This window comes from Carcharhinus amblyrhynchos, unplaced genomic scaffold (assembly GCF_965287045.1).
Source record: "Carcharhinus amblyrhynchos unplaced genomic scaffold, sCarAmb.v2.hapA scaffold_392, whole genome shotgun sequence".
Classification (NCBI taxonomy): domain Eukaryota; kingdom Metazoa; phylum Chordata; class Chondrichthyes; order Carcharhiniformes; family Carcharhinidae; genus Carcharhinus; species Carcharhinus amblyrhynchos.
In genome coordinates, this window is record NW_027650132.1 from 15,553 (window position 1) to 159,731 (window position 144,179).

At 49.6% G+C, this 144,179-nt stretch overlaps 2 protein-coding genes across 2 annotated transcripts; one reads left to right on the forward strand and one right to left on the reverse strand.

Moving 5' to 3' along the window:
* Positions 1 to 20,070: 20,070 nt before the first annotated feature.
* On the forward strand, positions 20,071 to 92,359 carry rab11fip4a (RAB11 family interacting protein 4 (class II) a). The gene is given in 15 exon segments (XM_080183727.1): positions 20,071 to 20,427; positions 32,420 to 32,507; positions 33,691 to 33,782; positions 62,801 to 63,027; positions 66,074 to 66,247; positions 66,969 to 67,103; positions 70,763 to 70,789; positions 73,294 to 73,393; positions 74,174 to 74,277; positions 75,647 to 75,760; positions 76,712 to 76,820; positions 77,770 to 77,907; positions 81,716 to 81,874; positions 83,465 to 83,608; positions 91,836 to 92,359. Coding segments are annotated over 15 exon segments (2,085 nt in total). The 3' UTR covers positions 91,953 to 92,359.
* Positions 92,360 to 118,994: 26,635 nt separating this feature from the next.
* LOC145339301 (U3 small nucleolar RNA-associated protein 6 homolog) lies at positions 118,995 to 138,092 on the reverse strand. Its single transcript, XM_080183726.1, has 12 exons — positions 138,021 to 138,092; positions 137,473 to 137,554; positions 133,546 to 133,630; positions 129,681 to 129,859; positions 129,147 to 129,226; positions 128,976 to 129,053; positions 127,019 to 127,198; positions 123,501 to 123,581; positions 123,311 to 123,420; positions 121,698 to 121,764; positions 120,660 to 120,732; positions 118,995 to 119,680 (listed from the first exon to the last, which is right to left on the reverse strand). The coding sequence occupies exons 1-12, from the start codon at positions 138,090 to 138,092 to the stop codon at positions 119,481 to 119,483; spliced, it is 1,287 nt and encodes a 428-aa protein (XP_080039852.1). The 3' UTR covers positions 118,995 to 119,480.
* Between the last annotated feature and the right edge of the window lie 6,087 nt (positions 138,093 to 144,179).

Here is a 144,179-nt window from a genome sequence, read left to right on the forward strand (position 1 = left end):
TGAGGGATTGGAATGCCCTGCCTGCTGCAGTTGTAAATGCGTCTAGTTTGGGGGCGTTTAAGAGATCTCTGGATAGGTTTATGGACGAAAAGGGATTGGTATAGGCTAGTGGGTCATTGTTTTTGTAACTGGTCGGCGCAACATCGTGGGCCGAAGGGCCTGTTCTGCGCTGTAATGTTCTATGTTCTATGTTCTATGACTGCCTGCCCCTTCCAGCGATCACCCATCTATCTGCCTGCACCTTGGGTGTGACCATGTCTCTAAAGCTCCAATCTGTGATGCTTTCCGCCTCCTTCATGCTCCTCCGTGCATCAGCTGCTGCTCCAACCTCTCCACGTGTTCTGTAAGGAGCTGCAATTGGGTACACTTCCTGCAGACGTAGTCGTCCGAGACACTGGAAGCCTCACGGATCTCCCACATCTCACACGTGCAGCACTTAACCCCCGACCAAGGTTTCCAGCACCAACTAAATTATTTAAGAAAATGTATGAAACTCTTACCTTCACTTTTACCTTCTCACAGCGCTGTTTATTTTGGTTCGAGGAGGAGGAAGGGAAGGAATCACTAATATAGTGTTTCGGGTTCACCACTCCTTGACACCAGATCGTCCACTTCTCACTTCTTAGTAAATGTTGCCAGGCCAAACTCTCCCGTGAGTGCGCCCATAAGCCCCTCAGCCGCCTCTACCAAATCCAAGGTCTCGCTCTCCCTAATTTCACTGTATTCAGTCTTGCTTTACACACATAAGTAAATTTTTTAAAGAGATCTGGCACCTTCTTATCAACCAATCCCTGACCAGGCACTACATTCTTTTACACCTCTTTAGCTTCACTGGGCTTTCCTTTCTCACTAACAAATCCCACTGGCTTGTCCTGTTTTATCCTGTCAGTCTTCCCAGTACTGACACTGTGACTTTGCACAGCCCTAATTTATTACATGAAAACATCTGAAGCTTTTCATTTCTGTTCTACCCTCTGGATTTCCTCTTTAACCTGAGTTATCCTGTCTTCATTATCTCCCACAAGATCTCCTTTATCTCCCAAGGATTTCCCTTTTCCCCAGTTTCTATCCCTCACCGGCTGAAACTGATGTTAAAAACCAAACCTTGATTTAATTTTGTGTTCTTTTGTGGAGACAGAACCAAAATGTGTGCTCAGTTTCTCGGCCATTTCTTTCACCCTATTATACATTCCCCGTTTCTGTCTGTAGGGGACCTACATTTGTCTTCACTAACCTCTTTCTCTTCACGTAGCTATAGAAACTCTTGGTGTCAGTCTTTAAGTTCTCTACAAGCTTACTTTCGTGTTGTATTTTGTCCTTCCTAATCAATCCCTTGGTCTTTGCTGAATTCTAAACTTCTCCCAATCCTCAGACTTATTATTTTTCTTGGCCAATCAGTATGCTTCTCCCTTGCATCGGATACTTTCTCTAATTTCCTTTGTAAGCCATGGATTGGCCCTCTTCCCCATTTTGTTTTTGTGCCAGACAGAAACAAACAGTTGCTGCAGTTCCCCCATGTGTTCCCTGAATGTTTGCCATTGGCTATCCGTTGGCATCCCTTTAAGTAACTCTCCCCAGTCTATCAAGGCCAACTCGCACCTCATATCCTCACAGTTTCCTTTATTAAGATTCAGCTCCCTAGTCTCCGAATCAACTCCTTCACTCTCCATCTGGATAAAAAAATTCTCTCATGTTATGGTCACATCCCCAGGGGGTCTGGTACAGCTGGATTGGCAATGATTCCCTCCTCATTACACAGTGCCCAGTCGAGGATGGCCTGCTCTCTGGTTGGTTCCTCCATATATTGGTGAAGAAAACCATCCCGTATACACTCCAGGAATTCCTGCTCTGCGGCATTGTGGCTAATTTGATTTGCCCAATCTATGTGCAGATTAAAATCAGCCGTCATCACCGACATTCCCTTATCACGTACATCTCTAATTTTGTGTTTAATGCCATTCCCAACATCACCGCTGCAGTTTGGGGTCTGTATATGACACCCACTGATGTTTTTTGCCCCTTGCTGTTTCTCAGCTCCTACCCGTACAGTCTCCACGTTGTCAGAGCCAATATCCTTTCTCACTGTTGTGTAAGTTTCCTCTTTAACCAGCAGTGCCACTCCACCACCTTTTCCTTTATACCGTCCTAAATACTGAATACCCTGGGATATTCAGTTCACACTCCCGGTCACCCTGCAGCCATGTCTCCGTAATCCCAATTATATCGTACCCGTTTACATCTATCTGCATGATTAGTTCATCCACTTTATTGTAAATGCTCTGTGCATTAAGGGACAGAGCCTTTAAGCTTGTTTTTTTTAACATTGTTTGTTTTGTTCCCAGTATTTTTCTTTACAGCCCTGTTTGAATTTTGTCCTTGGTTTCCCCTTCACTTTTCTGATTCCCTTCTCTACCTCTTGTTTTTGTCCTTGCTCCCTCTTTCTCAGACTCCTTACATCGGTTCCCATCCCCCTGGCACATTAGTTTAAACCCTCCCCAACCGCTCTAGCAAACACTCCCCCTAGGACATCAGTCCCAGTCCTGCCCAGGTGTAAACCGTCCAATTTGTACAGGTCCCACCCATCCCCCCAGAACCGAGCTTAATGCCCCAGGAATCTGAAACCCTCCCCCTGAGTCCATCTCTTCAGCCACGTATTTATCTGGTGTATCCTCTCATTTCTACTCTGACTCTGAAATCACTACCTTTGAGGTCCGATTCCTTAACTTTCTTCCTAGCTCCAAAAGAGAAAACGCTGGAAAATCTCAGCGGGTCTGGCAGCATCTGTAAGGAGAGAAAAGAGCTGATGTTTCGAATCCAGATGATCTTTCTCAAAATGGACAAAGGGTCACCTGGGCTCGAAACGTCAGCTCTTTTCTCTCCTTACAGATGCTGCCAGACCCGCTGAGATTTTCCAGCATTTTCTCTTTTGGTTTCAGATTCCAGTTTCTTCAGTAATTTGCTCTTATGCTTGCTTCCTAGCTCCCTGTATTCTGCTTTTAGGACCTCATCCTTTTTTTTTTACTTATGTCGTTTGTACCGATGTGTACTACAACCACTGGCTCCCCCTTCAGAACTTCCTGCAGCTGCTCTGAGACATCCTTGACCCTAACACCAGGGTGGCAACATAGCATCCTAGAGTCTCGTTTGCAGCCACAGAAACGCCTGTCTATTCCCCTTACAATGAGTCCCCTATAAATATTGCCCTGGCACACTTTTTACCCCTCCCCTTTGCAGCAGAACCAACGATGGTGCAACGAGTTTGCCTGCTGCTGCTTTCACTAAAGTGGTCATTCCCCTCAACGGTATCCAAAGTGGTATATCTATTTTGCAGAGGAATGGTCACAGGAGATTCCTGCACTACCTGCCTATCTCTCTTGCTCTGTCTGGTGGTCACCCATTCCCTTTCCTGCCTGCAGAGTCTGAGCCTGTGGTGTGATCCCTCTTTATCCGTGCTATCCGCGATACTCTCTGACTTGCAAATGTTCCACAGTGTCTCCAGCTGCCGTTCCAGCTCTGAAACTCGAGCTTCCAGGAGCTGTAATTGGACACACTTCCTGCACACACGCTGACCCAGGGGACTGGAACTGTCACCAGCCTCCCACGTGGAGCAAGAGGAGCAAGCCATGGCTTGGAGCTCTCCTGTCATGTCTTACCCCTTTAAATTAAACCTTTGAAGGATGTTTTGTTTCAGATGTATACAATGTTCTGGGGCCCTTCTTTCCTGCTCCTTGTTACTACTGATTAGGTGGATTGCCTATGCTAAAATTGCTCCTTAGTGTCACAAGATGTGTAGTTTAGATGGATTAGCCATGGTAAATGTGTGGGGTTATGGGGATAGAGTGGGAGAGATGGCCTGGGTAAGATACTCTTTCAGAGAGTTGGTGCAAATTCAAAGGTCTGAATGGTCATCTCCAGCTTCTAGTTTTAATGTTTCTCAGATTTATGATTTCTCCTAAACTTAAACTGTGCTTCAAAACCAGTTAGCAAACAACACAGGCTTCTGTATTTTACTTATTAACAGTCCTACAGTCTGGAGAAAGAGACAGAGGGATATGGATGTTCTGATGCTCCAACGGTAACCTGCAGAGGTACAGAGAGAGAGAGAGACCTCTCACTTCCTTCAGAACCAAGCAGAAACTGCCTGCTTTCTTCTAGCTCATTCCCATGACTGTCTTTGTCTCTTAACCTGATCAAACTCTACTCTGAAACCCCAGGGGAAAAACCAAAAAATAAGCAAAAATATATTAACTCAGATTTTAAAAAAAACCCTTATCTAAAATGAATTATTATCCTGTATTCTTAGCATAGAGCTGCCTGGTGCAAACAAATTGACACCATGTAAACACAGCTGAACTTTAAGCATACCCCTCACAGGAAACATGCTAGAAATACCTTTTTTAAAGGCCTGTAAGATTACACACTACCCAATCTCACTGTCCCCCCCCCACTCCTCCCAGCACTCTGTCCCTGAGTTGTTAATGAAATGGTGACGGTGTGTTTTATTCAGGGGTGTAGAGAAATCTCTGTGTGAAAATCGCAGTTACAGTATGACGTGGGAAACTTGAAATTTTCCTCCTTCATATAAAAAAATGAAGAACAGAATATTTTAATGGTCAGAGATAAGGAAATATTTGTATTTGAATTGACTGTGCCCTTGTACATAAATTACACAGTTCAGACTATGATTTGATTGGGGATGTGGGTGTCACTGGCTGGCTTGTATTTATTGCCTATCCCTGCTGCCTTGAACTGATGCAGTCCATGTGGTGTAGGTACACCCAGAGTGCTGTTAGAGAGGGAATTCCAGGATTTTGACTGCGAAGGAACGGTGATACATTTCTAAGTCTGAATGCTGAGTGACTTGAAGGGAAAACCTCCAGATAGTGGTGTTCCCAGGTACATGCTGCTTTTTGTCCGCCTGGGGTGGCACGATGACACAGTGTTTATTACTGCTGCCTCACAGCGCCAGGGACCCGGTTCGATTCCCGGCTCGGGTCACTGTCTGTGTGAAGTTTGCACATTCTCCTCGTGTCTGCGTGGGTTTCCTCCGGGTGCTCCGTTTTTCTCCCACAGTCCAAAGATCTGCAGTTAGGTGAATTGGCCATGCTAAATCCTCCTCCAGTATACCCGAACAGGCACTGAAGTGTGGCAAGTCAGGGACTTTAACAGTAACTTCATTGCAGTGTGGATGTAAGCCTCCTTGTGACTAATAAATAAACTTTAGATGGAAGTGGTCGTGTGTTTGGAAGGTGCTGTCTAAAGGAACCTTGACGGGACCTGAAGGACGGGTTGCATCTAAACTGGAGGGTCATAAATATTCTGGCCGGGAGGTTTACTAGTGTCACACGGCTGGATTTAAACTAGTTTGGCAGGGGGTGAGAACCAAAGCAAAGGTAAATTAGCTGAAAGGGAACGAGTGTGTAGGGTCAGTAAGACTCCGAGAAACAGCAGGCAGGGTGGGATTGTAAATCAGAGAGGGTCTGGTGGACTGAAGGGCATTTGTTCCAATGTGAGAAGTGTAACAGGTGAGGCAGATAAACTTAGAGCTTGGATTAGTACTAGGAACAATGATGTTGTTGCCATTACAGAGACTTGGTTAAGGGAAGGACACGATTGGCAGCTTAACATTCCAGGGTACAGATGTTTCAGGCGGGACAGAGGGGGATGTAAAAGGGGTGGGGGAGTTACACTACTGGTTAAGGAGAATATCACAGCTGTACTGCGGGAGGACACCTCGGAGGGTTCATACAGCGAGGCGATATGGGTAGAGCTCAGGAATAGGAAAGGTGTAGTCACAATGTTGGGGGTTTACTATAGGCCACCCAGCTGCCAGTGGGAGATAGAAGAACAGAAATGTAGGCAGATTTTGGCAAAGTGTAAAAGTAACAGGGTTGTTGTGGTGGGAGATTTTAACTCCCTCTATATTGACTGGGAGTCACTTAGTGCTCGGGGCATGGATGGGACAGAGTTTGTAAGGAGCATCCAGGAGGGCTTCCTGAAACAGTATGTAGATAGAGTAACTAGGGAAGGGGGCTATACTGGACCTGGTATTGGGGAATGAGCCCGGCCAGGTGGTCGATGTTTCAGCAGGGGAGCAGTTTGGGAACAGTGACCATAATTCAGTAAGTTTTAAGGTACTGATGGATAAAGATAAGTGTAGTCCTCATGTTAAGATGCTAAATTGGGAGAAGGCTAATTACAACAATATTAGGCAGGAACTGAAGAACGTAGATTGGGGGCAGATGTTTGAGGGCAAATCAACATCTGGCCTGTGGGAGGCTTTCAAGTGTAAGTTGACAGGGATTCAGGACCAGCACATTCCTGTATGGATGAAGGGTAAGTATGGCAAGTTTTGGGAACCTTGGATAACGAGAGATATTGTGAACCAGTCAAAGAGAAGGAAGCATTTGTCAAAGCTAGGAGGCTGGGAACACACGAAGCAAGTGTGGAATACAAGGAAAGTAGAAAGAAACTTAAGCAAGGGTTAAGGAGGGCTGAAAGGAATCATGAGAAATCATTGGCCAGCAGGATTAAAGAAAATCCCAAGGCTTTTTATACATATGTAAAGAGCAAGAGGGTAGCCAGGGAGAGGGTTGGCCCACTCAAGGACAGGGGAGGGAATCTATGCGTGGAGCTAGAGGAAATGGGCGAGGTATTAAATGAAAACTTTGCGTCAGTATTCACCAAAGAGAAGGACTTGGTGGATGATGAGTCTGGGAAAGGATGTGTAGATAGTTTGAGCCATGTTGAGATCAAAAAAGGAGGTGATATTGGGGTTCTTGAGAAACATTAAGGTAGACAAGTCCCCAGGGCCTGATGGGATATACCCCAGAATACTGAGAGAGGCAAGGGAGGAAATTGCTGGAGCCTTGAGAGAAATCTTTGTATCCTCACTGGCTACAGGGGGAGGCTTGGTTGCTGCTGGTGGTGATGTCGAGTTTCTCAAGTTTCCTGTTCTTGGTGTGGTGTAGATGGTGTAGTTCCTTTGTCTCATCCGCTTGGCAGAGTTTCGCAGCTGGTCTGCGTCCTGAGTGCAAGTTGAGAATACGAATTCTAACATAGAACATAGAACACTACAGCACAAACAGGCCCTTCGGCCCACAAGTTGCGCCGATCACATCTATACCTACCAGGCCATAGAACTATCTGTAACTCCCAATCCCATTAAATCCCATGTACTCATCCAGAAGTCTTTTAAAAGACCCCAGTGAGTTCGCCTCTACCACCACTGACGGCAGCCGATTCCACTCACTCACCACCCTCTGAGTGAAAAACTTTCCCCTAACATTTCCCCTAACTTTCCCCTGTACTTGCTTCCCAGCACCTTAAACCTGTGTCCTCTCGTAGCGACCATTTCAGCCCTGGGAAATAGCCTCCGAGAATCCACCCTATCTATTCCTCTCAATATTTTATAAACCTCTATCAGGTCGCCTCTCAACCTTCATCTCTCCAGGGAGAAGAGTCCCAGCTCCCTCAACCTATCTTCATAAGGCATGCCTCCCAATCCAGACAACATCCTTGTAAATCTCCTCTGCACCCTCTCAATAGCTTCCACATCCTGGAATTGCGAAAGAATTCTATCTTGGTTTCCAGGATGCGGCGTTTGCTGGAGAGCTGGTGTATGAGATCGTTGAGGAGTGTGAGAGAAGTGTGACGGCTAAGTCTCTCAGCGTTGTCTGTGCTATAGGTTGACCTGAGTGCGTTCGTGATCTGTAGTCCTTTCGGTATCTTGTCTGCTTTCTTGCATCTTTGTAGAAACTTGATGTCTGTAACCATCGACTACAGGGGAGATCCCAGAGGGGTGGAGAATCACCAATATTGTTCCTTTGTTTAAGAAGGGTAGCAAGAATAATCCAGGTAATTACAGGACAGTGAGCCTTATATCAGTGGTAGGGAAATTATTGGAGAGGATTCTTCGAGACAGGATTTATTCCCACTTGGAAATAAGTGGACGTATTAGTGAGAGGCAACGTGGTTTTGTGAAGGGGAGGTCGTGTCTCATGAACTTGATTGAGTTTTTCAAGGCAGTGATGAAGGTGATTGATGAGGGTAGGGCAGTGGATGTTGTCTATTTGGACTTCAGTAAGGCCATTGACAAGGTCCCTCATGGCAGACTGGTGCAGAAGGTGAAGTCACGTGGGATCAGAGGTGAGCTGGCAAGGTGGATACAAAACTGGCTCGGTCAAAGAAGGTAAGTCCAACGCCGGCATACCCACATCGGTCAAAGAAGACAGAGAGTAGCAGTGGGAGGGTGTGTTTCTGAATGGAGGGCTGTGACAAGTGGCGTTCCTCAGGGATCAGTGCTGGGACCTTTGCTGTTCGTAATATATATAAATGATTTGGAAGAAAATGTAACTGGTTTGATTAGTAAGTTGGTGGATTTGCGGATAGCAACCATCAGAGGATACAGCAGGATATAGATCAGTTGGAGATTTGGGCAGAGAGATGGCAGATGGAGTTTAATCCAGACAAATGTGAGGCAATGCATTTTGGAAGGTTTAATACAGATAGGAAATATACAGTAAATGGCAGAACCCTTAAGAATATTGATAGGCAAAGGGATCTGGGGATGTGACTGATAGCTCAGTAAACACTGGGGTCGGGAGGGAGTTGGGTGATAGGGTAGGTTTGGGTGAAAGGAAAATTATCAGGGAGAAGGAGGTTCTGAGAGGCACTGGTGGGTTGGATTGCGTCTGTTTCAATGCGAGGAGTGTGACGGGTAAGACGGATGAGCTTAGGGCCTTGATGTTTGTGAGAAATTTAGATGTGGTGGCAGTAACGGAGACGTGGTTACGTGAAGGGCAGGACTGGCAGCTGAATGTTCCTGGGTATAAGTGTTTTAGGTGTGACAGAGGAGGGTTGAAGAGAGGTGGTGGGGTGGCACTGTTAGTAAAGGAGCACATCACAGCAGTGCAGAGGGAGGACGATATGGAGGAGTTAGGGATTGAGTCGCTGTGGGTGGAGTTGAGGAATGAAAAGGGAGAGATTACGATGCTAGGGGTATACTATAGGCCACCCAACAGCCCGAGGTCAGTGGAGGAAGGTATTTGCAGAGACATTTTAGATAGGTGCAGAAAGAATAAGGTGGTTGTAGTGGGTGACTTTAACCTTCCTGGAGTAGATTGGAAGGTGCCTAGAGCTGGGGGTACGGAGGGAGAGGGGTTTGTAAAATGTGTGTTGGAGCAGTACGTAACTAGCCCGACTAGGGAGGGGGCTATACGGGATTTAGTGCTGGGACATGAGCCGGGGCAGGTGGTTGAGGTTGAGGTAGGCGAACATGTGGCTAACAGTGACCACAAGTCTTGTCGACTTTAGGATAAAAATGGAAAGGGATGAGTGCCGTTCGAAGGGGAGGGTGCTGAACTGGGGGAAGGCGAGCTATAGCCGGATTAGGAGGGAGCTGAAGGACACTGATTGGGAGGGGTTGTTAGCTGGCAAGTCCACGATTGGTGAGTGGGGGGTTTTTAAGGGCAAACTGAAAATGTTGCAGGAAAGACATGTTCCGGCAAAGAGGAAGGATGGGAAAGGCAGGATTAGAGAGCCATGGATTACAGGGGGTATCGAAGACTTGGTCAGGAAGAAGAGGGAGGCATATGTTAGGTCGAAACAACTGGGAATGGAGAGTGCGCTGGAGGAATATAGAGAGAGTAGGAGGGAGCTAAAAAGGGGAGTTAGAAGGGCGAAAAGAGGGCATGAAATGGCCTTGGCCGAAAGGATTAAGGAAAATCCAAAAGCATTTTACTCTTATATTAGGAGCAAGAGAGTGGTTAGAGGGAAAATTGGTCCTCTTAGGGACAAGGGAGGGGAGCTATCTATCGAGACTGAGGGAATGGGGGAGATCCTGAATGAATACTTTGCGTCGGTATTCACGAAGGAGAGGGGTTCAGTGTCATGTAATGTCTTGGAGGGAACTGTAGATCAGTTGAAGGAAATATCTATTACGAGGGAGGAAGTGCTAGGGCTTTTAGGTAGCGTAAGGACGGATAAAGCTCCGGGGCCTGATGGTATTTATCCCAGGCTGCTTAGGGAGGTGAAAGATGAAATTGCTGGGCCTCTGACACAAATCTTTATCTCTTCTTTGGATACAGGTGAGGTCCCAGAGGACTGGAGGGTAGCTAATGTGGTACCGCTGTTTAAAAAGGGCAGTAGGGATAACCCTGGTAATTACAGACCGGTGAGTTTGACATCGGTGGTAGGAAAATTATTGGAAAAAATTCTTAGGGATAGGACGTATGAGCATTTGGAGCGTTGCGATCTGATTAGGGATACGCAACATGGCTTTGTTCAGGGGAGGTCTTGCCTTATGAATCTGGTGGAATTCTTCGAGGAGGTGACAAAAACGGTTGATGATGGGCGAGCCGTTGATGTCGTCTATATGGATTTCAGTAAGGCGTTTGACAAAGTCCCTCACGGTAGGCTGGTAGAAAAGGTTAAGGCACATGGGATACAAGGACAGGTAGCTAGATGGATTGAAAACTGGCTGGGCAACAGGAGACAGAGAGTAGTTGTCGAGGGGACCTTTTCTGGCTGGAGGCCAGTCACCAGTGGTGTGCCGCAGGGCTCAGTACTGGGACCTCTCCTCTTTGTAGTATACATAAACGACTTGGAAGAGGGCGTACGTGGTGTGATCAGCAAGTTTGCGGATGACACCAAGATGGTAGGCTTGGCAGATACTGAGGAGGACTGTCAGGTGATACAGCAGGATATAGATGGGCTGGTATACTGGGCAGATAGATGGCAGATGGAATTTAATCCTGACAAATGCGAGGTGATGCATTTTGGAAGGAATAATGCAGGGAGGAGTTATGTGATAAAAGGCAGACTGATTAAGAGTATAGGGATACAGAGGGACCTGGGAGTGCAGGTGCACAACTTTCTGAAGGTGTTGACACAGGTAGAGAAGGTTGTGAAGAAAGCTTATGGAATGCTAGCCTTTATAGGAAGGGGTATAGAGTATAAGAGCTGCCGTCTAATGCTTAAGTTGTACAGAACGTTGGTTAGACCGCATTTGGAGTACTGCGTCCAGTTCTGGTCGCCTTACTACCAGAAGGACGTGGAGACCCTGGAGAGGGTGCAGAGGAGGTTTACCAGGATGTTGCCTGGCATGGAAAGACTGAGTTACGAGGAAAGGTTGGAGAAACTGGGGCTCTTCTTAGAAAGACGGAGATTAAGGGGGGATATGATAGAGGTGTATAAAATACTGAAGGGAATAGATAGAGTCAACAGTGGTAGGCTTTTCTCTAGATTGGGGACAATTACGAGAGGTCACAATCTAAGGGTGAGGGGGGAGAAGTGTAATTTGGATATGAGAGGAAGGTTTTTCACGCAGAGGGTCGTGGGGGTATGGAACGCACTACCGAGTAGGGTGGTGGAGGCAGGAACGTTGGACTTGTTTAAGGTTTACTTAGATAGACACATGAGCGAAACAAGGATGGAGGGTTATAGTAGAGAGTATTAAATAGGGTCAGAGCCTCGGGACGACACCGGAAATGTAGTTTTATATGTTAACGTTTTTGTCTTTTTATTCCACAGGGTCGGTCCACCTTGTTGTCAAACAAGGGGCATGCACACGGTGGGTCGTGCGTGGGCTGCTCTTGGAGGTTCCAGGAGTGGCCTAGTACTTCGTGTCGGTGTGTGTGCTTGATCCTGGACCGGTAGACGGGCGCCGCAACAGCTCAGTGACTAGCACTGCTATCTGTGCAGATACATGGATTTGGGCCTGTGTCTGTGGGAGTTTGTGCATTCTCCCTGTGGTTGCGTGGGTTTCCTCCGGGCGCTCCGGTTTCCTCCCACACCCCAAAGATGTGCTCTTAGGCTGATTGGTTTACCAAATTGACACTATTCTCCCCTGAATCTGGCTAAGTTAGGGGTTCCACTCGCATACACACAGGGCAGGGTAGGTGTAGGAGGATGCGGCGGCGCGGGCTCGTTGGGCCGAAGGGCCTGTTTCCCATGCTGGGTTGTTCTTTGTTCTTTGTACAGGTACACAGGTCACTGAAAGTGGCAATGCAGGTGGAGAAGGGAGTCAAGAAGGCATACGGCATGCTTGCCTTCAACGGCCGAGGCACTGAGTTTAAAAATTGGCAAGTCATGTTGCAGCTTTATAGAACCTTAGTGAGGCCACACTTAGAAATTAGTGTTCAATTCTGGTCGCCACACTACCAGAAACATTTGGAGGCTTTGGAGAGGGTACAGAAAAGATTTACCACGATGTTGCCTGGTATGGAGGGCATTAGCTATGAGGAGAGGTTGAAGAAACTTGGTTTGTTCTCACTGGAGCGACGGAGGTTGAGGGGAGACCTGATAGAACCCTACAAGATTATGAGGGACAGAGTGGATAATCAGAAGCTTTTTCCCAGGATGGAAGAGTCAATTACTAGGGGGCACAGGTTTAAGGTGCGAGGGGCAAGGTTTAACGGAGATGTACAAGGCAGGTTTTTTACACAGAGAGCAGTGGGTGCCTGGAACTCGCTGCCGGGAGGGATAGCGAAAGCAGATATGATAGCGAGTTTTAAGGGGCATCTTGACAAATCCATGAAAAGGATGGGAATAGAGGGATATGGTCCCGGAAGGGTAGGGGGTTTTAGTTCAGTTGGGCAGCATGGTCGGTGCAGGCTTGGAGGGCCGAAGGGCCTGTTCCTGTGCTGTAATTTTCTTTGTTCTTTGAGTTGCTGCAGTGCATCTTGTGGATGGTACACACGGCTGCCACAGTGCTTTGGTAGTGGAGAGAGCAAATGTTTAAGGTACTGATTTAGGTGCCAATCAAACAGGGCTGCTTTGTCCTGGATGGTATCGAGCCTCTTGAGTGTTGTTGGAGCTGCGCCCATCCAGGCAAGTGGGAAGTATTCCATCGCACTCCTGACTTGTGTCTTGTCGATTGTACAGCAACATATAGATACTACAACCAATTAGGAAGTGAAGTGAAATGTTAGCTTTCGATACAAAGGGGTTTGGAGTATGAGAGTGAAGAAGTCTACTCACAGTGACACAGGCCCTTCATTGAGCTCATTCTGGAAGTACTCTGTACGGGTTTAGTCTCCTTTACCCCAGGGAATATGTATTTGCCTTTGAAGTAGTGCTGTGAATCATAGAAGCTTAGAATCCTGCAGTGCAGAGGAGGCCATTTCAGCCCATTGAGTCTGCACCAACCACAATCCCACCCAGGCCCTATCTCCATAACCCCGTGCATTTACCCTAGCTAGTCCCCCTGACACCGAGGGGTAATTTAGCATGGCCAGTCCACCTAATCCGCACATGTTTCGGGCTGTGGGAGGAAACCAGAGCACCCGGAGGAAACCCACGCAGACACAGGGAGAACGTGCAGACTCCTCACAGACAGTGACTCAAGCCGGGAATCGAACCTGGGTCCCTGGAGGCAGCAGTGCTAACCCACTGTGCCACTGTGCAGCCCTCCACTAACATTCACTCGACTTGTTCCTGGAATGGGTATTATCCTGGGAGGAAAGTTTGAGTAAACAAGGCCAATATTTCCCAGAGGTTAGAAGGATGAGAAGTGATTCCATCGAAACATAAAATATGCTGACGGGTTTGATGGGATGGACAGGAAGAGGCTGTTTTCCTTGGAGAGTCTAAAACATGGGATCACAGTCTTGGAGTGAGAGGTTGACCATTTGTGATGAGGACTGTGAACCTTCTAAACTCTGCAGCCGAGAATCATTGCGTATGATCAGGGAGGAGACACTCAGGTTATTGAGGACAATGGGAGATGTATAGTGTACAGTACTGGAATTCACGTTATTGGAGGCACATTATTGGGAAGGTGTACATCTAAATGTACACCTGCGATGTGGAGGTGGACAAGGCTATGGGCCATGTGCTGCAAATGGGATTAAAATTATTGGGTGGTTTGTCTTTGACCAGCATAGACATGATGGGCTGAAGGGTCTTAGGGTCGGGTTAGTGTGGAACGCTGGAGTGAGTGAGGGTGATCAGCCAGGATCTGCTGGCCTGAGGAGCCCTGGGCCCTGTTTGAGTTTCTGATGGGCTTCTGTCCATTCTGGGCACCGTGTTCTTCTGTCCCCTGTTCTGTCGCCACCCAGCTGTCAGATTGCTTCATTACAGGGTGTGCTGAAATACTCAACTTCATACAAAGTCAACATTCGCACACTCTGAGTCTATGTGACTTGTCATATATCACATAATCTGGTGCCACATGATCAAATATCACATGACCAAACCTCTATCCAGCCTTCCATTAAGAGTGGCACGGTAGCACAGTGGTTAGCACTGCTGCTTTACGGCGCCAGGGACCTGGGTTCGATTCCCAGCTCCGGTCACTGTCTGTGTGGAGTTTGCACATTCTCCTCGTGTCTGCGTGGGTTTCCTCCTGGTGCTCTGGTTTCCTCCCACAGTCCAAAGATGTGCAGGTTAGGTTGATTGGCCATGCTAAAATTGCCCCTTAGTGTCCAAGGATGAGTAGGTTAGAGGGATTAGTGGGTGGATACGGGGGTAGGGCCTGGATGGGATTATGGTCGGTGCAGACTCGATGGGCCAAATGGCCTCTTCTGCACTGTAGGGTTTCTATGATTCTAATAGGTGAAGAGTCTGTTCAGAGGGTGAACAGAGAAGTCCCAGAATTGTATTGGTGGCACGTGGGCAGTGAATGCCAATCTCACCAATAACACCCACACCCCAGGGTTGAGGGAAAAGCAATTCTCACTTTGCTTTTGTTAATGCTCTTGAAGATTGAAATATTTTCTCAGGATAGATTCCCATGTCTGAAACAGCTGCAGCGGATCACAATATTACAGAGAATCACATTGAAAATAGTGATTAACGTGTCGTTAACATCCAGCCTGAATCTCTCATCCTACACAATATTCAGTAACATCTGTCTCATTCCACCATGCGTTTCTCTGAAGGTTAACTCGTGTAACCCTTCAATAAATCATGCATAAAATGTAAATTCCCCGACAAGTTAACATATAGGAGGCCATTCAGCCCATTGTGTGTTTGCCTGATCTGTATTAACACTAATCCCATTGCCCTGCCTAGCATCAATGCCAAACTAATCCCACTCTCCTCTATTCCAGTACATTTTAAAATGTTGTAAGGTTTCCTGCCTTTACCACATTGTCGACAAGTGAGTTCCAGATGCCACCACTCTGGGTGAGAAAGCCTTGCCTCAATTCCTCTCCAATTTCTCTCTGTAAATTATCAGTTACTGACCCCTCTGCAGGGTCATTCTCTCTACTTTATCCCCTCTTAGTTTTACAAAACTCAGATAAATTTCCCCTCAGCCGCCTCAGAATAGCCAGTCCAGCACAGAACACTGTGGAATCCCTGGAAACTGTTTTCCAACCACAAACTTACCCCCTGCTTCCAGCTCCTGAATCCGTTTTTATCCAACTTTAACTTCCCCTTGGTTCCAATCACCAGGAAATTGTGAAAATCCATACTTAGAACATTACAGCGCTGTACAGGCCCTTCGGCCCTCAATGTTGCGCCAACCAGTGGAACCAATCTAATGACCCTCCAACCTAAACTATTCCAATGTTATCCATACGCTTATCCACTGACCATTTGAACGCCCTTAAAGTTGGCGAGTCCACAACTGCTGCAGGCAGGGCATTCCACGACCTTACTACCCTCTGAGTAAAGAACCTACCTCTGACATCCGTCCTATAATTACCACCCCTTAATTTAAAGCTATGTCCCCTTGTGTTAGCCATCACCATCCGAGGTAAAAGGCTCTCACCGTCCACCCTACCCAATCCTCTGATCATCTTGTATGCCTCAATCAGGTCACCTCGTAACCTTCTTCTCTCCAATGAAAATAACCTCAAGTCCCTCAGCCTTTCCTCATAAGACCTTCCCACCATACCAGGCAACATCCTGGTAAACCTCCTCTGCACCCTTTCCAATGCCTCCACATCTTTCCTATAATGCAGCGACCAGAACTGTGCGCAATACTCCAAGTGCGGCCGCACCAGAGTTTTGTACAGTTGTAACATGACCTCACGGCTCCGAAATTCAATCCCTCTACCAATAAAAGCTAACACACCGTACGCCTTCTTAACAACCTTATCAACCTGGGTGCCAACTTTCAGGGAGCCATGCACATGTACCCCGAGATCTCTCTGCTCATCGACACTACCAAGAGTCCTTCCATTAGCCCTATATTCTGTACTCCTGTTATTCTTACCAAAGTGAACCACCTCACACTTTTCCATACTAAACTCCATCTGCCACCTCTCGGCCCAACTCTGCAGCTTATCTATGTCCCTCTGCAAACTGTAACATCCTCCTCACTGTCTACAACTCCTCCGACTTTGGTGTTGTCAGCAAATTTACTAATCCATCCTTCTACACAGACTATCAAACACACTCTTTCCCTGTTACAAGCTGGGAAAATTCAATCCTTTCATCAGACACAGCCCTCCCCAGATAGATATTGAGCTAATTAACCTTCAATAAAATTCAATCACATTAGTCAGACAAAACCCACGCTGACAGTTCAGAGTTAACCTGTGCCTTTAGAAATGACCCCATAGAATTTGAAGTAAGGTTCCACCATAGAGATTAGATTAATTGGGAAAATCAGGTAGGGAGTGGATCCCAAGAAAAGGAACTTGTGGAGTGTCAAAGAGATGGTTTTTTGGAGCAGTTTGTGACAGAGCCAACGAGGGAACAGGTATTTCTGGATTGGGTGATGTGTAATGAGGCAGTCTCGATTAGGGAACTTAAGGTGAAGGAACTCTTAGGGAGCAGTGACCACAATATGATAGAATTTACCCTGCAGTTTGAGGGGGAGAAGCTGGAATCAGATGTAACGGAATTACAATTAAATAAAGGTAACTACAAAGACACGAGGGAGGAGCTGGTCAGAGTTGATTGGAAAGGGAGCCGGGAAGACAGTGGAACAGCAATGGCAGGACTTTTTAGGGATTATTCAGGAGGCACAACAGAAATTCATCCCAAGGAGGAGGGAACAGGCTCAGGGGAGGATGAGGCATCCATGGCTGACGAGGGAAGACAAGGACAGCATAAAAACAAAAGAAAAAGCAAACAAAGTGGCAAGGATTAGTGGGAAGCCAGAGGATTGGGAAGCCTTTAAAAGTGAGCAGAGAACAACTGAAAAAGCAGTAAGGGGGCAGAAGATGAAATATGAGTGTAAACTAGCTAGTCATATAAAAGTTAAGAAAAGTTCTTTCAATACATAAAAGAAAAGAGAGAGATAGAACTAGCCATTCCACTGGAAACTGAGGCTGGAGAAGTAATAATAAGAAACAAAGCAATGGCAGAGGAACTGAATAGTTACTTTGCATCAGTCTTCACAATGGGAGACACCAGTGGGGTGTTAGAGCTCCAGGAGAGTCAGGGGGCACAGGGGAGTGTAGTGACCATCAGTAAGGAGAAGGTTCTGGGGAAACTGAATGATCTAAATGTGGATAAATCACCTGGACCGGATGGACTACATCCCACAGTTCGAAAAGAAAGCTGAGGAAATTGTGAAGGCATCGGTGGTGATCTTTCAGGAATCATTGGAGGCAGGGAGGGTCCCAGAGGACTGGAAAATAGCTAATGTAACACCACTGTTCAAGAAGGGAGGGAGGCAGCAGATGGTAAATTATTGCTGATGACACCAAAGTCGGAGGTGTGGTAGATAGTGAGGAAGGGTGTCATAGTTTACAGGGAGACTTGGACAGGTTGCAGAGCTGGGCCGAGAGGTGGAGGATGGAGTTTAATGCGGAGAAGTGTGAGGTAATTCACTTTGGCAGGAATAACAGATGTGTAGAGTATAGGGCTAACGGTAGGACTCTGAATAGTGTGGATGAACAGAGGGATCTAGGTGTATGTGTACATAGATCCCTGAAAGTTGGGAATCAAGTAGATAGGGTTGTTAGGAAGGCATACGGTGTCTTGGCGTTTATTGGTAGGGGGATTGAATTTAGGAGCCGCAGCGTCATGTTGCAACTGTACAAGACTCTGGTGCGGCCGCACTTGGAGTATTGTGTGCAGTTCTGGTCCCCACATTATAGGAAGGATGTGGAGGCTTTGGAGAGGGTGCAGAGGAGGTTTACCAGGATGTTGCCTGGTATGGAGGGGAGGTCTATGAGGAGAGACTGAGGGATTTGAGGTTGTTTTCGTTAGAAAGAAGGCGGCTACGAGGGGACCTTATTGAAACATATAAGATGATTAGAGGTTTAGATAGGGTGGACAGTGATAGCCTTTTTCCTCGGATGGAGAAAGCTAGCACGAGGGGGCATAGCTTTAAATTAAGGGGTGGTAGTTATAGGACGGATGTCAGGGGTAGGTTCTTTACCCAGAGGGTGGTGAGGGATTGGAATGCCCTGCCTGCTGCAGTTGTAAATGCGCCTAGTTTGGGGGCGTTTAAGAGATCCGTGGATAGGTTTATGGATGGCAAGGGTTTGGTTTAGGTTAGAGGGTCATTGTTTTTTAACTGGTCGGCACAACATCGTGGGCCCAAGGGCCTGTTCTGCACTGTAATGTTCTATGTTCTATAGGGTGGTTAGCCTGACTTCAGTCATTGGCAAGATTTTAGAGCCCATTATTAAAGATGAGATCGCACAGTGCTTGGAAGTGCTTGATAAAGTAGGACTGAGTCAGCACAGCTTTGTCAAGGAGAGATCATGTCTGACAAATCTGTTAGGGTTCTTTGAGGAGGTAACAAAGAAGTTAGATAAAGGAGAACCAGTGGATGTGATTTATTTAGATTTCCAGGAGGCCCTTGACAAGGTGCCGCATCGGCTCCGTTATTCATTTGGGAATCAGGGATATGGAGCTGCTCTGTGTGCCTGTGTTAAGCAATACTTTGGTAATAGGTCTGGGATAATTCTCAGCTCATTTGTTCACTCCTGAGATTCCTTGCATTAATTTAGTTCCTCCCTGAACACATTCTCTTTTCTCTATCCTTGATTTTCTTTTGTGACCACCTCATTCTCCATCTTCCAGGTTCTCAGCTCCAGGCCAGTGAATTTCTCTGCTTCATTTCTGCTCCTATTCTGTTGTGGTGCAGTCTGGTCATTCCCTGCCTCTGTTCAAAACCAGTCCCAATGTTGCAGGAATTGAACCTCTCCATCTTGTACCATCTCTCCAGCCCCGTCTCCATCTCCTTCACCATCGAGCTTCTGCCTCACTGCCACTAATGCTGAGAGCACCATTTTGAGATTCCACTGGCTAATTTCTCCCCGAGCTCCCTGATGTCTGCCTGAAGAACCTGATCCCTCTTTCTGCCGATTTGTTGATGTCAATGTGGACACTATCTGCCTCCTGTTCACCCTCACCCCTTGGGGCAGTCTACAGCAGGTCAATGGCATAGTTAACCTTGGCACCAGGAAGGGAACGCACCATCTTGGAATCACGTCTGCAGCTACAGAAACACCCGTCTGTTCCCTTCTCAAATTTCCCCTCACTCTAGCTTTCTCAATCTCCCTCCCTACGCTCCAGCAGAAACCAGCAATCTCCTCAAAGTTCAGGACTGAATGTACTTTGGGATCTCCTGCAGTAGCTGCCTAGTCCTCCTTTAGCTACTAACATTGACCATTCCCTCACTGCCCCCCTGCCCTGAGCTACAGGCCAGTCACATTTGCAGAGCTGTCAGGCTGCTGGATCCCAGGATTGATACTCACTCCCTGCAGTCGGAGCTGACACTTCCCACACGTGAGGTTGTCCAGGACACAAGAAGCTTCCTGGAGTTTCCACGTGGAACAGAACGTGCATCCAATGTAATTCAGATTGCTTGCACTAAGTTTATCAATAGTAAAACAGAAAGTTTACATAGAAAAATATATACAAAATAGGAGCAGGAGGGGGTCATTCGACCTTCGAGCCTGCTCCACCGTTCATTATGATCAGGGTCCATCATCAGATTCAATATCCTGAACCCCCCCCCCCACTTTCCCCCCAATATTCCTTGATCCCTTTAACCCCAACAGCGAAATCTAATTCCTTCAAATCAGACAACGTTTTGGCCTCAACTACTTTGTGTGATAGTGAATTCGACACATTCTCCGCGCCTCTGCCCTCCGCCCTCCACCCTCCCCACCTCCACCCTCCGTGTTTCCGCCCTCCGTGTCTCCACCCTCCATGCCTCCGCCCTCCCCGCCTCCACCCTCCCCGCCTCCGCCCTCCCCGCCTCCGCCCTCCCCGCCTCCGCCCTCCCCGCCTCCGCCCTCCCCGCCTCCGCCCTCCCCGCCTCCGCCCTCCCCGCCTCCACCCTCCCCGCCTCCGCCCTCCCCGCCCTCCCCGTCTCCGCCCTCCCCGTCTCCGCCCTCCCCGTCTCCGCCCTCCCCGTCTCCGCCCTCCCCGTCTCCGCCCTCCCCGTCTCCGCCCTCCCCGTCTCCGCCCTCCGTGCCTCTGCCCACAGAGTTCCATGATGCTGACCTGTCTACCCTCTTCCTGCTGTTACTCCTCTTCCTGTTTGTGCTTTCAGATGATTCCTGGGTGAAAAATGCAAATTCCTCAAACACTGTGGGCATTTCAATTTCTTGCGTTCATTGATTTTTATTGAACAGTTTTCCCGCTTTGATTCAGAGCTTGTCCGTTACGCTGCAGGGGGCAAGGAGCACTGAGGTTCAGGGTGGCAATGTCAGGGGCCTGGGTAAAGTGCGGTTGGGACGAGTGCAACAGGCAGATAATCAGGAGGGGATGGCGGAGATTCAGGCAGGGGTTGGGGGAGGTCAGGGGTTGGGGAAGGTCAGGGGTTGGGGAAGGTCGGGGGAGGTCGGGGGTTGGCGAAGGTCGGGGGTTGGGGAAGGTCAGGGGTTGGGGAAGGTCAGGGGTTGGGGAAGGTCAGGAGTTGGGGAAGGTCTAGGGGTTGGGGAAGGTCAGGAGTTGGGGAAGGTCTAGGGGTTGGGGAAGGTCAGGGGTTGGGGAAGGTCAGGGGCTGGCGAAGGTCAGGGGCTGGCGAAGGTTCCTCAGAATATTGGGCTAAGGAGCATTCTGCCAGTCTGAGACCACCAGTTGTGCTGGAAAGACACTGACCTGATCCCTGAGAAAGCTGGATTAACCGTCAAAATCCAGATTGTGGTTTGGGTTTACAGAACTGAATATTGCTGAAAGGAAAGAGATATTTTAGTTGAAGCTTTTCACCTTCAATTCATCAGAACAGTTGACAAGAACACAAAAAATTTAGAGTGTGCCAATTGGTTGGCGAGTCATAGAGGTTTACATCATGGAAACAGGCCCTTCGGCCCAACTTGTCCATGCCGCACTTTTATTTTTAAAATCCCTAAACTAATCCCAGTTGTCCGCATCTGGCCCATATCCCTCTATACCCATCGTCCCCATGTAACTGTCTAAATGCTTTTTAAAAGACAAAATTGTACCTGTCTATGCTACTACCTCCAGTAGCTTGTTCCTGTAGACTCTAATTTATAGAGGCGTTGCCATAGCGAATGCACCAGTTGATAGTGATTGACAGTTAATTGCCAAACATTGTTTGAAATTTAAAACAGGGAGCTTGACTCTGATTGGTCAAGGCAATTCCCTGCACCAGCAAATGACTGTCAGTTATTTTGATTAACTGAAACAGGTCCAATATGTGTTCAGTTTTCTGTCTGTGAAGAACAGGACTCTATGTGTTAAAAGATTCAGCTTCCACTGGATGTGAATGTGCCACTCTGAGCCTAACCAACTATCTTAAATTGGTTGTCAGTGGGATTTTTAGCTGACTGCGGGATTCACGGATGTTGCCCAGTCGTGGAATCACATCTAATGTTGGACGCAGTTGAGCTTTGCGAGTACAGGGCTGATTGGGTGCATTCTGTACCTCGTTCATTGTAAACAGCGACTGTGACCTGCTGTTTGATACAATCTGCCGGCCAGTCTTTGAGGCGTACGGCCTATAGACTGAGCAACACTGTGGCACTGGCATCCATATCCCACATGAGTCATTGTGTGAGAGAGAGGATGTCTTGGTTAATGGCAGTCTCCTGTTACCATGTGTGTGGCTATTGCAGAGTAACAGTGTGAAGCTGTGAGATTTCAGGGTAATCTGAGATAGATGGGGCACTATTCAGGAACAAAAGTAGAAATCCAGTGCAAGCTCCAAGATTCTGCGTATTGTGGTGTTAATATCTGCAGAGTTTGCTGAGGTAAGGAAAACACTATTGGAACATCGCTAATGGCAACAGCATCTTATTGTGAGTCTGACCCAGAGAAAGCCACTGCATCACTTCCTGTGATGTACAAAGTGTCTGAGTCTATTCCATCCCAATAATTAATCATTATACAGCAGCTCCCCAAGATTCAAACCCAAAATAGGGCAGCACAGTGGTTAGCAGCACTGCCTCACAGCGCCAGGGACCCCGGTTCGATTCCGGCCTTGGGTCACTGTCTGTGTGGAGTCTGCATGTTCTCCCCGTGTCTGCGTGGGTTTTCTCTGGGTGCTCCGGTTTCCTCCCAGACTTCAAAGACGTGCGGATTAGGGGGATTGGTCATGGTAACTGTATGGGGATAGGGTGGGAGAGAGGCCCAGGGAAAGATACTCTGTGAGAGAGTCGGTGCAGACTCGATGGGCCAAATGGCCTCTCCTGCACTGTAGAGATTCTAGGATCACAAGATCTGGTGGAATCTGAGCCTGACAGTCTGACAGATCTCCTGACAGCTGATTGGTCACCAGCTGTTTAAATCAGCAGTGGTTGCTGTTTCAGTTTTGGACCCACCCCATTCTCTCTGTTCACAAACCAAGCTCTGCTTTCCTGTTCCATAAACTCCGCAATGCGCTGTGCCAGCTGTATATCAGTCCAGCTCTCTCTGCCTCTGACCTGGTAAAGCAGCAATACTATCTCACTGAGGGTTGTAGTCAGCAGCGCCGCTCACACTGCTGAACTGATGCAACTGACGTAAGCAGACAGTTGGCAGCAAAGCACATTATTATCACCCAGTCACAGCTTCACAACAGTGACACATGCTGCTGTGCGATATCCATGGCAACAGGGAGATATAGTGCTATAAAAAGCTGCCAGGTACTCAGGAGCTGGAAGGGTGAGGGAAGATGAGGAGAAAGCTCATGGAATCATGAGGAGGGAATGTGATTCAGAGCCACACAATACAGGGGGTGCAGGGCAGGCTGCACAAATACCCGATTATCACAACAACAGGGTACAAGCAACAGGCACGCACAGCAAGACTCCAGGACAGTAGACAGTCAGAGCTGCGGCTGCAGGGGGAATGAAGTGAAGGAGTTGGTTAGACACGCAGGTCAGTATATTATTGCACACTGACTTGCCCTGCAATTCTCAGTCAATCCTCAGTGTGTCTCATTCTGTACAGTGTGTGCTCACTTCGTCTCATTGTCAGAATTAGGTACAGATAATGTGAGAAACACAGCTCACAGTTAAACAATTTAGTCAAGTCAAGTTCTGAAGGAGCAAGATTTTATTTGTCGTTCTTGCAAGACCGGGTGTCTAGTCAAAATAGGCACACCTTACATAGATTTGCAGCACATTTTATACTGTTTTTCAAACATTGTGATGGCTTGTATTGTGTTATTCCCCCTTATTTGGCTGTTAACCTTGTTAACTTTAAACACTGTAAATGGCTTGTATTGTGTCATTCCTTCAATTAACACTCTCTCAACTCCCATTTTGCGCTTAATCTCATCACTGTGATTATCTGTTTCGTGTAACCTAGTTAACTGTCTGTCATGTGCCTCCCCCTTTCTGTATGCTGCTGAACTCGTCCATCACTGCTGATTGTACTGTTAGCTCTTGCAGCCTTAAAAATTACACTACTTCTCACAATCCCCCCTTTTCTTTTTTACTGTCTGTAATTTTTCACTAGCATCCCTTTTTCCAGGTTTAGTCCAGATATGCGCGAGTAGGTTGTTCCAGTTTGGCTAACATACTATTCACTTGCTCGTCCCAATCTTATATAATTTATCCAATCTACGTTCTTATTTATTGTTACCCACCAAAATAAGGATTCAAACCCAGCTGTAATCTGATTTCGAGCTTTAAATTCATCTGGAACTCCCCGAGGCACTCCTATGGGATCTAGATATATCTTTTCATCAAAAGAAATTCCTATCACTGATCTCTTGTTTTTCCTGATCCTTTTGATTTTTCAAATGCCAGGGTAAATGGTATAGCCAATTGGACAATTGCACATGTACCTTTCCACTGAGGGGGTAGAGTTGGCCTCAGTACCCTTCCTCCACAATACCACCATATATCTGCTCTGGGGATTTTCAATGATGAATAGTTCCCTCCCATTCCATTCTCTGTAATGCTCCTGACCTCTGAGCATGATTCTAACTCCCCCATATTATGAGTTAACTCTGCCCTTTGTCGGTTCACACATGAAGTGTGATTCACAACGGCAGTGAGAAACTGAGGGGGAGTTTTTAAGTTCTTTGCTTCCACAGGAGGGAACATCAGGGATAGGGATGTGCAGTTCGGGTTGCCCCATGCTTCCTTTTCTTGATACAGGGCTAACATGCACTCCATACCTCTTCTGTCGCGTTTCCATCCCAGAGGGAAGGGTACTATTTGGGCCACTGGCTTCCCAGACGCACAGGCATAGCAATTGCTTTTATTTAAGCTTTTTACAGTGTATTTGACCCATTCTACCCAGGCATTAGTCTCCTCATACCCAGTCTCTATTTCAAGGATTTGTTTTAGGTTGTTTACTTCGACCACTCTTACTGCCCTTGGGTCGTTTTGGGGAACCTTATCATTCTAGTCAGGTGTTTTCAAATTTTTATCTACATAGATTCGGAAACAACATTTCAATTTGCTATCTTTTCCTCCCTCCTTTACCCTAATTCCAAATACTGCCTGGTGCAATTGTTGGTCCCTGGTCCAGTTACCTGTAAAGAAGGGCCCACCAGCTATGGAGTACCGGGAGAGGTTCTTAGGATCTAAGACTGGACTGCTTATTTTTTTTTTCAGTCCATTTGGTCCCTATAAGATTGTATTCCTTATCTAGGCATTCTGATCTTGGCTGCATATGTTTCTGATGAAGGGATATTATGGAAGGGAGTTTACCCCAAGGATACTTTCCGTCGGCATAAAATTGTAAGGATTCTACCGAATATTTTTGCTGGCTCACCAGATCCCCACATATTACCAAAGAACACAGGTCTGTCTCTACTACCTGTGTTGTAGTGAGATCCAGAACCGTAACTGAGCTCATAGTGTTTCCCTTGTCCTCTTCTAACTTATCTGAATTATATCCCATACTTGTAAGTACTCTCTTGGACAAGAGGAAGGAAGGCATTATCCAGGTTACCCCTTCCATTCTATCCCTTTCTCGTTACCTTTTAGGAGAGAACTTAATTCAAAACAGTTCCTTTCCCGCGCTCACGCCGCAACTAAAAATTGATTATTTAGAGTCTTTTAAATTTCAGCTTCAAAGGTTCTTCAGTCGGTTTGACCATCCACGTGTTGGAATTATCTGGAGGTTTTACCAGTCCCTTGATTATAGTATGATGTGTCCACCCCTTTTCAGCAGTCCTGATTACTGTCTCAGTTGTTAGGAGTGCTTGACATGGTTCCTCCCATTCCGGTTGCAGCTTAGTTTCTTTCCATGACTTTACCAGGACCCGATCTCCTGGTTGAATTGTATGTACCGTGAAGTCGAGGGCTGGAGTCTGCGACAATAATCCTTGTTTCCTAAGGGAAGATATCGAGGAGGACAGGCCCAGTATATATTTCTTTACAAATTGATCATTCATTTCAGGAACCGGTAACTCCCCGACTGCTCCCATATAAGGTAGTCCAAATAGCATTTCATAGGGGGATAAACCCAAATCCTTTCGAGGAGCTGTACAAATACGCAAAAGTGCTTTTGGTAAGCACTTAGTCCAAGGGAGTTTCGTTTCTATTATCAGCTTAGATCCTCTGTCCACTTTAAAACATTAGGTTCTTCTTCTAACAGTTTCAAATATAGTTGTTTAGTTTTCTGTGCGTACCCTTTGATCCACAATCTACAGTATCCTACTAATCCCAAGAACCTCCTAAGTTCCTTTTTAGTCCATAGTATATTTAGATCTAGGATTCCTTGTATTCTTTCTGGATCTATTCTTCTCCTTCCCTCACTGATTAGGTGTCCAAGGTATTTAACTTCCTTCTCTACGTACTGCAGCTTTTTCTTTGGCACCCTGAATCCCTGTTGTCCCAGATAATTCAATAAGCTATTTGTGGCTTCTATTACCTTTTCCTTTCCTCCTCCTGTTACGAGTAGGTCATCTACATATTGTAGTAACGTGATTTCATCAGGCTTTTTAAATCTTTCTAACACCTGCTCTAAGACTTGACCGAAAAGATTTGGGGACTCTGTGAACCCCTGTGGGAGCACTGTCCACCTGAACTGCTGTTTCCGTCCTGTGATAGGATTTTCCCACTCAAAAGCAAATAAGTCTCGACTTTCTTCCACCAGTGGGCATGTCCAAAATGCATCTTTTAGGTCCACTACACTGAACCATCCGTGATCAGGAGGAATCTTGCTTAATAAAATATAAGGATTAGGGTCAACGGGGTGTCGCATCGTCACTATCTGGTTCAGGGCCCTTAGGTCCTGTACCAGGCGGTACGTTCCCTCAGGCTTCTTTACAGGCAATATAGGGGTATTATAAGGGGACATGCAGGGTTCTAACAGTCCATCTCTAACCAATCCTTCAATTACTGGCTGTAATCCTTTTTTTTCCTTGCAAAGGTATAGGGTATTGCTTAACACACACCGTCTCTCCTTCTTTTAAATTTATTTGCAGAGGAGGAGCGTCTAATCCCCCTCGGTTTCCTTCCCCTGCCCAGACTATCGGGTCTATTTGCTGTTCCTGTCCGTCTGTTAATACTGCCGGGGTAGGGAGGTGATGTCCCTCTGCAGTAGTCTTCTAACACTTGGTTTTGTTTCTCCAGTTCCCTTACTCTGAATTCTAATTCCTTAATCTTTTTTATCCCCACTCCACTTCTTAGTGGAAGTGACTACTTGTTCAATTAGTCCAGCTAACTGATGTATTAACAATACTGCTATTTTCTTTGTTTGGTTTCTCTTTTCTAACTCTCTAATCTGTGATTCTGACGTTTTAATTTTCTCCTTGTCGTCAGCCCAATATTTTTTTACCCAAGACTGAGATGTGTTCAATTAATCTGGTTTAAACCTGTTCAATTAATTCGAACTAAGAGAATTCCAATTTTCTTAGTTCTGTCCTTTTTTTTCAATCATTTCCATTGTTGATCTAGTGGGTGAAATGGATCCCACCCCTAGGTCGCTCTTATCACAGTCCGGTGATACCTATCAGGGGTGATCAGTCCCCTCCGTACCACCGCTTACACTCGTGAGCTTACACCTTTAAGCTCACACTATTAAGCCGGCTTTCTTTCTTACTCACGTCTGAACACCACATCCCAGGCATCCTTCTCTAGCCTTTACACCCACTTCAAACTCCTGAGCTTTGCGTAGGGGGCTACCCCTCTTAAACAACTGGTCTAGGGCTAGGTGTAAAGACAGATGCCTCCTTGTCTGTACGTGCTCAGCTCAGACCTCTCACACACACTCACACTTTTTCATCACAGATGAGCACCTACTGCACTTTGATTCACTCCCTTAAATTTGGTAATCTGTTCCGGAGCTCCAGTTGTGGCCATTCAACCGGACCCGTAAACAGATCCCAGGTTTCGGCACCAATCCTTGTAGGTAAAGATACCTCTGAGACTAACTGTGAGTCAAAGTACAGCAGTTTAATTAACTAAAGCCTGATTCAGAAAATCCAAAATAAGATTTATTTTTATCACCATTAAATATCCTCACTAAATCAAGACCCTTGCACCTTCTTACAATTCTGGTACAATAAAACAAAACATCACTTGGAGCACAGATGCACGAAGAAATACTGAAAGCATTCTAATGTGCAATCTACATGTTTAATTATTTCTACAGCTCTGCCTTTGTAACCAACACAGGCAAGTACAAAATCAAATCTACTGTGTGCCTAAATGGTTATCTCTCCTCACAACTTTAAGATGCAATATAATGCCACCTTTCCCACTTGGCAGAATTCAAATTTCTGTCCGATCCCTACATAATTTAGTAAACTTAAAAACTTAAAGCAATTCACTTTGATTGGCTATATCTATTACATCACATGAGGGTCTCAATTACACAGTTACACCCTCTCTCTCTCTCTCTCTCTGTACCATACAGAGTCAGCCTGCTTGTCTCTTTTTAACCCTTTACTGATGGGAGCTCACTGGCCTCTAATAAATTTGACCATGTTTGATTCGGGTGCCTCATGTCGTGACAAATCCCTTTCTCTCTCAAACAGTCATATAGTCATGCACAATTCCAAATACATAACCACTATTAGCGTTCTCCCCGCACCTCAGTAAAAGCCCATGTCAGGGTTCCCAGTTCCACTGACATACTTCTCTCTACCTCTTTCTGCTCAGACCAATTGTAGGTCCATCCCATTCATGCTGATCCATCTATATACTTCGTGACCCATCCACAAACTCCAGTGCCTCTAGGGACACCTCCCTTATTCGACTTTCCTCTGTTCCCTCATCACATAACCTCCCCCGCAGCCCCTAAATTAACATTATCCAGCAACTTGCATGATCAATTCCTTCCTGGGACGCCGGCTGCTTCTGTCTCACATATTTATTAAGAATCTGACAAACCCAATCCTCAACCGAACCGTACTTTGGCCAGAAGACGGACGGACTCCTGATTGGTTCCTTCACCCAAACAAAACACAATATTTCATCATTGTCGTCTTGTTTTTATCCCTAGTACAAGTGCCCAAACCTTCCAACATCCTTCCCAACGGACTTTCTGGAGGGATGTTCCCTGGGGCCCCACCCTTTCTCCGCGGATTCCCAGCACCTTTCCCGGGGGACTTTGTCCTACTACCCCCACTTCCCATGGTTTACCTACCACGACCCGGTCGCCAAGGCAATACTTAAAAGTCACTTTTCTTACCTTGGTCTGTGCACAGCGTTGCCCGACCACACGACGGTGCCTATCGTTTCCCACTTACTCGTTCAGAACAACTTTCCTAGGATTCTCAACAGTCAGTGGCAGAGAGGCCCACCGATGAACACCTGGGACCATTCAATTTGGAACGGGACGCGTCTTCCCAGTTGTCACTGGCAACCTCCCTACCAGGGATGTTAGGATCCCGGACGAGCCCCCAATTGTGAGAAACACAGCTCACAGTTAAACAATTTAGTCAAGTCAAGTTCTGAAGGAGCAAGATTTTATTTGTCGTTCTTGCAAGACCGGGTGTCTAGTCAAAATAGGCACACCTTACATAGATTTGCAGCACATTTTATACTGTTTTTCAAACATTGTGATGGCTTGTATTGTGTTATTCCCCCTTATTTGGCTGTTAACCTTGTTAACTTTAAACACTGTAAATGGCTTGTATTGTGTCATTCCTTCAATTAACACTCTCTCAACTCCCATTTTGCGCTTAATCTCATCACTGTGATTATCTGTTTCGTGTAACCTAGTTAACTGTCTGTCATGTGCCTCCCCCTTTCTGTATGCTGCTGAACTCGTCCATCACTGCTGATTGTACTGTTAGCTCTTGCAGCCTTAAAAATTACACTACTTCTCACAATAATTGACACAAGACATCTCCAGGAAATGTCCAGTAATTATTTACTCACAGTTTCGTACAGACTGGACTCACACCAATTCCATAGTTTTACTGAACTACCTTCCAACTATGTACCTGTCCAGGGAGTGTTTGATGGGGGGACAGTGTAGAGGGAGCTTTACTCTGTATCTAACCCCGTGCTGTCCCTGTCCTGGGAGTGTTTGATGGGGACAGTGTAGAGGGAGCTTTACTCTGTATCTAACCCCGTGCTGTACCTGTCCTGGGAGTGTTTGATGGGGACAGTGTAGAGAGAGCTTTACTCTGTATCTAACCCCGTGCTGTACCTGTCCCTGGAGTGTTTGATGGGGGGACAGTGTAGAGGGAGCTTTACTCTGTATCTAACCCCGTGCTGTACCTGTCCTGGGAGTGTTTGATGGGGGGACAGTGTAGAGGGAGCTTTACTCTGTATCTAACCCCGTGCTGTACCTGTCCTGGGAGTGTTTGATGGGGGGACAGTGTAGAGGGAGCTTTACTCTGTATCTAACCCCGTGCTGTACCTGTCCTGGGAGTGTTTGATGGGGGGACAGTGTAGAGGGAGCTTTACTCTGTATCTAACCCCGTGCTGTACCTGTCCCTGGAGTGTTTGATGGGGGGACAGTGTAGAGGGAGCTTTACTCTGTATCTAACCCCGTGCTGTACCTGTCCCTGGTGTGTTTGATGGGGGGACAGTGTAGAGGGAGCTTTACTCTGTATCTAACCCCGTGCTGTACCTGTCCTGGGAGTGTTTGATGGGGACAGTGTAGAGAGAGCTTTACTCTGTATCTAACCCCGTGCTGTACCTGTCCCTGGAGTGTTTGATGGGGGGACAGTGTAGAGGGAGCTTTACTCTGTATCTAACCCCGTGCTGTACCTGTCCTGGGAGTGTTTGATGGGGGACAGTGTAGAGGGAGCTTTACTCTGTATCTAACCCCGTGCTGTACCTGTCCTGGGAGTGTTTGATGGGGGACGGTAATAGCAGAGTGTTAAGGAGTGATGCGTGGAGCTGTGATGTGATTTTGAGATGAGATACTCTCTGTGTGTTCTTCTTCAATATGTGTTTGCACTGATAATGAGGGAGGGTTGATCGGGTTAGTGTTGGTGTTTAGTTGGTTGGTTAATAGTGCTGTTTTCTAACGGTGTTTGCTGGGGACAGGGTTTGATCCATGGATCAGGACCCCTGATGGTGTTCTGAAGCCAGTCGGGACTCCAGCCTTGTTTCTATTTTGATGTTAGTGTGAGGATGAGATGTTTCACTCCAGGTATGATTCTGTTGACAAACTCGGAAGCTTTTATCAAAACAAACTTTATTTAATTACACAGCTTCATTTTAACAAATAAATTCGCTGAGCTTTTATTGGGCAATATTTACACATAACAAGATCCAATTCTTAACTGCTAACCTTTCTCCATCTGTTCCAATTGGGCAATATTCTCCTTGTCATCTTAAACCCTCTCGTCATCAATTAGCAAAACACAGACATATTTTTACTTTGGTTACCAGGTTGGAGCTTTCCAAATCCCTCTGGAAAGAGAAAGACAGAGAGAGAGTGAGACAGAGAGACAGGGAGACAGGCACAGCGACAGAGAGAGAGAGAGACAGACTTTTTTCTATCACAGCCCGGGCAGCAACTCCATTGTGGAATTTTATAACCTTTTTATGCCTGTTTTGCAGTGGGAAAATGCCATAAAATTGGGCATAAAGCAGCGAGTGCGAATGGTGCCTGTTTTTGTGCCCCTTGAGATTTTACAATTTATGAAGCAATCAGCCTCTCACTGGGAATGTGCAAACGGTTGATTTATTTAAATGTATGGAAATCCTGTTTTGCATTTGCTTAGCGACCCGAGTGCTCGATCGTTCTGGCTTACCTGCTTTTCTGGCCTCATTGGGAGAGGTTCTCTCCAGCTCCCCATGGGCGGCCTCACCAGTGGAACTGGAAACCATTGAGGACCCCTGGGGAGCCCGAGGGCACAGCAGCTAGTGCCAGCCTGGCACCTGGGCAATGTCCACTTAGCATCTTAGTACCAGCACTGGATGGTGCAGTGGGGTGGGGTGTGCGGGGGCAGTGCTGGGGCGGGGCCAATGGGGGTGTGCAAGGGGTGGAGCTAACGGGGGTTGTGGGCCCACTGCTACTCTTCCTGCAATCAGTGGGGGAGGGAATGAGGACCGTGATCAGTCTGGGCAAGGGGGAGGCATGTTGGGCTGGGGCGGGATGCTGTTTGAGGCTGCCTGCAGTAGCAGGGGCCTGACATCTCTCCCTCTGACAGATCCCAGCTACTGTTAATGCGCATGTGCAGCATCAGAGGTCTGCACATGCGCAATATCTCCCTCTACAGGCTGTGTGGGGAATTAAGCCCCGCCCACAGCCTCTATGGCTGGAACCTGGCTTGCCCATCTTTCCACAGTCAGAGTGCTATCATTGGATGTAAAACCTCACCTGGAAAATGGATCTGGAAGTCTCAAAGTTTCAGGCTGGCCGGACACTTAGAATCAATCTTGTAAAATTCCGCCCCTTGTATTTTAAAATGAAAATGGAACTGATCTCTCCTGCAAGCTTAGCTTACGTCATTAGTCACACGACTCTGTCCCTGTCGATCAACCGAATAGAAATTCTGCTGTGAAACTCCAGAGGAACCTAAGTAAACACAACTGCTTCAGCTGTGCTTAAACAAACACTCGAATTTTATTGAGTAATTACCTGCTCTTGCAGTTACTAACTTGAATGTATTCCAAGACAAATTGCAAAACAGAGTTGAATTTTAAACATATCCCTTACAAAAAACATGATATAAATATATTTCTTAAAGGCACAGAATGATCACATTAGAAAGTAACAAGAACTCTGTTTACAGCTGCAGAAAGTGACCAAATATCTGGACCCGAGGAATCTGGGACGTATCAGCTTCCAGGAATTCTGTCATGGAATCTTTGCCATTAAAGGTACGGAGTGAATCAGGGGCCGGTGTGAGAGACATTGGGTGGATGTAAGGAGGTGGGTGGGGAGAAACAGATGAGTATAAAGCTAGGAAGAAGCAGTGGACATACCTGGTACCCCAGTGAGAGTCAGTGTGTCTGGGACCCGTACCCCAGTGAGAGTCAGTGTGTGTGGGACCCGTACCCCAGTGAGAGCCAGTGTGTGTGTGGGACCCGTACCCCAGTGAGAGCCAGTGTGTGTGTGGGACCCGTACCCCAGTGAGAGTCAGTGTGTGTGGGACCCATACCCCAGTGAGAGCCAGTGTGTGTGTGGGACCCGTACCCCAGTGAGAGCCAGTGTGTGTGTGGGACCCGTACCCCAGTGAGAGTCAGTGTGTGTGGGACCCATACCCCAGTGAGAGCCAGTGTGTGTGTGGGACCCGTACCTCAGTGAGAGTCAGTGTGTGGGACCCGTACCCCAGTGAGAGTCAGTGTGTGGGACCCGTACCCCAGTGAGAGCCAGTGTGTGTGTGGGACCCGTACCCCAGTGAGGGTCAGTGTGTGTGGGACCCGTACCCCAGTGAGAGTCAGTGTGTGTGGGACCCGTACCCCAGTGAGAGTCAGTGTGTGTGGGACCCATACCCCAGTGAGAGTCAGTGTGTGTGGGACCCGTACCCCAGTGAGAGCCAGTGTGTGTGTGGGACCCGTACCCCAGTGAGAGTCAGTGTGTGTGGGACCCGTACCCCAGTGAGAGCCAGTGTGTGTGTGGGACCCGTACCCCAGTGAGAGTCAGTGTGTGTGTGGGACCCGTACCCCAGTGAGAGTCAGTGTGTGTGTGGGACCCATACCCCAGTGAGAGCCAGTGTGTGTGTGGGACCCGTACCCCAGTGAGAGCCAGTGTGTGTGTGGGACCCGTACCCCAGTGAGAGTGGGACTGTATCCAAGGGGGAGAATTTTGGAACATTCTGGACGAGTGTTGGGAAGTCAGAGAGGTTTGCAGAGAGAGTTACAGAAGTTTGGGCTCCGGGAGATGAAGGCAGTGCAACAAGCTGGCAGATTGAACATTGGGAATGTTTGAGTGAGGGGTGTTGGAAGCTGGGCTGGAGATGTGAACAGAGGATTGGAGGCTCTTGGAAACAGCTTCCCTGCTGATTTTGGGCTGTTGTCTCTCCCTGAAGTCAATCCCTGCCTCTTGTGTTTTTGTTGACAGGTTGTGATGATCTACTAGACAATGCATTGTGTATGGAGAATGCAGGACTGGCTCACTATGACCCTGCATACGGAGATTACTACTGTCGCCAGGTAACCTCCAATCTGACGCCAGTCTGTGATGTTTGTCTGCACTCACACCAGAACCAAGAGTTTTCTGCAGTGCCTGTCCTTCAGAATCTGCATCCTTATCCTGAAAGAGAAGGCTGCTGAGATCCCAGATAGGCTGACAGAGGCAGGAAACAGAGGGTCGTAGTTAAGGGAAGTTTCTGTGATTGAAGTTTCAAGTGCGATTCCACAGGGCTCAGTGCAGGGGTCTGCCTATTGTTGATGTAGATTAATGATTTGGACTTAAATGCAAAGTCAAGGATGACATGAAAATTGGTAGGGTGATAAATATTGAGGAGGATAGCATAAACTGCAGGAGTATATCAGTGGACTGGTCCATTGGGCAGAGCAGAGGCAAATGGAATATAACCCAGCTAAGTGTGAGGTAATGAATGTGCTTGGGGAGGGCTTACATGGCAAACGATTACACTATAAATGGTAGGTCCCTGGATAGTACTGAAGATTAGGGTAACCTTGGAGTGCATATCCACAGACTCTGAAGATTTCAAGGCAGGTAGATAAGTTGGCTAAGAAAGCACACAAGATACTCACCTTTATTAGCTGAAGCATAAAACACAAGAGCAGAGACGTCATGCTGGAACTGCATAAACACTGGTTAGGCCACAACTGGAGTACTGCGTGTAGTTTTGTTCAGGAAGGGTTTGACTGCACCGGACAGGGTGCAGAGGAGATTTACCAGGATGATGCCTGGGCTGGAAACTTTAAGCTATGAGGAAAGATTGGATGGACTGGGGCTGTTTTCCTTGGACAATGAAAGTTGAGAGGGGACCTGACAGAGGAGTATAGGATTGTGAGGAACATGGATAGAGTGGATAGGAAGGCATTTTTTCCATTTGGAGAGGGATCAATAACCAGGGGATAAAGATTTAAGGTAAGAAGTAGAAGCTAAGTGGGGGAGTGGCAGAGAAGAGTAAGTCTGGAACATGCTGCCTGAAAGAATCGTTGAGTTAAAAACTCTTGTAGTATTTAAATATTCACTTGCGCTGCCGTTGCCTCCAGGGCTACGGGCTAAGCCCTGGAAAATTAGATTAATGTAGTTAGATCTTTGTTGACCAACGTGATCACGATGGGCTGAATGGCCTCCTCTGTGAATCTACATGGTTTTCCAGCCCACACCAGGAAAGGCTCTGACCATCTCTTGTTTCCACACTCCTGGCTGTGATTGGTGGAGCTTGGATAGAGCAAGGTGATGGACCCAATGAACCGTACATTAACACATTCAGTTTCAGGATAAATCGGACATCTGTCCTCATTTCGCCTTTTAAATAATAATCCCTCCTACTATTATTTCTGCCAAAGTGGATAACCTCACACTTGCTAACATTAGACTCCACCTGCCAGGTCCTCGCCCACTCGCTCAGCCTATGGGTGAGGACCTGGCAGATGGAATACAATGTTAGCAAGTGTGAGGTTATCCACTTTGGCAGAAATAATAGTAGGAGGGATTATTATTTAAAGGGTGAAAAGCTGCAGCATGCTACGGTGCAGAGGAACCTCGGGGTCCTTGTGCACGAATTGCAAAAACCCAGTCTGCAGGTGCAGCAGGTGATCAAGAAGGTGAATGGGATGTTGGCCTTTATAGCGAGGGGGGATAGAATATAAAAGCAGGGAGGTCTTGCTGCAACTGTACAGGACACTGGTGAGGCCGCAGCTGGAGTACTGTGTGCAGTTTTGGTCACCGCACTTGCACAAGGATATATTGGCCTTGGAGGGAGTGCAGAGGAGGTTCACTAGGCTGATACCGGAGATGAGGGGGTTGGACTATGAAGAGAGACTGAATAGACTGGGTCTGTACTCGTTGGAGTTTAGAAGGATGAGGGGGGATCTTATAGAGACGTATAAGATAATGAAGGGGATGGATAGGGTAGAGGTAGAGAGATTCTTCCCGCTTAGAAAGGACAGCAGGACTGGAGGGCACAGCCTCAAGATAAGCAGGGGGCAGTTTAGAACGGAGTTGAGGAGGAACTTCTTCACTCAAAGGGTGGTGAATCTCTGGAATTCTCTGCCCGTTGAAGTGGAGGAGGTTGCCTCACTAAATATATTTAAGTCACAGGTAGATAGGTTTTTGATAGACAAGGGAATTAAGGGTTATGGGGAGAAAGCGGGAAAGTGGAACTGATCCACTTCAGATCAGCCATGATCTTATTGAATGGCGGGGCAGGCTCGAAGGGCTAGGTGGCCTATTCCTGCTCCTATTTCTTATGTTCTTATTGTAATAATTTGAATGATTGGCTCCACCAGTTAACTTTTTGAACAGATAGATCGGTTCCTGATTAATAACGGGATCAGGGGTTATGGGAAAAAGGCAGGAGAATGGGGATGAGAAAAATATCAGCCATGATTGAATGGCGGAGCAGACTCGATGGGCTGAGTGGCCTCATTCTGTCTTATGAGCTTATTATTGATTATAACTATAAACAGCTATTTGAAAAGCCTTTCCATACTCAGCTCACGTGTTACTAGGCTCACAATATCTCTTGTTATCCAAGGTTCCCAAAACTTGCCATACTTATCCTTCATCCTTACAGGAATGTGCTGGTCCTGAATCCCTGTCAACTTACATTTGAAAGCCCCCCACAGGCCAGATGTTGATTTGCCCTCAAACATCTGCCCCCAATCTACATTCTTCAGTTCCTGCCTAATATTGTTGTAATTAGCCTTCCCCCAGTTTAGCACCTTAACATGAGGACTACACTTATCTTTATCCATCAGTACCTTAAAACTTACTGAATTATGGTCACTGTTCCCAAACTGCTCCCCTGCTGAAACATCGACCACCTGGCCGGGCTCATTCCCCAATACCAGGTCCAGTATAGCCCCCTTCCCTAGTTACTCTATCTACATACTGTTTCAGGAAGCCCTCCTGGATGCTCCTTACAAACTCTGTCCCATCCACGCCCCGAGCACTAAGTGACTCCCAGTCAATACAGGGGAAGTTAAAATCTCCCACCACAACAACCCTGTTACTTTTACACTTTGCCAAAATCTGCCTACATTTCTGTTCCTCTATCTCCCGCTGGCAGTTGGGTGGCCTATAGTAAACCCCCAACATTGTGACTACACCTTTCCTATTCCTGAGCTCCACCCATATCGCCTCGCTGTATGAACCCTCTGAAGTGTCCTCCCACAGTGCAGCTGTGATATTCTCCTTAACCCAGTAGTGCAACTCCCCGACCCTTTTACATCCCCCTCTGTAGTGTGGATAAGCAGAGAGATCTCGGTGCCCATGTGCATAGATCCCTGAAAGTTGGCACCCAGGTTGACGTTGTTTGTCCATCGTCATCGATGAGGACCTCGACACCATTAGTCATTTTGAGGCTGGTTGCGGTGTGTCTGAAGATGACTGATCAGGGCCAATTCAGGCACGGAATGTCCTGGCACATATTGGACAGACTTGTGTAGTCACTGTAGTTGTTGCGCTGGTGGCTCTGGACTTGTGCAGCTCGTACTTAAGTTGCGCTTCAGCAATACACCTTGCTTCGTGAGTTTGACAGCCTTTGTGGATGAGGCAGCGCCAGATTGGGCGGTTTTGTGCCAGCGTTTCCCAGGTGTTTGTGTCAGGTTGATAAGGTTGTTAAGAAGGCGTACGGTGTGTTAGCTTTTATTGGGAGAGGGATTGAATTTCGGAGCCATGAGATCATGTCACAACTGTACAAAACTCTGGTGCGGCCGCACTTGCAGTATTGCGTACAGTTCTGGTCACCGCATTATAAGAAAGATGTGGAAGCATTGGAAAGGGTGCAGAGAAGGTTTACCAGGATGTTGCCTGGTATGGTGGGAAGGTCTTATGAGGAAAGGCTGAGGGACTTGAGGCTGTTTTCATTAGAGAGAAGGTTAAGAGGTGCCTTAATAGAGGCATATAAGATGATCAGAGGATTAAATAGGGTGGATAGTGAGAGCCTTTTTCCTCGGAGATGGCTAGCACGAGGGGACATAGCTTTAAATTGAGGGTTAACAGATATAGGACAGATATCAGAGGTAGGTTCTTTACTCAGAGGGTAGTAAGGGCGTGGAATGCCCTGCCTGCAGCAGTTGTGGACTCGCCAACATAAATGGTCATTGGATAAACATATGGATGATATTGGAATAGTTTAGGTTAGATGGGCTTTAGATTGCTTTCACTGGTTGGCACAATATCGAGGGCTGAAGGGCCTGTACTGTGCTGTAATGTTCTGTGTTCTAAGGATGGGCTCTCTCTAACTCTCCCAGTAATGATCTCCTTCCTGGCCCCAGGGGATGACCATTCCCAATCCCCGCAAGACGATACCAATCCTCACAATCATACAATCCCTACAGTGCAGATGGAGGCTGTTCGGCTCATTGAGTCTGCACTTGACCACAATCCCGCCCAGGCCTTAGTCCTGTAACCCCACATATTTACCCTGCTAATCCCCCGAACAACGAAACGCATCATTGCTGATGCGATTAGGCTGGTGTTTCCTCTCTCGTTCTGACCTCCAAATGAGGTCCTCTACACCAATGGATCTGTTAGTCCTGCACTGAATCTGTTAATCCAACACTGATAAGCTGTGTAGAAAGTTTGTGCCATTCTTATTTCTCCTGGGAGTGTGGGGGGTGCCAGTGTCTCTGGCAGGGGATAAAATTCAAGGCATTTTTATTGGCTGTTTGAGTCCCCGGTCAATGTTCAATGGTTTACTCATAATCCAATAGGAATGAGGGCCAATGCCATAACAGGGCTGAAGCTATTGGTGAAATTGCATCAACTTCCTGGAACAAACCCACCAGTAGCTTGTGGTCTGCCTGTGAGGTGAAATATCTCCTGTGTAGATATCGATGGAACGGTTTGATGTTGCAGATGAGAGCTGGCCCTCTCTCCCGCTTCTCTGTGTCTGTAAGGGTTTCCGACACACATCCTACAGGGCTGTCTAACCGTCCATTCCGTGGGGTAAAACTAGCCAATGTTAAATGAGGGTGTGACAGATGTTAGTATTCTCATCTTGTTGGGGTTAGAGCGCATCAGTAAACATGGCAACTGGTTTAAATGCCTTGTTTTGTTGAACCTTCTAGACCCTTCTTTGGCGTTCCTTTCCAAATACATGAAGTGGAGGTAACATCGCTGTGGGGCTTGGGAGGAACCCGTTAACCTGGTTAATAGTTAACCATCTGCAGAGAGGACCTGGGTTCTGAGCTATTCCTCGGGGCCATTGCTTCCAGTTTCTCCCCCAGATAACTCCCGCAAAAACCACCACATGAGCTCCTCCCTCCCTTGAGGATCTCTCCCGCTCCCTGGAATCTCCTCAATAACTTCCAAATTTAGCACACATTCCCCTTCTGAAGGTTCTATTATTAGCATTTGATCTGGTTTGTTATTGTCACATGTATTAACATACAGTGAAAAGTATTGTTTCTTGCATGCTATACAGACAAAACATACCGTTCATAGAGAGGGAAAGGACAGGGTGCAGAATGTAGTATTTCAGTCACAGCGAGGATGTAGAGAAAGGTCAACTTAATGCGAGGTAGGTCCATTCAAAAGTCTGACATCAGCAGGGAAGAAGCTGTTCTTGAGAAGGTCGGTACGGGACCTCAGACTTTTGTATCTTTTTCCTGACGGAAGAAGGTGGAACAGAGAATGTGTTGGGGGGGTGGGTGGGCGGGTGGCTGGGGGGGGTGGGCTGGAGGGAGGGGGGGCGGGGGGGTTCCTGAATTATGCCGGCTGCTTTTCTCGAGGCAGCGGGAAGTGTAGACGGAGTCAATGGATGGGAGGCTGGGTTGTGTGATGGACTTGACTTTGTTCATAACCCCTCCGAGCCCCTCCCCCTCAGCCTGTCCCCTCCTCAGTGCGTCTCTGGGCAGTCTCTGAGGGGGGGGGTGGAGTGGTTGAGACTGGGACACTGATAACATTTAAAAGGCATTTGGACAGATACATGGACAGGAAAGGGTTAGAGGGATTTGGGCCAAATGCCGGCAATGGGGTTAGTTTAGATGGACATTGTGGTCAGCATGGGCCAGTTTGGGCCAAAGAGCCTGTCTCCGTGCCATAGATTACATAAGAACATAAGAAATAGGAGCAGGAGTAGGCCATCTAGCCCCTCGAGCCTGCCCCGCCATTCAATAAGATTCTAATCATAGAATCCTGTAATGCAGAAGGAGGCCATTTGGCCCATCAAGTCCACACTGACAACAGTCCCACTCAGGCCCTATCACCATAACCTCATATATTTACCCTGCTAGTTGCCCTGACACTAAGGGGGAATTTAGTATGGCCAATCCACCTAACCCACACATCTTTGGACTGTGGGAGGAAACCGGAGCACCCGGAGGAAACCCACACAGACACGAGGAGAACACACAAACTCCGCACAGACAGTGACCCGAGCTGGGAATCGAACCTCGGTCCCTGGCGCTGTGAGGCAGCAGTGCTAACCTGCTGTGTCACCATGTCCCCCGGGAATCGAACCCGGGTCCCTGGCGCTGTGAGACAGCAGTGTTAACCCACTGTGTCACCGTGCCCCCGGGAATTGAACCCGGGTCCCTGGCGCTGTGAGGCAGCAGTGCTAACCCACTGTGTCACCGTGCTGCCGGGAATCGAACCCGGGTCCCTGGCGCTGTGGGGCAGCAGTGCTAACCCACTGTGTCACCGTGCCCCCCCGGGAATCGAACCCAGGTCCCTGGCGCTGTGAGGGAGCAGTGCTAACCCACTGTGTCACCGTGCCCCCCGGGAATCGAACCCGGGTCCCTGGCGCTGTGAGACAGCAGTGCTAACCCACTGTGTCACCGTGCCCCCCCGGGAATCGAACCCGGGTCCCTGGCGCTGTGAGGGAGCAGTGCTAACCCACTGTGTCACCGTGCCCCCCCGGGAATCAAACCCGGGTCCCTGGCGCTGTGAGACAGCAGTGCTAACCCACTGTGCTATCCGGGGAGGGGCTGGCTGGGTTGTTACTGCTGTTGTTAGATCAGTCTCTGGAGGAGCTGTGATTATGGCTGGGAGTGGTCGGGATGGATAGACTGTCAGCTCTGGCCTGGCCTCTATTCAGGAATGAAGTGAAATGCTGGGAGGTGGGGAGGGAGAATTATCCCAAAACATGAGCCTGGAATTTGGGAAAGAGTATGAGTGCAGTGTAATGTGCTGTTTGTATTGAATCAGTGGTTTTAACCTGCTGGCTGTGTTAGTGAGTCTCAGTGTCATGTTGGGACTTGCTGTGTCAATGAGAGTGTAGAATGGTGTCTGGGAGAGAGCCTGGAGCTGGTGTCTCGCATACTGAACACAGACGGGGGAGGTGCAGGCGACATGCTGCAAAATGAAGGAGTTTGTGTTGTGGAAATCTCCCAGCATTCTGGTCTCACCGTGAACAATGGACTCAGTGTGTCCAGCTCACAGACTGTCTCACTGCAACAGCCACAAACCAGAAACTCTGCTCAGTTCCTGCACAAAGAGGATCGCAGCAGAGAGATTGTGGATCACTGCGGAGAACACAGTAAAAGTCTGACAACACCAGGTTTTAGTCCAACCGATTTATTTGATAGTAAACTCGCTAGCTTTCGAGGGGTTTCCCCCTTCTTCAGGTGAATGGAGAGTTCTGGCCTCAGAATTACTGTGTTTACCCCAATCCAACACCAGCGTATCCACATCATCACCGCAGAGAGACAGGGATCTGTTCCTGTGAATCGTGGATCACCGCAGAGAGACAGGGATCTGTTCCTGTGAATCGTGGATCACCGCAGAGAGACAGGGATCTGTTCCTGTGAATTGTGGATCACTGGGGGGAGACAGGGATCTGTTCCTGTGAATCGTGGATCACTGCGGGGAGACAGGGATCTGTTCCTGTGGACCGTGGATCCGTGATCCTGAAGCAGCAGAATGGTTTTCACTCCAGCAGAAACCCGCAATAAAAACTTCCAACAAATATCCCCGTCCACTCCTGGAACAGCTGCTGCTTAAACCTGAAATCGGTAAGTTAACCTGATCCTGTATCAGTGGTTAGTATTTCTAGTTAACCTGCTGCAGTTCTCGGTGGTTAGTATTTCTAGTTAACTTGCTGCTGTTCTCGGTGGTTAGTATTTCTAGTTAACCTGCTGCTGTTCTTGGTGATTAGTGTTTCCAGTTAATCTGATCCTGGTCAATGGTTAGTGTCTCCAGTTAACCCGCTGCTGTTCTCGATGGTTAGTGTCTCTAGTTAACCAAACTACCAGTGATGTAAGGTGAGCCTGATGTCAGTGGTAGGGAAATTATTGGAGAGGATTCTTCGAGACAGGATTTATTCCCATTTGGAAATAAATGGACGTATTAGTGAGAGGCAACATGGTTTTGTGAAGGGGAGGCCGTGTCTCATGAACTTGATCAGTTTTTTAAGGAGTGACGAAAATGATTGATGAAGGTAGGGCAGTGGATGTTGTCTACATAGACTTCAGTAAGGCTTTGACAAGGTCCCTCAGAGCAGACTGGTGCAGAAGGTGAAGTCACGTGGGATCAGAGGTGAGCTGGCAAGGTGGATACAAAACTGGCTCAGTCAAAGAAGACAGAGGGTAGCAGTGGAAGGATGCGTTTTTGAATGGAGGCTAAGACAAGTGGCGTTCCTCAGAGATCAGTGCTGGGAGCTTTGCTGTTTGTAATATATAGAACATAGAACACTACAGCACAACCAGGCCCTTCGGCCCACAAGTTGCGCCGATCCTATCCATACCTACCAGGCCTATCTATAACCCTCAATCCCATTAAATCCCACGTACTCATCCAGAAGTCTCTTAAAAGACCCCATTGAGTTCGCCTCTACCACAACCGACGACAGCCGATTCCACTCACTCACCACCCTCTGGGGGATAAACTTACCCCTAACATCTCCTCTGTACCTACTTCCCAGCACCTTAAACCTGTGTCCTCTCATAGCAACCATTTCAGCCCTGGAAAATAGCCTCCGAGAATCCACCCTATCTATTCCTCTCAACATTTTATAAACCTCTATCAGGTCGCCTCTCAACCTTCGTCTCTCCAGGGAGAAGAGTCCCAGCTCCCTCAACCTATCTTCATAAGGCATGCCTCCCAATCCAGGCAACATCCTTGTAAATCTCCTCTGTACCCTTTCAATAGCTTCCACATCCTTCCTGTAGTGAGGCGACCAGAACTGCGCACAGTATTTCAAGTGGGGCCTGACCAGGGTCTTATAAAGTTGCAGCATTACCTCCTGACTCCTAAACTCAATCCCTCAATTAATGAAGGCCAGTACACCATACGCCTTCTTGGCCACATCCTCTACCTGTGAGGCCGATTTAAGAGTCCGATGGACCCGGACCCCAAGATCCTTCTGATCCTCTACACTGCTAAGAGTCCTACCCTTGATATTGTATTCCTTCATCTCATTGGACCTGCCAAAATGGACCACTACACATTTATCCGCGTTGAAGTCCATCTGCCACTTCTCCGCCCAGTCTTGCATCCTATCTATGTCACGCTGCAACTTCTGACATCCCTCCAGACCATCCACAACACCACCAACCTTCGTATTGTCGGCGAACTTACCAACCCATCCCTCCACTTCCTCATCCAGGTCATTTATGAAAATGACAAACAGCAAGGGTCCCAGAACAGATCCCTGGGGCACTCCACTGGTGACCGACTTCAAAAAAAGACCCATGCAAAAAAAGACCCATCCACAACCACTCTCTGCCTTCTGCAGGCAAGCCAGTTCTGGATCCACAAGGCCAAAGCCTCTTGGATCCCATGCCCTCTCACCTTCTCAAGAAGTCTTGCATGGGGGACCTTATCAAACGCCTTGCTGAAGTCCATGTAAACCACATCCACCGCTCTTCCTTCATCAATGTGTTCAGTCACATTTTCAAAGAACTCAACTAGGCTCGTGAGGCACAACCTGCCCTTGACAAAACCATGCTGACTATTTCTGATCATTCTAAACTTCTCTAAATGCTCATAAATCCTGTCCCTCAGAATTCTCTCCATCAACTTACCAACCACTGAGGTCAGACTCACCGGTCGGTAATTTCCCGGGCTATCCCTGTTCCCTTCCTTGAAAATAGGAACCGTATCCACAATCCTCCAATCCTCTGGAACCTCTCCCGTCTCCATCGACGATGCAAAGATCATCGCCAGAGGCTCTGCAATCACTTCCCTCACCTCCCACAGTAACCTGGACTACATCCCATCAGGTCCCGGCAACTTGTCTATCTTGATAGAATTAAAAAGTTCTAACACATCCTCTTTCTTAACATCCACATACTCAATCTTTTCAGTCTGCCACAAACCTGTAGTACAACCTCCCAGATCACTTTCCACCGTGAATACCGAGGCAAAGTACTCATTAAGCACCTCTGCCAATTCTTCCGGTTCCACACAGACCTTTCCCCCTTCACCTTTTATAGGTCCTATCCCTTCTCTTCTCATCATTTTACTCTGCACATATTTGTAGAAGGCCTTGGGATTCTCCTTAATCTTACCCGCCAAGGCCTTCTCATGACCCCTTCGGGCTCTCCTAATTTCCTTTTAAAGCTCCTTTCTACAAGCCTTATACTCCTCTAGATCCTTAACATTTCCTAGCTCTCTGAACCTTTTGTACGCCTTTCTTTTCTTCGTGACTAGGTTCACCACAACCTTCGTGCACCATGGTTCCTGCGCCCTACCAAAACCTCCTTGTCTCATCGGAACGTTATCGTGCAGAGCTCCAGTCAAACATTCCTTGAAAATCCGCCACCTTCCTTCTGTACTTTTCCCCAAGAACACCTCCTTCCAGTTTACTCGTCCAATTATCTGCCTGATGTCTTCATATTTCCCCTTACTCCAGATAAACACAGATAAACATATATTAATGATTTGGAGGAAGATGTAACTGGTTTGATTAGTAAGCTTGTGGACGTCACAGATGTTGGTGGATTTGCGGATGGCGATGAGGACCATCAGAGGATACAGCAGGATATAGATCAGTTGGAGACTTGGGCGGAAAGATGGCAGGTGGCGTTTAATCTGGACAAATGTGAGGTAATGCATTTTGGAAGGCCTAATACAGATAGGAAATATACAGTAAATGGCAGAACCCTGAAGAGTATTGATAGGCAGAGGGAGCTGGGTGTACAGGTACACAGGTCACTGAAAGTGGCAATGCAGGTGGAGAAGGTAGTCAAGATGGCATACGGCATGCTTGCCTTCATTGGCTGGGGCATTGAGTTTAAAAATTGGCAAGACGTTGCCGCTTTATAGAACCTTAGTTAGGTCGCACTTGGAATATAGTGTTCAATTCTGGTCGCTACACTACGAGAAAGATGTGGAGGCTTTGGAGAGGGTACAGAAAAGATTTACCAGGATGTTGCCTGGTATGGAGGGCATTAGCTATGAGGAGAGGTTGGAGAAACTTGGTTTGTTCTCACTGGAGCGATGGAGGGGTGACCTGATAGAAAATTATGAGAGGCATGGACAGAGCAGATAGCCAGAAGTTTTTCCCAGGGTGGAAGAGTCAGTTACTAGGGGGGCACAGGCTAAAGGTGTGAGGGGCAAGGTTTAAAGGAGATGTACGAGGCAGATTTTTTACACAGAGAGCAGAGGGTGCCTGGAACTCGTTGCCGGGGAGGTAGTGGAAGCGGATACGGTCTGGACAAATACATGAATGGGATAGGAATAGAGGGACGTGGTCCCTGGAAGGGTAGGGGGTTTTAGTTCAGTCGGGGCAGCATAGCCAGTGCAGGCTTGGAGGGCCGAAGGGCCTGTTCCTGTGCTGTAATTTTCTTTGTCCTTAACCTGGTCCTGTATCGGAGGTTAGTGCTTCTAGTTAACTTGGTCCTGTTCTTGATGGTTAGTACTTCTAGTTCAACTGACCCTGTATTGGTAGTTAGTGTTTCTGATTAATCACCAAGAACAGGATCAGGTTAACTAGAAACACTAACCACTGAGCACAGGATCAGGTTAATGTCTCCAGTTAACCTGATCCTGTTCATGGTGGTTAGTGCTTTTAGTTAACTTGATCCTGTATCGGTGGTTAGTGTGTCTAGTTAACCTGATCCTGTTCTTGGTGGTTAATGCTACTATTTAAACTGATCCTGTATTGGTGGTTAGTGTTTCTAGTTAACCTGATCCTGTATCAGTGGTTAGTGTTTCTAGTTAACCTGATCCTGTTCTTGGTGGTTAGTGCTTTTAGTTAACTTGATCCTGTATCGGTGGTTAGTATTTCTAGTTAACCTGATCCTGTATAAGTGGTTAGTGTTTCTAGTTAACATGATCCTGTTCTTGGTGGTTAGTGATTCTAGTTAACCTGATCCTGTATCAGTGGTTAGTGTTTCTAGTTAACCTGATCCTGTATAAGTGGTTAGTGTTTCTAGTTAACCTGATCCTGTATTGGTGGTTAGTGTTTCTAGTTAACCTGATCCTGTATCAGTGGTTAGTGATTCTAGTTAACCTATTCCTGTATCGGTGGTTAGTGTTTCTAGTTAACCTGGTGGTTACTTCCCTAACGCCTCTCCCTCATTAACTTTCAGATTTTTTTGTCCTCCGTTTTTCAAGTTAACTCACTTCTTAACCGTTAGTTGTTATTGAACTTGATGCTGGTGTTGGCCGTTACTGGTTGTGTCGGGTTGATAGGGAGTAAGGAGGGCTGTTAGACTGACAGAGAGTTCTGGAGTCACCACTTGCTGATTATCTGTATTTCTGACCCCTCCCCATTCTTTACATCCAATCAAACTCTTCCATCATCCCAAAGACCTCAATCCCATTCCCTCTCAGCCTTTGGGTTTCCAGGGAAAAGTGTTCAATCCCATTCCTCCGTCACCTTCACTTCCAGGTACTTTGCACAATGCCTTTCTCTGTCGCTCAGAAGCAGCGTGTGGGTTTGGGGAGAAGCCTCTGGCATTGCTTTACCAGCCTTTACTATCCACTCAGCAGAATTCCATACGGAAATTCTCTCACGAGAATCACTCACCTCAGATTCTTTAAGTGGGCAGTTGTTACGAATCCTCGGCTGGACAACAGTTCAGAATATGATTCCAATCACTGTGAAACACTGCAGAATCTTCCACCCACATCAAAATCTAATGTCCACCATAGAATCAATGACAAGAAAACTGCAGAACAGGATCTCAGTGCTGAGGGAGCGCCGCACTGTCAGAGGGTCAGTGCTGAGGGAGCGCCGCACTGTCAGAGGGTCAGTGCTGAGGGAGCGCCGCACTGTCAGAGGGTCAGTGCTGAGGGAGCGCCGCACTGTCAGAGGGTCAGTGCTGAGGGAGCGCCGCACTGTCGGAGGGTCAGTGCTGAGGGAGCGCCGCACTGTCAGAGGGTCAGTACTGAGGGAGCGCCGCACTGTCGGAGGGTCAGTGCTGAGGGAGCGCCGCACTGTCAGAGGGTCAGTGCTGAGGGAGCACCGCACTGTCGGAGGGTCAGTGCTGAGGGAGCGCCGCACTGTCGGAGGGTCAGTGCTGAGGGAGCGCCGCACTGTCGGAGGGTCAGTGCTGAGGGAGCGCCGCACTGTCGGAGGGTCAGTGCTGAGGGAGCGCCGCACTGTCGGAGGGTCAGTGCTGAGGGAGCGCCGCACTGTCGGAGGGTCAGTGCTGAGGGAGCGCCGCACTTTACCCTGGGTTTCTGAGTTTGCGAATATTTATGCATCTCCCTCACACTCTCCAAAAGCAGTCTGACCCCCCCCCCTCCCCCCCCCCACCCCCCACCGATTCCCCATGACCAGACTGACCATCTGACCCCTGCACCGACTCTCCACAGTGGTGTGAAACCCCCCCTCCCCCCTGACAGGCTGACTGCCAGATGGACTGTAGCATTTTTCACGTGGCACCTCTCAGAATCCAAACCTCTAACCAAAAATATAAACACAACCTCTCGCTGCAATAATTATAAACCCAGAACAACAATGAGAAATTTCTGCCTCTTGGCGTGAGGTTTTCAACAGACTTGGGTGTTCCAATAAATGAGTGAGTAAAAAGGAAGAAGCTTGCAGATTGGCCAAGAAAAAAATACAGCATGAAAGTAAGTTTTCAGGGAAGAAAAAGACTGACACAAAGTGTTTCTATCGATAGGTGAAGAGAAAGAGGTTAGTGAAGACAAATGTAGGTCCCCCACAGACAGAAATGGGGGAATGTGTAATAGGGGAGAAAGAAATGGCCGAGAAACTGAATACACACTTTGGTTCTGTCTCCACAAGAGAACAGCAATCAGATACCAGAAATGTTGGACAATGCAAGATTTAGTGAAAGGGAAGAATTGAGGGAGATCAATATTAGTAGAGAAATGGTGTTGGGGGAATTGATGAGATTGAAGGTGGATAAATCCCCAGGGCCTGTAGTGGATGCATTGGTCGTTATCTTCAAGGATTCTATAGACTCTGGAACAGTCCCTGCAGATTGGAGGGTAGCGAATGTCATCCCAATATTCAAAAAGGGAGATAGAGACAAAACAGGTAATTATAGACCAGTAAACCTAACATTGGCGATGGGGGAAATTCTCCAATCCATTATCAAGGACTTTATAGCGGAGCATTTAGAAAGCAGTGGCAGGATCAGACAGAGTCAGCATGGATTTATGAAGGGGAAATCAAGCTTGACAAATCTGTAGGAATTCTTTGCAGATGTAACGAGTAGAGTTGACAAGGGGGAACCAGTTGATGTGGTATATTTGGACTTTCAGAAAGTGTTTGACAAAGTCCCGCACAAAAGATTATCGTGCAAGATTAAAGCGCCTGGGATTGGGGGAAGTGTATTGAGATAGAGAGAAAACTGGTCGGCAGAGAGGAAACAAAGAGTAGGAATTAATGGGTGCTTTTCAAATTGGCCAACAGTAACTAGTGGGGGTGCCACAGGGATCGGTGCTGAGACCCCAGCTATTCACAATATATATTAATGATTTGGATGAGGGAACAAAATGTAACATTTCAAAGTTTACAGATGATACCAAGTTGGGTGGGAGGGTGAACTGTGACGAGGATACAGAGATCCTTCAGAATGATCTGGACAGGTTGGGTGAGTGGGCTAATCGATGGCAGATGCAGTATAATTTAGATAAGTGTGAGGTTATTCACTTTGGAAACAGAAACAAGGCAGCAGATTACTACCAGAATGGCTGTAAATTGGGAGGGGGAGTGTGCAGAGGGATCTGGGTGTCCTTGTGCACCAGTCACTGAAGGTAAGCGTGCAGGTACAGCAGGCGGTGAAGAAGGTAAATGGTATGTTAGCCTTCATTGTGAGAGGTTTCGAGTACAGGAGCAGGGATGTGTTGTTGCAATTATACAGGGGCCTTGGTGAGGCCACACCTAGAGTATTGTGTACAGTTTTGGTCTCCGTTTCTGAGGAAGGATGTTCTTGCTCTCGAGGGAGTGGAGTGAAGGTTTACCCGGCTGATTCCAGGGATGGAGTTTAATGTGGAGAAGTGTGAGGTAATTCATTTCGGTAGGAATAACAGATGTGTTGAGTATAGGGCTAACGGGAGGACTTTGAATAGTGTGGAGGAGCAGAGGGATCTAGGTGTATGTGTACATAGATCCCTGAAAGTTGGGAATCAAGTAGATAAGGTTGTTAAGAAGGCATACGGTGTCTTGGCATTTATTGGTAGGGGGATTGAATTTAGGAGTCGCAGCGTCATGATGCAACTGTACACAACTCTGGTGCGGCCGCACTTGGAGTATTGTCTGCAGTTCTGGTCCCCACATTACAGGAAGGATGTAGAGGCTTTGGAGAGGGTGCAGAGGAGGTTTACCAGGATGTTGCCTGGTATGGTGGGGAGATCCTATGAGGAGAGACTGAGAGATTTGGGGTTGTTTTCGCTGGAAAGAAGGCGGCTAAGAGGGGATCTTATTGAAACATATAAGATGATTAGAGGTTTAGACAGGGTAGATAGTGATAGCCTTTTTCCTAGGATGGAGAAAGCTAGCACGAGGGGGCACGACTTTAAATTAAGGGGGGGTAGTTATAGGACTGATGTCAGGGGTAGGTTCTTTACCCAGAGGGTGGTGAGGGACTGGAATGCCCTGCCAGCTGCAGTTGTAAATGCGCCTAGTTTGGGGGCGTTTAAGAGATCTGTAGATAGGTTTATGGATGAAATGGGATTGGTTTAGATTAGTGGGTTAGTGTTTTTTTTTAAAAGCTGGTCGGCGCAACATCGTGGGCCGAAGGGCCTGTTCTGCGCTGTAATGTTCTATGTTCTATGTTCTATGGTGGGACTGATGTATGAGGAGAGATTGACTGGGTTAGGATTGTTTTCACTGGAGTTCAGATGAATGAGGGGGGGAATCTCATAGAGTTATATAAAATTCTAACAGGATTGGACAGGGTAGATGCAGGGAGGATGTTCCTGATGGTGGGGGAGTCCAGAACCAGGGGTCACAGTCTGAGGATTCAGGGTAGACCATTTAGGATGGAGATGAGGAGACATTTCTTCACCCAGAGAGTGGTGAGCCTGTGGAATTCATTCCCACAGGAAGGAGTTGATGCCAAAACATTGAAAGCATTCAAGAGGCAGCTGGATATAGGGCGTGCAGCGAATGGGATCAAAAGTTATGAGGAGAAAGCAGTATTAGGCTATTGAGTTGGATAATCAGCCGTGATAGTGATGAATGTGGGAGCAGGCTCGAAGGGCCAAATGGCCTCCTATCCTCTATGTTTCTATTAAAAACTATCAGAATGAAGCAAACCGGTCAGAGAGCTTGCTGAAATGTTTTTTATCACAGCGCCCGGGGTGAAAGGGGTAGACGCGATGCTTTGGTTATTTCAAGCATTGGCCAGACCCCAGCTGCAGTAACTTGTGTTCTGTTCTTGGCCCCACACCTCAGGAAGGAGGGATCAGTCTGGGAGGGATGCAGAGCCGATATCTATCATTGCAGCACAGAACAAGGCCTATTGGCCCATCAAGTCCATGCCAGCTCTCTATAAATCAATACCATCAGTCTCAGCTCCCACTTGATCCCTGTAGCCCTTTAAAGATAGAATCTCTACACTGCAGAAGGAGGCCATTCAGCCCATCAAGCCTGCACCAACTCTGTGAAACAGCATCTCACCCAGTCTCTCTTCCTGTCACCCCATTATTTACCCCACTAATCCCCCTAACCTGTACAGTTTGGGACACTCAGGCTCAATTTAGAATAATCAGCCTAACCTGCACATTTTTGGACAGTGGGAGGAAACCAGAGCACCCGGAGGAAACCCACACAGACACGGGGAGAATGTGCAAATTCCACACAGACAGTGACCAGCGGTCGGAATTGAACCCTGGTCCCTGATACTGTGAGACAGCAGTGTGAATCACTGTGTCACCGTGCTGCCCCGGGTCCCTGGCACTGTGAGACAGCAGTGCTAATCACTGTGTCACCGTGCTGCCCCGGGTCCCTGGCGCTGTGAGACAGCAGTGTGAATCACTGTGTCACCGTGCTGCCCCGAGTCCCTGGCGCTGTGAGACCGCAGTGTGAATCACTGTGTCACCGTGCTGCCCCGGGTCCCTGGCACTGTGAGACAGCAGTGCTAATCACTGTGTCACCGTGCTGCCCCGGGTCCCTGGCACTGTGAGACAGCAGTGTGAATCACTGTGTCACCGTGCTGCCCCGGGTCCCTGGCACTGTGAGACAGCAGTGTGAATCACTGTGTCACCGTGCTGCCCCGGGTCCCTGGCACTGTGAGACAGCAGTGCTAATCACTGTGTCACCGTGCTGCCCCGGGTCCCTGGCACTGTGAGACAGCAGTGTGAATCACTGTGTCACCGTGCTGCCCCAGGTCCCTGGCACTGTGAGACAGCAGTGTGAATCACTGTGTCACCGTGCTGCCCCGGGTCCCTGGCACTGTGAGACAGCAGTGTGAATCACTGTGTCACCGTGCTGCCCCGGGTCCCTGGCACTGTGAGACAGCAGTGTGAATCACTGTGTCACCGTGCTGCCCCGGGTCCCTGGCACTGTGAGACAGCAGTGTGAATCACTGTGTCACCGTGCTGCCCCGGGTCCCTGGCACTGTGAGACAGCAGTGCTAATCACTGTGTCACCGTGCTGCCCCGGGTCCCTGGCACTGTGAGACAGCAGTGCTAATCACTGTGTCACCGTGCTGCCCCGGGTCCCTGGCACTGTGAGACAGCAGTGCTAATCACTGTGTCACCGTGCTGCCCCAGGTCCCTGGCACTGTGAGACAGCAGTGCTAATCACTGTGTCACCGTGCTGCCCCGGGTCCCTGGCGCTGTGAGACAGCAGTGCTAATCACTGTGACACCGTGCTGCCCCGGGTCCCTGGCGCTGTGAGACAGCAGTGTGAATCACTGTGTCACCGTGCTGCCCCGGGTCCCTGGCACTGTGAGACAGCAGTGTGAATCACTGTGTCACCGTGCTGCCCCGGGTCCCTGGCACTGTGAGACAGCAGTGTGAATCACTGTGTCACCGTGCTGCCCTGGGTCCCTGGCACTGTGAGACAGCAGTGTGAATCACTGTGTCACCGTGCTGCCCTGGGTCCCTGGCGCTGTGAGACAGCAATGTGAATCACTGTGTCACCGTGCTGCCCTGGGTCCCTGGCGCTGTGAGACAGCAGTGTGAATCACTGTGTCACCGTGCTGCCCCGGGTCCCTGGCACTGTGAGACAGCAGTGTGAATCACTGTGTCACCGTGCTGCCCCGGGTCCCTGGCACTGTGAGACAGCAGCGCTAATCACTGTGTCACCGTGCTGCCCCGGGTCCCTGGCACTGTGAGACAGCAGTGCTAATCACTGTGTCACCGTGCTGCCCCGGGTCCCTGGCACTGTGAGACAGCAGTATTAATCACTGTGTCACCGTGCTGCCCCGGGTCCCTGGCGCTGTGAGACAGCAGTGCTAATCACTGTGTCACCGTGCTGCCCCGGGTCCCTGGCGCTGTGAGACAGCAGTGTTAATCACTGTGTCACCGTGCTGCCCCGGGTCCCTGGCGCTGTGAGACAGCAGTGCTAATCACTGTGTCACCGTGCTGCCCCGGGTCCCTGGCACTGTGAGACAGCAGTGTGAATCACTGTGTCACCGTGCTGCCCCGGGTCCCTGGCACTGTGAGACAGCAGTGTGAATCACTGTGTCACCGTGCTGCCCCGGGTCCCTGGCACTGTGAGACAGCAGTGTGAATCACTGTGTCACCGTGCTACCCCGGGTCCCTGGCACTGTGAGACAGCAGTGTTAATCACTGTGTCACCGTGCTGCCCGGGGTCCCTGGCACTGTGAGACAGCAGTGTGAATCACTGTGTCACCGTGCTGCCCCGGGTCCCTGGCACTGTGAGACAGCAGTGTGAATCACTGTGTCACCGTGCTGCCCCGAGTCCCTGGCGCTGTGAGACCGCAGTGTGAATCACTGTGTCACCGTGCTGCCCCAGGTCCCTGGCACTGTGAGACAGCAGTGTGAATCACTGTGTCACCGTGCTGCCCCGGGTCCCTGGCACTGTGAGACAGCAGTGCTAATCACTGTGTCACCGTGCTGCCCCGGGTCCCTGGCACTGTGAGACAGCAGTGTGAATCACTGTGTCACCGTGCTGCCCCGGGTCCCTGGCACTGTGAGACAGCAGTGCTAATCACTGTGTCACCGTGCTGCCCCGGGTCCCTGGCACTGTGAGACAGCAGTGCTAATCACTGTGTCACCGTGCTGCCCCGGGTCCCTGGCACTGTGAGACAGCAGTGTGAATCACTGTGTCACCGTGCTGTCCCCGGGTCCCTGGCGCTGTGAGACAGCAGTGCTAATCACTGTGTCACCGTGCTGCCCCGGGTCCCTGGCACTGTGAGACAGCAGTGTTAATCACTGTGTCACCGTGCTGCCCCGGGTCCCTGGCGCTGTGAGACAGCAGTGCTAATCACTGTGTCACCGTGCTGCCCCGGGTCCCTGGCACTGTGAGACAGCAGTGTGAATCACTGTGTCACCGTGCTACCCCGGGTCCCTGGCACTGTGAGACAGCAGTGTGAATCACTGTGTCACCGTGCTGCCCCGGGTCCCTGGCACTGTGAGACAGCAGTGTGAATCACTGTGTCACCGTGCTGCCCCGGGTCCCTGGCACTGTGAGACAGCAGTGTGAATCACTGTGTCACCGTGCTGCCCCGGGTCCCTGGCACTGTGAGACAGCAGTGTGAATCACTGTGTCACCGTGCTGCCCCGGGTCCCTGGCACTGTGAGACAGCAGTGTGAATCACTGTGTCACCGTGCTGCCCCGGGTCCCTGGCACTGTGAGACAGCAGTGTGAATCACTGTGTCACCGTGCTGCCCCGGGTCCCTGGCACTGTGAGACAGCAGTGTGAATCACTGTGTCACCATACCACCTCCAGGTTCATTTCCCTCAGATTCCTGTCCAGTCCCTTGTTGAAATCATTCATTGTTTTAGCTCTCTCTCTCTCCCCCCCCCCCCCCTCCCCCCAGCCTGATGGGAGTGAGTTCCTGGTCTTTGCCGCTCAGTCAGTAAAAATCTTTCTTTTCAATTCCTGCACATTTCTTGTTCAAAGCTTCTACCTGTGTCCCCTAATCCTTGTGCCATTGGCTCAAGGGATCAGCTTTTCCTGAACTGTACACTACTCTAGTGCGGCCGCACTTGGAGTACTGTGTGCAGTTCTGGTCCCCGCATTACAAGAAGGATGTGGAGGCTTTGGAGAGGGTGCAGAGGAGGTTTACCAGGATGTTGCCTGGTATGGTGGGGAGGTCCTATGAGGAGAGACTGAGGGATTTAGGGTTGTTTTCGTTGGAAAGAAGGCGGCTAAGAGGGGATCTTATTGAAACATATAAGATGATTAGAGGTTTAGATAGGGTGGATAGTGATAGCCTTTTTCCTCGGATGGAGAAAGCTAGCACGAGGGGGCATGGCTTTAAATTAAGGGGGGGGTAGCTACAGGACGGATGTCAGGGGTAGGTTCTTTACCCAGCGGGTGGTGAGGGATTGGAATGCCCTGCCTGCTGCAGTTGTAAATGCGCCTAGTTTGGGGGCGTTTAAGAGATCTCTGGATAGGTTTATGGACGAAAAGGGATTGGTTTAGGTTAGTGGGTCATTGTTTTTGTAACTGGTCGGCGCAACATCGTGGGCCGAAGGGCCTGTTCTGCGCTGTAATGTTCTATGTCCTATGTTCTATGAACTAAATGTTTCCATCTTGTACACCTCTATCCAATCACCTTTCAATCTCGTTTGCTCCCAAAAGCTCAACCCCAGTTTCTCCACCTTAACCTTGGAGCTAAAATCCATCATCCCTGGAACTGTTCTGGTAAATTCCATCCCGCACCCCCTCAGGCACCCTCGCACCCTTCCAGACGGGCAGTGACCAGAACTTGGGTGCAATCCTGTTGTTATAGCTGGAGCCACGGAACGTTGTGAATGTACACTAGCTTACTAATCAGCAGTGTTCCTGCACGCACTCACCTGCTTTCTTCCTGGAATCCAGTTGGGCTTCCATAAGCATAGACATGGGTCAAGGGTGGAGGAGGAAATGCACATTGTTAAGATGGCAGTGCGGACTCATTGGGCCGAAGGGCCTGTTTCCCCTGCTGTGTTGTTCTTTGTTATTTGGTGATCCAGTTTCCTCTGGAAAGCCTGAGTTGAAGCTGCCTCCAGCTCACTCCCAGGCAGCGCATCCAGACTTGAACCACTGGCTGCTGGAAAATGTTTCTCCTGACCTTGCCGTTGCTTTTACTCATCATCTCAGTCTGTGCTCTCACATTCACAATCTGTCCACCAATCGGAACAGTTTCTCTCGATCCACTCTGTCCATCGCAATCAAATCTCCTCTCAGTTTATCATTCTTGACCTCTCCAATCTGTGTCCATATCTGAGGTTCCTCATCCCTGGAACCATTCTCTGGAATCTTTTCCGCTCTCTATCCAAAGCCTTCAACTTTACCAACCTTTGTCACCCAGAACTGAGCAAGTTCTTTGCTCACAGCGTAATCAAATCTGCAACACTCTCCAGAAAGATGCGATTGTGGGAGGGCTGCTCCCAGACTGGGAATCCTGCAGAGAGTAACCCACCACCTGACTCCACTCGCCTGGATGGGCACAGCTCCAACAACACTCAAGAAGCTCGATGCCATCCAGAACAAAGCAGCCCCGCTCGAAAGTTACCCTTCCATAAACATCCACTCCCTCCCCCAGCGACGCTTGGTAGCGGCAGTGTGTCTTACCTACAAGATTCATCGCAGGAACTCACCAAACATCCATAGACAGCACCTTCCCCAATCCCACAACTGCTTCCATCTAGAAGGACAAGGGCAGCAGATACCTGGGAACACCACAACCTGGCAATTCCCCTCCAAGCCACCCAGTGTCCTGACTTGGAAATATATCGCCATTCCTTCACTGAGTCAAAATCCTGGAACGCTCTCCCTAACAGCTCTGTGGGTGTACCTACCCCTCAGGGTCTGCAGTGATTCAAGAAGGCAGCTCATCACCACCTTCGCAAGGGGCAATTAGGGATGGGCAATAAATGCTGGCCCAGCCACGATGCCTATGTCCCATGAATGAAAAAAATAAGGCTGAGTGTGGACTGGGAGGTAAACGGTTAATCAGAGCTTCCAAAACGGAGACTCCGAGTTTTACTCGTTTAGGAATCTGCAGCAAGGTAAATAAATGGAGCTGAGATAGAAATCTTTGTGCTCTCGTTAAATACCAGAAGAGAGTCAATGGGCTGAATGACCTCATGTTGTTTGAGTGTGGAGTTTGTTACAGAAAGTTATCAGTCTGGAAGAAAGTGAGTGTGTGGTGACTGTCCCCAGCCTCTGTGTCTCCTCCTCTTACTGACAGTTACCCCTGGATCATATCATTGGAATCAAGTCCATTTGATTTAGTTACTGAGTTCAGAACACGCCCAAACCTAAATAAAAATTCACAATGTTATCCTACTGCAGATTTCCAAACCATGTGCGTGTTTATAAAATCCTCATGTTCCTTTTGCTAAGTTGTGTTAAATGGTGAATGCTTTGATCTCTGGCCTGTGACGGGTTTTCTCTAATCAGGAGCTTGAAAAAAGAACTGTTGGAATAACATTAAATAAAATCTATTTACAGCAACCTTTACTCACCTGACACTTACTGACCGTTCCCGCGTGACACTGACCGTTCCCGCGTGACACTGACCGTTCCCGCGTGACACTGACCGTTCCCGCGTGACACTGACCGTTCCCGCAAGACACTGACCGTTCCCGCAAGACACTGACCGTTCCCGCGTGACACTGACCGTTCCCCGTTCCCGCGTGACACTGACCGTTCCCGCGTAACACTGACCGTCCCCGCGTGACACTGACCGTTCCCCGTTCCCGCGTGACACTGACCGTTCCCGCGTAACACTGACCGTCCCCGCGTGACACTGACCGTTCCCGCGTGACACTGACCGTTCCCGCGTGACGCTGACCGTCCCCGCGTGACGCTGACCGTCCCCGCGTGACGCTGACCGTCCCCGCGTGACACTGACCGTTCCCGCGTGACACTGACCGTTCCCGCGTGACACTGACCGTCCCCGCGTGACACTGACCGTTCCCCACGTGACACTGACCGTTCCCGCGTGACACTGACCGTTCCCCCCGTGACACTGACCGTTCCCGCGTGACACTGACCGTTCCCGCGTGACACTGACCGTTCCCGCGTGACACTGACCGTTCCCGCGTGACACTGACCGTTCCCGCGTGACACTGACCGTTCCCCCGTGACACTGACCGTTCCCCCCGTGACACTGACCGTTCCCGCGTGACACTGACCGTTCCCACGTGACACTGACCGTCCCCGCGTGACACTGACCGTTCCCCCCGTGACACTGACCGTTCCCGCGTGACACTGACCGTTCCCCCCGTGACACTGACCGTCCCCGCGTGACACTGACCGTTCCCCGCGTGACACTGACCGTTCCCGCGTGACACTGACCGTTCCCCCCGTGACACTGACCGTTCCCGTGTGACACTGACCGTTCCCCCCGTGACACTGACCGTTCCCGCGTGACACTGACCGTTCCCGCGTGACACTGACCGTTCCCGCGTGACACTGACCGTTCCCCCCGTGACACTGACCGTTCCCGTGTGACACTGACCGTTCCCCCCGTGACACTGACCGTTCCCCCCGTGACACTGACCGTTCCCGCGTGACACTGACCGTTCCCCCCGTGACACTGACCGTTCCCGCGTGACACTGACCGTTCCCCCCGTGACACTGACCGTTCCCCCCGTGACACTGACCGTTCCCGCGTGACACTGACCGTTCCCCCCGTGACACTGACCGTTCCCCCCGTGACACTGACCGTTCCCCCCGTGACACTGACCGTTCCCCCCGTGACACTGACCGTTCCCGCGTGACACTGACCGTTCCCCCCGTGACACTGACCGTTCCCCCCGTGACACTGACCGTTCCCGCGTGACACTGACCGTTCCCCCGTGACACTGACCGTTCCCCACGTGACACTGACCGTTCCCCCCGTGACACTGACCGTTCCCCCCGTGACACTGACCTTCCCCGCGTGACACTGACCGTTCCCGCGTGACACTGACCGTTCCCCCCGTGACACTGACCGTTCCCGCGTGACACTGACCGTTCCCCCCGTGACACTGACCGTTCCCGCGTGACACTGACCTTCCCCGCGTGACACTGACCATTCCCGCGTGACACTGACCGTTCCCCCCGTGACACTGACCGTTCCCCCCGTGACACTGACCGTTCCCCCCGTGACACTGACCGTTCCCCCCGTGACACTGACCTTCCCCGCGTGACACTGACCATTCCCGCGTGACACTGACCGTTCCCCCCGTGACACTGACCGTTCCCGCGTGACACTGACCGTTCCCCCCGTGACACTGACCGTTCCCGCGTGACACTGACCGTTCCCCCCGTGACACTGACCGTTCCCCCCGTGACACTGACCGTTCCCCCCGTGACACTGACCGTTCCCCCCGTGACACTGACCGTTCCCGCGTGACTCTGACCGTTCCCCCCGTGACACTGACCATTCCCCGTTCCCGCGTGACACTGACCGTTCCCCACGTGACGCTGACCGTTCCCGCGTGACACTGACCGTTCCCGCGTGACACTGACCGTTCCCCGTTCCCGCGTGACACTGACCGTTCCCCGTTCCCGCGTGACACTGACCGTTCCCGTGTGACACTGACCGTTCCCCGTTCCCGCGTGACACTGACCGTTCCCGTGTGACACTGACCGTTCCCCGTTCCCGCGTGACGCTGACCGTTCCCGCGTGACGCTGACCGTTCCCGCGTGACGCTGACCGTTCCCGCGTGACGCTGACCGTTCCCGCGTGACGCTGACCGTTCCCGCGTGACGCTGACCGTTCCCGCGTGACGCTGACCGTTCCCGCGTGACGCTGACCGTTCCCGCGTGACGCTGACCGTTCCCGCGTGACGCTGACCGTTCCCGCGTGACGCTGACCATTCCCGTGTGACACTGACCGTTCCCCGTTCCCGTGTGACACTGACCGTTCCCCGTTCCCGTGTGACGCTGACCGTTCCCGTGTGACACTGACCATTCCCGTGTGACACTGACCGTTCCCCGTGTGACACTGACCGTTCCCTTGTGACACTGACCGTTCCCGTGTGACACTGACCGTTCCCGTGTGACGCTGACCGTTCCCGTGTGACACTGACCATTCCCCCGTGACACTGACCGTTCCCGCGTGACACTGACCGTTCCCCGTGTGACACTGACCGTTCCCTTGTGACACTGACCGTTCCCGTGTGACACTGACCGTTCCCCGTGACACTGTCCGTTCCCGCGTGACACTGACCGTTCCCCCCGTGACACTGACCGTCCCCGCGTGACACTGACCGTTCCCCGCGTGACACTGACCGTTCCCCCCGTGACACTGACCGTTCCCCCCGTGACACTGACCGTTCCCCCCGTGACACTGACCGTTCCCCCCGTGACACTGACCGTTCCCCCCGTGACACTGACCGTTCCCCCCGTGACACTGACCGTTCCCCCCGTGACACTGACCGTCCCCGCGTGACACTGACCGTCCCCGCGTGACACTGACCGTTCCCCGCGTGACACTGACCGTTCCCCGCGTGACACTGACCGTTCCCCGCGTGACACTGACCGTTCCCCGCGTGACACTGACCGTTCCCCGCGTGACACTGACCGTTCCCCCCGTGACACTGACCGTTCCCCCCGTGACACTGACCGTCCCCGCGTGACACTGACCGTTCCCCGCGTGACACTGACCGTTCCCCCCGTGACACTGACCGTTCCCCGCGTGACACTGACCGTTCCCCCCGTGACACTGACCGTCCCCGCGTGACACTGACCGTTCCCGTGTGACACTGACCGTTCCCCCCGTGACACTGACCGTTCCCCCCGTGACACTGACCGTCCCCGCGTGACACTGACCGTTCCCCGCGTGACACTGACCGTTCCCCCCGTGACACTGACCGTTCCCCGCGTGACACTGACCGTTCCCCCCGTGACACTGACCGTCCCCGCGTGACACTGACCGTTCCCGTGTGACACTGACCGTTCCCCCCGTGACACTGACCGTTCCCCCCGTGACACTGACCGTCCCCGCGTGACACTGACCGTCCCCGCGTGACACTGACCGTTCCCGTGTGACACTGACCGTTCCCCCCGTGACACTGACCGTTCCCCCCGTGACACTGACCGTCCCCGCGTGACACTGACCGTTCCCCCCGTGACACTGACCGTTCCCCCTGTGACACTGACCGTCCCCGCGTGACACTGACCGTTCCCCGCGTGACACTGACCGTTCCCCCCGTGACACTGACCGTTCCCCCCGTGACGCTGACCGTTCCCCGTTCCCGCGTGACACTGACCGTTCCCCGTTCCCGCGTGACACTGACCGTTCCCGCGTGACACTGACCGTTCCCCGTTCCCGCGTGACACTGACCGTTCCCGCGTGACACTGACCGTTCCCCGTTCCCGTGTGACACTGACCGTTCCCGCGTGACACTGACCGTTCCCCCCGTGACACTGACCGTTCCCCCCGTGACGCTGACCGTTCCCCGTTCCCCCCGTGACGCTGACCGTTCCCCGTTCCCGCGTGACACTGACCGTTCCCCGTTCCCACGTGACACTGACCGTTCCCCCGCGACACTGACCGTTCCCCCGCGACACTGACCGTTCCCGTGTGACACTGACCGTTCCCCGTTCCCGTGTGACACTGACCGTTCCCCGTTCCCGTGTGACACTGACCGTTCCCGCGTGACAATGAACACTGACCGTTCCCGCGTGACAATGACCGTTCCTGTGTGACACTGACCGTTCCCCGTTCCCGCGTGACACTGACCGTTCCCGCGTGACGCTGACCGTTCCCGCGTGACGCTGACCGTTCCCGCGTGACGCTGACCGTTCCCCGTTCCCGCGTGACGCTGACCATTCCCGCGTGACGCTGACCGTTCCCCGTTCCCGTGTGACACTGACCGTTCCCGCGTGACGCTGACCGTTCCCGTGTGACACTGACCGTTCCCCGTTCCCGTGTGACACTGACCGTTCCCCGTTCCCGTGTGACGCTGACCTTCCCCGCGTGACGCTGTCCATTCCCGCGTGACACTGACCGTTCCCGTGTGACACTGACCGTTCCCCCGTGACACTGACCGTTCCCCCGTGACACTGACCGTTCCCGTGTGACACTGACCGTTCCCGTGTGACACTGACCGTTCCCCCGTGACACTGACCGTTCCCGTGTGACACTGACTGTTCCCCGTGACACTGTCCATTCCCGCGTGACACTGACCGTTCCCCGCGTGACACTGACCGTTCCCCGTGACACTGACCGTTCCCCGTGACACTGACCGTTCCCGCGTGACACTGACCGTTCCCGCGTGACACTGACCGTTCCCCGCGTGACACTGACCGTTCCCCGTTCCCCGTGACACTGACCGTTCCCGCGTGACACTGACCGTTCCCGGTGACACTGACCGTTCCCGCGTGACACTGACCGTTCCCGCGTGACACTGACCGTTCCCGCGTGACACTGACCGTTCCCCGCGTGACACTGACCGTTCCCGTGTGACACTGACCGTTCCCCGTGTGACACTGACCGTTCCCGCGTGACACTGACCGTTCCCATGTGACACTGACCGTTCCCCGTGACACTGTCCATTCCCGCGTGACACTGACCGTTCCCCGTGACACTGACCGTTCCCCCGTGACACTGACCGTTCCCGTGTGACACTGACCGTTCCCGCGTGACACTGACCGTTCCCCGTGACACTGACCGTTCCCCGTGACACTGACCGTTCCCCCGTGACACTGACCGTTCCCGTGTGACACTGACCGTTCCCGCGTGACACTGACCGTTCCCGCGTGACACTGACCGTTCCCGCGTGACACTGACCTTCCCCGCGTGACGCTGTCCATTCCCGCGTGACACTGACCGTTCCCCCGTGACACTGACCGTTCCCCCGTGACGCTGTCCATTCCCGCGTGACGCTGACCATTCCCGCAAGACACTGACCGTTCCCGCGTGACACTGACCGTTCCCGCGTGACACTGACCGTTCCCCCGTGACACTGACCGTTCCCCGTTCCCGCGTGACACTGACCGTTCCCCGTTCCCGCGTGACACTGACCGTTCCCCCGTGACACTGACCGTTCCCCCGTGACACTGACCATTCCCGCGTGACACTGACCATTCCCGCGTGACGCTGACCATTCCCGCAAGACACTGACCATTCCCGCAAGACACTGACCATTCCCGCAAGACACTGACCATTCCTGCAAGACACTGACCGTTCCCGCGTGACACTGACCGTTCCCCCGTGACACTGACCGTTCCCCCGTGACGCTGTCCATTCCCGCGTGACACTGACCATTCCCGCAAGACACTGACCGTTCCCGCGTGACACTGACCGTTCCCGCGTGACACTGACCGTTCCCGCGTGACACTGACCGTTCCCCCGTGACACTGACCGTTCCCGCGTGACACTGACCGTTCCCGCGTGACACTGACCATTCCCGCGTGACACTGACCGTTCCCCTGTGACACTGACCGTTCCCGCGTGACGCTGACCATTCCCGCAAGACACTGACCATTCCCGCAAGACACTGACCATTCCCGCAAGACACTGACCGTTCCCCTGTGACGCTGACTGTTCCTGGGTGGCCCCTATCCTTTTTCTAACTGTCTGTGTTTGTCTCCAGGATTCCCGAGTGACGGACAGTGGGTTCCTGGATTGCGATTTGGCAGAGAGTGAGGGTGAACTTTACCCTGACGACGATGCGATGACACTTGCCCAGCCGGCCATTGTGCACGAGTCTGACATGGACAGCGTCAGTGTGAACACCCAGAACCCAGAGGCACCAGAACCAGGCACGGAGGATCAGGATGGAGGTCAGATAGTCAGCTTGTTCCTGCCTGGGACAGAACAGTAAGTGACCCTCACCCTGACCCCTGACCTTCCCCCGTACCCCTGCCCCGTACCCCTGCCCCGTACCCCTGCCCCTCACTCCTGCCCCTCACTCCTGCCCCTTGATCCCCAAGGAGGCATAAATGGAGTGAAATGGGGATGATTTAATTACCATAGCAGAGCCCTGGTTCCAGGGTGAGTGAGACGGGGAATGAATGTATCAGGATATTTCTCATTTTGGAGGATAGTGGGATTGGGAAACGGGGTTGGTTAGTGTTATTAATAAATGGGAAGTTCAGTCCATTACTGAGAGAGGGTCAGAGACTGAAGGGTCAGAAACACAACGAGTTCCAGTGGAACTGGGGAACAGCAAGGGGCAGTGAAACGGTATTGGTAACGTTAGCCCTGTATGCAGCTTGGGAACCCAGTAATAATGACTTCAATTCACACACAGGCTGTGTTACCCTCATTAGCACAAACGCTGCGTGGGAGAGATTCCCACTGTGTCTACCAGCTGGGGTTTCTGGAGCAGGAAGTCAAAGAAACAACTGGGGATCCGTCCAGTGTAGATTTAGTTTTGTGTATTAGAAACCTGGAGGAGGCCACTCAGTCCTTCCAGCCTGCTCCACCAATCACTTTGATCATTGAATTCAATATCCTGATTTCCCCCCCTTCCCCCCCTTTCCCCAATCCCTCTGTTTGTTCTGGGTGAGATATCTAACTGCTTTTTAAAAACATGCAACATTTTGTCCTCAACTACTTCCTGTTGGAGTGGATTCCAGACTGACCACCCTGTGAGTGAAGAGATTCCGCCTCATCACAGGGAACTCAGCGGGGAGGCAGGACTAGCATTTAAATATTCATTTCAATATAATTTAACTGGTAATAGTGGTTTGGGATTGAATTGTCCAGGCCCACTCACCTCTCACCTCCCCACCCCACCCACCACCCTGCCCCCCCTCACCCCACCCCAGCCAGGGGGTTTCATTCCAGAGGGGATTTACACTAGCTCCCCGCTGGAGTGAAGGAGGGGCAATCAAGGACCCCCGGGGGGTGGGATTAGAGTGGTGGTGCCCCCTGAACATGGGCACCCCAGCAGTGCCAGCCTGTGGGGATGGTGGGTGGGTGGGGGGGGGTGGGGAGGGCTGAAGATTGGGGCAGAATGGGATTGGGGAGACCTGGGAATGGCCAGGGGGACAGTGATTGGGCCATGGGGTGGGGGGGTGGTGGGGAGATGGGGGCAGCATTGTGAAGGTCCTGGGCTGGCCCGTGATTGAGCTGGCCACAACGGGAGGCTGACAGTTTGGGGCCACTGCACGTGCGCAGAGTCTGGGTGGGAATAGGCCCTGACCCCTGGTTCATGTTGGTGACCTCTGCAGTTCAGAGTCCAGGCTGAAGTCCCACTGAAAAAACCAACATGAATTACTCATTTTCTCGCAAATTCAACAGCTAGAATTTTTTTGGGAGAATCCCACCCTTAGACAACATCAAACTTAAAGCAAGAGTATATAATTACAACAAGACAGTCGAGCAGATTATAAAAATAGCAAAGGATGACAAAAGGATTAATCAGAAAGGAATAATTAGATTGTGATAGAAAGCTAGCTAGAAATATAAAGACAGATAATAAGAATTTGTATGGATAAATTTGAAAAGATAGTAAGAATTTCTATCGTTATTTATGAAAGAAAAGAGTTAACAAAGTGAGCATTAGTCCGATAGAAAGTAAGTCTGGGGAAATAAGAATGGAAAATAAGAAGATGGCAGATGAATTGAGTCAGTGTTTCGTGTTGGTCTTCACTGTAGAGGATTCAAGTAGTGTCCCAGAAATAGCTGTAATTCAGAAAATGAAGGGAGGGAGAAACTCAGGAAAATTATAGTCACCAGGAAAGGGATACTGAGCATGTTGTTGGAGCTGCGGGCTGTCAAATCCCCAAGTCCGGATTCACTTCATCCCAGGGACTTAAAAGTGGCTTGTGAGAGAGTTGATGATTTGGTTTTAATTTTCCAAAATTCACTAGACTAATGAAGATCAGCCATGATCTTACTGAATGGCGGGGCAGGCTCGAAGGGCCAGGTGGCCGACTCCTGCTCCTATTTCTTATGTTCTATTAGATTGGAAAATGTGAAAGTAACTTCATTATTCAAAATGAAAGGGAGAGAGAAAGCAGGAAAGTACGGGGCACTTAGTCTAACATCTGACCTTACGGAATGGTGGAGCAGACTCGAGGGCCAAGAGGCTCCTAATCCCTTCCTTAAGGAGAGGCATCAGGGATTGTCACTGGACTACTCATCCAGAGACCCAGAGTAATCCCTGTGGATCTGGGTATAAATCCCAAAATGGCAGATGGTGGAATTTGAATTCAATACATATGTGGAATTAAGAATTTACTAATGACCATGAAACCATTGTTGATTGTCAGAAAAACCCATCTGGGTCACTAATGTCCTTTAGGAAGGAAATCTGCCGTCCTTAACCGGTCTGACCTACATGTGACTCCAGAGCCACTGCAATGTGGGTGACTCTCAGCTGCCCTCCAAGGGCAACCAGGGATGGGCAATAAATGCTGACCCAGCCGGCGACACCCAGGTCCCAGGAATGAATAAAAACAAAGTATACTTGATGTCTTTTGGGGATAATTGAGTAGAGATGAAAGGACACTGCATGTATTTAGATTTTCAGAAAGCTTTTGATGATATCCCAGGCAGGAGAAAAAGAAATAAAATCCAAGCCCGCAGTGCAGGGAAAATGCACAATTTTGGATTGAGAATCGGAATATATGCTTCACACTCGAGAGAGCAAACTGTGACTCGGAGTGAGTGGAAAGGTTGGCTGGATTCTCTCTCCACACACCCTGTCAGACCAGCTGAGATTTTCCAGCATTTTCTCTTTCAGTTCCTGGTCACTGGTTAGTGCTCGGAATGTGTTCTGTTTAAGGTGATGAGCTGGGATTGAGAGTTTGCCCATTGATCAGCTCTTCCTGCGCTCACCCCGACTCCTTCCCACCTGTTGGAATGTCGGAGTAACCCGGAATACAACACTGACTCCATCTCCTTCTGTTTGCAGATCTGACCTTCCCTCTTTCTCTGAACCATCCAACAGTCCCCTTCTCAGCACCGAGGAACAGTATGAGGATTATGGAGAGGCGGATGAGACAGACTTCATCCCCGGAAGCCCCTGTCCTGATGATGAAAGCAGAACCAATGGTTTCTCCGACCTGGGATCATCTGTATCCTCCAGGTCAGTGAAAGGACTCTCATCAAAGCTCAGGGTTGTAGAGGGGGAGAGTGGGAGTAATTGAAGATGAAATAGATTGGGAGAGTGTGGTAGAGAGGCTCCTTTAAGGGGAAGTCCCTGAGGCTCACGTGATCATGCAGATTGCATGGAGTGATTGGCTCGGTCTCCTGCACTATTGGATGCAAAGGCGCAGGCTTGTGTTGGGGAGGAGTGGAGAGTAACGGTGCATTCATTCTGTCCTGCTAGATCCTTGTTTGTCTGTTTATCATAGAATCGTAGAACCCCTATAGTACAGAAAGAGACCATTCAGCCCATCGAGTCTGCACTGACCACAATCCCACCCAGGCCCACCCCCCATATCCCTAAATATTTACCCGCTAATCCCTCTAATCTACACATCTCAGGACACTGAGGGGCAGTTTAGCATGGCCGACCAACCTAACCCACACATCTTTGGACTGTGGGAGGAAACCGGAGCACCCGGAGGAAACCCACATAGACACAGGGAGAATGGTTGGTAATAAATCCTTCATCACTGAAGCCACAATGAGGAGAGTTAGAGAGTGACAGCAGAGTGGGTCACAGCGGTCTAGAGAACTGAGCTGTGAGTTTTGGATTAGGATTATTAATGGATTAATCTCTGTGATCAGGGATTATTAATAGATTGTTACTGGGTTGATTAAAGGGTTATTGCGGGTTATTAATGGGTTGATTTGTGTCTCAGTGCTGGTCAGACCCCGAGCAAGATGAGGCATGTGTTTAACAGTCAGTTCCTGGATGTGTACTGTTCCCAGTGCTTCAGGAAGATGAATCTACTGAATGACCTGGAAGCTCGCCTCAAAAAACTGAAAGCAAACAGGTGAGTGACCCTGCAGTGACCCAGTGATAACCCTGTGCTGACCCACAGTGACCCCACAGTGACCCAGTGATAACCCTGTGCTGACCCACAGTGACCCCACAGTGAACCAGTGATAACCCTGTGCTGACCCACAGTGACCCCACAGTGACCCAGTGATAACCCTGTGCTGACCCACAGTGACCCCACAGTGACCCAGTGATAACCCTGTGCTGACCCACAGTGACCCCACAGTGACCCAGTGATAACCCTGTGCTGACCCACAGTGACCCCACAGTGACCCAGTGATAACCCTGTGCTGACCCACAGTGACCCCACAGTGACCCAGTGATAACCCTGTGCTGACCCACAGTGACCCCACAGTGACCCAGTGGTAACCCTGTGCTGACCCACAGTGACCCCACAGTGACCCAGTGGTAACCCTGTGCTGACCCACAGTGACCCTGCAGTGACCCAGTGATAACCCTGTGCTGACCCACAGTGACCCTGCAGTGACCCAGTGATAACTCTGTGCTGACCCACAGTGACCCTGCAGTGACCCAGTGATAACCCTGTGCTGACCCACAGTGACCCTGCAGTGACCCAGTGATAACCCTGTGCTGACCCACAGTGACCCTGCAGTGACCCAGTGATAACTCTGTGCTGACCCACAGTGACCCTGCAGTGACCCAGTGATAACCCTGTGCTGACCCACAGTGACCCCACAGTGACCCAGTGATAACCCTATGCTGACCCACAGTGACCCTGCAGTGACCCAGTGATAACCCTGTGCTGACCCACAGTGACCCCGCAGTGACCCAGTGATAACCCTGTGCTGACCCACAGTGACCCAGTGATAACCCTGTGCTGACCCACAGTGACCCTGCAGTGACCCAGTGATAACCCTGTGCTGACCCACAGTGACCCTGCAGTGACCCAGTGATAACCCTGTGCTGACCCACAGTGACCCTGCAGTGACCCAGTGATAACCCTATGCTGACCCACAGTGACCCAGTGATAACCCTGTGCTGACCCACAGTGACCCTGCAGTGACCCAGTGATAACCCTGTGCTGACCCACAGTGACCCTGCAGTGACCCAGTGATAACCCTGTGCTGACCCACAGTGACCCTGCAGTGACCCAGTGATAACCCTGTGCTGACCCACAGTGACACAAAGGAAGATGGTTGTGATGTTTGGAGGGTCAGCCATCTCCAGGACATCTCTACAGGAGTCCCTCAGGGCAGTGTCTTTGGCCCAACAATCTTCAGCTGCTTCGTCAATGACCTTCCTTCCATCATAAGGTCAGAAGTGGGGATGTTCCATTCTCAACTCCTTAGATACTGAAGCAGTCCATGTCCAAATGCAGCAAGACCTGGACAATATCCAGGCTTGGGCTGACAAATGACAAATAACATTCGTTTCACACTAATGCCAGGCAATGACCATCACTAACAAGAGAGAATCTGATCATCAACTCTTGATATTCAATGGCACTAACATCACTGAATCCCCCACTATCAACACCCATTGATCAGAAACTAAACTGGACCAGCCATATAACACAGTGGCTCCATGAGCAGGTCAGAGGCTGGGAATCCTGCAGTGACTAACTCACCTCCTGACTTCCCAAAGCCTGTCTGCCATCTACAAAGCGCAAGACAGGAGTGTGATGGAACACTCCCCACTTGCCTGGATGGGTGCAGCTCCAATACTCAAGAAACTCAACACCATCCAGGACAAAGCAGTCCTGCTTGATTGGCACCATTTCACAAACAGCCACTCCCTCCACCACTGACAATCAGTGACAGACATGTGTACCATCTACAAGATGCACTGCAGTGACTCACTGAAGCTCCTTAGGCAGCACCTTCCGAATTCATGGCCTTTACCATTTAGAAGGACAAGGGCAGCAGACAACTGGGAACACCCCCACCAGGCGGTTCTCCTCCAAGTCACTCACCATCCCGATTTGGAAATATATCACTGTTCCTTCACTGTTGCTGGGTCAAAATCCTGGAACCTCCCCCCGAACAGCTCTGTGGATGTACCTACACCACATGGACTGCAGCGATTCAAGAAGGCAGCTCACCACCATCTTCCCAAGGGCAATTAGAGTCAGAGTCATAGAGGTTTACAGCATGGAAACAGGCCCTTCAGCCCAACTTGTCCATGCCACCCTTCTTTTAACCACTAAGCTAGTCACAATTGCCCACATTTGGCCCAAATCCCTCTATACCCATCATCCCCATGTAACTGTCTAAATGCTTTTCAAAAGACAAATTGTACCTGCCTCTACTACTGCCTCTGGCAGCTTGTTCCAGACACTCACCACCCTCTGTGTGAAAAACTTGCTCCTCTGAACCCTTTTGTATCTCTCCCCTCTCACCTTAAACCTATGCCCTCTAGTTTTAGACTCCCCTGCCTTTGGGAAAAGATATTGACTATCTCGCTGATCTGTGTCCCTCATTATTTTATAGATCTCTATAAAGTCACCCCTCAGCCTCCTACACTCCAGAGAAAACAATCCCAGTCTATCCAGCCTCCCCTTAATCCATCAAGTCCCAGTAGCATCCCAGTAAATCTTTTCCGCACTCTTTCCAGTTTAATAATATCCTTTCTATAATAGGGTGACCAGAACTGTACACAGTATTCCAAGTGTGGCCTTCCCAATGTCTTGTACAACTTCAACAAGACATCCCAACTCCTGTATTCAATGTTCTGCCCAATGAAACCAAGCATGCCGAATGCCTTCTTCATAGAATCATAGAACCCTACAGTGCAGAAAAAGGCCCTTCAGCCCATCGAGTCTGCACCGACCACAATCCCACCCAGGCCCTATCCCCACATCCCTACATATTTTACCCACTAATTCCTCTAACCTACGCATCTCAGGACACTAAGGGGCAATTTTAGCATGGCCAGTCAACCTAACCCGCACATCTTTGGACGGTGGGAGGAAACTGGAGCACCTGGAGGAAACCCATGCAGACACGAGGAGAATGTGCAAACTCCACACAGACAGTGACCCGAGCCAGGAATCGAACTCAGGTCCCTGGAACTGTGAAGCAGCAGTGCTAACCACTGTGCTACCGTGCCACCCTTCTTCATCACTCTGTCCACGTGTGACTCCACTTTCAAGGAGCTATGAACATGTACCCCGAGATCTCTTTGTTCTGTAACCCTCCCTGACGCCCTACCTTTAACTGAGGAAGTCCTGCCCTGGTTCAATCTACCAAAATGCATCACCTCACATTTATCTAAATTAAATTCCATCTGCCATTCGTCAGCCCACTGGCCCAATTGATCAGGATCCCGTTGCAATTGGAGATAACTTTCTCCACTGTCCACTATGCCACTAATCTTGGTGTCAACTGCAAACTGACTAACCATGCCTCCTATATTCTCATCCAAATCATTAAAATAAATGACAAATAACAGTGGTTATTTAACAGTGATTCTTTGGAACAACCAATCATCTGTCAGGAGCTTGGATTTTGGGGTCTGCTCCATAGTGGCTCCACAACCTGTGGTGTCCAGACAGTCTGAAGCTAAGATGGTGGGAATCTAACTGGACCTCTGACCAGGGTCAGGACACTTACCGGGGTCAGGACCTCTGAGCAGAGGTTGAGGGGTTTGGAGACAGGGGCTAGAATCAGAATGTTTCACTGTGTCATTAACAAGGAAGATCTCGTCAACTGCTTTTGGGAGGTAAGGATTTTTTCACTTGTTCTTTCTGTCAACGGCCAGAGTCAAAAATTGAGGGCTGGATTCAGCTTCTCGTGGGGAAGTGACTTCTGAACCTGAGACAACTTGATCAGTAGAATCAGATTGTCCAGAATGCAAAGCAGAATTTCATCCAATGCTCCAAAGTGGCATCTTCCATATTGTGAGCTGCCGAGGGGGTGGGCCCTCCAAAGGGTGGGCCCTCCAGGGGGGTAGGTCATAGGGGGGGGCAGGTCCTCCGTGGGGGGGGCCTCCGGGGGGGGGGGGGGGGGGGGTGGTGAGTCCTCCAGGGGGCGGGTCCCCTGGGGGAAGGGCCATCCTGGGGGTGGGCCCTCCAGGGGGCGGGCAGTCCAGGGGGTGGGCCATCCACAGGGGCGGGCCATCCAGGGGGGCGGGCCCTCCAGGGGGGCGGGCCATCCAGGCCACGGCCGCTCCATCACTCGGCCTTTCAAAAAACTTCCAAACAGGGAGGTGGAGAGACATCAGGGAACTACAGAGCAGTGAGCCAAACATCGGCACTGGGGAAATTGCAAGAGTCCATTACCAAGAATTTCATAACTCAGTATTTGGAAGGCAGTGGTACAATGAGACAAAGTCAGCATGGATTTACAAAAGGGAAATCATACTTGATGAATCTGTTGGAATTTTTTGAAGATGTAACTAGCAGAGCTGAGTGAACCAGTGGATGTGGTTTATTTAGACTTTCAGAAGGCTTTTGACAAGGTGTCACATAACAGACTACAATGTAAAGTTAAAGCATGTGGGATTTTAAGTTTAAGTTTTTTTATTACTGTCACAAGTAGGCTTACATTAACACTGCAATGTAGTTACTGTGAAAATCCCCTGATCACCACATTCTGGTACCTGTTTGGGTACACTGAGGGAGAATTTAGCATGGCCAATGCACCCAAACCAGCATGTCTTTTGGAGTGTGGGAGGAAACCGGATGATACAAATTTGCAGATGATACAAAGTTGGGTGGGAGGGTGAGCTGTGAGGAGGATGCAGAGATGCTTCAGTGTGATTTGGACAGGCTGAGTGTGTGAGTATCTGCATGGCAGATCCAGTGTAACGTGAATAAATGTGAGGTTATCCACTTTGGTAACAATAATAGGAAGACATTATTATTTGAATGGGTGTAAATTGAGAGATGGGGATATTCAGCGAGACCTTGGAGTCCTCGTGTATCAGTCACTGAAAGTAAGCACACAGACACAGCAGGCAGTAAAGAAGGCAAATGGTATGTTGCCCTTCATAGCGAGAGGATTTGAGTATAGGGATAGGGATGTTTTGCTGCAATTGTACAGGGCATTGGTGAGGCCACACCTGGAGTATTGTGTGCAGTTTTGGTCTCCTTATCTGAGGAAGGATGTCCTTGCTATAGAGGGAGCACAGCGAGGGTTTACCAGGCTGATTCCTGGGGATGGCAGGTCTGTCATATGAGGAGAGACTGAGTCGATTAGGATTATATTCACTGGAGTTTAGAAGAGTGAGAGGGGATCTCATAGAAACTTATAAAATTCTAACAGGGTTAGACAGGGTAGATTCAGAAAGAATGTTCCCAATGGTGGGGGGAGTCCAGAACTAAACTCTAACGAGTACAAGCCTAGTTTATTGAACTATGAGGAGAGGCTGAATAAACTAGGCTTGTACTCGTTAGAGTTTAGAAGAATGAGGGGAGATCTCATTGAGACATATAAGATGGTGAATGGGATGGATAGGATAGAGGTGGAGAGACTCTTCCCGCTCAGAAAGGATAGTAGGACTAGAGGGCACAGCCTCAAGATAAAGTGGGGGGTGGTTTAGAACGGAGTTGAGGAGGAACTTCTTCACTCAAAGGGTGGTGAATCTCTGGAATTCTCTGCCTGTTGAAGTGGTGGAGGCTACCTCGCTAAATATTTTTAAGACGCAGGTAGATAGGTTTTTGGTAGGCAAGTGAATTAAGGGTTATGGGGAGAGGGAGGGAAGGTGGAACTGAGCCACGACAGATCAGCCATGATCTTACTGAATGGTGGGGCAGGCTCGAGGGGCTAGATGGCCTACTCCTGCTCCTATTTCTTATGTTCTTATGTAACTAGGGGTCAGAGTTTGAGGATAAGGGGTAAACCTTTTAGAACTGAGGTGAGGAGAAATTTCTTCACCCAGAGGGTGGGGAATGTATGGAATTCACTACCACAGAAAGTAGCTGAGGCCAAAATATTGTCTGATTTCAGGGAATTAGATAGATATAGTTCCTGGGGTTAAAGGGATCGAGGGATATGGGGGGGAAGGGGGTATCAGGATATTAAATTTGATGATCAGCCATGATCAGAATGAATGGGGGAGCAGGCTGGAAGGGCCAAGTGGCCCCCTCCCGCTTCGAGTTTCTATGTTTCTGTGACCTTTCCATAATGTGACCCTTCTGTAGCGTGACCTTTCACTTTGTATAACACAAGCACAGCGTGGGATCAATCTCTGTTAGAATAAATATTCTGGTTATTTCTCCCTAGGCAGCTTTTCCATAACAGTAATATTAGCAGCAGTAATGGCAGCACAGAGGATTTATTCCGAGATAGCATCGACTCCTGCGATAACGACATCACTGAAAAGGTGAGAATCTTAGCAGAAGGAAGTCAGTTCATTCTACAACAATCTGAAGCCTGAGACGTCTGTACTCTGTATCTAACCCCGTGCTGTACCTGTCCTGGGAGTGTTTGATGGGGGAACAGTGTAGAGGGAGCTTTACTCTGTATCTAACCCCATGCTGTACCTGTCCTGGGAGTGTTTGATGGGGACAGTGTAGAGGGAGCTCTACTCTGTATCTAACCCTATGCTGTACCTGTCCTGGGAGTGTTTGATGGGGGACAGTGTAGAGGGAGCTTTACTCTGTATCTAACCCCATGCTGTACCTGTCCTGGGAGTGTTTGATGGGGGAACAGTGTAGAGGGAGCTTTACTCTGTATCTAACCCTGTGCTGTACCTGTCCTGGGAGTGTTTGATGGGGGACAGTGTAGAGGGAGCTTTACTCTATCGAACCCCGTGCTGTACCTGTCCTGGGAGTGTTTGATGGGGGACAGTGTAGAGGGAGCTTTACTCTGTATCTAACCCCGTGCTGTACCTGTCCTGGGAGTGTTTGATGGGGGACAGTGTAGAGGGAGCTTTACTCTGTATCTAACCCCGTGCTGTACCTGTCCAGGGAGTGTTTGATGGGGGACAGTGTAGAGGGAGCTTTACTCTGTATCTAACCCCGTGCTGTACCTGTCCAGGGAGTGTTTGATGGGGACAGTGTAGAGGGAGCTTTACTCTGTATCTAACCCCGTGCTGTACCTGTCCTGGGAGTGTTTGATGGGGGACAGTTGGTGCTGAATATCTCTCTATTTTTCTGTGTAGGTGAGCTATCTGGAGAAGAAGGTTTCTGAATTGGAGAACGAGTGTTTACTGAATGGTGACCAGAAAAGTAAACTCAAACAAGAAAACACACAACTGGTGCACAGGTAACCAATCAGCTCCCTGCTTCCTGTTACCCAGTTTCCCAGCTTGGGGTTGTGTTTTGTGATTGGATAGTATTGAGTGGAGCCCATCCCCCTGTCTCAGGTGAGGGGTTTGGTGGTGGTTGCTGTGGTGGTGGTGGATCGCTGGTTGCGTTGAGGTGGGGTCGCTGGTGGTGGTGGAGGTGTGGTGTTGGGTTGGTGGAGGGGGCTGTGGGAGGGGAGAGGGGGGGTGGTGGTGTGCGTTGGTGTGGGGGGTGGTGGGGATGGTTAGGGGTTGGTGGTGGTGGGAGGGGTTGGGGGGTGTGGCGGTGGGGGGGTTGGGGGGTGTGGCGGTGGGGGGGTTGGGGGGTGTGGCGGTGGGGTGGTTGGGGGGTGTGGCGGTGGGGTGGTTGGGGGGTGTGGCGGTGGGGGGGTTGGGGGGTGTGGCGGTGGGGGGGTTGGGGGGTGTGGCGGTGGGGGGGTTGGGGGGTGTGGCGGTGGGGTGGTTGGGGGGTGTGGCGGTTCGGGGGTTGGGGGGTGTGGCGGTGGGGGGTTGGGGGTGTGGCGGTGGGGGGGTTGGGGGGTGTGGCGGTGGGGGGGTTGGGGGGTGTGGCGGTGGGAGGGTTGGGGGGTGTGGCGGTGGGAGGGTTGGGGGGTGTGGCGGTTGGGGAGTTGGGGGTGTGGCGGTGGGGGGTTGGGGGGTGTGGCGGTGGGGGGTTGGGGGGTGTGGCGTTGGGGGGTTGGGGGGTGTGGTGGTTGGGGGGTGTGGCAGTGGGAGGGTTGGGGGGTGTGGGGGTTGGGGGGTGTGGCGGTGGGAGGGTTGGGGGGTGTGGCGGTGGTGGTTGGGGTGGTGGTGGGGGGTTGGGGATGGGGTGGTGGGGGGTGTAGGGGGTGGGGGTTGGGGATGGGGTGGTGGTGGGGGGTTGGTGGTGGGGGGTTGGGGGTGGGGTGGTGGTGGGGGGTTGGGGGTGGGGTGGTGGTGGGGGGTTGGGGGTGGGGTGGTGGTGGGGGGTTGGGGTGGTGGTGGGGGGTTGGGTGGGGGGTGGGGTGGTGGTGGGGGATGGGGTGGGTGGTGGGGGGTTGGGGTGGGGGGTGGGGTGGTGGTGGGGGATGGGGTGGTGGTTGGGGGGGTGGTCGGGGGGGTGGGGGTTGGAGGTGGGGTGGTGGTGGGGGGGGGTTGGGGGTGGGGGTTTAGGGGTGTTCAGCAGACAGCAGTGAGCTGGGTGAGGGATGTACTTTAGCCAGAGGGGAGAGGTCAGGGTGATGTCTCTGAGTGCGGCTGAGCTGGGTCCCACTATCTGAATTGGTGAGTCTGACTGCAGACCTTGTTGAGACTCTGTGGATTGGACAGTCAGTGGATCCCTTTCCCCTCCGTCGCCTTGTATTTTGACAGGGTTCACGCAATGGAGGAGCAGCTGAAAGATCAGGAGACGAGAGCGGAGGAGGTTTTCCAGGAAGAGTTGAGAAAACATCGGGAACTCCTCAACAAACTCTGTGTGGGAGCTCAGTCACTGTGTAACCCCCCCGTCACTAAAATAACCCCCCCCCACCATCACTAAAATAACCCCCCCCACCATCACTAAAATAACCCCCCCCCACCATCACTAAAATAACCCCCCCCCACCATCACTAAAATAAACCCCCCCCACCATCACTAAAATAACCCCCCCCCCACCATCACTAAAATAACCCCCCCCCCACCATCACTAAAATAACCCCCCCCACCATCACTAAAATAACCCCCCCATCACTAAAATAACCCCCCCCCACCATCACTAAAATAACCCCCCCCCCACCACCATCACTAAAATAACCCCCCCGTCACTAAAATAACCCCCCCCACCATCACTAAAATAACCCCCCACCATCACTAAAATAACCCCCCCCACCCCCCCGTCACTAAAATAACCCCCCAGTCACTAAAATAACCCCCCCCGTCACTAAATAACCCCCCCCAGTCACTAAAATAACCCCCCCCAGTCACTAAAATAACCCCCCCCCAGTCACTAAAATAACCCCCCCCCCAGTCACTAAAATAACCCCCCCAGTCACTAAAATAACCCCCCCCGTCACTAAAATAACCCCCCCCAGTCACTAAAATAACCCCCCCCCAGTCACTAAAATAACCCCCCCAGTCACTAAAATAACCCCCCCGTCACTAAAATAACCCCCCCCCGTGTCTCCATCACTAAAATAGCCCCCCCGCCCCCATCACTAAAATAATGCCCCCCGCCCCCCCCACCATCACTAAAATAACCCCCCCATCACAGCAAGTCCGATTACTCATAAACCCCCAACCCCTCCAACACATCACTCAGCATTTCACCAGCAACTCCCCCTCACTCCACTGGAGGTGCTGCCTGTCTCTCTCTCCGTCTCTCCCCCCGGAGGTGCTGCCTCTTTCTCTCTCCCCTGGAAGTTCTGATCCTGTCTCCCCTGTGTATGGTCACTACTGCAGTTAATTTTGGGGTGTTTGCTCTCCTAGAGCTCAGCAGTTGGAGGATGAATCGAATGAGCTGAAAACTACAGCCACCCGGTTAAAGTTCCAGACGGAGAAACTGGATGAGGTGAGAGTGATGGAGTGGGACCTCTGGGGGGAACAGGAACTGGTGGGGAAGTGAAAGACAGTGGTGGGGGGCATTGAGGGTTGGGGGTCTTTATTTACACTCATGATGTTAGGGTAGGGATACAGTTTTTATTGAATCATAGAATTATAAAATCCCACAATGCAGAAGGAGGCCACTGAGACCATCGAACCTGCTTTGACAACAATCACAACCAGACCCTATTCCCATAACTCCACATATTTACCCCGCTAAGTCCCCTGACCTATACAGTTCGGGTACACCGAGGGAGAATTTAGCACGGCCAATGCACTCTAACCAGCACGTCTTTCGGACTGTGGGAAGGAAACCAGAGCACCTGGAGGAAACCCACGCAGACACGGGGAGAATGTGCAGGCTCTGCACAGACAGCGACTCGAGCTGGGAATCGAACCTGGGTCCCTGGCGCTGTGAGGCAGCATTGTTAATTGGTTTGATCCTGCGATTATTAATTGTGCTGATTGTTACAGTGTGATATGGAATTACATAGGGGAGGCCATTTGTCCATCGTATCTGTGCCGGTCTGTGAACGAGCTGTCAGACTGATCCCCACCCTGCTATTTCCCATCTCTCTGAATATTTTCAAATATTTATCCAAATCCATTTTGAAAGTTGCTTTACAGGAAGTCCATTCCAGCTGGTAACTCACTGGATAAGCCTTCTCCCCCTCTCTGCTATGGACAATCTGTGTCTCTGTGGTTACTGAGCCTTTAGCCATTAGAAACTGCTGCTCCCAGTTCCTTCAGCATTCGCTCTGATCCACACTGTGACTGCTCCGAGGAGTATAGGGTCAGCAGAAGGCCATTCAGCCCATTGAGCCTGTGGTGTTTGATCCTGGCTGATTATGGTGCTGAACATTTTTTCACATCTTGCTCCGAAGGCATTCCGAAATGTTCCCTTTTCCATGTTTCAGGAACATCAGCGAATCACATACAAGCTGGAGGACACAAGTCTGCGTCTGAAAGACGAGATGGATCTTTACAAGAAGATGATGGACAAGATGCGGTGGAATAGACACCAGTTTCAGAAAGAGCGGGAGGTAATGCAGGAGGTGGGTGTCTGCAGACGGAGCGGACTGGGTGCTGGGGGGGTTGCGGGAGGGGGTGAGGGGGTTGGGGATAGTGGGGGGGAGTGGATATTGTGGGGAGCTGCAGTGTCGTGTGTGGGCTCAGAGGTGAAGTCTCTCCTAATGTATAAGAACACAAGAAAAAGAAGCAGGAGAAGACCATTCAGCCCATTGAGTCTGTTCCATCATTCAATAAAGCTGATCTGCATTTTCCCGTAAACCACTTACTCCTCAACTACAACCTCTGCCCTCTGACCTTAAAGACCTCTTCCAGGAGAAGATTATTACAATCTACCCTATCTGTGCCTCTCATAGTTTCCCTTTATCATATCCCTCCCCCTCAGTGTCCTCTGCTCCAGGGGAAACATGATGTGGATATGCCGGTGTTGGACTGGGGTAAACACAGTAAAAAGTCTGACAACACCAGGTTTAAGTCCAACCGATTTATTTGATAGTAAACTCACAAGCTTTTGGGGTTACCCCCTTCGTCAGGTGAATGGAGAGTTCTGGCCTCGGACAGAGCATATAAAGCACAGACAGTTGACAGTTTACAGATTACTGATTAGAATGCGAATCCTTACACCTAACCTGCTGTTCAAGTCTTAAAGTGGCCGACAGTGTGAGTGGAGAGAGGGTTAAGCACAGGTTAAAGAGATGTGTATTGTCTCCAGACAGTACAGTGAGTGAGGTTTTGCAAACCCAGGCAAGTCACGGGGGTTACAGATAGTGCAACATGAACCCAAGATCCCTGTTGAGACCGCCCTCATGTGTGTGGAACTTGGCTATCAGTCTCTGCTCAGCGACTCTGCGCTGTCGTGTGTCGTGAAGGCCGCCTTGGAGAATGCTTACCCGAAGGTCAGAGGCTGAATGCCCATGACCTCTGAAGTGTTCCCCAACAGGCAGGGAACAGTCTTGCCTGGTGATTGTTGAGTGATGTTCATTCATCCATTGTCGTAGCATCTGCATGGTCCCCCGTGCAAGCCCGGCCTATCCAGTCTATGCTCAAAGCTGAAACTTTCAATCTGAGGCAGCATCCTTTGAATCTCCTCTGCTCCCTCTCTAGTGCCATCACGTCCTTCCGATGGTGTGGCCACCAGAATCACACAATGCGCTCCATCTATGGCCTCAGCAATGTTTTATAAAGTTGTACCAAGTCCTCCCTGCCCCTATATTCTATGCCCCAGCTAATGAGGGCAAGCATTCCGTATGCCACCTTCACCACTCTATCCACCTGTGCTGCCACCCTCAGGGATCCATGGAATTGTACACCAAGGTCCCTTCAATACTCCCTGGGGACTAACCATTCATTGTGTAAATCCTACCCTTATTAGACCTCCCAAAATACATCACCTCACACTTATCAGGATTAAATTCCATCTGCCATTGCTCTGTCCAGTTTACCAGCTGATCAATGTCAGCCTGTAACGTCAGACTATCCTCTTCACTATTAACAGCACCAACCTTCGTGTCATCTACAAACTTACTAATTATACCTTCTACACTCACACCCATATCATTAATATATATAACAAACAGCAAGTCTCCCGACACCGATCCCTGTGGTACACCGCTGGCCACAGGCGTCCAATCACAAACCCAATCCTCCATCATCACCCTTTGCTTCCTATTTGTTAACAAGCCAATTTCAGACCCAATTTGCCAACTTGCCTTGGATCTGATGGGCGCGAATCTTTTGGACCAGCCTTCCTAGTGGGTCTTTGTCAAAGGCTTTACTGACTCCGTGTAAACCCCATCAACTGTGCTAGTCCCATCAATGTATTTAGTTACCTTTTCAGAAATGCAATTAAGTTATTTAGACAGGAACTCCCACTGATAAATCCGTGCTGACTATCCCTGATCAATCCCTGCCTTTCCAAGTGTTGATTTATCCCATCCCTCAGAATGTTTTCCAATTATTTCCCTACCACTGATAGATTAACTGGTCTGTAATTACCTGGCTTAACCCTGCTGCCCTTCTTGAATAAAGGAACTGCATTAACTATCCTTTGGTCATCTGGCACTTCACCTGCACAACAGCAAAAAACCACACCGACCTCCTCAAAGACAAACACGGGACACGGTGGACAGAGTACCCTTCGTCATCCAGTACTTCCCCGGAGCAGAGGAGCTATGACATCTTCTCCAGAGCTTTCAACATGTCATTGATGAAGACAAACATCTTGCCAGGGCCATCCCCACACCCCCGCTACTTAAAACAACCGCACAACCTCAAGCAGACCATTGTCTACAGCAAACTACCCAGCCTTCAGGAGAACAGTAACCACGACACCACACAACCCTGCCACAGCAACCTCTGCAAGACCAGGAGAATTGGTCCCTTGATTTCTGGACTATCCTTATCCCTTTCCAGACTGACTTTGAAACTTACAGAGTTATGGTCACTATCCCAGAACACTCCCCCACTGACTGTGGCCACTTGCCTGGATTCATTCCCAAGGACCAGGTCTAGTGCAGCTCATCCTCAACAGGACTGTACACACTGGCACAGAAATCTCTCCTGATGCACTTCTACGTGAAACAGAAGCTTCCTTGTGGATTCCAATTTAACTGTGTGTGGTAACCCTGTGCCATTGATATGAATAAATATGTGTATATTGTATTTCTGTATTTGAAGGGAATGTTTAAAAATCCAGTGTTGGGCTCCAGGCAGTCAGTATGTCTGGAGGGAATGCAGGTCAAACTCTGGGAGAGCAGGAGAATTACTCATCTCAATCTTACCAGTGGTAATTTTAAGTAGAGCTAATGGAGCTTTGTTTACTTGAGTTCTCCTGAGATTTCTGATTCGAATGGTGGACAGAGTTATGTGATGGTATGATTTAGGTGCAAGCGAAAGGAAAGCTTTTGCAGGAAGCAATTTAATTTACAGCAGAAGCCTTGTTGAATTTAGAGTCATTTTCAGGCTTCTGGGGTTGTGTCACTCTGAAAACCTCAAGACCATTAACAAATGTTAAAACAAATATATCTGTGTTTGCTAATTGTATTTATTTAAAGGTTGATTTGATTTATGTATGAATGAGGCTTACTTGGAACTGAAACAGTGATAAGCTAGAAAGTAAAGTTGCTTCTTTTCAATTTTAAATATTGTTTCTTTTGCAGTTATGCTGCTTCTGGTTATATTAAAACCGTATTATTGAATAAAGTTTGTTTTATTATAAAAATCCCTAATTTGTCAGTGGAATAATTCCTGGAAGGAAATATCCTTTCTTCACATTTTATCCCAAAATAGAAACATTACCGGGGTCTGGTCCGGGACTGGAGCTCCGTGTTTCGGGTCTGGTCTGGGACTGGAGCTCCGTGTTTCAGGTCTGGTCCGGGACTGGAGCTCCGTGTTTCGGGTCTGGTGCGGGACTGGAGCTCCGTGTTTCGGGTCTGGTGCCGGACTGGAGCTCCGTGTTTCGGGTCTGGTCTGGGACTGGAGCTCCGTGTTTCGGGTCTGGTCTGGGACTGGAGCTCCGTGTTTCGGGTCTGGTCCGGGACTGGAGCTCCGTGTTTCGGGTCTGGTGCGGGACTGGAGCTCCGTGTTTCGGGTCTGGTGCCGGACTGGAGCTCCGTGTTTCGGGTTTGTGTGGGTCTGATTGTTACTGTAGTGATTCAGACAAGAAACAAGTAAGTTTTTATCTCCATTTCTGCCAGGGTTTCCATGCTGTCTTTGAGCCAATCTTTCTTTGGGTGGATTGTTTTGGAAGGGGGCCAGTGTTCAGTAATAAAGTTATATTTACTCGGGGTTTTTTGCTGTGACGTATCAAACACTGTATCTGTGTCTCTCATCCAGCTGATCGAAGACCTCCGCAAAGAGCTGGAATATTTAGAGTTATTTAAATTGGAGTCTGAGCGAGCAGGCTGGGGTCGGAGCTCTGCGTGCAATGCCATTGAATTCAGCTTCCGTAACAAGGAGATGGAGCTGGAATATGAAGCCAAGCGTTTGAAACAGGTAAATGAATTTGCCTTTTCCCACTGCTCCAATCCCACAGGTTGAAACCAAACTTATCCACCATCTGCCAGGATCAGGATGATTGCTGCTGATTGCACCGTGTTCCCTGGGACACAACTGTTTCTGCTGGGAGAGACATTGTGCTGAGTGACATTGACTCCAAAATGTATATGTGACTATCAGGTTGAACCGGGGTGGGCCTAGTGTGATGCCACCACAGTTGAGTAATCAGTTAATCAATTGGGCCAGTGGGCTGACGAATGGCAGATGGATTTTAATTTAAACAAATGCACGGTGGTGTATTTTGGTAGATTGAACCAGGGCAGGACTTACTCAGTTAATGGTAGGGCATCGGGGAGAGTTACAGAACAAAGAGATCTAGGGGTACAGGTTCATAGCTCCTTGAAAGTGGAGTCACAGGTGGACAGAGTGGTGAAGAAGGCATTCGGCATGCTTGGTTTCATCGGTCAGAACATTAAATACAGGAGTTGGGACGTCTTGTTGAAGTTGTACAAGACATTGGTAAGGCCACACCTGGAATACTGTGTGCAATTCTGGTCACCCTATTATAGAAAGGATATAATTAAACTAGAAAGAGTGCAGAAAAGATTTACTAGGATGCTACTGGGGCTTGATGGATTGAGTTATAAGGAGAGGCTGGATAGACTGGGACTTTTTCCTCTGGAGCGTAGGAGGCTGAGGGGTGATCTTATAGAGGTCTATAAAATAATGAGGGGCACAGATCAGCGAGATAGTCAATATCTTTTCCCAAAGGTAGGGGAGTCTAAAACTAGAGGGTATAGGTTTAAGGTGAGCGGGGAGAGATACAAAAGTGTCCAGAGGGGTAATTCTTTCACACAGAGGGTGGTGAGTGTCTGGAACAAGCTGCCAGAGGCAGTAGTAGAGGCGGGTATAATTTTATCTTTGAAAAAGCATTTAGACAGTTACACGGGGACGATGGGTATAGAGGGATATGGGCCAAATGGGGCCAATTGTAATTAGCTTAGGGGTTTAAAAAAAAGGGGCGGCATGGAGAAGTTGGGCCGAAGGGCCTGTTTCCCTGCTGTAAACCTCTGTGACTCTGAGTCTGTCTGCTGCTCCTGGCTAGTGCCTTTGGAAATGGGATTCAGGGGAGATTGGGAGAAATCACGGGTCAAAGGAAAACTCTTGGGTTCATGGCTTTGGATTCTAGGATCAGCCTCGGTTTTCTCCCGTTTCATTTTTGAATCGAGCATCTGGGAAACGATTCTCATTGTTCTCAACTCCACCTCCTGATACCGGATTCGAGACTGTGGATGGGGAGATTAGAGAATGGTGACATTTCATTGGGCAGTATCCTTAGGGAAAGGTGTTTGACGGGGGACACTTGGGGACATGGACTGAGCAAGAGGCAGGATTGAGGCTGGCTGCTCTCTGCGGTGACAGAACTTCCCATTCCGGGCTCCAGCAAACTGCAATCCAAGGATTTGAGCAAAGCTATTGGCCAGGAGACTGGGATTTACACATTAGCCATACCCCATAGTGTGCTGTTGCCATGGTGATTGTCAGTAACTGTGCACATTATCTGAACAAACTCTCCTTCTTTGCCAGGAGAATTTGAGATTAAAAGAACAGAATGATGATTTAAACGGACAGATTCTCAGCCTCAGTTTGTATGAAGCAAAAAGTCTCTTTTCAACCCAGACGAAAGCCCAGTCACTGGCAGCGGAGATCGACACCGCCACACGTGACCAGGTAAAGTGACCAGTCACACGGCAGCTCAAAGCTGCTGATACAATGAATGCTGATCACTGCAGGGTTAAACGCGGCCCTGTGGGGTTAAACGCAGGCACTGCAGGGTTAAACGCAGGCACTGCAGGGTTAAACGCGGCCCTGTGGGGTTAAACGCGGGCACTGTGGGGTTAGACGCGGGCACTGCAGGGTTAGACGCGGGCACTGCAGTGTTAAATGCGGACCTGTGGGGTTGAACACGGCCCTGCGAGTTTAAACGTGTGCACTCGTGGGGTCAAACGTGGGCACAGAGATGAAATTGCAAGCTGTATAGATGGAAGTTTAAAAGAAATTCTGATGGATTAAGTGAATGAGAAAACTGTGACCAATGAAGTTCAAAGGAGAGAAATGTGAGGTTTGGCCACTTGGAACCTGAAAAGTATAGAAGGGGATATTTCAAAATGGTGAGAGATTAGAAACAGTGAAGGTTCAAAGAGTTTCGAGAATCAGAGAAATCGATCATCAAAAAGTCATGAGCAGGAACAGAACATAATCCAAAAGGAGAATGGAATTCTGGTGTTTCTATTTAGAGACCGGAATACAAGGAGGTCAAAACCACACTTCACCTATACAAAGACCTGGTTAGATCACACCTGGAGTTACTGTGATCAGTTCTGGGAACCACACCTTAGGAAGGATAGATTGGCCTTAGTTAGATTTACCAGAGTGATACCTAGCAGTTCAAAGGTTAAATCGCGAGGAGGAATTAAAATCTAGGGTTGTATTCCTGGAGTTCATAAAGTTAAGAGGAGAACTGATTGAAATTTTCAGGCTGTTATTCAGAATAGACAGGGTAGATAGACAGAGTCTAGAACCAGGGACAGAGTACCTGTCCTGGGATTGCTCGATGGGGACAGTGTAGAGGGAGCTTTACAGAATCATACTGCACTGATGAGGTCCTTTGGCCCATTAAGTCTGCACCAACACATTAGAAAGACCTGAGCTCTGAGCTAATCCCATCTGCTAGCACTTGGCCCATAGCCCTGAACGTTATGATGTGCCAACTGTTCACACAGGTACTTTTTAAAGGATGTGAGGCATCCCACCCCCAACACCCTCCCAGGCAGCGCATTCTGGACCGTCACTGCCCTCGGGGTAAAGAAGTTTTTCCTCACACCCCCTCAAACCTCCTGCCCCTCACCTTGAACCCTCATGACTGACCCTTCAACTAAAGAGAACAACTGCTCCTTATCCAGTCTGTCCATGTCTCTCATAATCTTGTATACCTCGATCAGGTTGTTCATCAGTCTGCTCTAATGAAAACAACCCAAAGCCTTACCCAACCTCTCTTCATAACTTAAATGCTCCATCCCAGGCAGCATCCTGGTGAATCTCCTCTGCACCCCCTCCAGTGCAATCACATCCTTCTGATAATGTGGCGACCAGAACCACACACAGTTATCTAGCTGTGGCCTCACCAAACATCTAAACAACTCCAGCAAGACTTCCCTGCTTTTATAACCTATGTCTCGATTGAAAAAGGCAAGTGTCCCATATGCTTTTTTCACCAACCTACTAACATGCCCTTCCATCTGTGGGCAAACACGCCAAGGTCCCTTCGTTCCTCAGAATTGCCTAATGTCCTACCATTCATTGAATACTTTCTTGCCAAATTACTCCTTCCAAAGTGCATCACCTCACACTTTTCAGGGTTCAATTCCATCTGCCACTTATTTGCCCATTTGACCATTCTGTCCATATCTTCCTGTAGCCCAAAACACTCCATCTCATTGCTAACCATCCATCCAATCTTTGTGTCATCCACAAACTTACTAATCCGACCCCCCGCACAGTCATCAATGTCTTTTATAGGAATGATGAATAATAAGGGGATCCAACACAGATCCCTGTGGTACACCACTGGACACTGGCTTCCAGTCATTAAAGCAGCCTTCTCATCACCCTCTGTCTCCTACAGGTGAGCCAATTTGGAATCCACTTTATTAAATTACCCTGTATCCCATGTGAATTTACCTTCTTTACAATCTCCCACGTGGGACCTCATCAAAGGCTTTGCTGAAATCCATATAAACTACATTGGCTGCACCACCCTCATCTACACACCTGGTCACCTTCTCAAAAAAAAATCAATCAAATTTGTTAAAACATAGTACAGCACAGTACAGGCCCTTCGGCCCTCAATGTTGTGCTGACCTATGTCCAAACCCAAGATCAGTCTCTCCCGCTCCCTATCATTCTGGAATGCTCCATGTGCCTATCCAATAACCACTTGCAAGTTCCTAAAGTGTCCGACTCCACTATCACAGCAGGCAGTGCATTCCACACCCCAACCACTCTCTGAGTGAAGAACCTACCTTGGACATCCCTCCTATATCTCCCACCATGAACCTTATAGTTATGCCCCCTAGCAACAGCTGCATCCACCCGAGGAAATAGTCTCTGCACATCCACTCTATCAATCCCCCTCATCATCTTATAAACCTCTATTAAGTTGCCTCTCATCCTCCTCCGCTTTAAAGAGAAAAGCCCCAGCTCCCTCAACCTTTCCTCATGAGACCTACCCTCCAAACCAGGCAGCATCCTGGTAAATCTCCTCTGCACTCTCTCCAATGCTTCCACATCCTTCTTATAGTGAGGTGACCAGAACTGAACACAATATTCCAAATGTGGTCTCACCAACGTCCGGTACAGTTGCAGTATAACCCCACAGCTCTTAAACTCAAACCCCCTGTCAATAAACACTAACACACTATAAGCCTTCTTCACGGCTCTATCCAGTTGATTGGCAACCTTCAGAGATCTGTGGATATGAACCTCAAGATCTCTCTGTTCCTCCACCTTCCTCAGAACCCTGCCATTGACCCTGTAATCCTCATTCAAGTTTGTCAAAGAACAAGAACAACACAGCACGGGAAACAGGCCCTTCGGCCCAACGAGCCCGCGCCGCCATTTTAACATTATGAGTCCCCTCTCCACCCATGACCTTTGTCTACACCTATTGGGGAAGACTGAGGGGAGACTACTTTAGGGACAATCTGTTACACCAATCAGCCTAAGAGCACGTTTTTTGGGATGTGGGAGGAAACCGGAGCACCTGGAGAAAACCCACACAAGCACAGAGAGAATGTGCAAACTCCCACAGACACCGACCCAAGTCGGAGATCTGACCTGGGTCCATGTATCTGCACAGTAAACAGTGATAGTCACTGAGCTGTCGTGTTGCCCATCAGTTGGTCCAGTTTAAGTGTACACTAATGATGTGAAGCATGAGGCAACTCTCGAAGCAACATCCAAGAGCAGCCCTCGCACGACCCACCGCGTGTACGCCCCTTGTTGGCCAACAAGGCGGACCGAATCACCTGTGAAGTAAAAGAAAAGACATCAATATGTCCTACCAAAATGAATCACCTCGCACTTATCAGGGTTAAACTCCATCTGCCACTTTTCTACCCAGCTCTGCATCCTATCAATGTCTCTTTGCAGCCTGCAAGAGCCCTCCACCCCATCCACTACTCCACCAATCTTGGTTTCATCAGCAAATTTACTAACCCACCCTTCAGCCCCCTCTTCCAAGTCAGTGATAAAAATCACAAATAGCAGAGGGCCCAGCACTGATCCCTGTGGTACACCGCTGGTAACTGGCCTCCAGTCTGAAAATTTTCCCTCCACCACCACCCTTTGTCTTCTATGATACAGCCAGTTACTTATCCAATCGGCCAAATTTCCTTCTATCCCACATCTCCTTACCTTCTTTATGAGCCTACCATGGGGAACCTTATCAAACACCTTACTAAAATCCATGTATACAACATCAACTGCTTTACCTTCGTCTACACACTTAGTTACCTCCTCAAAGAATTCAATCAAATTTGTGATGCAGGACTTAACCCTTACGAAACCGTGCTGACTATCCCAGATTAAACTGAATCTTTCCAAATGGTCATAAATGCTATCTCTCAGGACCCTTTCCATTAACTTACCGACCACCAAAGTAAGACTAACTGGCCTATAATTACCAGGGTCATTCCTATTTCCTTTCTTGAAGGAAGGACATTTGCCACTCTCCAGTCCTCTGGCACAATCCCCGTGGACTGTGAGGACACAAAGATCAAAGCTAAAGGCTCTGCAATCTCATCCCTTGCCTCCCAAAGTATCCTAGGATGCATCCCATCTGGCCCAGGGGACTTATCCACCCTCTGGTTTTTCAAAATCGCTAATATATCTTCCCTCAGAACATCTACCTCCTCCATCCTATCAGCCTGTATCACTCACTCATCCTCAAAAACATGGCCCCTCTTCTTAGTGAACACTGAAGAAAAGTATTCATTCAATGCCTCACCTATCTCTTCTGACTCCATGCACAAGTTCCCACTACTATCCTTGACTGGCCCTAACCTCACCCTGGTCAGTCTTTTATTTCACACATAAGAGTACAAAGCCTCGGGGTTTTCTTTTATCCGACCCACCAAGGATTTCTCATGCTCCCTCCTAGCTCTCCTAAGCCCTTTTTTTAACTCATTCCTAGCTTGTAACTCTCGAGTGACCCAACTGAACCTTGTTTTTTCACCCTTACATATGCTTCCTTTTTTCTCTTAACAAGACATTCAACCTCCTTTGTGAACCATGGTTCCCTCACTTGGCCATTTCCTCCCTGCCTGACAGGGACATACCTATCAAGGACACACAGTATTTGTTCCTTGAACAAGCTCCACTTTTCATTTGTGTCCATACCTGACAGTTTCTGTTCCCATCTTATGCTTCCTAATTCTTGCCTAATCACATCATAATTACCACTGCCCCAATTATAAACCTTGCCCTGCTGTGTGACCCTATCCCTCTCCATTGCAATAATGAAGGACACCGAATTGTGGTCACTATCTCCAAAGTGCTCCCCAACAAACAAATCTAACACTTGGACCAGTTCATTACCCAGTACCAAGTCCAATGTGGTCCCATCTCTTGTTGGCTTATCCACATATTGTGTCAGGAAACCCTCCTGTACACAGTGTACAAAAAGTGTCCCATCCAAACTATTCGACCTATAAGAACATAAGAAATAGGAGCAGGAGTAGGCCATCTAGCCCCTCGAGCCTGCCCCGCCATTCAATAAGATCATGGCTGATCTGAAGTGGATCAGTTCCACTTTCCCGCTTTCTCCCCATAACCCTTAATCCCCTCTCTATCAAAAACCTACCTACCCGTGACTTAAATATATTTAGCGAGGTAGCCTCCACCACTTCAACGGGCAGAGAATTCCAGAGATTCACCACCCTTTGAGTGAAGAAGTTCCTCCTCAACTCTGATCTAAACTGCGCCCCCCCCCCCCCTTATCTTGAGGCTGTGCCCTCTAGTCCTGCTATCCTTTCTGAGTGGAAAGAATCTCTCTACCTCTACCCTATCCATCCCCTTCATTATCTTATAAGTCTCTGTAAGATCACCTCTCAGCCTTCTAAACTCCAACGAGTACAGACCCAATCTACTCAATCCCTCCTCATAAGCTAACCCCCTCATCTCCGGTAGCAACCTGGTGAACCTCCTCTGCACTCCCTCTAATGCCAATATATCCTTTTGCAAATAATGGGACCAAAACTGCACACAGTACTCCAGCTGTGGCCTCACCAGTGCCCTGTACAGCTGCAGCAAGACCTCCCTGCTTTTATATTCAATCCCCCTCGCTATGAAGGCCAGCATCCCATTCGCCTTCCTGACCACCTGCTGCACCTGCAGACTTGGTTTTTGCGACTCGTGCACAAGGACCCCCAGGTCCTTCTGCACCGTAGCATGTTGTAATTTTTCACCATTTAAGTAATATTCCATTTTACTATTATTTCTGCCAAAGTGGATAACCTCACACTTGCTAACATTATACTCCATCTGCCAGGTCCTCGCCCACTCGCTCAGCCTATCCAGATCCCTCTGCAGACTCTCCACACCCTCCGCACAATTTGCTTTTCCACTCATCTTCATGTCATCAGCACCTGTAAAGATTCCAATTAATATTTGGAAAGTTAAAGTCACCCACGATAACTACCCTGTGACCTCCACACCAATCCTTAATCTGCTTTGCCATTTCCTCCTCCACATCTCTATTACTATTTGGGGGCCTATAGAAAACTCCTAACAACGTGACCGATCCTTTCCTATTTCTAACTTCAGCCCATATTACCTCAGTAGGCAGATCCCCCTCGAAATACCTTTCAGCAGCTGTTAAACTATCTTTGAATAATAGTGCCACTCCTCCACCACTTTTACCACCTTCCCTACTCTTACTGAAACATCTATACCCCGGAACTGCCAACAGCCATTCCTGTCCCTGTTCTAACCATGTCTCCGTAATGGCCACAACATCATAGTCCCAAGTACCAATCCACGCTCCAAGTTCACACACCTTATTCCGGATGCTCCTTGCATTGAAGTAGATACACTTCAACCCACCATCCTGTCTACCTGTACACTCCTGTGACCTTGATACCTTCCTCAGTGCCTCACAACTCTCGACACTGGCTTCTGGACTACAGCTCATTTTCCCATCCCCCTGACAAATTAGTTTAAATCCCTCCCTCTGAAGAGCAGATGCAAATTTCCCTCCCAGGATTTAGTGCCCCTCTGGTTCAGGTGCAAACCGTCCTGTTTGTACAGGTCCCACCTTCCCCAGAATGTTCTCCAATTATCCGTGGAAATGAAACCCTCTCTCCTACACCATCCCTGCAGCCACATGTTAATCTGCTCTCTCTCTCCCTGTTCCTCAACTCACTAACACGTGGTACCGGAAACAAACCAGAGATGACAATATGCTTTGTCCTGGCTCTCAGCTTCCAGCCTCGCTCCCTAAATTCCTGTTTTAAATCCCCATCCCTCTTTCTACCTCCATCGTTGGTACCAGTGTGCACCACGACCTGCGACTGATCCTCCTCCCACTTAAGGATCTTGAAAACACGATCTGAGACATCACAGACTCCACCCAGGAGGCAACAGACCGTCCCTGAGTCTCTTTTGCTGCCGCAGAACCTCCTATCTGTCCCTCTAACCATCGCATCCCCAATTACTGTTGCTCTCCTCCCTTCCCTTCTGAGGCACTGGGATGGACTCAGTGCTGGAGATCCGGTCGCTCTGGTTTACCACTGGTAGGTCATCCCCCCTCAACAGTATCCAACACAGAATACTTGTTGCTGAGGGGAATGACCACAGGGGATCCCCACACTGGCTGCTTCCTCCCAGCCCCTCTCACTGTCACCCATCTATCTTCATTTTTCAGAGTCTCCAAATCCCTGAAGTTTTTATCTACGATCACCTCTGCCTCCCGAATGATCCGAAGTTCATCCAGCTCCAGCTCCAGTTCCCTAATGTGGTTTTTGAGGAGCTGGAGATGGGTGTACTTCCCACAGGTGAAATCAGGAGGGACACTGAAGGCATCTCTCACCTCAAACATCCTGCAGGAGGAACATTGCACTGCTTTCACTGCCATTCCCTCTGGATAAAAAGAAAGATTTTGCCTGTTTTTCCCTCACCCCCCCGCTTAGGTTAGAGGAATAAGCTAAAGAAAGAAGAAAGCTTACCCGCTCTCACTCCAAGCCTTTTTTTGTAGCTTAGAGGAGGGGGGAGGAAGGACGGTCTAGAGTCTTGGGTTTCCTCCCTGTTCAAATTTATTGGGGAAAAAAGACTTCCCAGGTCTCACTGGGGCCGACTTCCGGTTTTACACTCCCAGCTTAGAAAAAAAACCTCCAAAAAAAGATAAAAATTCCTCTTACCTACAAGCTCTGTCCAGTGAATCACCATTCCAACTGCCCCTCTGGAAACACTGAAGGCATCTCTCACCTCAAACATCCTGCAGGAGGAACATTGCAGTGCTTTCACTGCCATTCCCTCTGGATAAAAAGAAAGATTCCCTCTGATGAAGCCATGCTGACTATCCCTGATTAAGCTTTGCCTCTTCAAGTGGACAGGAATGCTCTCCTTCAGAATTTTCTCTAATATTCTTTATCACTGACGTGAGACTCACTGGTCTATAGTTTCCCCAGTTTATCTCTACAATCCTTTTTAAATAGCAGAACCACATTAACTGTTCTCCAGTCATCTGGCACCTCTCCCATGGCTACAAAGAGTGGAAAATTTGGGTCAGAGCCCCTGCAATCTCCTCCCTTGCCCCCACAACAACCTTGGACACTATCCATCCGGACCTGGAGATTTATCCAGCTTTACTCTGAATCTAATCCTATGCTTTCTTTTGCAGCTGATGGAAGCTCTTCAAGAGCAGGAAGAGATTAACTTGAGACTGAGACAATATATGGATAAGATAATCTTGGCCATTCTGGATCATAACCCCTCCATTTTGGAAATCAAAAAATAAAATGAAGGGAGAAACTGTGGAATGAAGAGTGTGGGTGGCTGGGGCCTGGGGCCTGGGGCCTGGGGCCTGGGGCCACTGACAAGGCAGCCTGCTGCTGGATGGTGGACAATCTTGATGTCTTCACATTGATGTTCATTACCTGGTTACATATCGATTTAAACTAATATCTGCTGTGATTTGGGTTTGATTTTTGCACTTCCTGATCCTGTGACAAAAGGAGTTTGAGTGGAAGGACTGACATTTTCTACATTCGATCATCCGCACAAGAGACTGATTCCTGAGAAGCTTCTGGAAGCAGTGAAGGAAGAGGAGGGGCCAGCTCCTGCTCAGTTAATGTTCCCCAGAATGGAGAATAGCCGCTCCCTCCCAAACAAACAATCCTCCAAACCACACTCAGCCTCGGTGGGGACAGACCGGGAGGGTGGGGGGAGGGTGGGGGGCAGGTGGAGGGGTGTGTTCGGGGGAGGGTGGGTGGGTGGGGGATATGTGGGGGGAGGGTGGGCAGGTGGAGGGGTGAACAAAGAACAACCCGGCACGGGAAACAGGCCCTTCGGCCCAACGAGCCGGCGCCGCCATTTTAAAGCATTTTCCTACACCTACCCTGCCCCGTGTGTACGTGAACGGCACCCCTATTGTAGCCAGATTCAGGGGAGACTAGTGTAGGGTCAATTTTTTACACCAATCAGCCTAAGAGCACATCCTTGGGGTGTGGGAGGAAACCGGAGCGCCCGGAGGAAACCCACGCAGACACGGGGAGAATGCGCAAACTCCCACAGACACTGGCCCAAATCCATGTATCTGCACAGCTAGCAGTGCTAGTCACCGAGCTGTTGTGGTGCCCGTCTACCGGTCCAGGATCAAGCACACACACCGACACGAAGTACTAGGCCACTCCCGGAACCTCCAAGAGCAGCCCACGCACGACCCACCGTGTGCATGCCCCTCGTTTAACAACAAGGTGGACCGACCCTGTGGATTAAAAGAGACAAAACATTAACACGTACTATTGCATTTCCAGTATCGACCCGAGGCTCTGACCCTTTTTAAAACCGTCTTATATCACCCTCCATCCCTGTTTCACTCATGTGTTTGTCTAAGTAAACCTTAAACAAGTCCAGAGTGCCTGTCTCCACCACCTTACTCGGTAGTGCATTCCATACCCCCACGACCCTCTGTGTGAAAAACCTTCCTCTAGTTTCCAAATTATACTTCTCCCCCCTCACTCTTAGATCGTGACCTCTCGTGATAGTTGTCCCCAATCTAGGGAAAAGCCTGCCACTGTTGACTCTATCTATTCCCTTCATTATTTTATACACCTCTATCAGATCCCCCCTTAATCTCCGTCTTTCTAAGGAGAAGAGCCCCAGTTTTCCCAATCTTTCCTCATACCCCAGTCCTTCCATATCAGGCAGCATCCTGGTAAACCTCCTCTGCACTCTCTCCAGGGTCTCCACGTCCTTCCGGTAGTAAGGTGACCAGAACTGGACGCAGTACTCTAAATGCGGTCTAACCAACGTTCTGTACAACTGTAGCATTAGACGACAGCTCCTATACTCTATACCCCTTCCTATAAAGGCTAGCATTCCATAAGCTTTCTTCACAACCTTCTCCACCTGTGTGTTCAGGGGAGGTTGGGGGATGTGTGGGGGGGAGGGTGGGGGTTGTGTTCGGGGGAGGGTGGGGATGTCTGAGGGAATGTGGGGAGTTGGGGGAGTTAATGGTTGGGGGTATCTGTGTGTTGGGGGAGTGTCTGGGGGAGGCGGGGGGGGAGGTCAGATATGGATGGGCAGATATGGGGATATGTAGAAGGGTGGGGGGGTGGAGTCTGGGTGTCTGGTGTGGGGGGGGGGGCCTGTTGGACCCAAATGGAAGTAAAGATTTGACGCCAATATCATTGAATGTTTTTAGGAAAAGTTTCAAATGTTTGAAAGGTTTTGGTTCTGAAGTTGATGAATTGAGTCTGAGGAGGGAGAGGGACTTTTCCCATCGATTCCTTTGTGAACTTCCACAGCTCTGAATCTGGGATTCTCCCCAAACTCTTTCTCTGAGGGGGTGCCGTGCTGTGATCCCACTGTCCGGCTCAGTTCCCACTGCAGACACCTCACACCACCGGGAATCAAATGGCAGGAGCAGGGAATGCCATCAGTGTGAACAGCCGGAGAAATCTGGATTGGGACAGTCTACTACAGGACAAAAGACAGGTCAATGTGGGAACAGCTCCAATCCACTGGCCCTGATTCCAGTGCTGGGATTCTGCACCAACTAAACCTTCCAGAGAGCAACAGACCCACACCTGAGACAGCAGGATCCCAGATCCCAGGCAGGATCCCAGATCCCAGGCAGCTCCACATATTTCTGGACTCAGAGATTCCCAGACAGGTTTCAGTTGTCCAGTTGTTTCATTGAAATCTTGGAGCTTCCCAAACACCCCCCCCCCCCCCGCCCTCCCTCCCCCTCCCACTCGGCCCAATCTCCAGCACCGCACCCCCCCCCCCCCCCCAGGATATCAAGCAGCCGAGGGAACATTTATCAGAATGGAGAAAGAGCGACCTTACTGGAATGTGAAGAAGGAGAGAGGGATAGTATTGGAATGGCCAGAGTGTGGGCTAGTATTGGAATGGCCAGAGTGTGGGATAGTATTGGAATGGCCAGAGAGTGGGATAATATTGGAATGTGATATTTGCAGAGACAGAATTTGATGATTGTGTTGAAGATACGGAAGTTGCGATCACTCCATCTGGAATATTCCGCAGTGAAGCAATGTTGCACTTTTAATAATTTTAATAATGTTTTTTCTGGAGAAAGAGAAGCTCCTTTTACTTCAAACAAAATGTGAATTGCTCCTGGCTCTGTGTCTGTGTGTGAGTGTGTGTGTGTCTCTGTCTGTGTGTGTCTGTGTAACTGTGTGTGTCTGTGTGTGAGTTTGTCTGTGTGTGTATGTGTGTGTGTGTATGTATGACTGTGTGTGTCTGTGTGCGCGTGCGTCTGTGTGTGTCTGCGTGTGTGCGTGTGTCTGAGTGTGTCTGTTTGTGCGTGTCTGTGTGTGTGTCTGTGTGAGTGTGTCTGTTTGTGCGTCTGTTTGTGTGTGTCTGAGTGTGTCTCTTTGTGCGTGTCTGTGTGTGTGTCTGTGTGAGCGTGTCTGTGTGAGTGTGTCTGTGTGAGTGTGTCTGTGTGTCTGTCTGTGTGAGTGTCTGTGTGTGTGTCTGTGTGTGTGTGTCTGTGTGAGTGTGTCTGTGTGAGTGTGTCTGTGTGAGTGTGTCTGTGTGAGTGTGTCTGTGTGTCTGTCTGTGTGAGTGTCTGTGTGTGTGTCTGTGTGTGTGTGTGTCTGTGCGTGTCTGTTTGTGCGTGTCTGTATGTATGTGTGTGTGTGTGCGCGCGTGCGTGTCTGTGTGTCTGTGTGTCTGTGTGAGTGTCTGTGTGTGTGTGTGTGTCTGTGTGTGTGTCTGTGTGTGTGTCTGTGTGAGCGTGTCTGTGTGAGCGTGTCTGTGTGAGCGTGTCTGTGTGTGTGTCTGTGCGTGTCTGTATGTGTGTGTGCGCGCGTGCGTGTCTGTGTGTGTGTGTGTCTGTGTGAGTGTGTCTGTGTGTGTGTGTGTGTGAGCGTGTCTGTGTGAGCGTGTCTGTGTGAGCGTGTCTGTGTGAGCGTGTCTGTGTGTGTGTCTGTGCGTGTCTGTATGTGTGTGCGCGCGCGCGCGTGTCTGTGTGTGTGTCTGTGTGAGTGTGTCTGTGCGTGTCTGTTTGTGCGTGTCTGTATGTATGTGTGTGTGTGTGCGCGCGTGCGTGTCTGTGTGTGCGTGTCTGTGTGAATGTGTCTGTGCGTGACTGGGTGAGTGTGTGTCTGTGTGTGTCTGTGTGTGTGTGTATATGTGTGTGTGTGTGTTTCTCTGTGTCTGTGTTCAGCCAGGCCTGTCCCTACGCACATGAGCCTGGCCCCATTCCTGCTTCCAAATCCGCTCGCTGTCCCATTGCAGTCAGCCCGGTGCCTGCAGTGTGGTGTAAATTGTGTACATAATAGTTTTGAGATTTCTATCCATGTGCCACATTGTCATTGTCAAATGCTGCAGCAATTTTTATAGTTATGACACACTGTCAGTTTGTCTGTTTTCCATGAGAGTTGTCTTAGATTCAGGCTGTGATTAATGGGGAGAGTTTGAAGAGTATAATCATTCGCCACACTAACTCAATAAACTGCTACTGTGTTAATGTCCTCACATTCTGTGACTAAAATTAAACATGTTCTTCACACACGCCAGGATATACCAACAATGAGATATCTCAGTTCAATAAAGAATCAAATTGTACAACGCATCATCATCAAGTTCTGATTCCTGTAGCTGCCAATCTACAGTTCCTGTGTCACATGCTGAGAGTGATGGGTGTGTGACACACAGTTCATTATCATGTTATGGGTCACACTCCAACCTGTAAATAAATCCTTTGCTCCTGGCATATTCAAACCTCACAGCAATGTTTTATTGTGTGTGTCTGAATTCTTTGTCGTCACTGCATCAACCTGAGGCACACAGTGTCTTATCAAGAACCATGGTGCAGGCAACCAGAAGCTGCCTTGTCCCAGGAGAGAGTCCAGACAAATCTCAGTAAATCCAGCTCACTCTCCTCACCTCCAGTCTTGGAGAATGTTCAGGATAACATTTATCCCTCATGGCAACAACAACCCGAAATAGAGGGTTATTTGTAAGCCTCGGAGGTAGAGATATGTTCGGTGCAACTTGAAGGGTCTGTTTGTGCTGTAGTTTTCCTACGTAACACACCGATATAAGAACATAAGAAATAGGAACAGGAGTCGGCCATCTAGCCCTTCGAGCCTGCCCCGCCATTCAATAAGATCATGGCTGATCTGAAGTGGCTCAGTTCCACTTTCCCACCTGCTCCCCATAACCCTTAATCCCCTTATTAATCAGAAATTTACCTGTGACTTAAACACATTTAACAAGGTAACCTCCACTGCTTTGATGGGTAGAGAATTCCAAAGATTCACTACCCTCTGGGAGAAGATGTTCCTCCTCAACTCTGTTCTAAACTGACTCCCCCTTATTTTGAGGCTGTGCCCTCTAGTTCTGGTTTCCTTTCTAAGTGGAAAGAATCTCTCTACCTCTACCCTATCTATCCCCTTCATTATCTTATATGTCTCTACAAGATCACCCCTCAGCCTTCTAAACGCCAACGAGTACAGACCCAATCTATTCAATCCCTCATAAGCTAACATCCTCATTTTTGGAATCAACCTGGTGAACCTTCTCTGTACTCCCTCCAATATATCCTTTCTTAAATAAGGGGACCAAAACTGCACACTACTCCAGCTGCGGCCTCACCAGTGCCCTGTACAGTTGCAGCAAGACCTCCCTGCTTTTATATTCTATCCCCCTCGCTATAAAGGCCAGCATCCCATTCGCCTTCCTGACCACCTGCTGCGCCTGCAGGCTGGGTTTTTGCGATTCGTGCACAAGGACCCCCAGGTCCCTCTGCACAGTAGCATGCTGCAGCTTTTCACCCTTTAAATAATATTCCATCCTACTATTATTTCTACCAAAGTGGATAACCTCACACTTGCTAACATTATACTCCATCTGCCAGGTCCTTGCCCACTCGCTCAGCCTATCCAGATCTCTCTGCAGACTTTCCACACCCTCCACGCAATTTGCTTTTCCACTCATCTTTGTGTCATCAGCAAATTTCGTCACCCTACACTCAGCCCCCTCCTCCAGATCATCTGTATAAATGGTAAATAGCTGAGGCCCCAGCACCGATCCCTGCGACACTCCACTAGTTACCAACCGCCAACCAGAATAGCACCCATTGATACCAACTCTCTGCTTCCTATTAGACATCCAATCCTCTATCCACGCTAACACCTTACCCCCAACTCCGTGCACCCTAACCTTCTGTAGCAACCTTTTATGAGGCACCTTATCGAACACTTCCTGGAAATCTAAAAACACCACATCCACCGGTTCCCCTCTGTCTACCGCACTAGTCACATCCTCATAGAAATCCAATAAAATCGTCAAACACGACTTCCCCTTCGTGAATCCATGCTGTGTCTACTTGATCAAACCATTCTTTTCCAGGTGTCCTGCTATTTCTTCTTTAATAATGGATTCCAGCATTTTCCCAACTACAGACATTAACCTAACCGGCCTGTAATTACCCGCCTTTTGTCTATTCCTTTTTAAACAGTGGCGTCACATTAGCTGTTTTCCAATCAGCGGGCACCTCCCCAGAGTCCAGCGAATTTTGATAAATTACAACTAACGCATCTGCTATTAATTCTGCCGTTTATACTCCACATTCCTTACTGTAACACTCCCCCGATATACCCCACACCCCTCACCGTGACACTCCCCCGATGTACCCCTCGCCGTGACACTCCCCCGATGTACCCCGCGCCCCTCGCCGTGACACTCCCCCGACACGCCCCGCGCCGTGACACTCTGATATACCCCAGGTGGTGGTGGTGGTGATGGATCTGAAAAGGTGCTGTTTAAGGAGACTTGGTGAGTTGCTGCAGTGCATCTTGTAAATGGTACACAAGACTGCCGCTCTGTATTGGTGATGGAGGGAATGAATGATAGTGGATAGGGCAGCAATTGAGCTTGCTTTATCCTGGATGATGTTGAGCTTCTTGAGTGTTGTTGGAGCTGCAGGTAAGTGGGGAATATTCCATCACACTCCTGGCTGTTTCTTGTAGATGGTGGCCAGGCTTTGTGGAGTTGGTGGTGAGAATTACTGCTGAATGCCCGGCCTCTGACCTTGTTCTTCCAGTCTCTGTGTTTTTACAGTTGATCCAGTTCAATAATTCCCCAGGATGTTGGAGACTCAGCCTTGGTTCAGTCAGTGTAGGGTCAATGGTTCAATCCCTCTGGCTGCAGAAGGTTGTTACCCAGTAATTATTATTTGCCAGTTACTCGGCAGAGTTTGAAAATTACCCAATTTCTATAGGATCTAATCGTGCTTTGGACTGATCCTGCTGCTCTGTCTCCATCTTGCATTTAACAGTTTGTGAGTTCAGATCCTGTGATTACAGACAGGAATCTCCCAGTGAGCAGCAATTCCTCTCACTCATTACTGCAACACCCACATCAAACCAACTGCCAGAACACTGAGCCAATCACATCAGGATCACTATCACATTTATCCTGGGAACGGTATCTCTGCAGACAAACATCTTCCCCATCTCCAGCTGTCCACGTGGACTACTGTCTCCCGCCTGGGCCAGGGTATCACCGCTGGACGTATTGAGGGATGATGAGAGTGGGATGGACGTTCCCTCAGTATGACAACGTGGGACAATTCTCTCAATTTTAACACAAGTTGCTCAGGGCAGCGCTGTGAGCAGGAGCTGACATTGGGAAAATAGAAGCCAGGGCTGGAGAGATCAGCATCTGAAAGTAAAAGCTGGAAATGATTTGATTTGATTTGATTTATTATTGACACATGTATTAATATACAGTGAAAATTCTTGTTTCTTCCACATTATACAATCAAAGCATACCATTCATAGGGAAGGAGAGGGTGCAGAATGTAGTGTTACAGTCATAGCGAGGGTGTAGAGAAAGGTCAACTTAATGCGAGGTAGGTCCATTCAAAACTCTGACAGCAGCAGGGAAGAAGCTGTTCTTGAGTCGGTCGGTACGGGACCTCAGACTTTTATATCCTTTTCTCGATGGAAGGAGGAGGAAGAAAGAATGTCCGGGGTGCGTTGGGGGGGTCCTTAATTTTACCGGCTGCTTTTCCCGAGGCAGTGGGAAGCATAAACAGAGTCAATAGATGGGAGGCTGGTTTATGTGATGGATGGGTTACATTCACAACCTTTTGTAGTTCCTTGCGGTCTTGGGCAGAGCAGGAGCCCAGACCGAGCTGGGATGCAGGAGGTCAGAATTTTTCAGCTGGGTTTGAGAGAAAGTTCATTTTAATCAAGAAAAAAAATCAGAATGTAACATCACAAGAAAGCAGGAAGGTGGTAAACTAGAAAAAAGAAGAAAAAAATACAGGAAAATACAATCCTAAATAAATAAGTAGACTTGTGAGAATGCCTTGCCTGTGAATTAGATCTAAATAAGGGAGAGTTTCACACTGTCAGCCTCACCCTCAACTCTTACATCTACCTGTATCCAGAGACAGGACAGAGTCCAGACAGCTGGATTGGAACAGGCCACTGTAGGTGACCAGGACAGGGAAGTACAGGAGTCTCTGGGGTGTGGGCCCGAGTCTCAGTGGTGGAAATTGCTGGGAGTAGGACCACTCCAGTGTACAGGAGACAATAACAAAGAGAACAAAGAACAACACAGCACGGGAAACAGGCCCTTCGGCCCAACGAGCCCGCGCCGCCATTTTAACATTGAGAGTCCCCTCTCCACCCGTGACCCTTGTCTACGCTTATGGCACTCCACATTGGAAACCACATTGAGGGAAGACTAATTTAGGGACAATTTGTTACACCAATCACCCTAAGGGCACATCTTTGGGGTGTGGGAAGAAACCGGAGCATCCGGAGAAAACCCACGCAAGCACGGGGAGAATGCGCAAACTCCCACAGACACCGGCCCAAATCCATGTATCTGCACAGCAACAGTGATAGTCACTGAGCTGTCGTGTTGCCCATCAGCTGGTCCAGTTTAAGCGTACACTAATGACGTGAAGCACTAGGCTACTCTCGAAACATCCAAGAGCAGCCCTCGCACGACCCACCGCGTGTATGCCCCTTGTTGGGCAACAAGGCGGACCGAAGCACCTGTGGATTGAGAGAAAAACATCAATAACATGCACATCCTTATGCAAACATTCAAGGGAATCCCCAGAAGCTCAAAAGTGAAACAAGTGAGCCAGAAAATATGTTGGAAGGTCCATAGGAATCAATTGATTCCCAGGGACGTCCCAAGGCTCTTGATCCTCATTTAAAACAGTCTCCCACATCCCTCCATCTCCATCCCGCTCAGGTGCCTATCTAAGTAATTCTTAAACAACTCCAGCGTGTTTGCCTCCACCACCTTACTTGGCAGAGCATTCCATACCCTCACTACCCTCTGTGTGAAAAACCTCCCACTAACATCCGAATTATACCTCGCCCCCCTCACCTTAAGCCCGTGGCCCCTCATAATGTGTGTTTCCAATCTAGGAAATAGCTTACCTCTGTTTACTCTATCTATACCCTTCATAATCTTATATACCTCTATTAGATCCCCCCTCAGTCGGTGTCTTTCAAGGGAAAAGAGCCCCTATTTCTTCAATCTTTCCTCATACCCCAGTCCTTCCATACCAGGCAACATCCTGGTAAACCTCCTCTGCACTCTCTCCAGAGTCTCCACGTCCTTCCGGTAGTAAGGCGACCAGAACTGGACGCAGTACTCCAAATGCGGCCGAACCAACGTTCTGTACAACTGCAACATTAGACTCCAGCTCTTATATTCTATACCCCTTCCTATAAAGGCTAACATACCATAGGCTTTCTTCACCACACTCTCCACTTGCACTGCCACCTTCAAAGACTTGTGCACTTGCAGCCCCAGGTCTCACTGCAACTCTATACTCCTTATGGGCTTACCCTTTATCATATAACTTCCCCCTACATTATTCCGGCCAAAATGCATCACCTCACATTTATCCGGATTAAACTCCATTTGCCACGTATCTGCCCAATCAACCAGCCTATCAATATCCCGCTGTATTGCCAGGCACTGCTCCTCACTGCCCACCAATCCAGCCATCTTAGTGTCATCAGCAAATTTGCTGATCACAGCACCTACTCCCTCTTCCAGATCATTTATATACACTACAAAGAGAAGAGGTCCCAGTACCGAGCCCTGCGGCACACCACTAGTGACAGACCTCCAGCTAGAAAAGGACCCCTCCACTACTACTCTCTGTCTCCTCTTAGCAAGCCAGTTCTCAACCCTCTAGATACCTGGCCACATATCCCATGAGCCTTAATCTTTTCTACCAGCCTACCATGAGGGACTTTGTCAAACACCTTACTGAAATCCATATAGACGACATCAACGGCTCGTCCTTCGTCGACCGTTTTTGTCACCTCCTCAAAAAATTCTACCAGATTTGTAAGGCAAGACTTCCCCTTGACAAAGCCATGCTGCGTATCCTTAATCAGATCGCAACGCTCTAAGTGCTCATACATCCTATCCCTAAGAATCCTCTCCATCAACTTGCCTACCACTGACGTTAAGCTCACCAGCCTATAGTTACCCGGGTTATCCCTCCTACCCTTTTTAAACAACGGTACCACGTTCACTACCCTCCAGTCCTCTGGGACCTCACCTGTGTCCAAAGAAGAGAGAAAGATTTGCGTCAGAGGCCCAGCAATTTCATCTCTCGCCTCCCTAAGCAGCCTGGGATAAATACCATCAGGCCCCGGAGATTTATCAGTTTTTATGCTACCTAAAAGCCCTAACACTTCTTCCCTCGTAATCGATAGATCTTTCAATCGGTCTACCGCTCCCTCGATGACCGTACCAGACATCAAGCCCCTCTCCTTTGTGAATACCGACGCAAAGTACTCATTCAGGATCTCCCCCATTCCCTCAGACTCTAAGCACAATTCCCCTCCTCTGTCCCTGAGGGGACCGATTTTTCCTCTAACCACCCTTTTGTTCCTGACATAGGAGTAAAACGCCTTTGGATTCTCCTTAATCCTTGTCACCAAGTGGTAAGGACAGGTGGGAGTGACAGAGTAGATTCAGTCATTATAGAGGTGATTGGCGGTTGCAGATCACATTTGTATAAGTGCAATCACTGGGCCCGATTTTACCAAATATTTGCGCCTGTTTTTGGGTGTGAAATGACGGTAAATTCGGGCATTGGGCCCTCGAACGTGATCTGCACCCGAATCCGAGCGGATCACAGCTTTACTGACTCCTGATTCTGGTGTGGATCCGGTCTGCACCCGAACCAGGGACCCCGACAATTTAAATATATTAACGTGCATTTAAATCGATTTAATAACCTGCGCGCCAAATCTCCATCACCAAACCCCACTTCACCGTCTCCCGGGCCATTCCGGATCCGTGCTGGAGGGGACCGGAAAAAGAAAAATCTGATTTTGATTCTGCAGCGAAACGGCCCCCGACCCAGAGCATCCTCGCGGGGGGGGGGGGGGAGGAGGCGGGTCAGATATATCTCTGGGGTGGGGGAAGGTGGGGGCGTGGGAGGGCTGATTGTTGTCTGGTGGAGGGGGGAGGGGGGAGGCCTGATAGCTCACTGATGGGGGCAGGGGAGGCAGATGGCTCTCAGGTGGGGGGGGGGGGGGGGGGGGGTGGGTGAGGGGGTTGGGGTGGAGAGGGGGGTCCGCTGCCACTCTGCAGGTGACCCCTCCTCCCCACCACAGGAACGAATCCCTCCTCCCCGAGGGGTGGGGACGGGGTGGGGGTGGGGATGGGGACGGGGACGGGGATGGGGTGGGGACGGGGGGGTATTTACTGCGTTAATCACACTGCTCAGGGTATTTAATGGATTCACTCAACAGCAGAAAATTATTCACTTTCAACAATCACTGGAAATAAACCATCCCCGACCCCCCCACCCACCCCCCCACCACCAGAGATCCATCGCCCCATCAGTGAGCAATCGGGCCTCCCCCCCCCAACCAGACAACAATCAGCCCTCTTGCCCCCACCCCCTGAGGTACATCTGACTCTTCCTCTCTTCCTCCCCCCACCCCCAGGGGATGATCTGTGTCAGGGAGCCTCTCCCCCCCATCCCCACCCCCAGGGGATGATCTGTGTCAGGGAACCTCTCCCCCCCCCACCCCCAGGGGATGATCTGTGTCAGGGAGCCTCTCCCCCCCCACCCCCAGGGGATGATCTGTGTCAGGGAGCCTCTCCCCCCCCACCCCCAGGGGATGATCTGTGTCAGGGAGCCTCTCCCCCCCCACCCCCAGGGGATGATCTGTGTCAGGGAGCCTCTCCCCCCCCACCCCCAGGGGATGATCTGTGTCAGGGAGCCTCTCTCTCTGCTTTTTCCTTCTTTCCCGCCCGAGTGGCTGTTTCAGATTTTTGTCGAATTATAAGAACACAATTCCCCGCCTTTTGCCTGGCACCTTTCTTAAACAACGGCATAACATTAGCCGTTTTCCAATCATCTGGCACTTCCCCGGAATCCAGCGGATACGCGGTTCAGAACTCCGATCGTTCCGGCAGTGCAGATTGGACAGAGCCGGTGAGAAGCGTATGGACACGCTGGAGCGGGGATTCCGGGCCCCGATCTGTGTTACACCCGGATTCAGCCCTGAGAAATTGGGCCCACTGTGACCAGAAGGTGTTTGAGGAGGAACTGCTGTGAAGGGAGAATTAAACTCCAAACACTATTTCAGTATTTCCCTCCCTCTCTCCTCCCCAAACTGTAAGGAAATTTGTACTCAATATGTAAGCATGTTAGTACTTAGAGAATTTGTACTGAACAATTGTACCTAAACTGGGTATGAAATATGGAATCACGGATAGTATTAGAGTGTCTTCCTGAAATAGATTTAGGATGGGTGATAGGATGGGACTAGTAGGTTACTTCACATAATCAAGTATAGCTGATGAAATCAGTGCATGCGACCCGAATGAAAGTAAACAGCAGTCACTTGGGGAGACAATGGGTACTATACAGCTGTCCAGCTTAATATATGATTGTAACAAGCAAGAAAGAATAAAGTGAGCATGTTTTTCTTCACATTCGGCCTAAGTCAGCTAAACCACTATTGTTGTACAAGCAGAGTCGTAAAGATAAGGGCAAAGGATGTAACTACCATGGTTTCGAGAGGAAAAGAGATGTAACAATGGGTGACCAATCTCAAGCAAGGTAAATAAGGGGTCAGTACAGAAACAATGGTGGCTAAACGAGGTCGCATTGTAAAAGCGAGATAAGAATCTTGAGATATGGAGCTGAAATGTGCATAAAAAGACTGTAAGCCGAGGGCTCTGTGGAGTGTTCCGGACCTCCCGGCTTTATTTCTCTTGTACTGGAAAATAAAGTCTATTGCTTGGAAGATTACAACTCAGACTCTCTGTTTTAATCGGGTTAAATAAGTTGTCGTCTTGGGGAACCACGACAAAATTGGCGCTGCGAGCAGGGTGTTGTGGGAAATCGCCCAGAAAATAGCATCTGGAAGGAGCAGCGGAGACGGTGGTCCGACTGGGGCTGGACATCCCAAAGCCGGCATTCTGACAGCAAGGTGAGCAGACTTATATTGCATGTAAATCCTTGTTGTCGGAAAAAGGGATCTCGAGGCTCAGCGCACCCGGCTCTCTGCTGGTCCTGGATCTCCCCAACCCAAAGAACATCCTGCAAAGGTAAAACTAAATTGGGGAAAAATACTTTGAGAGACTGAGTCTGATCTGAAGGGTAGAGTTTTGCATGCAAAGCGCGCTGCGAATACTGTGTTGTCTGTGAATGGGTAAAAAGTGCGACGCAAAAAGAACCGAACGCTAATCGATGCAACTAGGTTAAGTCAAGCGGTTTGGAGCGGGATTCCAGGTTACGACTTGCCCAAGGAGAGTAAGTGTAGGAAGGCCTGCCAGTCCGAACCTACCCAGGACCTCGGGGAAAAGACGTCACCCGAGAGGGAGAGAGATCTGTGAGAGATTGCTCTCTTACCTAATACGGTAGTTAAAACTAAGGGGAGGTTATGTGATGAGGGAGCAGAAAGAGTAGAGAGAAGTATGTCAATGGAACTGGGAACCCTGACATAGGCTTTTACTGAGGTGCGGGGTGAACGCTAATAGCAGTTCTGTATTTGGAATTGTGCATGACTATATGACTGTTTGAGAGAGAAGGGGATTTGTCACGACATGAGACACCCATCAAATTTATTAGAGGCCAGTGAGCTCCCACCAGTAAAGGGTTAAAAAAAGAGACAAGCAGGCTGACTCTGTATGGTACAGAGAGAGAGAGAGAGAGGGTGTAACTGTGTAATTGAGACCCTCAGGTGATGTAATAGGTATAGCCAATCAAAGTGAATTGCTTTAAGTTTACTAAATTATGTAGGGATCGGACAGAGATTTGAATTCTGCCAAGTGGGAAAGGTGGCATTATATTGCATCTTAAAGTTGTAAGGAGAGTTAACCATTTAGGCACACAGTAGATTTGATTTTGTACTTGCCTGTGTTGGTTACAAAGGCAGAGCTGTAGAAATAATTAAACATGTAAATTGCACATTAGAATGCTTTCAGTATTTCTTCGTGCATCTGTGTTCCAAGTGATGTTTTGTTTTATTGTACCAGAATTGTAAGAAGGTGCAAGGGTCTTGATTTAGTGAGGATATTTAATGGTGATAAAAATAAATCTTATTTTGGATTTTCTGAATCAGGCTTTAGTTAATTAAACTGCTGTACTTTGACTCACAATTAGTCTCAGAGGTATCTTTACCTACAAGAATTGGTGCTGAAACCTGGGATCTGTTTATGGGTCCGGTTGAATGGCCACAACCGGAGCTCCGGAATAGATTACCGAATTTAAGGGAGTGAATCAAAGTACAGTAGGTGCTCATCTGTGATGAAAGAGTGTGAGTGTGTGAGAGGTCTGAGCTGAGCACGTGCAAATAAGGAGGTGTCTGTCTTTACACCCAGCCTTAGACCAGTTGTTAAGAGGGGTAGCCCCCTATGCGAAGCTCAGAAGTTTGAAGTGAGTGTAAAGGCTAGAAAAGGATGCCTGGGATGTGATGTTCAGATGAGAGTAAGAAAGAATCTGTCTGAGAGATCGCCGGAGTAAAGAAAGATAGTGCCAGGACAGGGGGCTACGGGGAAGTGGATATCGGAACCCCGGTTAGAGTTACAAATACTGGCAGGGGCATCACAGGGGAAAAGTGAACAGGGGACTGACCACAGAAAGGCAATACATCGGGTAATAATCACTGTGATACCAAACTCTGACGAATTAAGCAATAAAGATCACGGCAGCGAGACGAGAGTACAAATAATGGCAAGCAAAGCTAAAACACCAGTGGAAGTACTAGGGGATAAGTTCCCAGCCCTCAGGGGGGATATAGAACACATCTCTAAGAAGTGGGCTAAAAGAACAAGTAAGACAAATACACAGTGGCCGGAGGAAGGCACATGGTGCATAGAGAGGTGTGAGGATCAGAAGGGAATGATAAAGAACTATAAAATCAAGGATAGATCGAGCAAAAGAAGGGAGAAGCGAGAAAAGGAGTTAGAGATATTAGCGTTATTCGAAGAAGAGGGGAGAGAAGAAGGGCATGGGGGAGGGGTAGGATGCTAATGCCAGTCCAGACTCAGGAGAAGAAGGAACTGGAGGACCCAAACGTAGCCCCACCCCCATACCTGGAAGGGTCAAATCCCGTAGGACTGTACCCAGTTATATCAGGCACAATGAATTTTGAGGGAGAGTTTGACGTGAAGCAAATGACAAAGGAACAGTGGGCACAGAAGGAGGAAGAAAGGAGACAAGGTATTGAGGAAGAGTCTAAGAGGATGGAAGAAAACCTGGATGGGTTAATTCAAAGGAGGAGGCAGTTAGAGGCAGAAGTAAACGCGGTAGAACTTTTTGAATGGGCAAAAAAGATAACAGAAGGAGAAGGAGACAAGAGGTACGAAAGAAGAGGGACTGGGGCCAGAAAAGAATGCGAGCAAAAAATGAGAGAGGATCTCCACGAATGTGAAAGTGAGATACCACAAGAAAAGATAGAAGGAAAGAGAGTCGGAGTGAGGAAAGAGGAAAAAGAGAAAGAAAGAAACACAGAGGAAAAATGCTGGGAAGTACAAAGAGGGGGTGACAGACGAAAGTTTGGGAAAGCATGGACATGGAAGCACCCAGAGAGAGAAAGAATAGAGGAAAGAATGGAAGGAGGGACAGAAGAAAGTAGTGAAGAGGAGGAGAGACAGTTAGTGTTAAGGGGACGAAGAAAATCAATGCGGAAAAGACACCAACCTGTAAAATATCCAGCAGTGGATCAAAGAGAGAAAGGGATGTTCCCGGTGATTCTGAAGGGTGGCAGACTGCAATATATCCCTTGGTCAGGTCAGGACTTGCCTAATTTAATTAACGAATTACCCAATATTTTGGACGGAGCTGGAAGGTGGATTGGACAGCTGGAGGCTGGAATGATGGGAAAGAGGATGGTGCTGGGTGACATCAAAGCTCTCCTGACAAAAGTGTTAGGAATGGACCAAATGGCTGAAGTAATGAGACGTGCTGGCATCCCGACCGCAGCCTATGACCCGGATGTGGATGGGACACTAATGGATCCATACCGCCACGACATTTGGCAAGCACTAAGGGATATGTACCCCAATCGGATGGATATAAAAACTCTGAGAGGGGAACCGTTGGGTGAGGAAGAGAATGCGGCCGTGTACATAGAAAACCAATTAAGAAGGTGGAGAAGGGACACGGAGAGGGACATTTTAACAGATCCACTGACCAACTCCCTGTTCCGAGCCGCAATCCTAGCAGGCCTGCCGACTTCAGCTAAGGCAAGACTGGAAGAAGTGGTGGGCCTGGATTCGAAAAACTACTGAGAGTTTGTGGATTATGTTGCCCATGCAGTGGAGAGACACCGCAGGGAGGAAAAAAATGCAGACAAACAGTTGAAGGAGATACAACGCAAACTCCTGCAAGCCCAGCTGGAAGAAATTAAAAGTAAGGAAAAGCTGAAAGTGAAAGAAGACCCCACACTCAAGAAAATAGCACCGATGGTGGTGAACCAAAAGACAGAGGAAATACCTGCACCGATGCTAGGGAGAAACGGAGATGGAGGCCAGCCCATCATAACCTATAACATTTCTGCCTTCCCGCTGTCCATGAACCCAGGAGGCTATGGCTTAAATTATCAAAACCCTTATGCTCCACAAAATCAGACTGACTGGAATAGAAATGGGAAAGGACAAGGAGGTGGTAGGCCACCCTATCAGAATCAGAGAGGACAGGGACAGGGAAATCAGCAGCTTCTAAGGCAGGGACCGCCGCCTGGCCCTCCAGGTGTATGCTGGGGGTGCGGGGAAGCAGGACATATAAAACGAAATTGCCCACAGAACTCTTACAGGCAGGGAGAAAACCAGCAGCAGATAGGCCAGCAAATGCCGTTGAATGACACCCCTGTGCTGCAGGGACCTGTGAATTTTCAGAGCTCCCTATAGGGGGGCCCTGAGAACCCTGAAATGGTAGGACAGTACGTACAAATAACAGATACAGCAGATCAGGAACCCATAATTAGTGTTAGAGTAGGAGGGGTTGAGGTCCCCATGATGATAGACACCGGCGCCACGTGTACGTGCATACAAACAAAATATGGGAATCACCTACCATTATCAAACCAGTTTGTGAAAACTGTGGGGTTCTCGGGGAAAGTAACGTTAACTCAGATGACAACGCCGGTACCTGTCACCATTGGAAGCAAAACTACTCATGTACCTATATTAGTGTGTGATAGAACGCCATTAAATTTATTAGGAAGAGATGCAATCCTAGGTTTAGGACTAAAATTAGAATGTACAGAACAAGGAATTGATTTGATGGGAGTGTATTTACTTGGAGTACCAGGAAAGGAAGGGGTTAATGTGTACTGGTTGGGAGACATAGAGGAGCAAGTTAAAAAACAGGTATGGGAAGTTTGGGGGGAGCTGATAGACACTTGGGTTCCACAGGCCGAATGGCCAAGGACAGAACTACACAGCACAATGATATTTGATGAAGAACAGAAACCCGAGATACAGGAAAAGTGGGAAAAGGAGGCAGGACGAGAACAGGAGATAAGGTCAGAAAGTATTTTAGTTGGCCCAGAGGGAGCGGCCCTCACGGTTGTGAGGGATGAATGGGTTAATAAATGGTTCTCTGTACCTGGAGCAGAACCACATGTTACACTGAAAGTGAATCCGGGATATAGATCAAAGGACCTAGGACCAATGGTGCTGAGAGCACAAGAATTAGCATTTGTTCAGACAGAAAACGTAGATATTTGGACGTCCAGTAATGGACAAATGTTGAAGATAATCTTGGATGTTAAAATGATCGGGAAGCCAAAACAGGTAAAAATAGAGGCAGAGATTGAGAAGCAGGAGCAGGAGTGGAGAGAGAGCTTAGAAAAGGATTTGAATTCCCTCCCACAGGAGTTGTGGTCCAGACAGGACACTGATGTGGGGAGGGTTAAAAACGCTAATCCAGTGGAGGTTAGACTAAAGACCGGACGACAAGGACCTTACAGACCACAGTATCCAATTAAGGCAGAAGCAATTGAAGGAATTAGAGGAACAATTAGGGGACTGATAGAAGCAGGGGTATTAAAGGAAACTCGGAGCAAGTGTAACACACCACTGCTACCGGTAAAAAAGGCGGATGGGGAAAAATGGAGATTGGTGCATGACTTGAGGGCAGTAAATGAGGTAGTGGAAGACATGCCAGTAGAGGTTCCCAACCCCTACACCCTGTTGACTAATATACCGCCTGAAAGCAGATGGTACAAAGATGCTTCAGAAGCATTTGAGAATATAAAGAAAGAAATGGCACAGGCACCAGCATTGGCTTTACCAACCTATGACAAACCTTTTGACTTATTTGTGAGTAACAGAGAAGCAGGGTTTGCTACAGCAGTGTTAATGCAGGAGAATTGCAAGGGCAGACGAAGGCAGGCTGTAGCATATTACAGCACCAAGCTAGACGACGTAGCAATGGGGTATCCTCCTTGCTATCAAGGTCTGGCAGCAGCTTGGTGGGCATACGAAAAGGCAGCCACAGTCACAATGGGATATGGAATTGGCTGGACAATATGTTAGGAAGATGGGGGGTCTGGTTTGCTAAAGCTGGAGTTGTGGCAGCCATGACAATAACCATCCTGGGATTAATATTTTGCTGTTTTTTACCTGTCCTGAGATCCCTCCTTGCTAGATTGGCAGTGCGACAAATGGTGACACAAGTAACAGGCAACCCACGTTTGGGAGGGACAACTAAGGAATGGGGAAACATTGAACTGCCCCCGCTGGATGAATTCACAATGACCCTGGTTGAAATTGAAACCTGTCAGTTTGCGAAATAGCTGCACTAGTGGAGGATTGGTCTACAACCTCACCGATGCCTACGGAGACCAAGAGACTTAGTCTGTACACAGGAATCAGTCTTTTTCCCTTCCCTAGACAAGGGTGGGAAGGTTTTTGGCTGATGACTGTTAGGGGCAGGCAATCTGGGGGAGCAACCTAAAAATCAGGACTTTTGCTAGACAAGCCATGATAAGACTAGAATGGGGACATTGATCCCTGGCCAAAGTACTTGGCTCCCCCACGTTGCCTACAAGTGTGATTAAATATGTGCATGTGAACAGGGTCAAACAAGGGGGACTATCTGAGCTGGCCTTGATAATTGGAATGAGACTAGGGGATAGTCTCAAAGGGGGGATATGTAAGGAAATTTGTACTCAATATGTAAGCATGTTAGTACTTAGAGAATTTGTACTGAACAATTGTACCTAAACTGGGTATGAAATATGGAATCACGGATAGTATTAGAGTGTCTTCCTGAAATAGATTTAGGATGGGTGATAGGATGGGACTAGTAGGTTACTTCACATAATCAAGTATAGCTGATGAAATCAGTGCATGCGACCCGAATGAAAGTAAACAGCAGTCACTTGGGGAGACAATGGGTACTATACAGCTGTCCAGCTTAATATATGATTGTAACAAGCAAGAAAGAATAAAGTGAGCATGTTTTTCTTCACATTCGGCCTAAGTCAGCTAAACCACTATTGTTGTACAAGCAGAGTCGTAAAGATAAGGGCAAAGGATGTAACTACCATGGTTTCGAGAGGAAAAGAGACATAACAATGGGTGACCAATCTCAAGCAAGGTAAATAAGGGGTCAGTACAGAAACAATGGTGGCTAAACGAGGTCGCATTGTAAAGACAAGATAAGAATCTTGAGATATGGAGCTGAAATGTGCATAAAAAGACTGTAAGCCGAGGGCTCTGTGGAGTGTTCCGGACCTCCCGGCTTTATTTCTCTTGTACTGGAAATAAAGTCTATTGCTTGGAAGATTACAACTCAGACTCTCTGTTTTAATCGGGTTAAATAAGTTGTCGTCTTGGGGAACCACGACAAAACCAAAAAAAAGTCGGCAGGAGGTGAGTTGTGATTCTTGGAGGCCAATCGGCGTAGACAAAGGTCATAGGTAGAAGAGGGCACTCTCAATGTTAAAATGGTGGCACGGGCTTGTTGGCCCGAAGGGCCTGTTTCCTGTGCTATGTTGTTCTTTTATCCGTGTGAGGGCAATATGGCAGTTAGGGCAGTGGTATGCTCCTCCTGCCAGATGTGGGCAATTAGGGAGCAATCTAGTCTCCCTGACAACTGCAGGAATTGTGTCCAATTGCAGTTGCTCACGGACTGCATTGTTCGGTTGGAGCGGCAGGTGGATGCACTGTGGGGCATACAGGAGGTACAGAGTGTGATAGACACTAGTTACAGGGAGGTTATCACAGGCTCAGACAGGTAGATGGATGACTGTCAGGAGAGGCAGGCAGGTAGTGCAGGAGTCTGCTGTGTTGACGAACAGAGAGATCTCGGGGTACATGTGCATGGCTCCCTGAAAGTTGGCACCCAGGTTGATAAGGTTGTTAAGAAGGCGTACGGTGTGTTAGCTTTTATTGGTAGAGGGATTGAATTTCGGAGCCGTGAGGTCATGTTACAACTGTACAAAACTCTGGTACGGCCGCACTTGGAGTATTGCGCACAGTTCTGGTCGCCGCATTATAGGAAAGATGTGGAGGCATTGGAAAGGGTGCAGAGGAGGTTTACCAGGATGTTGCCTGGTATGGTGGGAAGGTCTTATGAGGAAAGGCTGAGGGACTTGAGGTTATTTTCATTGGAGAGAAGGAGGTTACGAGGTGACCTGATTGAGGCATACAAGATGATCAAAGGATTGGATAGGGTGGACAGTGAGAGCCTTTTACCTCGGATGGTGATGGCTAACACAAGGGGACATAGCTTTAAATTAAGGGGTGGTAATTATAGGACGGATGTCAGAGGTAGGTTCTTTACTCAGAGGGTAGTAAGGGCGTGGAATGCCCTGCCTGCAGCAGTTGTGGACTCGCCAACTTTAAGGGCGTTCAAATGGTCAGTGGATAGGCATATGGATAACATTGGAATAGTTTAGGTTACAGGGTCATTAGATTGGTTCCACTGGTCGGCGCAACATCGAGGGTCGAAGGGCCTGTACTGCGCTGGAATGTTCTGTTGCGAGAGAGCAAGCACACGCGCGCGAGAGAGAGAGCGCGCGCGAGAGAGAGAGGCGCGCGCTCTCTCTCTCGCGCGCGGAGAGAGAGAGCGCGCGCGAGAGAGCGAGGGGATGAAGAGGCAGAGTGTGCGGTGATCATTCACAATCCAGTTATCAATGATGCGCTTTACAGTCTAGGCGAAACTGCACTGAGACACAGCAAGGACAGGCATGATTGATAAACTGTTGGAGAATCTACAATCTCTGCTTCATGGTGGCACCAACAATCAACTCTCTCAATGTTACAATCAAAGAGGCATTGAAGAGGAGTTGGAAGAAGAAAGGGTTTATAAATGGGTTCTAATGGGTGTCTTCACCCTCACACTGTGCGCCCTGCGGCATTCGCATGTTACACACAAACTTCAGCACAATATCCAACAACTGACAGAAAGAAATTCAAGACATGAAATTAATCAACTGCGATTAGAGATAGAAAACCTTCAGCAAGAGAGAACACAACTGACAGATCAGATTTCCCAACTAGAAGGGGAAGTAATACAGCTCCAGTCTATACGACGAGAGCATGAAGAGCTTGAGGAAGTGATTGTACGTCTCAGAAACAACCATACTGTATCTGGTCAAGCCAGGGAAATCTACCCAACTATCCAGATATTCCACAGAGCCAGGGACAGACAGAGAGCTGGAAGGAACAATAACACAGCCCAAAACAATTCTCACTAAACAACAACCCTCTGATCTTCAATCTCAACCACACGTGAAGAATTTCTAAAGAAAACCTCTCCTTCACCAATCAGTGAATAATGTGCAAACCCAGCCAGTGAAACAAAGTACACAAAGACACAGCACCTTCAAACTCACCCACGCACAACATCCTCACAACACACTGACCGTGGCAGGGCCCAGGCCGCACTGACCGTGGCAGGGCCCAGGCCGCACTGACCGTGGCAGGGCCCAGGCCGCACTGACCGTGGCAGGGCCCAGGCCGCACTGACCGTGGCAGGGCCCAGGCTGCACTGACCGTGGCAGGGCCCAGGCCGCACTGACCGTGGCAGGGCCCAGGCCGCACTCGTGTGGGAAAAATCAGTGCCAAAGTGTGACTAGCACCACATTTACAGACACTGAATCCCTCTGCCACTGACAGTGGCAGCAGTGTTTACACCTACAGAATTCTTAGACAACATGTCCAGGTTGGATCTCAAACAATGACAAAACAAAGTACAGGATAGAGAATTTGGAGAACTGGTGCGATAACAATAACCTCTCCCTCAATGCCAACAAAACAAAGGAGATTGTCATTGGCTTCAGGAAGCATAAAGGAGAACATGCCCCTGGCTACATCAATTGGGATGAAGTGGAAAACATTGGGAGCTTCAAGCTTCTAAATCACCAATAACCTGTACTGGTCCCTCCACACCAATGCTATAATTAAGAAAGCGCACCAACGCCTTTGCTTTCTCAGGAGATTACGGAAATTTGGCATGAAAGCTACGACTCTCACCAATTTCTAAAGATGCCCCATAGAAAGTATTCTTTCCAGGTGGGTCTGCCCAAGACTGCAATAAACTACAAAGGGTTGTGAACAAAGCTCAGGCCATCAGGAGAAAGATACAAAAGTCTGAGGTCCCGTACCAACCGACTCAAGAACAGCTTCTTCCCTGTTGCGGTCAGACTATTGAATGGACCTACCTCACACTGAGTTGATCTTTCTCTACACCCTAGTTATAACTGTAACATTATATTCTGCACTCTCTCCCTTCCCTATGAATGGAGTGCTTTTTCTGCAAAGTATGCAAGAGACAATACTTTTCACTGTGTACTAATACTTGTGACAATAATAAATCAAATCCCATGAACGCTTCCATCTAGAAAGACAAAGGGCAGTAGATACATGGGAATGCCACAAGTTCCCCTCCAAGCCACTCACCATTCTGACTTGGAAATATATCGCTGTTCCTTCACAGTCGCTGGGTCAAAATCCTGGAATTCTCTCCCTAACCGCATTGTGGGTCAATCCACAGCACAGGGACTGCAGCGATTCAAGAAGGCAGCAGCTCACCACCACCTTTTCAAGGGGGCAATTAGGGATGGGCAATAAATACTGGCCCAGCCAACAACACCCATGTCCCATGATTAAATGTTTAAAAAAAAGAATTCACCTTATTCCACTGACGCAGATCCCACTTCCTCCATAATGCTCTAAGGAGGGATTCTCCTCCCACCTAAACGACGTGAGAAAAACGATCAATGTTCTCAGAGCTGGCAATCTGTGGCTTTCCCTGTTACTCTGTCGGGTCACTTTGTTACCGCCCAATTTACAGGGCTACACATTGCCGGCTGGACTCAAAATTTAAAAAAACACTTGCAGCTTGGAAAAAATTGCTCTTTATTCAGTTATTATAACTAAAACCCAAACTGGCAAAAGCTGAGGTGGAGAGAGCGCCAGAGGGAAAGACAGAAATAGAGAGGGGGTGGGAGGGGTAGAGAGAGAGAGAGGGGGTGGGAGGGGTAGAGAGAGAGAGAGGGGGTGTGAAAAATAAAACAGCATCAAAAAATCTCATTAATCCAGTCTCAGAAAGCTCAGCATCAGAAATGAACACAAGGTTTTCAGGTTTTGGCTGAATGTGACTGCTCCAATCTCTACCACACCAGTCCCCCCACACACTCCCCCTTCCCCCCCCCCGAAACCCACACATTCCCCCTCCCCCCCCGAAACCCACACACTCCCCCAAACACTCACACACACTCCCCCTTCCCCCCCCCGAAACCCACACACTCCCCCTTCCCCCCCCCGAAACCCACACACTCCCCCTTCCCCCCCGAAACACACACACACCCCCAAACACTCTCACACACTCCCCCCACCCCCCCCGAAACACACACACTCCCCCCACCCCCCGAAACACTCACACACCCCCCCACTCACACACACTCCCCCTTCCCCCCCCGAAACACACACACTCCCCCCACCCCCCGAAACACTCACACACCCCCCCAAACACTCACACACACTCCCCCCACCCCCCGAAACACACACACCCCCAAACTCCCCCGCCACTCACACACACTCCCCCCCCGAAACACACACACCCCACACTCCGCCCCCCCGAAACACACACACACCCCACACTCCGCCCCCCCCGAAACACACACACCCCCACACTCCCCCGAAACACACACACACTCCCTCTGCCCCCCCCAAACACACCCCCCCCAAACACACACACACACACCCACATACTCCCCAACACACACCCCCCCCCATACTCTCCCCCAACACACACACACGCACACCCCCCCCCAAGCACACACACACCCACACACTCCCCCCCAAACACACACACCCACACACTCCCCCCCCCAAACACACACACACCCCCCAAACACTGCCCCCCCCAACACACACCCCCCAAACACACACACACACCCACACACTCCCCCCAAACACACACACACACTCCCCCCAAACACACACACACGCACACCCCCCCCCAAACACACACACACCCACACACTCCCCCCAAACACACACACACACTCCCCCCCCAAACACACACACACCCCCCCAAACACACACACACCCCTCCAAACACACACACACCCCCCCACAAACACACACACCCACCCACACACTCCCCCCCAAACACACACACACCCACCCACACACTCCCCCCCAAACACACACACACCCACCCACACACTCCCCCCCAAACACACACACACCCACCCACACACTCCCCCCCAAACACACACACACCCACCCACACACTCCCCCCCCAAACACACACACACCCACCCACACACTCCCCCCAAACACACACACACGCACACTCCCCCCAAACACACACACACGCACACTCCCCCCAAACACACACACACGCACACCCCCCCCCAAACACACACACACGCACACCCCCCCCCAAACACACACACACCCACACACTCCCCCCAAACACACCCACACACTCCCCCCCCAAACACACACACACCCCTCCAAACACACACACACCCCTCCAAACACACACACACCCCTCCAAACACACACACACCCCTCCAAACACACACACACCCCTCCAAACACACACACACCCCCCCAAACACACACACACCCCCCCAAACACACACACACCCCCCCAAACACACACACACACCCACCCACACACTCCCCCCCAAACACACACACACCCACCCACACACTCCCCCCCAAACACACACACACACACCCACCCACACACTCCCCCCCAAACACACACACACCCACACACTCCCCCCCAAACACACACACACCCACCCACACACTCCCCCCCAAACACACACACACCCACCCACACACTCCCCCCAAACACACACACACCCACCCACACACTCCCCCCCAAACACACACACACCCACCCACACACTCCCCCCCAAACACACACACACCCACCCACACACTGCCCCCCCCACACACACACACACCCACCCACACACTGCCCCCCCCACACACACACACACACCCACACACTCCCCCCCAAACACACACACACACCCACACACTCCCCCCCAAACACACACACCCACCCACACACTCCCCCCCAAACACACACACACCCACCCACACACTCCCCCCCCCCCCACACACACACACACCCACACACTCCCCCCCAAACACACACACACTCCCCCCCAAACACACACACACACCCACACACTCCCCCCCAAACACACACACACACCCACACACTCCCCCCCAAACACACACACACACTCCCCCCCCAAACACACACACACACTCCCCCCCAAACACACACACACACACACACCCACACACTCCCCCCCCAAACACACACACACCCACACACTCCCCCCCCAAACACACACCCACCCACACACTCCCCCCCCAAACACACACCCACCCACACACTCCCCCCCAAACACACACACACCCCCCCCCAAACACACACACACACCCACACACTCCCCCCCCAAACACACACACCCACACACTCCCCCCCAAACACACACACACACCCACACACTCCCCCCCAAACACACACACACACCCACACACTCCCCCCCAAACAAACACACACCCACACACTCCCCCCCCAAACACACACACATACCCTCCCCCCCCAAACACACACACACACCCACACACTCCCCCCCAAACACACACACACACCCACACACTCCCCCCCAAACACACACACACACCCACACACACTCCCCCCCAAACACACCCACACACTCCCCCCTAAACACACCCACACACTCCCACCCAAACACACACACACCCACACACTCCCCCCCAAACACACACACACACCCACACACTCCCCCCCAAACACACAACACCCACACACTGCCCCCCAAACACACAACACCCACACACTGCCCCCCCAAACACACAACACCCACACACTCCCCCCCCCAAACACACACACCCCCACACTCCCCCCCCAAACACACACACCCCCACACTCCCCCCCCAAACACACACACCCCCACACTCCCCCCCCAAACACACACACCCCCACACTCCCCCCCCAAACACACACACCCCCACACACTCCCCCCCCAAACACACACACCCCCACACACTCCCCCCCCAAACACACACACCCCCACACACTCCCCCCCCAAACACACACACCCACCCACACACTCCCCCCCGAAACACACACACCCACCCACACACTCCCCCCCCCAAACACACACACACCCCCACCCACACACTCCCCCCCCGAAACACACACACACCCACACACTCCCCCCCAACACACCCATCCACACTCCCCCCCCAAACACACACAACTACCCCTCCTCCACACACAGTCCACCCACACATTCCACACCTCCCCCCCCCCCCAAACACACACATACCCACACACTCCCCCTCCTCCACACACAGAGGTAGCAGCATCCCGGGGCACTGTATGGGAACCCTGGGGCCAGTGGCAGATACGATCTGTTTAACAGAATCACATCAATGCTAAAATGGGGCAACCCCATCACCTGAATATAATCCATTTTCCTCAACTCAAATCTTCCAGCTCCAATTAGAAGCTTCCCACAGGATCCAGGATTCATTCTGATTGGAATTAATGTTGGGATCTTGCTGAATAACTGCACAAATACATCACCATTACATCAAAGACATTATTGGCTATGTTTAGGAAGTGCAAACAACTCCTCTTCCTGCGTGTAGGTCACTGCTCAATACTCCTCAGTGGAAAGGGACAAGGGAATTCTGTCCTGGGAGTTACGTACAAACTCAAACATAAATCCTGAAGACATTTTGGATTTTAAACAATATTTTAAATAAACATGGCAACCCGAGAGAACGCAGCAGGATGCATTTACTGGCTCCCAGGTTGAGCTTTGTTCTGAGGGAGATGCTGTGGAAGTTTTCCAGTCTGCAGTAATGTGTACTGGGACACAAAGCTTTCCAGTTCCAGCCCAGACAGCATTTTCATGGCTCTCCAGTGAATCTGTCCCGTCACCTCGGCTTTGCCCTCTGGGTGTTCCAACTCTTCAACGATATATTCCAGCCACAGGTCTGTGGGCACAAAGCTGCATGATTAATCCAATCAGCGATAACGCCTCACGTTCCCAGAATTACCACCAATCTCTCCATGCTCATATTAACCAGCCAGTTTAAATCAGTTAGCATCAGCAAGCATCCTCTCCACGCACACAGTGTTCTGCAATGGATTTACATCACCCACACACTCCACACAACGTCCTGAATTGCCACAACTCACTGTAACTTCCCCATAAAAAATCTCCCCCCAACTCCCATTACAGTCAGGTAAACAGCAGAAGAACTAAACATGTCTTAACAGGAAGCTTTACTCTGTATCTAACCCCGTGCTGTACCTGTTTTGGGAGTGTTTGATGGGGACAGTGTAGAGGGAGCTTTACTCTGTATCTAACCCCGTGCTGTCCCTGTCCTGGGAGTATTTTATTGGGACATTTTAGAGGGAGCTTTACTCTGTATCTAACCCCGTGCTGTACCAGTCCTGGGAGTGTTTGATGGGGGGACAGTGTAGAGAGAACATTACTCTATATCCAACCCCGTGCTGTTCCTGTCCTGGGAGTGTTTGATGGGGGGACAGTGTAGAGGGAGTTTTACTCTGTATCTAACCCCGTGCTGAAATTATATTTAGTTTATAAAGTTTAAAAGTTTATATTTATTAGTTACAATTAAGGCTTACATTAACACTGCAATGAAGTTACTGTGAAATTCCCTGAGTCGCCCACACTTTGGTGCCTTTTCGGATCAATCCACCCTAACCAGCACATCTTTTGGACTGTGGGAGGAAACCAGAGCATCTGGAGGAAACCCAAGCAGACATGAGGAGAATGTGCAGACTCCACACAGACAGTGACCCAAGCTGGGAATCGAACCCAGGTCCCTGGAGCTGTGAAGCAGCAGTGCTAACCACTGTGTCACTGTGCCGTTTACAGCCTGCTTCGTGCAGTTTTTAACAATGTCACAGTACTTGTTCCTGAAGGACCAGTTTTAAGATTCCTACCGGCATTTGAAGATCCAAATTCCCGGAGTGCCAGCTCATAACATTCCCGCAGACGCCTCATTTTACTGCATTCCTGAAGGAGAAGACGGACATTCAGCATTCCAAACCAGGGCACGAGAAACAGTAAGAAACCAGAATCTCACCCAGACACAGGGAAAGTACCCAACTTAACCCGGGTTCCCCGTCAGGGACCACCATCGCCCCCCCCGCCCTCACACACCACCCCCACCACCTCCACAGACACACACCACCATCACCCCCGCAGACACACACCACCCCCCCCCGCCACCACCCCCGCCCCTCACATGCCACCACCCCCACCCCTCACACGCCACCACCCCCACCCCTCACACGCCACCCCCACCACCTCCACAGACACACACCACCCCCCCCCGCCACCACCCCCGCCCCCCACACGCCACCACCCCCACCCCTCACACGCCACCACCCCCTCCCCCACCCCACCCCCGCCCCTCACACGCCACCACCCCCGCCCCTCACACGCCACCACCCCCGCCCCTCACACGCCACCACCCCCGCCCCTCACACGCCACCACCCCCGCCCCTCACACGCCACCACCCCCGCCCCTCACACGCCACCACCCCCGCCCCTCACACGCCACCACCCCCACCCCTCACACGCCACCACCCCCACCCCTCACACGCCACCACCCCCTCCCCCACCCCACCCCCGCCCCTCACACGCCCCCACCCCCGCCCCTCACACGCCACCACCCCCGCCCCTCACACGCCACCACCCCCGCCCCTCACACGCCACCACCCCCGCCCCTCACACGCCACCACCCCCGCCCCTCACACGCCCCCACCCCCGCCCCTCACACGCCACCACCCCCACCCCTCACACGCCACCACCCCCACCCCTCACACGCCACCACCCCCACCCCTCACACGCCACCACCCCCACCCCACCCCCTCCCCTCACACTCACACACATAAATCCAGGTTCACTGGTCCCAGGGTCAGTGAGTGCTGTCACTGGTTGAGTTTCTATCAGGACTCTGTTCTCCATTAACTCACCTGCTCCTTCTCAATCGCTATCATTTTCTTGAAAAATTCTAAAGAGTAAGGTCTGTTTTCACGGAGACTGAAAGAAAACAGAAAAGAAAAGCACTGATGTAATCAGAGCAGCAATTTCTCTGGGTAGGGACCTGCCAACTGACAACGCGAGTCCATTCAGTGCAGTGCTGCTGATCTCAAATCAAAACATCCCACTGGATTCCCACTGCTCCGTCAGCATCCTTCCATCACTGTAACTCCAAACTCCACACCCTATTCCCCCTTTAACTCAAGTTAGTCTCAGAAATTCCACCATGATAAAATTTGTCAGCGCCGAGGGAGCGCCGCACTGTCAGAGGGTCAGTGCTGAGGGAGTGCCGCACTGTCAGAGGGTCAGTGTTGAGGGAGCGCCGCACTGTCAGAGGGTCAGTGCTGAGGGAGCGCCGCACTGTCAGAGGGTCAGCGCTGAGGGAGCGCCGCACTGTCAGAGGGTCAGCGCTGAGGGAGCGCCGCACTGTCAGAGGGTCAGTGCTGAGGGAGCGCCGCACTGTCAGAGGGTCAGCGCCGAGGGAGCGCCGCACTGTCAGAGGGTCAGCGCCGAGGGAGCGCCGCACTGTCAGCGCCGAGGGAGCGCCGCACTGTCAGCGCCGAGGGAGCGCCGCACTGTCAGCGCCGAGGGAGCGCCGCACTGTCAGAGGGTCAGCGCCGAGGGAGTGCCGCAATGCTGTCTTTTGATTGCATCCTAAAACCTAGGTCGCACCTGTCCGCAGTATTTTGAAGAGAGTTATTCCTGGTGTCTTGCACAATATTAATTTGCCAATCAGAACCAACAAATGGGTTAATGGGTGATTATCTGATTGTGGGATCAGTGCTGTGCACCGATAGTCTGCAGCTTTTGTACGTTACCACCACGGCCACATGCCAGAAGCTCCCATGTTAGCTGGGTGTAAGAAACATTGCATCAATGCAAGGCTTTCTTTCTGTGCGCCTGTCACCTGTAACAAGGGAGCAGAACGTGGAAACCCAGCTGATGTCAGGACGCACTCTCACACGCAAAGGGAAATAGCAATCCGGAAACCCCTGTCCCGGATGCTGGCAGCTAAACTGCAGCTTTCACAACTCAGACTGAAAGATTCCTGTTGGTATAAATACGATGGGTGACTGAACATAAACTCAAAAATCGGCACCCCCACTGCGGGCACCGACCGCTCTCCCTGGACACGCGGGCACCGACCGCTCTCCCCGGGCACCGACCGCTCTCCCCGGGCACCGACCGCTCTCCCCGGGCACCGACCGCTCTCCCCGGGCACCGACCGCTCTCCCCGGGCACCGACCGCTCTCCCCGGGCTCGCGGGCACCGACCGCTCTCCCCGGGCTCGCGGGCACTGACCGCTCTCCCCGGGCACCGACCGCTCTCCCCGGGCACGCGGGCACCGACCGCTCTCCCCGGGCACCGGCCGCTCTCCCCGGACACGCGGGCACTGACCGCTCTCCCCGGGCACTGCTCCTTTCATTGGGATCGGGTTCAGATCACACAGATTACAATTTTACAAATTCTGCAGTGGTCAAACCGTTGGATGACTCAGGTCTTCGGTGCTGGAGTTGGTTATATATTAACTACGCTCAGCTGTTACCTAGTGAACACTTTCCGTGCTTTCTTATAGCCTCCTGTCTTCAACGCCCAATCGAGGTATCTCTCTTTCACACGCAGAGAGATTGCTGGGACAGGAACTTGCACAGCTCGCTGTGGATTAACAGAGAGAGCCAGTCAGAGTCACTCCTTTGTACAGCCCCATGTAGAAAGCTAAGGTCAGAGTTACCTACCTGATAGAGTGTTTCTGTCTCACTTATACTGCCGGCACCTTCACTCCACTGCAGCTGGAGTAGCCATAGCGGCAAACAGTCCTGTAACAGACAGGGAGAGACAGAAAACAGAGCAAGTGTGAAGCTGCAAAAATCAAAACTCAATGCCAGGTGTTAACACTGCAGCCTCGCAGCACCAGGGCCCTGGGTTCGATTCCTGGCTCAGGTCACTGTCTGTGTAGAGTTTGCACATTCTCCTTGTGTCTGCGTGGGTTTCCTCCGGGTGCTCCAGTTTCCTCCCACAGTCTAAAGATGTGTGGTTAGGTCCATTGGCCATGCTAAGTTGTCCTTTAGTATCACAGGGATTAGCAAGGTAAATGCATCGGGTTATGGGGATAGGACCTAGGTGTGATTGTGGTCAGTTCAGACTCGATGGGCCGGTGGCCTCCTTCTGCACTGTAGGATTCTATAATTCTACCATTTCCACAAAAACCAGCAACCAAGGACAAGGCCATGGAAAAGGAACAGGCAGGTCCCTCATGGTAGGCTCATCCAGAAGATTCAGATGCATGAAATCACAGGAAAGATGTGGAAGGTCTGGAGAGGGTACAGGAGAGGTTTACCAGGAAGCTGCCTGGATTAGAGGGTACGAACTACAAGGAGAGGCTGGACAAACTAGAGTTGTTTTCTCTGGAGCAGCGGAAGCTGAGGGGAAACCCAATAGAAGAATATAAAATTATGAGAAGCATAGATAAGGTTGACAGACAGAATCTTTTCCCCAGAGTTAAAATGTCTAATACTAGGGGGCACGCACTTAAGGTGAGAGGTGGAAAGTTGAAAGGAGATGTGAGGGGCAAGGTTTTTACACAGTGAGTGGTGGGTATCTGGACTGCGCTGTCAGGGGTGATGGTGGAGGCAGATACGATAGGGGCATTTAAGGGGCTTTTAGATAAGCACATGAATATGCAAGGAATAGAGGGATATGGAGCAAGGGCAGGTGGAAAGGATTAGTTTAATTTGATGTCATGTTTGGCACAGCATTGTGGGCCGAAGGGCCTGTTCCTGAGCTGTATTGTTCTATGTTAAAATGTACAAGATGCAGGAATCAGGTTTCAGCATGGTTACAGCTGACTGGAAGAGAAACACAAACAGAACTGAAAGGAACGTAAAGAAAGGGAGAAGACAAGAAAAATCCACAGAAAATGGATCTTGGGGAAGGAGCCAGAAGAGAGATTTCAGGCTGAGCATCAAAAGCATTCCAATCAGATCAAAACTTCAAGATGGCATTGGAAAGGGTTCAGTATGAATCACTATCTTCACACAGACAAGAAAAACCACAACACTGTAGAGAACACGATCACTGATAACACAGACACACACGGAGATGACAGACTTCTATTTATTGACTACAGCTCAGCCTTCAACACCATTATTCCCACAAAACTCATCTGGGCCTCAGCACCTCCCTCTGTGACTGGATCCTGAACTTCCTAACTCACAGACTACAATCAGGAAGGATAGGCAGCAACACCTCCTCCACGATCATCCTCAACACCGGTGCCCTACAAGGCTGTATTCTCAGCCCCCTGCTATACTCCTTATACACCTGTCACTGTGCGGTCAAATTCCCCTCCAATTCCATTTTCAAATTTGCTGACACCATTGTAGTGGGTCGGATCTCAAACAATGATGAGACAGAGTACAGGAATGAGATAGAGAATCTGGTGAACTGGTGCAGCAACAATAATCTCTCCCTCAACATCAACAAAATGAAGGAGATAGTCTTTGGCTTCAGGAAGCGTAAAGGAGAACATGCCCCCGTTTCCATCAAGAGGCATGAAGTAGAAATTGTCAGCTCTGACGCAGGGTCATCCAGACTCGAAACGTTGGCTCTGTTCTCTCTCCACAGGGGCTGCCAGACCTGCTGAGATCTTCCAGCATTTTCTGTTTTTGTTTCAGATTCCAGCACCGGCAGTGTTTTGCTTTGATCCAAATGGATTGTGACCAGTGTGTGGAAGGGAGCGAGAATAAGAGGTAAAATCTGGAATCGTTTCAGAAAGAGTTGCAAGCTGTAATTGAGGGTGTTAGGGGCAGAGATAGGGTAAGGAGGAGTTAGGTTGATAATGGATGGGCTGAAAGGCCTTTTTATCAGAAAGCAGATTGTTATTTCACAATAAGTGGAAGAGTCAATTACTTTGGGGGCACAGGTTTAAAGTGCGAGGGGCAAAGTTTAAAGGAGACGTACAAGGCAAGTTTTTTTTTTAGAGGGAGTGGTGGTGCCTGGAATTCGCAGTCGGGGGAGGGAGTGGAAACGGATACAATAGGGAATTTTAAGGGACATCTGGACAAATCCATGAATAGGATGGGAATAGAGGGATATGGTCCCTGGAAGGGTAGGGGGGGGTTTTAGTTCAGTCAGGGCAGGATTGGAGGGGCTGAAGGGCCTGTATTTTTCTTTGTTCTTTGAAACCACACACAATGCTGGAACTGGATAGTGAGTGTGTGTCACAGAGTCACCCAGTGCAGAAAAGACCATTCGGCCCATCAAATCTGAACTGGCTAGGATAGAGAAAGCAAATCCCACTGAATTCCCAATTTCAGCTTGTGGTTTGAGATTACATTCAACAGAAACTGAGGTTTCTAACGTCCATTTTGGGGCAGGTCTGACAAGTGTCAGCCACAAACCAACTGTACTGATAGAGCTGTCCGTGAAGGCTGGCTCCAATCAAATGTTCAAGTTGCCATGTTTGCCTTTAGCTGGAACTAAAAGGGGGAACTGGGGGTCTGTGCGGTATGACTCAATGCCACATTAAGACAGCATACCCCACCCCCCCACACACACAGCACATCCTCGATCACAAGGAAACAGCAATTTTTTAAAATCCATTCGGGGGACACGGACGGCACTGGTTGGCCAGCATTTACTGTCCATCCCTAGTTGCCCAAGGGCAGTTGAGAGTCAGCCACATTGCTGTGGCTCTGGAGTCACACGTAGACCAGAGGATGGCAGATTTCCTTCCCTAAAGGACATTAGGGAACCAGATAGGTTTTTCCAACAATCATAGAACATAGAACATAGAACATAGAACATTACAGCGCAGAACAGGCCCTTCGGCCCACGATGTTGCGCCGACCAGTTACAAAAACAATGACCCACTAGCCTATACCAATCCCTTTTCGTCCATAAACCTATCCAGAGATCTCTTAAACGCCCCCAAACTAGACGCATCGACAATGGCTTCATGGTCATCAGTAGATTCTTAATTCCAAATATTTTTTATTGAATTCAAATTGTACCACCTGCCGTGACGGGATTCGAACACAGGTGCCCAAAATATTAGCTGAGTTTCTGGATTAATAGTCTAACAATAATACCACTAGCCAATTGCCTCAGGTTAACTCACTGACTACAACAATGCTCCGAATCGGTCAGTCCCACTGGACACTGCACTGTGATTCAGCCCATTCCTGCCAGTTACTGTAACCACACCAATCACCAACACACAGTAACTCAATGGGATCCTAAATAGGGAACTCACCGAGGGTGGAACCTGCCGGAAAGCCTCTTGGAAGAGCAGGCTAACATCTGTGTTCTGCAGCTCCATCAGTAACGCCAAGCTGCTTTGCCACATCTCCACCGAGGGTCCAAAACTACTGCTCGAAGCCTTGACAACTCGAACAGCTTTCTCAACATCACCAACATCCACCAACAACCGAATCTACAACAGCAAAAAAAAGTTAAATCATCGCTCACACAGAACCCGCAAGCCAACCAGAACAGCACAACACTGTTCAAAACTCTGGTGCGGCCGCACTTGGAGTATTGCGTACAGTTCTGGTCACCGCATTATAAGAAAGATGTGGAGGCATTGGAAAGGGTGCAGAGGAGGTTTACCAGGATGTTGCCTGGTATGGTGGGAAGGTCTGATGAGGAAAGGCTGAGGGATTTGAGGCTGTTAAGAGGTGACTTAATTGAGGCATACAAAATAATCAGAGGATTAGATAGGATGGACAGTGAGAGCCTTTTTCCTCAGATGGTGATGGCTAACATGAGGGGACATAGCTTTAAATTGAGGGGTGATACATACAGGACAGATGTCAGAGGTAGGTTCTTTACTCAGAGGGTAGTAAGGGCGTGGAGTGCCCTGCCTGCAGCAGTTGTGGACTCGCCAACATTAAGGGCATTTAAATGCTCACTGGATAAACATATGGATGATATTGGAATAGTGTAGATTAGATGGGCTTTAGTTGGTTTCAACATCGAGGGCTGAAGGGCCTGTACTGCGCTGTAATGTTCTAGTAACCCCCACACGCCAGCCCCAGAACCTGGCCCCGCGCGCCAGCCCCAGAACCAGCAGCCTCTTCCTCTTCACTGAGAGGCTGGGGAATAACAGGACAGGCCGATGCAGTTCAGTAAATCTCCAGCACACAGACAGCAATCAGCACACCTCCTCTATAACAGCATCAACGCTTCACTGAAGCTTTCCCTCCTGTTCCTTTGTTAATTATATCTCTGAACTCTGTGGATTGATAACCTTCTTGGAAGGAACATTTTCTCCTTAATTACTCGATTGAGAGTTCTCCCTTCCTCAGAAATTACCCCATCATCTCTGGTCTGTCTCTATAACTGAAGTCTCTCATTCTCTTGTTTCGTTCTTGTCAACCTCCTCATACCCTTTCCTAGGCCTTTCCATTATTCAGAAACTGTGGTGCCCAGGATTGGATACAGTTCTTCAGCTGACACCTAACCAGAGATCTATAAAAGTTTAGCTGACTCCCTTGTTTTGTTAGTCAACATCTGTACTGAATGTATAACACAAAGTGCCCTCCGACCTCTGCAATCTCTCATCTCTCTTCAGATAAATGGACATCACATTTGTCCACATTATACTCCATTAGTCAGATCTTTGCCACTCAGTTATGTACATCCCTTTGCAACCTGCCTACACTTCACAATTTACTTCCCTATCTTTGGTTGTAGCTAATTTAGCAACCACACCTTCAGTCCCTTCATCCAGTCATTTATATAAATTGTAGAAAGTTGTGGGCACAGCTCTGATCCCTGTGGCACACCACGCAACATGCCCTGCCAACTCCCTATTACCTGTTAACCAGCCAGCCAATCCTCTACCCAGGCCAATACGTTACTCTCTACACTACAAGGTTCTATTTTCCGCAATAATCTTTGATGTGGCACTTATCAAATGCTTTCTGGAAAGCCAAATACACTTGTCTACAGGTTCCCCTGAATCCAACGCAAACGACCCCTTCAAAAAACCACATGAGCTCACCTTCAGATTCAGCTTGATTCAAACTGAACATCTCAATCTCCAGAATCTCTCTGAACGATACCAGTGATATCCTCAATTAACAGAGCTACCCCTCTACCTTTCCCTCACTCCCTGTCCTTCCTAAATTCCACACACCCTTAAATATTGGGCTGCTAGTCTGTGTCAAGCAGCAGCTGTGGTCTCTGCAGGATTTTGTGAATCTTACCCACTGTTTGTAGAGAGCCTGAGGTAAGAGTGAGGATTCACTGGCTCTGTCAAACACAGCTAGCAACTTGTCGAGTCTCTGAAACATAAGGAGAGAGCATCTGATCAGGATGGCACCAGGTAAGTTGGAACTGCACTTGGATGGACAGCAATCTCAGCTTTTCAAACTCACCTTCTTTCGAAGAATCTCATGGTTAGTTTTCCGTTTCCACCTCTCCAGGCAGAACGTGATGTAAACTTTCCAAACATCCTCTATAATCAAAAAAAAATCAGTCAAAGTCAGCTGCCAGAGAGAAGCAGCAAGAAAACAGCAGCAGATAGTCACTCTCAAAGCCCCAGGATGCTGTGTAAATGGGAATCGCGGGTGGAGAGATCCAATTCATATATAAAACATCCTTCCCTCTTCCCTCCCCTTGACCCACCTGGGTCCTTTCACATCTCCCTCACCCCGCTCACCCCTCCCCCCAGCCCCCACCTCGTCTCCTGCTCCCCACCCCCTCTCTCCACCCCGCTCCCCACCCTCTCACCGTTTCCAGTCCTCTTCCCTCCCTCAGTCCCTCCTTGTCCTTCCCAGCCCTTCCCTTTCCCCTCACTCTCTGCCCCTCCCCACCCTCTCTCCCCTCCACACACCCCTCCTCCCTCCTCCTGCTTTACCGCCTCCCTTCCCCTTCAGTCACAGCCCAATTGGATGGGGGTGTGCACTGACCCGTTTGCACAGCAGCAACAGCTTCTTCATACACAGCGCAGCATCGCTCCTCTTGGCGAATGATATCAGAAGCTTTTGTCTGGTTGGAGCACTCTGCCTTTGGCAGTGACTGGGTATCCAGCTCCCGCCGGGCCAGGAAGTCCCAGGTTAGTGCATGGTTTTTGTGCAGAGCCTGGAGGCTAAAGACACGAGGTTAATCAGAGAGTGTGGCACAGACGCTCCCAAACCCTGGCACACTCTACCCCCACCCCCAGCTCAACCCGCAAGCCTAACATCAGTAATGGGGAGAATTCTCCAATCCATTAACAAGGACTTTATAGCGGAGCATTTAGAAAGCAGTGGCAGGATCAAACGGAGTCATAGAACATTGCAGCGCAGAACAGGCCCTTCGGCCCACGATGTTGCGCCGACCAGTTAAAAAGCAATGACCCTCTAACCTAAACCAATCCCTTTCCATCCATAAACCTATCCACAGATCTCTTAAACGCCCCCAAACTAGGCGCATTTACAACTGCAGCAGGCAGGGCATTCCAATCCCTCACCACCCTCTGGGTAAAGAACCTACCCCTGACATCCGTCCTATAACTACCCCCCCTTAATTTAAAGCTATGCCCCCTCGTGCTAGCTTTCTCCATCCGAGGAAAAAGGCTATCACTGTCCACCCTATCTAAACCTCTAATCATCTTATATGTTTCAATAAGGTCCCCTCTTAGCCGCCTTCTTTCTAACGAAAACAACCTCAAATCCCTCAGTCTCTCCTCATAGACCTCCCCTCCATACCAGGCAACATCCTGGTAAACCTCCTCTGCACCCTCTCCAAAGCCTCCACATCCTTCCTGTAATGTGGGGACCAGAACTGCACACAATACTCCAAGTGCGGCCGCACCAGAGTCTTGTACAGTTGCAACATGACACTGCGGCTCCTAAATTCAATCCCCCTACCAATAAACACCAAGACACCGTATGCCTTCCTAACAACCCTATCTACTTGATTCCCAACATACACCTAGATCCCTCTGTTCATCCACACTATTCAGAGTCCTACCGTTAGCCCTATACTCTACACATCTGTTGTTCCTGCCAAAGTGAATTACCTCACACTTTTCCACATTAAACTCCATCCGCCACCTCTCGGCCCAGCTCTGCAACTTGTCCAAGTCCCCCTGTAAACTAAGACACCCTTCCTCACTATCTACCACACCTCCGACTTTGGTGTCATCAGCAAATTTACTAATCCACCCAACTATACCCTCATCCAGATCATTTATAAAAATTACAAACAGCAGTGGCCCCAAAACAGATCCCTGAGGCACACCACTCGTAACTGAACTCCATGACGAATACTTACCATCAACCACCACCCTCTGTCTCCTATCCGCCAGCCAATTCCTGATCCAATTACCTAAATCACCCTCAATCCCATACATCTGCATTTTCTGCGAAGCCTTCCATGGTGAACCTTATCAAACGCCTTACTAAAGTCCATATATACGTCAACTGCCTTACCCCCATCCACCTCTTTGGTCACTTTCTCAAAAAACTCAATAAGGTTAGTAAGGCACGCCCTACCCTCCACAAAACCATGCTGACTATCTCCAATCAATTCATTACTCTCCAAATAACTATAAATCCTATCCCTAATAATTTTTTCTAAAACCTTACCCACCACAGAAGTAAGACTCACCGGTCTATAATTCCCGGGGAAGTCTCCATTCCCCTTCTTAAACAATGGGACAACATTCGCTATCCTCCAATCTTCCGGTACTATACCTGTGACCAACAACGACCTGAAGATCAGAGCCAGAGGCTCTGCAATCGCCTCTCTTGCCTCCCAGAGAATCCTAGGGTAAATTCCGTCCGGCCCAGGGGACTTATCTATTTTCAAACCCTCAAGAATATCTAGCACATCCTCCTTATCAACTGCAATACTGTCCAGTTTACAACCCTGTAACCCAGTGTTCTCCACAGCTACATTTATGTCCCCCTGTGTGAACACCGAAGAGAAATATTGGTTCAATGCCTCTCCAATCTCTTCCGGCTCCACACACAAATTCCCACTGCTGTCTCTAACTGGCCCTAATCTTGCCCTAACCAACCTTCTGTTCTTAACATATCTATAGAACGCCTTAGGATTCTCCTTAATCCTATCAGCCAAAGTCTTCTCATGTCCTCTTTTAGCCCTTCTTAATTCACTCTTTAACTCCCTCCTAGCCAATCTAAAGCTTTCTAGTGCACTACCTGAGCCCTCAAGTCTCATCCGGACATAAGCCTCCTTTTTCCTTTTAACCAGCGAACCAACTTTCTTAGTGCACCACGGTTCCCTGGCTCGACCAATTCCTCCTTGCCTGACAGGGACATACATATCAAGGACTTGCAGTAGCTGCTCCATGAAAAAACTCCAGTCAGCATGGATTTATGAAGGGGAAATCAAGCTTGACAAATCTGTAGGAATTCTTTGCAGATGTAACGAGTAGAGTTGACAAGGGGGAACCAGTTGATGTGGTATATTTGGACTTTCAGAAAGTGTTTGACAAAGTCCCGCACAAAAGATTATCGTGCAAGATTAAAGCGCCTGGGATTGGGGGAAGTGTATTGAGATGGAGAGAAAACTGGTCGGCAGAGAGGAAACAAAGAGTAGGAATTAATGGGTGCTTTTCAAATTGGCCAACAGTGACTAGTGGGGGTGCCACAGGGATCGGTGCTGAGACCCCAGCTATTCACAATATATATTAATGATTTGGATGAGGGAACAAAATGTAACATTTCAAAGTTTACAGATGATACCAAGTTGGGTGGGAGGGTGAACTGTGACGAGGATACAGAGATCCTTCAGAATGATCTGGACAGGTTGGGTGAGTGGGCTAATCGATGGCAGATGCAGTATAATTTAGATAAGTGTGAGGTTATTCACTTTGGAAACAGAAACAAGGCAGCAGATTACTACCAGAATGGCTGTAAATTGGGAGGGGGAGTGTGCAGAGGGATCTGGGTGTCCTTGTGCACCAGTCACTGAAGGTAAGCGTGCAGGTACAGCAGGCGGTGAAGAAGGTAAATGGTATGTTAGCCTTCATTGTGAGAGGTTTCGAGTACAGGAGCAGGGATGTGTTGTTGCAATTATACAGGGGCCTTGGTGAGGCCACACCTAGAGTATTGTGTACAGTTTTGGTCTCCGTTTCTGAGGAAGGATGTTCTTGCTCTCGAGGGAGTGGAGTGAAGGTTTACCCGGCTGATTCCAGGGATGGTGGGACTGATGTATGAGGAGAGATTGACTGGGTTAGGATTGTTTTCACTGGAGTTCAGACAAATGAGGGGGGAATCTCATAGAGATTTATAAAATTCTAACACACTAGACAGGGTCGATGCAGGGAGCATATTCCCGATTGTGTGTGTGTGTCGGGGGGGTGGGGGCGGCGGAGTCCAGAACCAGGGCTCCGAGGATTCAGGGTAGACCATTTAGGATGGAGGTGACGAGACATTTCTTCACCCAGAGAGTGGTGAGCCTGTGGAATTCATTCCCACAGGAAGGAGTTGATGCCAAAACATTGAAAGTATTCAAGAGGCAGCTGGATATAGCACTTGGGGTGAATCGGAGCAAAAGTTATGAGGAGAAAGCAGGATTAGGCTATTGAGTTGGATGATCAGCCGTGATAGTGATGAATGGTGTAGCAGGCTGGAAGGGCCAAAAGGCCTCTCCTGCTCCTACCATCTATGCTTCCTTGACCAGATCGCCCCACCCAATTGTCCGCCCCTCAAATAAGGCTGTTCCCCATCCATGAGATGCAGCAACACCACACGCATCCCCTGCACCCCCTCTCAACCCCTGGGGCAAGGCCAGTGAACCCCCACTCGCTTCACGGTTACTCACTCCTCCACAATCTCTTTCTGAAGGTCCTGTGTGAAGTCAAAGTGTGCGGCAACAGTCCAGAACGACAGGTGGAATTCAGCGTTTCCTGTGCACAAATACAGGAGCATAAAAGAACAGCCCCACCCACGCCCGGCGCGCGAGCGCCCCCCACCCCCACACACACGCCCGGCGCGCGAGCGCCCCCCCACCCCCACACACACGCCCGGCGCGCGAGCGCCCCCCACCCCCACACACACGCCCGGCGCGCGAGCGCCCCCCACCCCCCCACCCACGCCCGGCGCGCGAGCGCCCCCCACCCCCCCACCCACGCCCGGAGCGCGAGCGCCCCCCACCCCCACCCACGCCCGGCGCGCGAGCGCCCCCCACCCCCACGCACACGCCCGGCGCGCGAGCGCCCCCCACCCCCACGCACACGCCCGGCGCGCGAGCGCCCCCCACCCCCCCACACACGCCCGGCGCGCGAGCGCCCCCCACCCCCCCACACACGCCCGGCGCGCGAGCGCCCCCCACCCCCCCACGCACACGCCCGGCGCGCGAGCGCCCCCCACCCCCCCACGCACACGCCCGGCGCGCGAGCGCCCCCCACCCCCCCACGCACACGCCCGGCGCGCGAGCGCCCCCCACCCCCACACACACGCCCGGCGCGCGAGCGCCCCCCCACCCCCCCACGCACACGCCCGGCGCGTGAGCGCCCCCCCACCCCCACGCACACGCCCGGCGCGCGAGCGCCCCCCCACCCCCACACACACGCCCGGCGCGCGAGCGCCCCCCACCCCCACACACGCCCGGCGCGCGAGCGCCCCCCACCCCCACACACGCCCGGCGCGCGAGCGCCCCCCACCCCCACACACGCCCGGCGCGCGAGCGCCCCCCACCCCCCCGGCGTGCGAGCGCGCCCCCACACACCCAGCGCATAAACATAAGATCTAGGAGCAGGAGTCGCCCATTCAGCCCCTCAAGCCTGCTCCACCATTCAATAAGATCATGGCTGATCTTTTTGTGGACTCAGCTCCACTTACCCACCCGCTCACCATAACCCTTAATTCCTTTCCTGTTCAAAAATCTATCTATCCTTGCCTTAAAAACATTCAATGAGGGAGCCTCAACTGCTTCACTGGGCAGGGAATTCCACAGATTCACAACCCTTTGTGTGAAGAAGTTCCTCCTCAACTCAGTCCTAAATCTGCTCCCCCTTATTTTGAGGCTAAGACCCTAGTTCTAGTTTCACCCACCAGCGGAAACAACTTCCCTTCGTAATCTTATACCTTTCTATAAAATCTCCCCTCATTCTTCTGAATTCCAATGAGTATAGCCCCAGCCTACTCAGTCTCTCCTCATAAGCCAACCCTCTCAACTCCGGAATCAACCTAGTGAATCTCCTCTGCACCCCCTCCAGTGCCAGTATATCCTTTCTCAAGTAAGGAGACCAAAACTGTACACAGTACTCCAGGTGTGGCCTCACCAGCACCTTATACAGCTGCAACATAATCTCACTGTTTTTAAACTCCATCCCTCTAGCAATGAAGGACAAAATTCCATTTGCCTTCTTAATTACCCGCTGCAAACCAACTCCTTGAGATTCCTGCACAAGGACACCCAGGTCCCTCTGCACAGCAGCATGCTGCAATTTTTTACCGTTTAAATTATAGTCCATTTTGCTGTTATTCCTACCAAAATGGATGACCTCACATTGACCAACATTGTACTCCATCTGCCAGACCCTCGCCCACTCACTTAGACTATCTATATCCCTTTGCAGACTTTCAGCATCCTCTGCACACTTTGCTTTTCCATCCATCCTAGTGTCATCTGTGAATTTTGACACACTACACTTGGTCCCCGACTCCAAATCATCTATGTACATCGTAAACAATTGTGACCCCAACACTGATCCCTGAGGCACATCGCTAGTCACTGATCACCAACCAGAAAAACACCCATTTACCCCCATTCTTTGCTTTCTGTTAGTTAACCAATCCTCTATCTGTGCTATTACATTACCCGTAACACAATGCACCTTTATCTTATGTAGCAGGCTTTGGTGCGGCACTTTGGGAAACACCTTCTGGAAATCCAGCTACACCAGACTCTCACATACCCAGCAAGTGAACAGATTCTCAGATACCCAGAGCTAGTGTGAACAGATAAAGTCAGAGGTTTACAGCATGAAAACAGGCCCTTCGGCCCAACTTTTCCATACCACCCTTTTTTTTTAAACCCCTAAACTAATCCCAGTTGCCCACATTTGGCCTATATCCCTCTATACCCATTTTACCCATGTAACTATCTAAATGCTTTTTAAAAGACAACATTGTACGCACCTCGACTACTACCTCTGGCAGCTTGTTCCAGATACTCACCCCGTGTGAAAAAATGCCCCTCTGGACACTTTCGAACCTCTCCCCTCTCACCTTAAACCTGTGCCCTCTAATTTTAGACTCCCCTACCTTTGGGAAAAGAGATTGACTATCTAGCTGATCTGTGTCCCTCATTATTTTATAGACCTCTATAAGATCACCCCTCAGCCTCCTACACTCCAGAGAAAAAAGTCCCAGTCTATCCAGCCTCTCCTTATAACTCAAACCATCAAGTCCTGGTAGCATCCTAGTAAACCTTTTCTGCACTCTTTCTAGTTTAATAATATCCTTTCTATAATATGGTGACCAGAACTGTACACAGTATTCCAAGTGTGGCCTTACCAATGTCTTGTACAACTTCAACAAGACGTCCCAACTCCTGTATTCAATGTTCTGACCGATGAAACCAAGCATGCTGAATGCCTTCTTCACCACTCTGTCCACCTGTGACTTCACTTTCAAGGAGCTATGAACCTGTACCCCTAGATCTCTTTGTTCTGTAACTCTCCCCAGTGCTCTACCATTAACTGAGTAAATCCTGCCCTGGTTCAATCTACCAAAATGCATCACTTTGTATTTGTCTAAATTAAACTCCATCTGCTATTCGTCAGCTCACTGGCCCAATTGATCAAGATCCTGTTGCAATTTTAGATAATTTCTTCACTGTCCACTATGCCACCAATCTTGGTGTCATCTGCAAACTTACAGCCATGCCTCTGATATTCTCATCTAAATCATTAATATAAATGACAAACAACAGTGGGCCCAGCACTGATCCCTGAGGCACACCACTGGTCACAGGCCTCCAGTTTGAAAAACAACCCTCTACAACCACCCTTGGGCTTCTGTCAAGAAGCCAATTTTGTCTCCATTTAGATACCTCACCCTGGATCCCGTGATATTTAGCTTTATGCAACAACCTACCATGCAGTACCTTGTCAAAGTCCATGTAGACAACATCAACTGTACTGCCCTCATCTACTTTCTTGGTTACCCCTTCAAAAAACTCAATCAAATTTGTGAGACATGATTTTCCACTCACAAAGCCATGCTGACTGTCCCTAATCAGTCCTTGCATCTCTAAACGCCCGTAGACCCTGTCTCTCAAAATACCTTCCAATAATTTACCCACCACAGATGTGAGGCTCACTGGCCTGCAGTTCCCAGGCTTTTCCCGGCAGCCCTTTTTAAACAAAGGCACAACATTTGCCGCCCTCCAATTTTCAGGCACCTCGCCTATGACTATCGGTGATTCAAATATCTCGGCTAGGGTATCCGCAATTTCCTCCCTAGCCTCCCACAATGTCCTGGGATACACTTCATCAGGTCCTGGGGATTTACCGACCTTGATGTGCTTTAAGACTTCCAGCACCACCTCCTCTGTAATATGTACACTCCTCAAGACATCACTATTTATTTCCCCAAGTTCCCTAACATCCATGCTTTTCTCAACAGTAAATACTGATGAGAAATATTCATTTAGAATCTCTCCCATCTCCCAAATACCCAGTGAGTGTGAACAGATTTCCATATACCCAGAGTGAGTGTGAACAAGGGAGCATTCACTTACCAGGGAATTTCTGGATGGCGTTCTTGTACACAATACGAGCCAACTCTCCCCGGATAATCTCTGTGGGATTCCCTGACTCAGCCTGGAGACAATGAGCAGAAGAAAGACTCAGCATGACTGCCAGTTACAAAGCAATGGGACAGGGGGTAAAATGACTGTCAGTGAGTGTAGACACTCCCCTAACACCACACACAGACTGTCACTCTGCATCAAGGGAGTGCCTGACATTCACTAAAAACACATTCCAATCAAAGCTAAGGCACATCCACATATATCCCCCACCCCATCCTGTCCCCACCCCCACCATCCTGCCCTCACACCCCAACCCAAACACCCACCCTCCTACCTACACTCAACCCTAGCACCCCTCCCCAAAGCAAACCCCCTCACCAACCCAACACCTACCAGCCTGTGGCGCTGCCGACACCCCACACCACTGACAGCATTGCCCCTCCACCAGCTTTGCCCCCAATTCAAATCCCACTCACTCCTTACCCCAAATAAATGCCCTCCACTATACTTTCCTTTCTCGCCTGCCCCATCCCCACCTCCAACAGCATCCCCTTCCTCTCCCCACACATCCCCTCCAACTGCACTTCCTTTGTCCTCGGTTCCTCCATTCTGTTTCGCTTGCCCCTGGCTCTCAGTTTCTCTCTCCCTGCCCCAGTGAGATATCAAGGGGTTAACATCACATGCAACTAAGAACTTTTGAGTTGATTTCAAAATGGCAACCTTAAAGCGTCTGTGATTAACACATTTACCTTTTAACAGTTCTCTTTCTTTCAACACAACAATATTACAACCTTAGATATGGTTAACCTGACTAGAACAAAGTGTGCCTTGTGATTAGCTATATTGTATCAGATCGCATGTGATCTGAAGGATTGTAAAAGCTACATAAAGGAGGATCGTCCCATTGATCGGCGTGCCTTTGCTACCTGATTCCCAGCACTGGGTGGAAGTTACGTAGCAAAGGTTTGCCAGCTTGCATATGTAAGAAGAATAAAGAACTTTTGAATCGGACAATGGTTGGTGTTTGCCTTTGTATCAAAGATGGAAGAGTCTCGTGAAAATGAACATAACAATTGGCGCTGTGGGCAGGGTTCCAACATATACAGATGTCCTCTGTATATGTGAATAAGCGATCGTCTGGGTGTCGGTAACATGAGACGGACGGCCCACAAGGTAAGATTAACCTTGGTTTCTCTCACTGAACTAACACACCCAGTCGACCCCTCGTCCCCCCGAGGCCCTGTATCGATGGAACCCAGAGACAGCTTACGTCCTGGCTAGTCCTCCACCAGGAGATTCGAGTCCCTCAGTTGCCCTGAAGGTTAGAGTCCCCAGGTTTATTCAATAAGGAAGTGGAAGGTTCGAATCCCTCACGTGTACCTGGAGGTTAGAGCCCCCAGGGTTTTGGTATATTAAATCCAGGAGGTTTAAGCCCCCCACCCCAGTGGCCAGGGTTCGAGCCCCTAGGTCGAAAGAATTTGAGGTTCGAGTCCTCTGAGATGTAGTAATGGGTGGGAATTACTAGGGAAATATTTTATATTAATGAGCAAGATGGAAAATTGATTTGAGAAAATCTAAGGTTGAGCTAATAATGTATTTCAGAATGTTTGTGTGGTCTGGTTGCTTGTTGAATGTAGGTGGTTGTTGTTGCATTAGATTGAGAGGAGAAATTGTTAAAGCCTGTTTGTCCTCGTGGAGTGTTTATTAAATTGTTTTCAGAAAAAAAAAGTAAAAGTTGGGAATTAGGTGAAGTTGGAGACGTGACTACTTGTGCCAATCAAAAGGAAGTAACCGAAAAATCAAAGCTGGCCAGCTGGGAGGATAGTGCACATCGGAGAGGGATCAGTGAATGTGATGAAGGAGGGAAACCCAAAACTTGGGAAATGTTGAAGTGGGAATGTGAAAAGAATGAGAAGGACAAAAGAGAGAGAGAGCAGAACAAGGGAGATTGGAAAGGGAGAGACGAGACCGAGAAAAAGGACTGGAGCGGCAGACTGAACAAAGAAAAGATAAAATAATCAGAGGTACCTCCTGATAAAGCCGGCATGCCACTGTTGTTCGAAAGTACTGACACTGATCAGCAACAGGAGGAGGAGGAGGAGGATTGGAGAAGGCAACCTAGCACTCTCAAGATTTTGGCCAACTGTGGGCCCAAAGGGGGTTCCTCACGTCCTCGGGAAGCCCCATCCAAAATTCCCCTTATATCCACAACCTTCTCCAAGCCAGCCTCCTCCCTAAACAACTGGTCATTATTAAATTTACTGCCCACACTGCCGGGAACTCGGCAGTGACCAGGGGTAATGCCAGGGCTGATTATGCCACCAAAAAGGCTGCAACAGCCCAAACTAACAGTGCCCACCATGAATAAACAGGCAATAAATCGCTCGCCTTCTCTGAACACACTGGGCATGCCAGATATAGTCACTATTCAGCGCTTACAGGGTGACGCCCCTGCTTCTGAAAAAGATCTTTGGAAGACACATGGATGTTCGCATTCTGCATCAACAGGCCTCTGGGTCACTCCAGCTGTCAGGATGTGGGTATGCCGGCGTTGGACTGGTGTAAACACAGTAAAAAGTCTGACAACACCAGGTTTTAGTCCAACCTATTTATTTGATAATATACTCACAAGCTTTCGGGGTTAGCCCCTTCGTCAGGTGAATGGAGAGTTCTGGCCTCAGGCAGAGCATATAAAGCACAGACAGTTTAGAGATTACTGATTAGAATGCGAATCCTTACACCTAACCTGCTGTTCAAGACCTGAAGTGGCTGACAATGTGAGTGGAAGGAGCACTGATCACAGGTTAAAGAGATGTGTATTGTCTCCAGACAGTACAGTAAGTGAGGTTTTGCAAACCCAGGCAAGTCACGGGGGTTACAGATAGTGCGACATGAACCCAAGATCCCTGTTGAGACCGTCCTCATGTGTGCGGAACTTGGCTATCAGTCTCTGTTCAGCGACTCTGCGCTGTCGTGTGTCGTGAAGGCCGCCTTGGAGAATGCTTGCCCGAAGGTCAGCCTGTGATCAGCCTCTGACCTACGGGTAAGCATTCTCCAAGGCGGCCTTCACGACACACGACAGCGCAGAGTCGCTGAACAGAGACTGATAGCCAAGTTCCGCACACATGAGGACGGTCTCAACAGGGATCTTGGGTTCATGTCGCACTCTCTGTAACCCCCGTGACTTGCCTGGGTTTGCAAAACCTCACTTACTGTACTGTCTGGAGACAATACACATCTCTTTAACCTGTGATCAGTGCTCCTTCCACTCACATTGTCAGCCACTTCAGGTCTTGAACAGCAGGTTAGTTGTAAGGATTCGCATTCTAATCAGTAATCTCTAAACTGTCTGTGCTTTATATGCTCTGCCTGAGGCCAGAACTCTCCATTCACCTGATGAAGGGGCTAACCCCGAAAGCTTGTGAGTCTATTATCAAATAAATAGGTTGGACTAAAACCTGGTGTTGTCAGACTTTTTACTGTGTTCACTCCAGCTGGCCAAGTTTGTATCCCAGATACATTACTGCCTTTATTGATTGATTGTCTACACTCTGACACCCACCTTGGGAAGGAGGGAATGAGTGGAATATTGCTTCATACCTGGTGGCACCCGATTGGCCGAGGTTGCTCAGTCTCACGTAGCATCATGTTTAACCTGCCAACAAAATAACATTGGCCAAGGAATAAAGTGCTCACCAGGGAAATCACCCTTGTCGGGTGGCCCATTTGATTGTATTCAGTTGGATTTTATCGATTTAGCGCGTGTGCAGTGTTATAAATATTGTTTTGTAATTGTTGATGTGTTTAGTGATGGATAGAGGCTTTCCCAACTACAAATAACAAGGCCTCAAAAGTAGTAAAGTTATTGACAGAAATAATACCGAGATTTGAGGTGCCCCAACAAATTATCTAAGACAATGGCCCCCATTTTGTAGGGAAAATTAATGAGGAACTATGTGACATGTTACACATTCAGCAGCGGTCCCTCCGTGCCTACCACCCCCAGGCAGCAGGGATAGTGGAAACAGCTAATGGGGCCCTTAAAGCTAAGATGGCCAAACTAACATCTGAAATCGGTCTAAATTAGTTAGTCTTACCCTTAGCCCTCTACCACATGAGAATAACACCCCACTCTACCACAGGATTATCGGCTGTGGAGATAATCTATGGTAACCCAAGCAGGACACCCTGGGATGCGAGTACAGGCCTACCCACCCAGATAGATTTACACGTTATGGGAGATGAAATGCAGAAGTACTTCTGACAGCTAACATCGTTTCTTCATTCACAGTTACAGTGCACCTTTGGATCAACTCCACAGATACTGGATCAAGATTCTGACCCACAGGACTACTTCCCTGGGCCACAGATAGGAAATCTCATGCTAATAAAGAACTGGGCCACAGCAGAAAGGACCATTCCAAGTTCTCCTCCAGACTCCAAATGCAATCAAGGTTCAAGGGCAACCTCGCTGGATACATCCGAGTGACTGTAAACGGTGGACACCAACATCCACTAATAAATCATGAAGTTTACCCTCACCTTCTTCAGCCTTTCAGCTGTTTTCCTGGCACCAGGACAACTGGTTCAACAGAAAGGAAGCCTGAAAGGTGGACTGACTAATGGACAATTTCACTTTAACACCTTTTTGTATGTGTCTTAGGAGTACGCTGTAAAGTTTAACGTAAACAGGTGTTGGGTCGCTTGCACATACCACACTCTGCCTTCTGCAGGCAAGCCAGTTCTGGATCCACAAGGCCAAAGCCCCCTTGGATCCCATGCCCTCTCACTTTCTCAAGAAGTCTTGCATGGGGGGCCTTATCAAACACCTTGCTGAGGTCCATGTAAACCACATCCACCGCTCTTCCTTCATCAATGTGTTCAGTCACATTTTCAAAGAACTCAACTAGGCTCGTAAGGCACGATCTGCCCTTGACAAAACCATGCTGACTATTTCTGATGATTCTAAACTTCTCCAAATGCTCATAAATCCTGTCCCTCAGAATCCTCTCCATCAACTTACCAACCACTGAGGTCAGACTCACCGGTCGGTAATTTCCCGGGCTATCCCTGTTCCCTTTCTTGAAAATAGGAACCACATCCGCAATCCTCCAAAACCTCTCCCATCTCCATCAACGACACAAAGATCATCGCCAGAGGCTCTGCAATCACTTCTCTCACCTCCCACAGTATCCTGGGGTACATCCCATCCGGTCCCGGAGACTTATCTAGATGGAATTTAAAAGTTCCAACACATCCTCTTCCTTAACATCCACATACTCAATCTTTTCAGTCTGCCGCAAACCTGTAGTAAAACCTCCCAGATCACTTTCCACCGTGAATACTGAGGCAAAGTACTCATTAAGCACCTCTGCCATTTCTTCCGGTTCCACACAGACTTTTCCCCCTTCACCTTTTATAGGTCCTATCCCTTCACATCTCATCATTTTACTCCTCACATATTTGTAGAATGCCTTGGGATTCTCCTTCATCTTACCCGCCAAGGCCTAGCCTTCATTAATCGAGGGATTGAGTTTAGGAGTTGGGAGATAATGCTGCAACTTTATAAGACCCTTGTGTCAGACCCCACTTGGAGTACTGTGCACAGTTCTGGTCGCCTCACTACAGGAAGGATGTGGAAGCTATTGAGAGGGTGCAGAGGAGATTTACAAGGATGTTGCCTGGATTGGGAGGCATGCCTTATGAGGATAGGTTGAGGGAGCTCGGTCTCTTCTCCCTGGGGAGACAAAGATTGAAAAGCGACCTGATAGAGGTTTACATAATGTTGAGAAGTATACATAGGGTGGATTCTCGGAGGCTATTTCCCAGGGCTGAAATGGTTGTGACGAGAGGACACAGATTTAAGGTGCTGGGGAGCAAGTACAGAGGAGATGTCGGGGTAAGTTTTTCACTCAGAGGGTGGTGAGTGAGTGGAATCGGCTACTGTCGGTGGTGGAGGTGAACTCGCTGGAGTCTTTTAAGAGACTTCTGGATGAGTACATGGGAATTAATGGGATTGGGAGTTATAAATAGGTTTGGTAGGTAAGGATATGATCGGCGCAACTTGTGGGCCGAAGGGCCTGTTTGTGCTGTAGTGTTCTATGTTCTATACTGCCACAGGCCAAAGAGGGGATCCCCATGTTCCCTGTTCCTCTCAAAACCAAGGAAATGGATTTTGTATCAAAACAGGACTGAGGATGGAATAAGAAAAGGGGTTTGGACTATGGGAGAAAATTGGCTAATTGACATCAGTAGTGATGTTTCTACAATGAAGGGGGGAGCACTCTATCGACCCAACTATAATAGATCAGACTCTCCACCCCACTTTGTGTAAACAATCAAAGGGGATCCATCTGCCTGATAAGGAACGGAACCAAACCCACTGGCCATAGCTACTGCATTCAGCAGCTTAATGTCACTACTCTCAGTAGTATTATGGTAAAGCTAAGGCCTAAAGTCCATTGCCCTACAACCAAATCATTTTGAACAACTGTAGGAGCTCCATTCAGTCTCCACCCAGTTCTATTAAATGACATGGTAGTGTACAATGGCACCTATTTTATCTGTGGAAATAACGCCTATCCTTGGCTTCCCTGGGACTGGTTTAGATCTTGCCATCTAGCGTACGTGGTCCCCTATGTCCGGCAATATGACTCCCTACATTCCCACCCCAAGATACGCCTGCTGAGATCGGG

Coding starts and splice junctions, on each gene's coding strand:
- LOC145339301 (XM_080183726.1), bottom strand. CDS start 138,092: ATGGAGGAACCGAGGACAAAGGAAGTGCAGTTGGAGGGGATGTGTGGG. Junction 137,555..138,020: donor GGAAGGGGATGCTGTTGGAG/GTGGGGATGGGG, acceptor CATTGTCTCCAG/GCTGAGTCAGGGAATCCCAC. Junction 120,733..121,697: donor TAGCGATTGAGAAGGAGCAG/GTGAGTTAATGG, acceptor CTTCTCCTTCAG/GAATGCAGTAAAATGAGGCG.